Genomic DNA, 144,179 nt, shown 5'->3' with positions numbered 1-144,179 from the left:
ATCAAAACTTTCTCCTTAAAAACTAAGGTTTTGGGGCTGGCCCGGTGGTATAGTGAGTGGTTAAGTTTGTGTGCTCTGCTTCGGTAGCCTGGGGTTCACAGGTTTGGATCCCGAGTGCGGACCTACACACCACTCACCAAGCCACGCTGTGGGAGCATCCCACATACAAAATAGAGGAAGATTGGCACAGATGTTAGCTCAGGGCCAATCTTCCTCACACATACACACACACACACACACACACAGCTAAGGTTTTATAACTTATCCAATCATTTCTGCACTCACAGCAACCAGTGAAACGTCATAATTCTTTGTCACTTATAATAAATTTAGCTTAAGTATTATAATAAGCAGTATTTAACATGCATTGTACATCTGCTTCAAACATCCTCCCAAAGAATGCACTCTTTAAAGATAGGAACGTAATGTCTTCCTCTCTCCAGCCCTGATGCCAGTACTTCTTTGAAGATCAGTTTTCTTCTCAGAGAACTAAGGTCCAGTTGACCTGCTGTGTATGTGCTAAACTGCAGCAAAACATCTCCGTGTGAGTTTCGGTGGGGGTGGGATGTATTCCTTTCATGCTTGATGTGTGTTCTTTGTTCTGAAATGGTGTGTAATCATGCTGTAAATGCTTTCCTGGAGTACTTTCTTCCCTGTGGAAGGGAGTGCTTCCAGACTAGTCCTTGGCTCAATTAAAAATCACTCTATCTTTGTTATCTATAGGATGGTTATTGATTATTTGTGTCGACACATCTATCCCCATTTTTTACCCTAGAGTAATTCAAAGCAAACCCAAGACAACATGATCACGTCAGTTTGCCTGTAAATATGTAATAACACGCTGCTTTTTAAATTATACTTACATGAGTAAATGCTTTGTCTCCACATTATAATGTGGACTCCCTGAGGGCAAGTATTGTGTCTTTTTCATGCCTGTTTCCCAATTAGCTCTTCTCGGTAGGAAATTTTACACACATACACACACACACACAAATTACATTCTGAGGATTGCTTGACCAATGCATGGTATCAGACGATGGTTCTTAAACTTGAGCATGTATCCAAATCACCTGGAGGGCTTGTCAAAACACAGATGGATGGGCCCCAAGCCCAGAGTTTGATTCAGTGGAATTTGCATTTCTAACAATCTCCCAGGTGATAATGATGATGATGATGATGACGATGATGATGATGATCCAGAACCACACCTTGAGAAGTCCTTCATTAGGACAAGGAAGATGTGAACATTTCTACACCTGCTCATTAATTAAACATTAATCATATGTGAGGACGGGAGGAATAGGGGGAGAAATAATCCCCACTCTCACAGAGCTTATACTGTATGAGAAGCATATAAAAAAGAAATAGAGGAGAATTATTAAGAAACATGGATGCTGGACTCTCATATCAGAACATTCTTATTTAACTGGTATAGAGTAGGCATCAATTTTTTTTAGAAGCTCCTAAATAATTCCAATGTGCATTTACATACTATTACACAAGGCTTCACTGAAGAGGTGAGATTAGAATTTGTCCTTAAGTTATGAAGGAGATTGTAATAGACAGCTTAAGTGGGGAGAGCCTTCCCATTTCCCAAGTTGGGGGTTGGGGTGGCATAATGTTCCAAATGCTCTTTCTGGTCTTTCCAAAACCTTGAACTGTACGCACATAAAAATATTCAGAGTTTTTACAGCATAGTTTGTCTCCCTTTTCCACTTATTAGTGGTACCTTTGGGCAAATCAATCTCTAAGTCCTCAATTTTCCCATACGTAAAATGGGGATAATAATTATACCTACATCATAGCGTTGTTCAGACAATTAAATGATTTTAATATATTCATGAGAAACCTTAGAGCAATACTTAGCAAATAATGAGTGCAAAGTGAATGGTAATTATGATTTATTAAACATGATCTACATGCCAGGCAGGGAACCTGAATGAGAATAGTTTGTATTTGTATCCTTTTAATTTTACGAAGCCCTTGCATATTTTTCGTCATATTTCCTCCTTTCAGTGACCTTTGAGATAGGTAGGGAAAGTTTGTGTTCACTTGACAGGAGAAAGACGTTGAGTGACTTTTCTTTTTTTGTTTGTTTGTTAGCTTGTTTTTGGCGAGGAAGATTGGCCCTGAGGTAACATCTGTTACCAATCTTCCTCTTTTTGCTTGAGGAAGATGGTCACTGAGCTAACATCTGTGCCAATCTTCCTCTATTTTGTATGTGGGATGCTGCCACAGCATGGCTTGATGAGCTATACGTAGGTCTGCCCCAGGATCTGAAACCACGAACCCTGGGGCACTGAAGTGGAGCATGCAAACTTAACCACCATGCCACTGGGCCAGCCCTTCAAGTGACTTTTCAACAGAATTTGAGAGATAGTGCTAGAACTCAAGTATTCCAAACTCCTAAAGTGTGCTCTTTCCTTCAATATAAACAAATAAGCAGGGGCCGGCCCTGTGGCCGAGTAGTTAAGTTCGCGTGCTCCACTTCAGCAGCCCAGGGTTTCGCCCGTTCGAATCCTGGGCATGGATATGGCACTGCTCATCAGGCCATGCTGAGGCGGCATCCCACATGCCACAACTAGAAGGATCCACAACTTAAAAAATATATACACAACTATGTACCGGGAGGCTTTGGGGAGAAAAAGGAAAAATAAAATCTTTAACAAAATAAATACATAAGCAAACACAAAAGAAAAACAAAAAACTATTGAAGAACTGAGGCATTTGTCCAGATAGTTTGCAAACATACTCCCCTACACTTACAGACATGCCCACAGGAATCTCAGTGATCTTCCTTCTATCATTCCCAGATTATCCATAAATGGGATGTGTAATCAGTGGATAATCTATACTCTGCTTGGAGTTGTATTTCTTGTTCGGCCTTATTTCTAGTCAAGGATTGTCAAGTTCTAACTCCATTTATTAGAGAGAACCCTACATTTAACAGAGGTTCTTTCATTCTCTCAAGGAACATCTAGAAAGTCGAAAACCTAAAAGAAGACAAGTTTGAACAAGAAAGTCCTCTTCGTCAAAACACATACAGTTGCCCCTCCACATCCCCAGTTCCGCATCCTCGCATTCCACTGATGTCGGTGGACAGGCCTGCAACGGTTGCCTCTGTACTGAACATGTACAGACTTTTTTCTTGTCATTATTCCCTAAACAATACAGTATAACAACTATCTACAAAGCATTTACAGTGTAGTAGGTATTATAAATAACCTAGAAATGACTTAAAGCACAAGGAAGGATGTGCGTAGGGTATATGCAAATACTATGCCATTTTATAGAAGAGACTTGAACATCTGTGGCTTCGGGTATCCTCAGGGGGTGCTGGAACCAATCCCCCTCAGAAACCAAAGGATGACTGTCCATGCATACTGGAAAGGTAATACAGCAACTAACACGTTCCTTTTATGTAACTGGTACTTGGTGACATATTACATATATTATATTCTGGATCTGAACAACGAAAGCATAAGGAAAAAACATATGTAACTGGAAAACATGAGTAATCATTGACAGAGACCTAAAACCTAAAACCTCCACAAGTTTCCGTCTGCTGGTTCCTATAGGCAAGAACTACACCAAAGGACACAACTCCTGGGTTAAATAAAATGGTCATCACTCTGCAACTGGTGGTGAGTTTTCTGCAAGATTGAAAACAGACGTGTGGGAAGTCATTCACATACTTAAACACAATAATCCTCTTAACCTTTGAAAAATATTGTGCCCTTTTGAATTTACCTTTTAGCCTCTATCTGTCCAAGATTCTTGCCTGAATTGAGCTATTTCATCTGTAAGTGATGCTATTTTGGTTCAGGAATAGTTATAGTGAGACACTAAGATGTCTCACAAATGTTTAAAAGGCCGAGGGGAATCACATACAACTCTAGGTCTCTAGAAATAATGTGAGTGTGTAGACAGATTTTAAGTATAGAATTTTTTTAAATGAATTTAAAGGTCTGATCTAATATAGTAGGTCGAGGGCACACAAAATCAAAGCGGTATAATTGTCATTACTACTACCACCACTTTAGATCTGATATCCTCACTTTGACCTGATGGGAGATGTGAGCCAGTCTAAAGAAAGAAGTGTAAATTAAGATAGTATGACAGGGAGAACAGATTTTTGTGCATTTTAATTGTAGCAGTAACTGTAGTAACTATTAATTATTTTTAGCCTCAAACAGAAAACCCTATTTGAGTTGATTTACACAGAGGCCATTTCAACAAACAAGAAGTATGGGGGAAGGAACCAAAGCTGAATGTGGCTCAATGTGGGATGAAGCAAAAAAAAGAAAGTCACATGCCATTTGAGTCTGTTCTTTTAAAAAAGGCTTTCCAGAAGCCCCACCCAACAGTTTCTATGTATGTGATTCTAACAGGTCCTCTTAGATCAGCACTGTCCAACTGAAATACAATGCAAGCCATAAATAGGAGCTATACATGTAATTTTAAATTTTCCAGTAGTCACATTAAAAAAGTAAAAAGAAAGAAACGAAATAAATTTTAATAATATATTTCATTCAACTCAAAATATTATTTTGATATGCCATCAATATTTTAAAGGCTGAGATATTTTATATTCTCTTTTTGCACTGTTTTCAAACTCAGTATCTCAATTTAGACCAGCCACGTTTCAAGTGCTAATAGCCACATGTTTCTGCATTAGATAGGAAACCTTAGGCCAATCACCCAAGTGACCAAGAAGTTAACTGGGGTGAACGAGCCAACTAGCAGCATCTGCCTCCTCGACATTAACAGATATTTCATTGAATAAGGAATGAATTGACCTCAATTTAACCAAAATAAGTCCCATCCATGATAGCTCTCTACAACCCTCCAACCTGGGATTATTCTAATGGAGGGCAAACTGTCTTTCAAAGACAAAAGAATTTTACCTCCACGAATGAAGCATTTATAATGACACTTGTAATTTTTGAAGTTTCCGTCATTAAACTTGCTGCATCTTGACAATTTCTGTCCAGCAGGGTTATTTTAGGTCATACTTATTTATAGTCCCTCTTTTACTGCAGTTGTTACAATAGCAGCCATACCTATCATTTATCATGTAACTACACTGTTCCCAAGAATGCCCCACCCTTCAATGCTCCCAGTGGCACAGTTGCTCCAGATTTTACACAACTGTCAAAGAGTTTAGGAGGAGACAATTTACTTTTCTCTGCTTTCACTCAATTTTCACTATCTTACATTTCCATCATTTTCAATTTTCTTATTTCATCTGCCTTGCCTCTTTTTTATCCTTTACATCTTTATTTTAAAATCATCACCACCATACTTTAAGAGCACACAAACTCAATTGCAGTAAAGAATTTTTGGTGATAACATTTCTGATATAAGAATGAAGAAATATCCTTCAATATCATAACTGTGGATAAGTATAGATGTATTAAGGTATGGTCTCTGCTGCTTTCAAGATGACAGGTTAGCATTCCAGTGCTTTTCTGAGAGGGAACATTGAAAATCTATTTATGGTGACTGTGACGGTAGGGATCATTAGTAAATTCCCCGCGGGCCAATAACTGTGCCAGCAGCTGTGGAGAGTGGCACAGAATTTTGCAGAAGAACGAGTCTTAGACACGCAAACAAAAACAGCTCAGAAACATAAACTGTTCCTAAAGCGCGGAAGCCTCGCATTTCCTGGATCCTCCCTCTTCTTCTCCATTCTCCTATCCTGTATCCAGCTCCTAAATCTCCCCCTCCATCCTTCTCTTGCCTCCACTGGCTATCCAGGATGGACCCAAACTCCCAGCCTTCCTCTCGCCTCCTCCTGCCTGGGCGACTGGTACCCACCAACATCCCCCAACCCCACCCGCGCCTGCGCAGAGCCTCTTCTCGCGCGAACGCGCTGCCATCACCCCCAAAAGCCCCGCCAATCCCGGGGATGCGAGGTCCCCGATGAGCCGGTCTCAGCTCTGTTCGTGGAGCGACAGACGTCGCCTGTATCTGCGGACCCCTTCTACTCTCCACGGCGCCTCTCACATTCCTCGGGATCGCGTCCACAGGGGCGCGCGCCCGCCCTCAAAACAAGTAACCTCCAGGAACCAGACGGAGGAAGGTCCTGCAGGGCAGGAACCTCAGCGCGCGAGCCGCGGAGCCTGGAGGCAGAGCCCCGCCCCCGGGACTGGCTTCCTGCCTCCGCATTGGTCCGCGCTCCCGTCAGTCTCCGCCCATGGGGCCGCACCGGCTCTCCTCCCGGCGCCCTGTCCTCACTACGCCGCTTGCTTAGCTTCCTCGGTGGTGTCCGCCCGGTCACGCCGGTCCCACCCTGAGCTGGCGCGGGCTCCGGGAAGCTCGGGGAAGGGGAGGGCCGGGCCCGGCCGGAGCTGAGCATCGCCCGGGTGGGTGGCCAGGCCGCGGCCTCTCCGCCGGCAGCACCACCTGTCGCGGGGCGAGACGTCGGGTAAGGCTCCGGGTGAGGGGCGCGCTGCTGCGGGCGGCCTGCGCGGCGGGCCTGGCGGGAGCTCCGGGAGAGGAGCGGGCGCCGGCCTCCTCCCGCCGTTTCGGGGAGCCGAGCGCGCCCCCGCCGCCGGCTTCCGCGTGTGCGGCCGGCAGGGTCCCGGTGTGGAGGATGGGGGCCGGGGTGAAGGGAAGAGGGTCCCTGAGTAAGGGCTGGGGGCCAGCGGAGCGGTCAGGTCGCGGCGACCCCCAGTTCGACCGTCCGCGGCTCTTCCCCGGCGCCCAGTTTCGGGGCTCGACTTCCCGGGTTCTCGGCTCGCTGGTCCCAGGGCGCCCCCCTCCCGCCCTGAAGTGAGGCCCTTTGGGCTCCAGAATCCCGGCATCTCTTCTTCCCTCGCCTCCCGCGCCCCTTGAAGACCGATTGTGTGGCTCGAAGCTCCTTTATCAGTAGATCTCTTTTTCTGCAACGATGAATTAATGACAGGAGTTGGGCGGTGTGGGTGTGTGCGTTCGTTAGTTCCTCGTTTTAGAGGAAGTTTGTTGCAAGCTAGAAAGTTCTAGGATTCTGTCCATTCATATGAGATGGCATCTGTGGACCAGAATTGGCAGGTGATTCCTTGACGTTGGTAATAACCATCTCTGCTTGTGCGGTGTTATATTTGTGGTCCTGGATTTGACTTTCTTTCTTGGTTCTGAAGATAATTCTAGAAAACTTATGTTGCCTTTTGGTAGGAAGCATAATCAAAATAACAAATCTCAACAGAAGTGCTTCTTTACAAAACGTGTTATCTCATATCTGTTTGAATAATGCTTGTGGCAATCACTTCGAAGCAAAGCAGTTAATAGCATCTTATTTCTTTTAGTGTTGCAATTCATCTTAATGACAACAATGGAAGCACGTGTTAATTGTTAATTATGAGTCAGGCAGTGTGCTCTACATGAATGATCTCAAAATAGTGCTTTGAGGTTGGTACTGTTATCTCCAATTTACAAATGAAGAAACTAAGGCTTGGGAAGATTAAGTCACTTGCCCAAAATCACAGGTTTTAAGTGGCAAAGCCTAGATTCAAACTCAGGCAATCTGATTTATTAGCCTCCACCCCCTCTTCACCTTGTATGCTCCTTAAGCATTGTTCAGTTGCTAATAATTGCAATGGTGTACTCATAAGTTTGGGATTTTTTTCCTGAGGAAGATTAGCCCTGAGCTAACATGTGCTGCCAATCCTCCTCTTTTTTTTTTTTTTTTGCTGAGGAAAACTGGCCCTGAGCTAACATTCGTGTCCATCTTCCTCTACTTTATATGTGGGATGCCTACCTCAGCATGGCTTGCCAAGCGGTGCCATGTCCGCACCCGGGATACAAACCAGCGAACCGAGGGCCGCTGAAGCAGAACGTGCACACTTAACCACTGCACCACCGTTGGGCCCCTGTACTCATAAATTTTTTTTTTTTTTTAAAGATTTTATTTTTTTCCTTTTTCTCCCCAAAGCCCCCCGGTACATAGTTGTATATTCTTTGTTGTGGGTCCTTCTAGTTGTGGCATGTGGGACGCTGCCTCAGCGTGGTTTGATGAGCAGTGCCATGTCCGCACCCAGGATTCGAACCAACGAAACACTGGGCCGCCTGCAGCGGAGCGCGCGAACTTAACCACTCGGCCACGGGGCCAGCCCCCCCGTACTCATAAATTTTGATCTTTAGTGGCCAAGCGTTCTGGAAGTTAGAGAAGAAACAGTCACCCCCCTCACCCCCATGTATCCATATCCATGTATGTACATATACACACACTACAGTATATGTATCTCTATTGCGTGACTATTATAGTTCAGTTACATGTTGCTGTTACATGGTTTGCAGAAATACAGAAAAAAGTTGATCTCTGTCATCTTATTGTATTCGACCTTTAAATAATCCTCTTTGAGCACTGATTTATAACCTGTATCTGACCCTTTTAAGGTAGTCATAAAAACTTAATTAAAAGTTAGGCATGGAGGCCAGAAATGCTGATATTACCTTTATCATATGTTACTGGAAAATGTTGGGCTATGCTTTTGTAGAAGTTCTTCATTCTCTTGAGAATTAAAACATACTCTTGGTCAGTAGTTATTTCTGAGAAAGAATTGCTTACGGCTTAGAAGGTGACTGTGTATAATGTTTTTGTCTTTTAATATATTTATTATGAAAACACATTAAAAAATTCATAAAGGAACTCATTTACCATTTGAGAATTTCTTTTGTAAATTAACTCCTATGTAGTACTGTTCATGCATACCTTGTATTTAATTTCATATAAAACTAAGCTATTCTAAACTATATTCAATTTTGTATTAAGTTAAAGTAAAATAAATTCTGATTTATGTTGGTGGAATTTCAGACAGACTTAACAGCCACATTTTAAAACGTAAATAACACTAAAACGTATGGTGGTTTACTGAGGAACAATGTTAGAGGACAAAATTCACACTAAATATCAAAATTACTCTACATTTGGCTGTATAAAAAGGTAACTATTTTATTTGAAAGTCACCATTTTGATTAGATGGCTGCATATTATACCTCCTTTGATCAATATTTACAAATTTCAAAAGTAATGAAAAATATTATATTGGTTCTGTAGATATTGTTTAGGATGACATTTAATGTTGCCTGGATCCTTATGTCATTCAGATTCTCATTCTTGACCTAGAAATTTATTTTGAAATAGTTTAAATAAATATTAACCATGATTATCCTCATGGCCTCTTAATGTGGATTTCACCTTGGAAGATGTTGATGCAGAAACTAACAGGCATTTAGAAGGCACTTTCTGACCACCTTAGTCTGTTACTACTGATGACAATAATGCTTAGATAACTAGCATTTAGACAGCACTTAGAGGGCACTGTGATAAGCATCTTACGTGGATTATCTAATTTAAATCTTAAAACGGCCCTGTGTAGTAGGTCCTGTTGTTTATCATCCCCGTTTGAGTGATGAGAAGACCGCAACTCAAGGAGATTGTGGTTTACTCTGACTTGCTGAAGATCACAGAGCTAGCAATGGCAAAGCCAGGATTTAAATCCAGCAGTTTGATTCCAGAGCTTGCCTTTGACCACCCTGTTAGACTGCCTGGATATGGATTTTATTGAATAACCCTTTAAGTCAAGTAGTCAAGGTATTTATGATGATGATAAAGCTCTAAGGGCTCATTCCTAGTCACATCTCTGCAGTATAGAATTTCCCCTGCCCTGTTTATCGAGGAGAAAAGTGAGACTTCTGAGTCGGTGGTTTCCAGACTTTTGGACTTCATGAGCAAGTTATAAAAAAAAGTGTGCACACAGGGTGGCAACTCGGACCAGACGTAAGATCAGCAGCTTTGAATTCTGTCAAGGTTAAGAACCTTTTTAAAAAGTACCATCTACCATCCCCATCCTTTTATGAAAGAAAGGACATTTTAATCACCAAAAGGTAGGAAGATCATAATTGCAACATGAAAACAAAGACAGTAAATTTAGTATTATGAAAAACTATATTACATTGTCCTGGTTTTTCCCATTTGGTCACAGACCAGTGAAAAGCATGTCCCAGACTAACACCAATTCAGAGACCGTTTGGGAATGCCTGGGTCACACAACTGATTGCAAACTGGTAATTAGCTGAGTCCAGATTCAAACTCAAGTCTGTCTGACTGCAGAGCTTGTGCTTGTTGCACCAAGTCATGACCTCTCTCTAATTTTGGTCTTGAGTACATTGACCTTCTCCTTTCTACCCCCAAGTAGGGTAGTCTCCAGCAGCCAGTGGCCGGACAGTTTCAGTCCTAAGCCATTTTTAAACACCATCCGGAGAGTAAGTTCCACTGCCTCCCAGGGCAAGGCAGTGTGAGTGACGCACTCGGAGTAGAAACAAGAAACATATGTTAATATCCAAGAAACTCTCAAGCAACTCGATTGTGAATAACAAAAGATACTTCTATCACTCAGGAAATTCCGAGGATTTTTAGGAGCTCTGTACCAGGAACTGAGGACAAAAACCAAACATATTTCTTACTATGTTACAAGTACTGATTACAAAATGTAATTTTTTTCAGATTGTCTTTGATTTAAAATAAAAAGTATTCCATACTATTTTAGGTTTGCCTGCCTCACCAATATACTGCAATACTAAACCAACCTTTTTTTGTGTGTGTGAGGAAGATTGTCCCTGAGCTAACATCTCTGCCAGTCTTCCTCTATTTTGTATATGGGATGCTGCCACAGCATGGCTTGACAAGTGGTGTATGGTCCATGCCCAGGATCCGAACCTGTGAACCCCAGGCCACCAAAGTGGAGCACACGAACCCAACCACTATGCCACCAGGCTGGCCCCTAAACCAATCTTTTGATACCAAAGTTTTAATTGTGATAAATAATGCTATCTCTCCTGGAAGAACCACATAAACATATGATCAATACTACCATTTAAAATTTATTTTGGGGCCTGGCCCAGTGTCATAGTGGTTAAGTTTGTGCGCTCTGCTTCAGCGACCCGGCGTTCACGGGTTCAGATCCCAGGCGTAGAAATATACACTGCTCATCAAGCCATGCTGTGGCGGTGGCCCACATACAAACATAGAGAAAGACTGGCACAAGTGTTAGCTCAGGGCCAATCTTCCTCACCCAAAATAATAATAATAATACAGTTTATTTTGAAATAATTTGAAAGCCTCGATTGCACACATCATACCTTTTGGTCCCTTAATATTTCACTGTGTATTTTCAGAACAAGTATCTCTCTTACATGTGGTTATCAGGTTCACAAAATTTAAAATTGCACACTACTTTTATGTAAGCCACAGTATATCTTCTAAATTTGCCAATTTTCCCAATAATGTCCTTTATAGCATTTTTTTAAATCAGGTTTTGCATTTAGGTGTCGCATGTGTTTAGTCTTCTTTAAATTGGCAATAGTTCCTCAGTGTTTCTCTTTTATGACATGAACATTTTGGAAGAAAACCAAAAACCACAAATCAGTTATTTTGTGGTATGTCTCTCATTATTCTTTATTATCATTATTATTATTATTGAAATCTATTTGACATATAACGTGTAAATTTAAGATGTACATGTTAGATACATTTATATATTATAATCTGATTGCCATTGTAGCGAGAATTAGTACCTCTGTCATGTTACATAATTATTTCTTTTTAGTGGTTAGAATAACTAAGTTCTAGTCTCTCACCAAGTTTGATGATTATAATACAATACTATTGTCTATATTCACTATACGGTACATTAGATCTCTAGGACTTACAGTTCATTGCAGGTTTGTACCCTTAAGCAACATCTGTCCTGTCCCCAACCCCCCTTCCCCGTCTCTTGTGGTTCTTGATGTTCTTATGATCATACAGACTTCTGGGTTTTGTGGCCATATGTAGTACCACATTTTTGTGAAATATTCAGAATAGGTAAATTCATAAAGACAGAAAGCAGATTGGTGGTTGCAGGCAGTGGGGGAGGGGGGAAACTGCCTGTTGGGTACCATATTTCCTTCTGGGATGATGCAGATGTTTCGGAACTAGATAGAGGTGGTCATTGCACAACATGGATTTTCTAAATCCCTTTGAATTGTTCACTTTAAAATGGTTAAATTTATGTTATGTGAATTTTGCCCCTATAAAAATCAACTTTAAATAATCCCAGTGCAGATGGTTTTGCTACACCCCCATATACAGAGGATGAATTTCTCAGCAAATAGAAATTCTGTTAAAAAAAAACTTACTGCATGATAATTTGTAATGATTAAAGAAATAAATGGGCATTGCAAATTGTTATTTGGTAGGAGAATTGATATGCAGATCTATTATATTCCTATCAGTAAATATTTAAGGTTTAATGTACAGTCAGGTGTCGCTTAACAGGGATGCTTTCTGAAAAATACATTGCTAGGTGATTTCGTCGTTGTGCGAACATCAGAGTGTACTTATATAAACTAGATGATATAGCCTACTACACATCTAGGCTATATGGTACTAATCTTATGGGGCCACCATCATTAACTGAAATGTCGTTATCCAGTGCATGACTGTGTTATGTAGAGTTTTCCCATTTTGAAGAATTCCCATATGTTTGTGATGGATGTGAAAGGACAAAAACATGTTTTCTAGCTAATTTGCATGATTTTTTTATATTAAAGAACAGGTTTTCTAAAAACAAAAAAGTTTTAGTACATTAAATTTAAACATTGAATATATTAGGATATAAAAATTCTAAGTCTAGGGACCGGCCCGGTGGCGCAGCAGTTAAGTTCTCATGCTCCGCTTCGGCTGCCCGGGGTTTGCAGGTTTGGATCTCGGGTGCAGACCTATGCACTGTGTATGAAGCCATGCTGTGGTAGGTGTCCCCCGTACAGAGTAGAGGAAGATGGTCACGGATGTTAGCTCAGGGCCAGTCTTCCTAAAAAAATAAAATAAAATAAAATTCTAAGTCTAGATTAAGAATCTGCATAGCTTTTCTTCTTCTGAATGTGTATGCTCCAGGCTTTCCTGTTACTCACTTTTCCACCTTCAAGCTAAACTCCCACACTCGCTTACGTGGAACTCACTTGTCTCTTTACTAACTGTTACCTTGTTTCTTAACATCTCACTTTCTTTCTGTCATAAGTGAAAGATACATACCTTGCCCCACTCATGTGTATTAGAAAAAGGGTAAATGTTTAGCACACTGTAATAGGTAATACGTAAAGAGTAGCAATGATTGTTATCCAAAGACTTAAAGTGGTGTCAGGAAAAGTCAGTCTTTGCCTTCACCTTATTGTTACCTTTTTATGGTCATTAGAACCTGTAGAAACAAATGTATTTTGAAAAAGCCTTTTCACAAGTGGAAAGTTAAGCTTTCTAAATCTGCTTTTGAAAACTGATAGCCGCTGTACATGCAGTTCTGTGATATGCTTCTCATCAGTGGTTTAATTGCTTTGCTTTTCCCAGGTGAAAGAAGAGATGTTGTCTCGGTTGAGAATAGTTGCTGCTCCCTGTACTCTAGCATGTCGTCCTGTTCACACGAAAGAGAAAGGCAAGCCGCTTATGTTGAACCCGAGAACAAACAAGGTCAGTAACACTAATACTAACATACATTTTCTCTCTTCCTGGTAAAGGTTTGTTATATCTTAGACTGATAAAGAATGAAATTTTTGTGTTTTGTAGCTTTATACAAGAACTATTCAGAGGTATTTACTTTTACTACGTGAACTTTTTTTCAGTTTTTTCCACATGGCAAGAATCATGACTGCTTTATATCTCCCAAATTTCACCCTCTACAACTTCCACCACCAGAAAAGGATTGACTTTATTTCCTAGTTCTATCTCAAAAAAAAAAATGCCAAGAATAACATCTGGCCAGGACTTTTGGCCAGATGTGGAATATTTAGATTGACCCAGCTTGAATCAGGTGTTCATCCTGGAGCAGTCACTTGGGCCCTTGGAGGATGGGGTCAAAATTGTAAAGTGAAATGTTATCTAACGTCCACCCCCACCCCACCTCCACCCAACTTTTTGGACACAAATCATTGCACACAAGTGATTTTGCCCATTAATCACACTACTGCTTCAAAGGAGAGGCACCCCTGACCCTTTCTGTACTCTTGGGCCAGAAATGATGGACAATATTGAGACCTAGTTCTGCCTTTGTTCCTTATCCAAGCTGGGTACAGCGGGCAAGTCCTTCTATTTTTTAGTGGCAATATTAAATAGTAAGTAATTCTGGAAAGCCATTTCTTACAGGAAGGGTACATTGGGTTTATTTCTGTGTATGCTGTATATGAAATTTACCTTTTGGGAAAGGTACATTCAGACGAGGATGTGATTTATTTTAAAACAACAGTCATAAAAAATTTGCTAATCTCATCTGTTCCCCATTATGGGAGGGAAATCATTAACTGTGATATGTTTTGAGGGGTTTCAGGCCTACAAAGGGGAATTTGACCAAGGGTCACACACAGCACCTTATCTTTGCATTTTTGGTAGCTGGCACTGCATGAGAATTCAGCAAGCAGTTAGTGAATTAAATGAAGCTTAATGAGGGATATTGTAATCCTCTCTTGTTTTTGCCTCACCTCCCCAAATCTTGCTTGCTCTTCAAGATGCAGCTCATTCAAAATCCAGTTCTGCCGTAGGGCCTTTTCACACCACCCTGGGCTGGAATAATTGCTCCCTTCTCTGAAACCCTGTAGCAGTTTTTATCTTTCTGTTCCTATGGCAAGTAATCGATACATGTTGCTTTGTGCATCTTTTCATGTCTTAAGCTGTCCTTGAAATAACTGACAGTATTTAGGTTTTCATGAATTTATATTTCAGCTTCCTTTTGGGCAAGGACCATTCAGAATTTCTTTGTATCTTTTTACAGTTTCATGGGTATAGTAAACATTTGATAAATACGGTTTTATTTTATTTTTATCCTTATAGAAACTATTTAAAACCTACGTTGGGGGGGGTGTTATAAGAAATTTATAAAGTACCTTAAGCAGCAAGTGAATTTTAAAAGGGAGGATAGCCTAAAATGTATTACAGTACTTCTATAAAGAAAAAATCTAACACTCGGGCCTGAAATCTCTAAGGTTGGATAGCATCTGTATGGTTACCCCATTGAAGGACCGCTTCTGAAAATCCCTTAAGCATCAGGAAGAGATTTTGGTTGTATTTGTTTGTTTAAGAAGGAAGTGATTCCCAATTTGAGGGTCATGGACTCCTTGGGGACTTACCATGTAAAGAAATCAGGTTTGTGCTTCAAACATTGTGGACTAAATTAATAATTTTTCACATATTTATAAATACTGTTTTAAGAGTATGTTGCTGCTATGATTACTAAAATAGTAACTAAAGGCAGTACTGAATTCTTAATCTTTTTAAATGTATTTCTGTAATCACTGTCTACTAAAGGTATACCTGCTATTATGTCTGTAAAACTTTTTTTATTATGGTAAAGCAAATATAATGTACAGTTTACAATTTTTTTTTTTTTTTGAGGAAGATTAGCCCTGAGCTAACATCTGTGCCCATCTTCCTCTACTTTATATGTGGGATGCCTACCCCAGCATGGCTTGCCTAGTGGTGCCATGTCCACACCCCGGATCTGAACTGGTGAACCCTGGGCTGCCGAAGCGGAACATGCGCACTTAACTGCTGCACCACCGGGCTGGCCCCCTACAATTTACAGTTTTAACCGTTTAAAAGTGTACAACTCAGTGACGTTAAGTACATTCAGTCTTGTGCATCCATCACACTATCTAGTTCCAGAATTTTTCATTACCCGACATGGAAACCCAATGCCTAGTAAGCAGTCAGTCCTCATTTCCCCTGTCCCCTCCTCAGCCCCTGGCAACCACTAGTCTGTTTTCTGTTCCTGTGGATTTGCCTATTCTGGCATGAATATGAAATTGTTTATGAAAAGTTTTTTAAGTCCTTATCCTTTAAAGGATTGGACATTTTGCTCAATTATGAGCAGGATGTGAGGTGCTGATTTGTGCTCTGCCACTTGCTAGCCGTGAAACTTTGGCAAATCCTTTAACATCTCTAGGCCTCCCTGTTCTCACTTAAATAATGGAGATAATACAGCATTTTGAAACGTTCAAAGGACTGTACAAGTGTCAAATTGGATTTCTCCTTTCTCCCCATGCTCATTTGGCTAACTTTTCTAATAGGCTTTTGAAACTCAGCTCCGCATCCTTTCCCCTAGGAAGTTTTCGCTGACTCTTCTCCCCTGCTTCCCCACCACACTGGATGGGTTACTCCTCCTGTGTGTTCTTTTAGCGTTCTTGTGCTTACCGCTATTATTACTATGTATCATTCTCTATTGGAATTATCTAACTCCTCCATGAGACTATGACCCACTTGAGGCTAAGGATCATGTCTTATTTCTAGATCCTCAACACCTTACCATTGTACTCAGCACACATAGAACCCTAGTAATGATGGATAGATGGATGGATGGATGAAGGCACAGAAAAAGCCTGAGGTAGTTGATGATGCTGGTTAGTGCAGATAATGAAGCACGAGTTTTGTTTCCAGAAAAGATGTTTGGATTCTTTAGTTGTGTCAACTACTTTTGCAAAATAAGATAGGAACTAGCCTTATTCACAGCTCTTCTTCCAGTGTGCTGACTTGTGTGTTTCCTTGTGGTTTTTGTGTGTTTTCCTTGAGCCTATTTCCTCTTACAAAGTCTTAATTAAGTTATGTATATATTTTTTAAGTATGAATAATTTTAAATTACATTTAAAGTTTTTCAGTTGATGAACGTATTTTTGTTTCTAATTTGTGTATCGAGTTATAAGACCCAGTTCCTATACCAAAGCAACATAAGCTAATTAGAACATCTGATGTGAATAATTATGGGTTTTTCATGAACAGACCTTGCCGCTTAGCTAGAGTTTGCCCCTTTCAGTGCTATTTCATCTTATTTAACACATTTTCAGGAATCTAAAGAAGCATTTGAATGTTCCAGGACTACCTTATACTTGTGAGGAGCTGGCTGCACAGTGCCTAATCGTATTGAAGTTAAGGGAATGCGTTGTATCAATGGATTCTATCTTCTGAATCGGTTGCCTTCTATCTCCTCTGTTTCTCATCACAAATCCAGATCAGTATTAAAGTATCTGAAGGGTTGTTTTAGTCTCGGATTATTTCTGTAACTCTCAGGATATATGTCCTGTTTAGCTTATACAAGACCTAAAGATTTAGCTAAAATGTGCTTTAAAGTATAAAATGAGTACCAATAAACAAATATTTGGTTGAATCATAGAGGAATGAGAAAGTGTATAGTAAATGAATTAGATACTTATTTTTGGTGCAGATTTAAAGCTTTTAGAGGTACTTAGAAATGATACTTTACATTTTAATAATGCTTCCTTAGGACACTTTCTCAAACAGAAAATCTGGGGAGTATTCAGACTACGGGTTCTTATGATTACAACTAAAACTGTAAGCAGTTGCCTGATTAAAGCTGGGCCAGCTCTGAACTCTGTGTAGCCCCCACTGCCAACTCTTTTCACTTTCTTCCAATTCTTCCGACCTGTGGAATGGCTGCTTTGGGAAGAGAAGCAAACGTTTTTATTGATGAAGTGATGTGGGTATCAAAGGTATCAGAGTCCTTCTGAAATCCAAAAGAAATTGAATGCTATTCATATCAACTAGCAATTTTCAAAGCCCTCCTGCCATCTGAATTTTTTATTTTCCTGTTTCCTCCATAATATTAGTGAATCTCTCTTTCAAATCAAATATTTTTTTCAAGGTGGAAGATTGTGGAGACATATTACGAGAGATTCAAATTTATTTCAGCCAAATTTGAATATTCCTAAGGAACTATTTAGAATAACGTACCATAGATTGCTAGAGCTAAAAGAGCTAAATAAATGGTAAATGCCAATGTAAATCATTAACATATTGGGAAGAGGAGTGTTGAAGAAGAGAATTAATAACCCCTTCGCTTTGTGGATTAGGAAATTTAAGCCCTAAAAGATTTGATGACTTGCTTGAGTTTTGTATCTGGAGCTCTGGTTTTATGGTTCTTATTCTCTGAGGGTTTTGTTTGTTTTTATTTTAACCTCCCGTGGTTAGTTCCCTAATAGATAAACTAATTTGGATTTTTCCTGTGATTCTTATTTACACAAATAATATTACGACTATAAAAGAAAGAAAAAATCACATTCCTACCACCACAATATATCATCTATTTTTATTTTGCCATGATCCTCTTAAAAGTATACTTACTATTAAGATTGTAGCATTCAATTTTGTATGCCATTTTACCACTGAGAAGAGTATATTATAAATAATCTCCATGATGCTTCATAAGCCTTATGATATATGGCTGTATAATAGTTTAGTAGATACATATGGAATCACGAAGACTCACGAGAGTCCTAGCTTGACCCCTTACTGGCTGTTTAATCTTCAGTGTGGAGACAACCTCTTTGGATCCCAATTTTTTCATCTGCAGTGCTATACAGAAAAAAAGAAAAATTACAAAGCTATTTTAGGCACTGAAATACTATGTAAATGTGAGTTATTCCGTTTGGGTGATGTTTTATTATTTAGCCGTGGCCCTATTGTTGACTATTGTTTTTTCCAATTTTGCCCTTATAAATCATTAGTTACTTAGTCACCTTATGAGTTTTATAAATAAGTATTTGGTAGTTTCCCAATCTCTAGTGGATTTTATTCTGACTGCACTTGAAGAGAAAGAAATAGAAGGGGCCTTTATTTCCCCCCTAGCATGCTTACCTGCACATTCAAGAGTCTATTTAAGGGATTTTTATCAATATTGGCTTATGTGGAGCAACAGCACGTGTCTAAAGAAAATAGCTCAGGATCTTTCAGGATCGGCTGAACGAGGCACACTTCTGCTCTGTAAACTGAGGAGGCATTGCTGCTGCAGAGATGAGAGAATTGCAGGCCTGGTGGGACAGGTGGCATCAGGAAATGGAGAGAGTAGGAGAAGGGCAGATGAAAGGAAGACTGTTTCTGCTGACTGTTAAGGAACTAATCAAAGCATTCATTTTAAAGCAATTTTAGTTGTCTTTGCAGGCTTGCTTCACTTATTAACAGCAGGCTAGCAAATTTAAGAATTTCATCAACTATTACCATACTTAATACATAAAATTATTTCTTTAATAATCATTTTAACTTCTACCCTGCACTATAAATAAAATGCTTTTGAGTGTCCCTTCAGTCTAAACAGGAGATAGGTAGTGAAACCTTGTATAGCCAACTCATTTATCTTTGGCAATAGGATAGGTAAAGTAATTTTAATTGAACTATATAGTTCATTTAAACATAAATTTTACTTTTTCACTTTAGCCTTTTACTAGAGTTGGAAAAAGGAAGAGCAACAGTTTTGGTTTTATCTCCTTGATAATTTCCCAGCCTTAGATAAAATCTTGCAGGGAGAAACCTAGACACACAGGATTTAGTGATTTGAGTCTTCTCCCTTTTTTTCTTTTTCAGTCCAGCTAAAGGTTTTATCAATTTTGTACATCTTTTCAAAGAACCAGCTTTTGGTTTCATTGATTTTTTTCCAATTGTTTTTTCTATTTTATTTCTTTTCTTTTCTTTTCTTTGAGGCAGACTAGCCCTGAGCTAACTGCCGCCAATCCTCCTCTTTTTGCTGAGGAGGAGTGGCCCTGAGCTAACATCTGTGCCCATCTTCCTCTACTTTATATGTGGGACGCCTACCACAGCATGGCTTGCCAAGTGGTGCCATGGCTGCACCCGGGATCTGAACCAGTGAACCCCGGGCCCCTGAAGCGGAACATGCGCACTTAACTGCTGCGCCACTGGGCCGGCCCCTCTATTTTATTTATTTTCACTTTAATGTTTATTATTTCCTTCATTCCTTCTTGCTTCAGGTTTAATTTGCTTTTTTTCGCCTCCTAGTTTTTTAAGATGTGGAAAGTTAGGTTACCGTTCTGAAATCTCCCTGCTTTTTTCATATGGGCATGTGTAACTATAAATTTCCCTCTAAGCATTGTTTTCACTGCATCTCATAAATTTCGATATGTGTTTTAATTCATCTCAGAGTATCTTCTAATTTCCTTTGTAATTGCTTCTTTGACCAATTGGTTATTTAGGATTGTGTCATTTAATATCCAAATATTTGTGAATTCCCCAATTTTCCTTCTATTATTGATTGCTAATCTCATTGCACTGTGGTTAGAGATCATACTTTGGATGATTTAAATCCTTTTAAATTTATTGAGACTTGTTTTTTGGCCCAACGTACAGTCTGTCCTGGAGAACATTCCGTGTGCACTTGAGAAGAACGTGTATCCTGCTGCTGTTGAGAGGAGCGCTCTGTAGGTGTCTGTTAGGTCTGGTTGCTTCATAGTGTCGCTCGAGGCTTCTGTTTCCTTGTTGATTTTCTGTCTTGTTTTTTTCTCCATTATTGAAAGTGATGTATTGGAGTCTCCAGCTTTTTGAATTGTCTTTCTCCCTTCAATTCTGTCAGTTTTTGCTTCCTATATTCCGGGCCTCTTTTGTTAGATGTATATATGTTAATAATTGTTATATCTTCTTAATGGATTGACTCTTCCTTTATTATAAAATGTCAGTCTCTAGTAAGAGTGTTTCAAAGTCTGTTTTGTCTGTTAATATAGCTGCTCTAGCTCTCTTGGTTACTGTTTACATGGTATATCTTTTTCCATCCTTTTGCTCTCCACCTATTTGTGTGTGAATCAAAGCGTGTCTCTTGTAGACAGCATATAATTGGATCATGTTACTGTATCCATTCTGCCAATACCTGCCTTTTAATTGTAGAGTTTAATCCATTTAGATTAATGTAATGACTGATAAGGTACAATTTATGTCTGCCATTTTGCAATTTGTTTTCTAAATGCCTATGTCTTCTTTTGTTCCTCTGTTCCTCCACTGCTCCATTCCTTTGTATTAAATAGATATTTTCCAGTGTACCATTTTATTTCCTTTATCATTTCTTTTATTGCCTATCTCTGAGTTATTTTCTTAGTTGTTTGCCCTGGGGATTACAATTACCATCTTTATAACAATCTAGTCCAGGTTGGTACCAACTTAATTTCAGTAGTACACAAAAACTTTGTTCCTGTATAGCCCACCCCCCCCTTATGTGCTGCTTTGTCATACAAATTACATCTTTATACATTTTGTGACCGTCAACACAGATTTATAATTATTGCTTTATGTATTTGTCTTTTAAATCAGGTAGGAGAAAAAAAAGCTACACCCAGAATATATTTATACTCTCTTTTATATTTACTCATATAGTTTTATCTTACCCACGTTTTTATTTCTTTATGTAGATTTGAGTTACTGTCTACTCTCTTTTCATTTCAGCCTGAGGGACTCTTTGGTATGGGATAGGTCTGCTAGCAATGAGTTCTCTGTTTTTGGTTATCTGGGAATGTTGTAATTCCTCCTTCATTTTTGAAGGATGGTTTTGTAAGGTTTAGAAATTCTTGGTTCACAGGTTTTTTATCTGCACTTTGAAAATGTCATCTCACTGCCTCATGACGTCCCCAGTTCCTGATAGGAAATTAGCTGTTAGTCTTTTTGAGGGTTAGTGTACCGTGATGAGTCACTGCTCTCTGCTTGCAAATTTCTCCTTTTGTCTTGGGCTTTTGACAGTTTGAATATGATGTGTCTAGGTGTAGATCTCTTTGAGTTTTTCCTGACTGGAGCTCTTGAGCTTCTTGGATGTGTGGATTAGTGTTTCTCATCAAATTTGAGAAATTTCTGGCCATTATTTCTTCAAATATTCTTCTGTCCTTTTCTCTCCTCCCCTTCTGGGACTCCCATTATGCCTATGTTGGCACTGTTGATGGTGTCCCACAGGTCTCTGAGGTTCTGTTCGTATTTATGTATTGTTTTTTCTTTCCTTTTCTCAGACTGGATGATCTCAATTGACCTGCCTTTAAGGTGTTCTTTCTTCCACCTACTTGAGTCTGTTGTTGAGCCCCTTTAGTGAATTTTTAATTTCAGTTATTTTACTTTCAACTCCAAAATTTCTGTGTGGTTCCTTTTTATGATTTCTGTCTCTTTATTGATATTCTCTATCTAGTGAGATATCATTCTCATACTTCCCTTTAGTTCTTTAGACATGGTGTCCTTTAGTTCTTTGAATATATTTAAAATAACTAATTTAAGGTCTTTGTCTAGTAAATATAGTGTTTGGGCTTCCTCGGGGGCAGTTTCTATTAACCACCATTTTTTCCTGTGTATGAGCTAGACTTTGTTTTTTTGCATGCCTCATAATTTTTTGTTGAAAACTGGACATTTTAAATAATGTGGCTGCTCTGGAAATTAGATCCCCCTACTAGGGTTTGTTGTCTTGCTGCTGTTTATTTAGTGACATTTCTGAATAAATTCTTTATAAAGTCTTTACATGCCCACTGAAGTCTCTGCTTTGTTTGCTTAGTGGTCAGCTAGTGATTAGACAGAGACTTAAATACTTAGAACCAATGAGTCTCCCGTCCTCTGGCTCTGTTTACATGTTGGGGCGTGCCTGCAGCACTCAGCCAGGCAGTTTACAACTATGAATCAGCTTTCACTTCTTGTTTGTACAGAGCCTCAAGGTTAGCCAGAGGTGGGAGCCTTAGGGCTTCTCAAGTCTGTCCTGGACTTGCCTACAACTCATGCACCTGGCCTTCTAGAGTCTCAGGAGTATATTAGAGCCTTTCAACGCTGCCCGCCCCTGCACACCCCCTTCCCTTCCCCCGCCCACCCTGGACATCTCATTCCTCAGCTTTTCCTTTTCAGCTTTTTGGTTAGCCTATTGTTTGCCTCAGCTGTTAACCACTGCCTTAGGGAGCTGCCATGTAAAATAATTACCTCTGATTATTTTCAACAGGCTCTTCTGGGGGAAAGGCTGGTCACACTGGGTGAGCTCCAAGTCAAGTCAAATAAAGATAGCCTTGCAAGTGGGGTCTTCCAGGCAACCACCAGACAGGTCAAATAATGACAATTCTCTGGATATGGGGCTTTTTAGAAGAATCTCCAACCCCTTCTGCCCTCTCCAGTGGCTGCCAGGCTAATTTTCAAAGTGGTTGTTTCACACAAATTGCTGTTTTCAAGGCTGCTGTGGAGCTGGGGAGGGGAGAATAGGAATAAGGCAAGTTCAAATGCTGTGAAGCATGCTCTTCTTACTGAAATTCAGCTGTTTTTCTTGAATAAATGCTCTCCGATTGCTGAAGGCTTTGGTTAATTTCCAAAATTCTGAAGTTGATTATAGTCATTTTGCCAGTGTTCTTGTTGCTTTTATGGAATAAAAGATGTTTGGAAGTCCTTACCCTGGCGTTTTCACAGACATCATTTTAATACAAAGAATTTAGCCCACAACTGAATACCAGAAATTGAAAAAGATTTTCTTATGGCATAGCTTAATTTTTTCTTAAGCATCATTTCTTCCACTCCTTTCTGGGAGGGGTAGCCTCTGTTACCAGCTTGGTCTGTGTTCTTTCAAACTGTGTTCTGTTGATTTCCTTTCTAATGTACGAATGCATCTGTGTATAATATGTACTTTATGAGGGTTTTCTAAACATATCCATTAACAGTGAGTGTATTTTGATTTGCAACTTGCTGTTTTTCCTGAACTGTGTTGGGAGATCTTTCTACTACACACTTAGAGACATATGTCAAATTATATGGTATTTCATGGTATGGAAATACTGTCGGTTCCCTAACTGATGGACTTTTAGTTAGTTTGTAATGGCCAAGAGAACTAGAAACAGTGCTACAACTAATCTCTTTGTACATGCCTCTTTATTCTCTGTATGAATATTTCTCTAGGAAGGCTATCTAGAAGTAGAATTGCTTTATTGTAGAGTATGTGCATTAAAAATTTTAAGAGTTACTTTAAAATTGTCTTCCAAAAAGGCTAAACCAGTTTATATTACCAGCAGTGGTATGTGAGAGTATTACTCACGCTAGTACTAGATATGGTCAATCTTAGAAATTTTTGACAGTCTGGGCAAAAATGATATTTTTCTGAGTTCTTTGAAATTTGCATTTAAATTACATTTGTGGGACAGCACCATTGCTACCCTAGTAAGTAATAATTTTTAATCCTTTTATTTCTCCTTTTTAGGGAATGGCATTTACATTACGGGAACGACAGATGCTTGGTCTTCAAGGACTTCTACCTCCCAAGATAGAGACACAAGATATTCAAGCTTTACGATTCCATAGAAATGTGAAGAAATTGAATGGCCCTTTGGAAAAGTAAGAGTTAATTAAATGTTTAGTTTTTTATTGATGATCTGATCAGAAAAATTGGGAATATTATGGTTATTATGGTGTGAGAAATACACAGTCTCATAATGAAGTTTGTGTTTTAGTCAGTTATCTGTTACTTTTATAATGATTATGTTTCCTTCACTTCAGTGAATACTTCAGTTGTCTTTAGTACTGTAAAATTTAGCAGAAGTCAGTTTTTTTTTTTAAAGATTGGCTCCTGAGCTAATATCTGTTGCCAATCTTTTTTTTCTTTTTCCTTCTTCTTCTTCTTCTTGGTCTCCCCAAAACCCCCAGTACATAGTTGTATGTTCTAGTTGTGGGTCCCTCTGTTTGTCCTGTGTGGGACACTGCTTCAGCATGGCCTGATGAGCAGTGCCATGTCCATGCCCAGGATCCAAACCGGCAAAATCCTAGGCCATGAAAGTGGAATGGGCAAACTTAACCACTCAGCCATGGGGCCAGCCCTCGAAGTCGGTTTTTAATGCTTAAAAATCACAGGTCATTTCAAGTTTGAATGGAATTTTAGAAGCAAAGCCTTGTTCATCTGATTTGACCCATTCTATTCAACAGCTTGTATTGATTGCCTACTTTGTGTGTGCCACTGTACTAACCACTGAGGATATAAAGTGGGTAATAGATGGGGTGACCAGGTAATATATCATCCAATCCAGGACACTTTAATGAAAAAGAGGCGTGACTAAAACTGTCCCGGGCCAACTAGAATGTAGGGCCACCCAGGTAATGCACAGCTCTGCTTTCTAGGAGTTCATCAATAGATAGTTAGACCGTGACTGTCATTTTACTCTGTATTACAGTGTGCAGGACAATGAGGAAAAAAAGTACATGCAAAGTATATTCTGAAAGCATAAAGAGGGGCACCTAGCCCAACTTGGGGAATCAATTAAAAATTCCTGGAGGAAGTGATACCTGAGCTGAGTTTTAAATAACATGTTACAGGTAGCAGGGAAAATGAAAAAGAAGGGCGAAGTATTCTGGGTAGAGGGATCAGTCTGAATACAGGATTAAAAATATCTGTTGAGGGGCCGGCCCTATGGCCTTGCGGTTACGTTCAGCACACTCCACGTAAATGGCATGGGTTCATGGGTTCCGATCCCAGGCATGGACCTACACCACTCATCAGCCATGCTGTGGTGGCATCCCACATATAAAATTGAGGAAGATTGGCAACAGATGTTAGCTCAGGGCTCATCTTCCTCAGCAAAAAAAAAACTGTTGGGTTTGTAAAGTGTAAGAAATTATTGGTTATTGCTGACTGGCAAGAGTGGTTTTGTTTTGTTTTTTTTTAATTTTTATTTTTTTCCCCAAAGCCCCCCAGTACATAGTTGCATATTCTTTGTTGTGGGTCCCTCTAGTTGTGGTATGTGGGACGCTGCCTCAGCGTGGTTTGATGAGCAGTGCCATGTCCGCGCCCAGGATTTGAACCAACGAAACACTGGGCCGCCTGCAGCGGAGCGCGCGAACTTAACCACTCGGCCACGGGGCCAGCCCCGCAAGAGGGGTTTTTTTGATGGGGCAAAAGGGTGACTAAAATAGATTGAGAAATGAATGAGAGAGGAGGAAATGCAGTCTCTTTCAAGAAGTTTAGATAAGAGGGGGAGGAAAGCCATTCGCAGTAAGTAAAGCAGGACTTGGGTTTAAGGGGGTATATTTCAGGCCGGAAGGAAGTTGATTGTGCTCATAGCTGTGAGGAATGAGCCCAGGAGAAGGGATAATTGATAGAACAAGATCCCAGAAAAAGGAAAAGGGCATAGGGTGAAATGCGGAGGTAGAGAGGTTGGCCTTGAATAAGAAAAAAATAACTCAGTCTCTGAGGCAAGAGCAAAGAAGAGAAGTAAGGATAAACTATGCAGGTGCTTGAGCAGAGGGTGTGAGATCTCATCACTCTTGATGACCTTGACTTTCTTTACGATGTAGAATAGGAAGGTCTAGCTGGGATTTAGAAGGACCAAGGTTGAATAGAGTTGGTGAGGAGAGTGATAAATATTTGGAAGAGCCATTTAGCTGTAAAGCAAAGCTCAACAAGGACAGGTAAAAGGGATGAGAGGAGACCCTGAAGGCCTGCTGGCATCATCTTGTTTGTATTGATGCCATTCTGCCCAGCAATGTTATTTTTCTTAGGAAAGGTGCAGTATAATGTCGATTCAGCTTTGGGGTTTGCTGGGCTGGCAAGGATGCAACATAATCCATTCAGCTACTATTTCAGGGCTGCTCTGTGCCAGGCATTGTTCTAAGCTCTGGAACTACAACAATGAAAAATTCCAGCCCTTGCCTTCAGGGAGTTTGAGGGAGATGGAAAAGGCAGACACTGTGGGAAGAGTAGTGCTGTGATGAAGATTTGAGGGGTTTTCTAAATGGTAACGATGGTGGCAGATTTATTCCGAATGAAAGACTTGATTCTGGGATCCAGAGTGGGGAAGGAAAAGGAGCCAGAAGGGAGCTAATAGAATGGCAGGAGATGAAGCCATCAAGGAGCTAGAGAGCCCTCAAAGAACTGTGAAGCAAGGGCTTTGTTTGTATAGCTAGCCAAAGGGTAGAGGGTTATGATCAGAGAGTGAAATAACAGCATTCAGGGTTTCTGAGCTACAACAGTCCTCGGTGAGGACAGCAAGATCCAACATGGGGCACTCAGAAGAGTGACCAAAGTGAAATGAATGAAGTGAAACTGATAAGGTTAAGGAAGTCCAGGAATCGCACTAACTTCCCTCCATCAAGTGCCTGGTAGGTCCTCTGTTCTTTCCTTAACATTTCTGCTGTCTGTTTCACAAAGCTATTCAGTCTTAATAGCCCAATTCTTAGTTTTCCTCCCCACACTGAGGAGAAATCTCTTTTCCTCTAATTTCTACCTATTGGTATTATTTCTGCCCATGGTAGCTACATAGAAAGTATTATTTCTCTTCTAAATGGAATCACTTCTCCTTATTTATTCACCAAGTATTTGCATACCAGTTGTATTCCACGTACTCTGCTAGTTCCTGGAAATATAGAAGTATATAAGGTGATAGTCCCTTATCATGATGTCATCTAGGCTGGAGGGAAGACAAAGTCAAGAAGTGGAGTGAGAGTTACAGAAGAGGGGGTAAGGTCTTATGGGACCTGATGACAAGAAAATGTAACGTGTGCATGTGTGTGATGGGGCAGGGGAACAGACAGAAAGGTACCCCCAGAGAGTGTGGCACCTGAGCTGCATTCAGAGAGCAGGACCATGCCTGAATGGAGGGTGTCCAGGCAAAGGGTGCATGGTAGGTAGCAGCTCCAAGGCCAGGCTTGTGAGGCATTTGAGGAACTGAAGTACATTCAGTATGAAGATGAAGCTGGAAAGGAGGCAGAGGTCTTGTTAACTATTTTAGGCACTTAAGCCTCTTTAACTGGCATTTGGAAGCCATTCAAGGAGAACAGGAATTATCAGGGTTATATTTTTATGAGAAGAATAGATTGGAGCAGGGGAGCAAAATTGTGTGTATAAAGACTGGTTAGAAAGTTCTTGAGATAACCTAGGTGAGAGATGATCGTGGCTTGGATTGGGTTGGGGTAGAGGGAGGAAATAGGTGTATTTGAAAGATATTTAGCAGGTAGATTCTGTAGGACTTGTTGATTTATTATATTGGGGTAGTGGACAGTGGGAGAGGAAAAAATCAAGAATGGACTGCGATTCCCATTTGGTTAGACGATAACAAGAGGAGAAACGATTTTGGGGAAGATAATGAGTCTATTTTAGACCTATTTAATTCAAGATGACTACTGGTTTTTCAAGCCAATATTTCCCTGTTTTCTAAACTTTATTCTTTAAAAGCCATTATCATATATATTTATATGAATTGACCTTTGTACCATCTCTGTGCTCTTTGTAGACTTTGTAATGCCTGTAAGCCTACTGGATTATAAACTCCATGAGGACAGGGGTCACTTCTCACATCCCTAGAGTTCAGAATAGTGCCTGGTACATAGTATTTAGTAAATATTTGAATGAATGCCACTTTATTTTGCTTCCTTATTTATATGCCAGTCACTTTGAAGATTAGTTCCTTAAGGGTGGGGGGGCCTCATGGTAATCTTTGCATTTCCAGTGCCTGGCGCAGAGCCTGACTCACAGTGAGGGCTCAGTAAATGTTAGCTGTTGTTTCTGTTGTTATTCTCTTCATCATCTCTCATTTAAGTAGATTTTTATCTTTACTCCTCGGTGTTAAATAATGATAATTTAGGATTTTGTTTTCTGGGGTAGGTGGAGGGTCCTCAGGTTTAGATGTTTAGATTTCGCTATCAAAGGCCAAAACTTTGAATGTAATGCTGGCTGATGTAGACGTTATTTACTGTGCTTAATTTCAGATACATCTATATAATGGGAATACAAGAAAGAAATGAAAAGTTGTTTTACAGAATTCTGCAAGATGATATTGAAAGTCTGCTGCCAATTGTATATACACCAACAGTTGGTCTTGCCTGCTCCCAATATGGACACATCTTTAGGAGACCTAAGTAAGGCTTATTTTTAAAAATATTTTTGTAAATGATTATTATTAGGAAAAATATCACTCTATAACACTTATATTTCTATTTTGTGTGTTGCAGTTTTATCTCAACCACGTTTCCCACCTCACAAAAGCTTAATTTGGACAAAAAGAGATTAATAAAAATCCAGCATGTTCATATCTATCATTTTTGTAGAAATAGCATCATTCATTCTTAACCGTCTTTAAGTTATTATGATTATTAGAGGAATTATGCATTTTTGTATGAAAAAAAGTACTCTTAATTCTGGTGGCAGATTCTCCAGAATTATCATTAAAGTTTTTGAGAATTTGGCTAAATTAAGAGATTGATTCTCATTGTTTGTCAGCTTCAATTTCTGTTGTTTGTTTATAAACTTTCACAAAGTTTAATTTCAAATAGTTCTAGCACCTCCAATTATTTTAAATGGAAAGAGTACTGGAATGGGCATTGACTCAAGTCTTTGAATAAGTCACTTTATTCCTTTGAATTTGGTTTTTTATCATAAAACGGGGATACTAGTACCTATCAGAGAGCTGCTGAGAAGGTCAGGTGAAGAAACTGATGAGATGGTTCTTTGTAAACTTGGAAGCATTATATAAATGCTATTTTTATTTAATTTGAATTTTCTTGCCTTTTTCCTCTAACCTATTATCATTTTTCCTCAATCCTTACATCTTCCCATGTTCTGCTTACATGTTGATACAAATGTAGAAATTCAAACAATGTGTGCTAGCATTTACCTTCCACCTCCCCTAATCTAGTCTAGTGGCTTTCAAACTTTTAATGTGCATACGAAACACCAATGGGACTTAATTGAAATGTTGATCCCTGCCAACTTTCCTCTTCTTCCCATTCCCAAGATTCTGATGAAAAAGAGAAAGGTCTGGAGGTCCGGATTTGAATGAACACTGTGGTGATGGTGTTGCAAGTATTCCCAGAAACTCACTTTGAGAACCTGTCTGTTCTGTCCTGTGTGCTGTCATCAATTAATGTTTCCAAACATTTCTGTGATACAACCCAGCTGTTCAGCTCTTACAGTTTATTTTTCACTTAGAGTAATGGTTCTCCATCCAGATGAAAGGACAAAGGGAAACTTAAAAAAAAAAATACTGATGCCTTGTCCCCACCCAAAGAGATTCTGATTCGCTTAGTCTAGAGTTGAGCCCAGATGTTTGTGTTTCATAAAAGCGCCTGGCGTGATTCTGGTGTGCACCCAAGGGTGAGAACTAACATGATACGTAAAGAGCATGGCTTTTGGGTGAGGGCAGATACTGTGTATCATTTATGCAGTGGGTTTTTTGTTCCTTTTGTTTTTTACATAGAAAATAGTCAGTAAATCTTGGTTGGTTAATTAATCTAAACTCCAGGCCAGTTAAATCAGAATCTCTTGGAGTGGGACCTTGGCATTTTTTTAAACAGTTTATCAGATTATTCTATTGTGCACCTATAGTTGAGAAGCTGTTTGAGCTGATTTGAGCTGGGATAGTGTAATGCCAAAGTTAAGATACCAGTGAGAAAGTTAAGTGTAAGACTCAGTTGGAAGGCACTGGGGAACTGTCGGCCCTCATCTCTGCCTGACTTATTTTCTAGAACCTGTGTTTCTTTTTTTCTCCCTTTTGTCTCTCTTCCTTTCTCCTTTCCTCTCTTCCTTTTTTGAAATCTGATGCTCTCAACTGGATAACAATATACAGTGTGTTGAAAATAACTCTTCACTTTTTCCTAATGCTTCAAGGATGTCATGTTTTATATGAAATTACTGTAGTTTTCTCTCCTTTCTTAGTCCTTCAAATTTCAAATTTTCAGTTTTAGTGAGTTTTAACAGTAATTTACTTGGCCTTATTATGGTCTCCTGCATTGGTGGTTTATCTTTATACTGCTTTTTACTAGAGGTGTATTGAGTATTTTTGAACATGAGATGTGGTAACATTTCTTTTTGAGTAAAATGATCATATCATTTAATAATAATCTTTGTTGCAGCTACTGTCTGAGCAATGCAATTACAGTTTGAAGTAGTTGAAAATGTTTGAAAATAAACCAGTGTGACTTAGCTAAATCTGCTTGGAAATTATACTGTCTTGATGTTTTATTAGAATATCTAAATATTCCAGTTATGAACAAAAAATTAGAGAAAACAAAAAAAAACTGTTGTGAAATGCAAAGGTGTTTTTGTTCTGTTGCAGGGGATTATTTATTTCAATCTCAGACAGAGGTCATGTTAGATCAATTGTGGATAACTGGCCAGAAAATCATGTTAAGGTACTAATAGCACAACCTTCCTTTTCACAATGTTTTTTCTTTCCTTGTACATTACCTCTAAATTTCCAAGAACAGTTTTTCATTGTTGCTCTGATTTATTTTTACTTACATACATGCAGATTTAGTGCTCTGAGAAAATCACGATAGTAGTAATTACAAAATGGGTTACTGGTATGGAGTTTGACTCTGGGAAAGAAATTGGAGCTGGTACACAAGGTGAGCCTGCTCATGGTCAATACCTCTGGTGTCTCCTGCCTTCTCTATATCCCTTGTCTATTTCAATATTGTAGGTAGAGACAGTACATTAAAATGTCATAAAAACTTTTATTCTGATGGGTGGTGGAGAGGATTCGTTATGCCTTTTTTCTTCTAAATTTAAGATAGATTTAGATCCTTAAGCAAATATAAAACTCTTAGAGTTTCAAATTTAGCAAATATATTGGTCAATCTGGCTAATCTTTCATAAAATCTAATGACTTATTTAAGATCTTTTGGTAAGCTTTAGGGTTTACTACAGGAGTAATCTTATGTGCCTTTATTACATGTCTTCCTTACCAAAATAATCTTTGATGAATAATCATGAATTCCAATAATCTAGAAGAAATTTGGTCGGATAATTAAACTCAAACAGTGTCATCTTAAAACCCTGTAGTTAAGTGTATTTTTTAATTCTAGATCTTTTTCTTTTTCACCTTTGCTGAGGTTTTTCTTGTTTGGCCTAAGTTATGATTTTGGAGTAGGATGTTGTTTACTTCTAAACTCTTATTTTTCTCTTCCGGTTAATCTCTTTATCAGAAGTTTGCTCCTCTCTCCCTCTTTAGTCTTTGTGAAGATGTTGAAGTTGGTCCTCCCGTCAGAAGCATTCTGTTCCTAACCAAAGACAGAGGGTTATCATATCTAGATAATTCTCTTTTTTACATCTAGATCTAGAAATCCTAGAATTCTAAGTATGCTTGGTTGGTTTCCTTCGGAAGCTAGTCAAGAAACCATTTTATTTTTAAAAGTGAGAGTGAAAATATGCAAAGAGAATCTTTGTAAAAATGTTTTGCTTTAGTGCCCTGTTTTTAACAACTTTTAATTTATGTATTTTTTGTAACGAAGGCTGTTGTGGTGACTGATGGAGAGAGAATTCTGGGTCTTGGAGATCTGGGTGTCTATGGAATGGGGATTCCAGTAGGAAAACTGTGTTTGTATACAGCTTGTGCAGGAATACGGCCTGACAGATGCCTGCCTGTGTGTATTGATGTCGGAACTGATAATCCAGTGAGTAGAAGCATTTTCCCCCTTTGATCCTCCTGCCATGTTTAAAAAATGTTTTATTACATTCTTCTTTTGAGGATAATATAAGAAGGGAAAATTTTGTGATTAGACGTGTGTCTTAAACTCTGCTTTTAATGTTGATACTAATAATAGTAAATTAAGCCTGTTAAAAGTTTCTTGAAGAAAGGTAATAAAGTTTAAAAAATTTTATTAATGATTTTTTTATTTGGCAATTTTTGTTTTATAGAATATGTTTAAACTGGTTATATAACAAAGTGCTTTTATTTTTACATTTGGTCTATTTTATAGGCTCTCTTAAAAGATCCATTTTACATGGGCTTGTATCAGAAAAGAGATCGATCACAACGTTATGATGATCTGATTGATGAGTTTATGAAAGCCATTACTGACAGGTATTTTTAAAAAGTCTGAATATACGAAAGCATCTTAAATTTTTTTTAAAAAGGGAACCACAGTTTTGTTTTGTTTTCCTTTATCTCTTGTCAAGACAGGTAGGAGGAAATTAAATTTTTGAGAACTTTGGTTCTTTCCTGCGTGATTGGATGTGCTGATACATGGTGATACCCTTTATACTCTGCCTTCCTTCGTCTGACATCTTGAGGGAAGTCCGCACTCGCTGCTCCTGTCACACCCTCACTGTCTAGTTCTTTCAGCCCATGGCGTCCAGGTTGCTTCCACCATTCCAGCGAAACTCTGGTGCAGCTTTCATGTTTTAAACTCGCTGACCATTTGGTCCTCCTCTCTCTGCACCTCTCTGCAGCATCTGACCAGGTTTTTCACTTCTTTGTCTTGGAAATTCTCTCTTCTCTCAACTACTAAAAGACTTTCCTAACTTGGTCTTTCTCCCACCTTTTTCTTTCTTTTGTCATCTTCACTGGTTCTTCTTGCTCTCTTTAGTTAAATGTGGGTGAGTATGTAGTTCTCTTCTCTTTGAGTCATGTAAGATATGACCTTTATGCATGTGACCCCTAAATCCATAAAACCCATCGCTGTAAGCCCACCTGTCTCTGAATCCTGCATTTCCAACAACTGGAATGCTCCATCTAGACATTTTGTTGTTTCTTCATCTTTATGTTCTTTCCAAACTACCTATCTTCTATATATCCAGCCTCTATTAATGGCAGTAACATTCACCCTATTGCCAAACCTTTGATCTTGGTGTTATCTTTGACCCTTCCTCCTTCTCCATCAACCCCCTACACACTGAGTTACCCCTTCACATCCCCTCACATACCCTATACAACCCCCTCAAATCCAGTTGGTGCTGCCACTCAAGTGCCTCAGAAATATATCTCCTCTTTTCCATTGCCATAGCCTTTCTGCAGATCTCAACTCTCTTCTGGATTCTTCTGAACCTTCCTCCAGTTTCTCTCCTCTCCAGTTCATCTCCACCTTACCACAGATTAATTTTTTAAAAACGTGTACTTCATTATGTCTTTCTTTTGCTTGAAATCTCTCAAGTGGTTTCCTATTGCCATAGGGTAAAGTCCAACCTGTTTGTGATCTAGCCCTGCTCTGGCTTTTAAATTACTGGTACATAGAAGATACTAAAAAATTAATTCCTTTTCAGAGTCCAAGCTGACGTATCTAAAACTAAGCTTTTCATCTTCCCAGAAATTGCCATCTCCTTCCCTTCTTCTCACTTCCCTACCTTTTTTTTTTAAGATTTTATTTTTTTCCTTTTTCTCCCCAAAGCCCCCCAGTACATAGTTGTATGTTCTTAGTTGTGGGTCCTTCTAGTTATGGCATGCGGGATGCTGCCTCAGTGTGGCTTGATGAGCGGTACCATGTCCGCGCCCAGGATTCGAACCGACGAAACACTGGGCCGCCTGCAGCGGAGTGCGCGAACTCAACCACTCGCTCACGCGGCCGGCCCCCAAATGGTACCCTCTTAGTCATCCAGGTTGCCCTGGCATTTTAACAACTTTCCCTCACTTCGCAGTTGGTCCTCACCATCAAGTTCTATTTGTTCATTCTAATGTCTCATAATTGTCCCTTTCGTTTCCTGTGGCTTCTGCTTCAGATTTTCTTGTCATCATAGTAGCCTGCCAGCTGCTTCTCCTGCGTTTCTCATCTCTCCGGCACCCATACGTGCTACACATTGCTCGTGGGTTTATCCTTCCTAAAGGGAGTCTTACACGAATTCTTCCCTTCTCTGAAGCCTTTTGTGATTCTACATCAATACAGAATAAAGTCCCCATTCCCTAATTTTGCATTCAAGATTCTCCCTTATCTGGTTCCAACCTGCCTTAACCAACTTCTCCCTTGTCCTCTCAGATAAACCCTGAAATGTATAGCCAGACTGTTGAAAATTCAGGTTCACCAAAATACACCTTGTTTTTCTTCGTAACTCTTTACTTATTGTTCTATTTTTAGGGCCCAAATAAAGTCCCACCTCATTTTCAAGCCTTCACTTACCCCAACTCACCAAGACAATTGATGTCTTTTTCTGAATGCCAATGAACTCGTACAGCAATTACTTTTTAACCTCTTATTTAACATATACTGTCCTGTGTTTCTCTTTAACTGCTAATGCAATGAGAATATACATATCAAATATATACTTTTTGAGACTTAGAGACAAAAATCTCTTCCTGTTTAGGAAGTTATTTTGTGCTTAAATGTGCTTGGCATCCTTCTAGGCACTTGGAAATAGTTTATACAGATTAATATTTGTTCATTTATAATATTCATTTTAAGCATCCCATAAATTTTTCTGAATCTATTAGATTTCTACATTTTGAGTCTAGTCTTTCATAGGCTCTGAAAATTGCCAGATGGCCTTAAATGAACTAACATAATACATTATGTGTTTTTAAATGCAATCATAAGGAGTATTGGACAGGAAAGCTGTTCAACAGTGGTATTTTCAACACAACCGTTATGGGGTTTGCTGTTTTTAGGTATGGACAGAACACACTTATTCAGTTTGAAGACTTTGGAAATCATAATGCATTCAGGTTCTTGAGGAAGTATCGAGAAAAATATTGTACCTTCAATGATGATATTCAAGGTAAAGCAAAAAGAAAACCTCAAGTTTTTGATTCTTTTAAAAAATGTTTTTAGTGTGCTCATTTCTTACTTTTAAAACTCTTTATTTTTCTTCCAGGCACAGCTGCAGTAGCTCTGGCAGGTCTTCTCGCAGCACAGAAGGTTACTGGGAAATCCATCTCAGAACACAAAATCTTATTTCTTGGAGCAGGAGAGGTACGTTTTTGTAAGCTTTTAGAATTTAAAACCAACTCTCCTTTAGAATTGGAAAATGGGGCATAATGAGCTTATAATTTTGTTGAGATAGATGGTATGAATTCAAGATCTCTGTTGTAAAGTGGGTAATTTAAAATATGTTTAGAGAGAATATCACAAAGAATCAACTTTTGTGTGATTTCTAAGGGAAGAACAAACCAGATATTCTTCATACCATATAATCTTCATCTATAAAGTAATTCAAACATTGTGTCATATGCTAATCTTTATTTTTCAAATTTATGTTTTGTTGGACAGGCTGCTCTTGGAATTGCAAATCTCATAGTTATGGCTATGGTAGAAAATGGGATCTCAGAAGAAGAGGCACAAAAGAAAATTTGGATGGTTGACAAGTTTGGTTTATTATTTAAGGTAAGAGATTTAAAACTCAGAGAAGCAAAAGAATATTGTTATAGTGATATTTTAGTTTGATTTTTTTTTACGTATTACCAATTCTTAAAATCTTGTATAAAATCTTGTAACTCACTGGACTATCCAAATTGTACCTGTTGAGGACCTTCCAGTATATTCACAACAGAAATCCTCCAGTTGCAGACTTTTGTCTTTTATAAAGACTGTTGCTTCATCTTCAAATCATAATCTGTGTAGCACCAGATTTATTCTTTCTTGCTTTGTTCTCTGACTCTTAAGAGATCAAATAACCATAGAAATAAGATTGTACTTGACCCTTCGAAAACTAGCTTTTTAATGGGAACTCAGAAGTTTCTAATTAAATTGTTAGCAGGATATCTGATATTTGAGCAAAACTTCTTTAACCCTTTGGAGATACGATTCCCTGTAGAAATTTATGGACCTTTCCCCCAGAAAAAGGCACATATTCCTGAAGTCAATTCATGGATAATAAAGAGCTTCTAACCCAGATTAATTTAGTATTCTTTGGACCCGTCTGCCTTCCTAGCAAGCGTTCATGTGCTGGCGGGCTTGGGCCGCTGTGTGAGGATCCTCTGTTTGAGGAGCTGTGCCAAGGAGGGGCCACTCCCCTAGTTCCACTGCTTCCCGGGGGTCCAGTCCACCACAGTCAGATGGATAGCTGCCTGGATCTCCCAGGCATCCTGTTGTGCTGTGTAGGGAATCATCTGTTGGTTAATGGATGTCTGTTAAGTTGTAACTTAGAGGGGAGCGACAGAGGGAACAACTCACTCCACCATAATGCTGATGTTGCTTCCTGCCTTACTAGCAGTGACTGCCATTTTTAGTAGCTTAAGAAATGCCTTATATCTTTTATGCTGCGTAACCCATTGAAATCTAGGTAAATGTGTCATGGTTGAACCTGTCCAGTGCACAGTGCATTGTATTTTTGCTATATATAATGATACAGCAGTTACTTGTCCTCTGCATCTTTAGAGCAGGCTTATCTCTGTGTACTTTGTTCCAGTTCTGAAATCCGTTCTTCTTTATTAGTTCCAGTATTCTGTTAGTACAAAAAATTAAATGAAAAATTAAAGTGTGTAAATGAAAAATCTTGAGTGCTTAAATTATACATAATTTAAAATAGTTTAAAACGTACCAGACATTGTGATAAGTTTTTATGGGTAGTATCTCATTTAATCTAAAAACTTCTATGAAATTTTACAAATGAGGAAACTGCAGTTTAAAAAGGTTAAATGACTTTTCCAAGGTCATCAGCTTATAAGCATTGGAGGTAGGATTCACACCCAAGTAGCCTGACTATGAAACTGTGCTTTTAACCCTTCAGCTGCACTGCCTCCCAAGTGAGCTATAATTGCCCTGTTTGCTTGTAAATAAAATGCAAGGATTATAAGACGTTGTGCTTTTAGAAGGTGGAGGGAGGAAAAAGGAGTGATATATTTTTTCTGATACACAGTTAGTTGGTGCTTCTTTTTGTGATGTTGGTTTTCACAAATATTTTGTGATGCTTTATCATATTTGTAACAAGTCAAGTCTAGAGTGAATATGGTATTGGTTGGCACAAGTAAGAATCCCTGTTCATCTGCAAATTCAGAGTATATTTGTCTTTCGGGGTGTGTAAATAGCTTGACCTTTGGGTTTTAGGCTTCCAGTCTGTCCTGGTGACCCAAAACACTGCCCTCCTTTTTGAGACTTTGAGAGTTTCATGTTGAATCTCCCTATTGGCGAGTTGAGGTCCTCCTGGGGGCAAGCATAAGAAGCCACTGTTCAGAGAACAGGGATCTGTTGAGGCTGTATTTCAGTCCTTAAATTAACTTCCCAGCCAACTGCTGATAGTGTGCTGCTTTTCCCAGCCTCTGCTGGTTCTTACCTCGGGTTGTTTTGGAGTTCTGATGGAAGAATTCACCTCTGTAGGGGAGATCTTCTCTTTTACCAAAATTAAGGGTATGGATTTCTCAGGCTGGTTGGTTTTTGTATTCAGTATGTTTTTGCCTGCTTTAAATTGTTGAGTAATTCTTCATTGTTCTAGTTTGTCAGTGGTACCTCTCCTGGCTTTATAACACTACTCAAGACATAATTTTTACAGTCTTTGACCTGGTATTTGGGGAGGAAACCATGTTTCTTCATTCAGCCATCTTGAACCAGAATTCCCTGTTCCTCTTTTTTCTGAACTCTTGGTAGTACAAATCCATGATGTCTATCTGCAATTCTGAAATCCTAAAAGCTCTGAAATCCCAAAGTTTTTTCTGAAATTCATTTGGTAGCAAATCTGACTGACCTGAACTTAACTGGTAGCAAAAGCAGGGAGCGTCTTTGTAGTCTTAACCTTTTGTACTTGGTGTGACTATTTCATAAGTTTTGTTCAGTTGTGGGGTGCCCATTGTGAGACATTTGTAATATTTGATACATTACCATAATATGTTTCTAAAATATGAAAAATTTTGAATTCCAAAACGCATCTAGCCCAGATAAGGCCTCTGTGCCATACTGGATTTAGGAGGACTTCACAGAGTAGATAAGTTTTTGAGAGGGATTAGAAAGTTTCTGGTTATAATGGGATTTGCTTTATGTTTTATATTTGGGTTTATGGATACTATGAAGATAGAATTGGAAGATATGGGTTGAAAGGAAAAGTAAATGAAAAGACATTCCTATTGTGGAAACAATATGTGACTCATATAATGATGTCTTTTCAATTAATCCTCAATAAGCATGTACTAAAAAATACCAATTTTATCTAAAAATTCAGGGGCGGAAAGCTAAAATAGAGAGTTATCAAGAACCATTTGCTCACTCAGCTCCTGAGAACATACCTGATACTTTCGAAGAAGCAGTGAATATACTTAAGCCTTCAGCTATAATTGGTAAGTAAAGTTGTTGGCACATCATTCTATTACTTACCTGTCTATTGCTGGTCATAACTACCATGCAAGATTACTAAACATGCAATGACGGATTTTTACCTAGCTTTCAGCCTATATGATGTTTTCTGTGATAGCTTTTTGATTAGTGTGTAAATTTTGGTTAACAGATGTTACTTGTTCTTTTAAGTGGTAGAAGCTGTGTGATGGATCATGCTTTGCTTTAGAGTTGGTATGACTGTTGAGCTCACAACCTGAAAAAGACAAGGTATTTGACAGACTGTGCCAAGAAAATCCTATGCAGAGTCAGAGATTTTTGTTGGCAACAAAGTTGAAAGCTTTTCGTACATTTTGAGAGTCAGGCATTGCATAGCTGACATCAGACTATGCCAGCACGGCATTAAGGTCACAGCAGAAAATGTAAAAGTCTTTAAAAGAGGAGCTATTTAATTTCCTATATAGCTGTAAGATTTGAATCTATAAGTTGTTTTGTTTTGTTTTAGTGAGGAAGATTGGCCCTGAGCTAACATCTTTGCCAGTCTTCCTCTACTTTGTACATGGGCTCCTCCACAGCATGGCTTCACAGGCTGTGTGTAGGTCCATGCCTAGGATCTGAACCTGCAAACCCTGGGCCACCGAAGTGGTGTGTGTGAACCCAACCACTATGCCACCAGGCTAGCCCTGTATAACTTTTCTTGTAATTTTATCAGTTTCATGTAGGAGCCCTATTGAATGTTAAATAGTAAAACAGTCACAAACAGTAAGTTTCTGTGGTCAGGAAAAGTGTGTCTCTATTAGCTTTTCATTGATTAGAATTCATAATTTCTCAGAGCAAGAAGAAATCTTAAAGATCATCTAGTCCATTTCTCTTGAAACTCAATGTGGAACCTACGAATCTGTCCATTGACTCCATCCCTGTGTGGTCAAGGAATCATAAAGAGAAAAATGTTTAATTCTTTTAGAACTCATGAACTCCTAAGAATATGTCCGTGTATCTCCACATGGAGAAACACTGAGTATAAATTCCTTTTTTCCATAAGAAAAACAAGCACAGAGATGCTAATAAGCAACTTTGCCCAAGATTTGTGAATTCTTCGTATAGCCAGGAGTGACAGAGCAAGCACTAAAACTCTGGTCTCCAGATCAGTATTTTTCTTTATTAAATATCAGTTTATAAAACATAATTAAAGATTAATTATTTTGACTGTTGAATATAATCATTTTTCTGGATGAACTGGATAAGTACTCAGCTGAGGCATCGCTTGGTCATCCCCAAATTCTCACTGTGGGCTAAGTCTTCCTTCGTGCTGTGCTTTCATAACACTTTATACTCAGCACCTATTACAGGTTTTCTGATTTCTGTTTACTTTGTTATTTTTCTCTCAACTATAAGCTGCCTGAATTATACTCATTTTTACATCCTAACGGCCTAATAAAGTGTCTAAGGCATTGTAGGGACTTAAGAAAAGGTCATTAAACTGAACTGTGTCAAACTTTAGTCAGGATGATTTTTTATCGCTTCTGAATTCCTATTATTTTCTAATGAATACTGTAGAGTTTCACATTGTAACACTTGAGATGCAAGTTTCTATCTTTTTTTTACAATTTTAATTGTAGTAAAATACACACAACATAAAATTTGCCATCATAACCATTTTAACTATATGTACAGTTAAGTAATCTTAAGTTCATTCACACTATTGTGCAACCAGTCTCCAGAACGCCTTTCATCTTGCACAGCTGAAACGCTGTACCCATTAAACAGCTACATCCCCCGGCAGCCGCCTTTCTACTTCCTGTATCTGTGAATTTGACTACCCTAGGTACCTTACGGAAGTGCAGTCATACAGTGTGTGTCTTTTTGTGACTGGCTTATCTTACTTAGCATAATGTCCTTGAGGTTCATCCATGTTGTAGCAAGTTTTAACTTCTCAATTAGATTGATGGAGATAGTCTTATACTCTTTTTTATTTCCCACAATTTACCATGTCAGGGGTAGACAGTAACTATTTAAGTGAAAACTTGAAGCATTTTACTGTTTTTCTTTTCAGATTTGAGATTGTGTTCCCATGGCATTATCTCAGCAACAAGACAGCAAGATCTGTCTTTGCAGTGGGAGTTTACCTGTGCTTTTATGTTAAACCTGTTGTAGAAATGCTGTTGATAAAAATTGCTTTATTTCAGCTGTAATGAAGTTGCCTTTTTCCCCCTTGTTTATCATAGGAGTTGCGGGAGCTGGCCGACTTTTCACTCCTGAGGTAATCAAAGCCATGGCTGATATCAATGAAAGGCCTATAATCTTTGCATTGAGTAATCCTACAGCAAAGGCTGAGTGCACAGCTGAAGAAGCATATACACTTACACAGGTACTAATCAAAATAATTGTATGAAGTGATTATGTCTATTTTCCCTCTATTAGCCTGTTAGTTATACATTCTCGCATAATTCTTTTAATGGTTACTCTAAAGATTACAGTGTACGTCCGTGCGTCATCAAATTCTGATATAAATTACTGCTTGTATCCATTCTAGAAAACTGTTACCTTATATCTCCATTTTAACACCCTCACGCTTTTCATGCTATTCTTGTGCATTTTAATTCTCTCTATATTTTAAACCCCAAAAGACGTTGTTTTAAACAAAAATTATTCATTTAAATTTAGCTACATTTTAATATTTTCTTTTGCCCTTCCATCCTTCCTGCACATCTGTGCTTCCATCTAGGATCATTTTCCTTGTACCAGAAGAACTTTCCTTAAGTCTGGGTCTGATAAATTCTCTTGGTAATTTTTTTATTTTGCCTTCATTTTCAAGGATATTTTCACTGTGCATAGAAGTAAAAGTTGATAGATACTTTATTTTGAAGATATCATTCTATTGTTTTCTGATTTCGGTTTTCCTTTTTTTTTTTTAAAAAGATTTTATTTTTTTCCTTTTTCTCCCCAAAGCCCCCAGGTACATAGTTGTATATTCTTAGTTGTGGGTCCTTCTAGTTGTGGTATGTGGGATGCCACCTCAGCGTGGCTTGATGAGCGGTGCCATGTCTGCGTCCAGGATTCGAATCCACGAATCCCTGGGCCGCCTGCAGAGGAGTGCGGGAACTTAACCACTTGGCCACAGGGCCAGCCACTGTTTTCCTTTTGATACACCATTTTGTCTTGGGTTTTAAGCAGTTTTAGTACAATGGACATAGGTGTGCTGTTCTTTATATTTAGTCCACCTGGGGATTGCAGAACTCCTGAATCTGTAGCTTTATGTCCTCTTTTTTGAGGGGTATATTTTGGAAATATCTCTGATTTGGCCACATTCTCTCTCTCCTCTTGTGGGACTCCAAGTATGTGAATGTCAGACTTTTTTTTTTTTTTTAACCATATCTCATATATCTCACACTGTTTTCTGTATACCATCCTATGTGCTCTCTGTCTTTCAATATGGTGATTTTATTTGGACTTATCCTCCAGTTTGCATATTCTCCTTTTAGCTGTGCTAATCTGTTGTTAGGGTCTTAATTTTATTGTATTTTTTATTTGTAGAATTTCTATTTGATTTTTTTTCTCTTTTTTTGCTGAGGAAGATTTGCCCTGAGCTAACATCTGTTGCCAATCTTCCTCTTTTTGTATGTGAGCAGCCACCACAGCATGGCCACTGACAGACAAGTGGTGTAGGTCCACGCCCAGGAACCAAACCCGGGCTGCTGATAGGAAACATGCCGACCTTAACCACTAGGCCACCAGGGCTTGCCCTGATTATTTTTGTAATAATTTATTAATTTAGTGACACAGACTTACAATCACATATTATAGAAATAACCAATTTGTAAATACTGCTTTCTTGCCCTCATGTTTTATGAAACAATTCTTTTTACCCTTTTCAAATGTGTCTTCACTATCAGTGTTTGTCTTTATGAGGGCCATTTTTTTGAGTCATCTGACAGCTGTCTGGAACAAATTTTTACCTTCATCCAAATCGTTTGATTTAGTTCTTTAACTCCCACATACCAATACCTAGCTTCAGAAATGATCAACTCATCGCCAGTCACATTTCTTCTGCATCCCACCCACCCCAGATTATTTTGAAGCAGATCTCAGACATCATATCATTTCATTATAAATATCATAGTATATCATCCAAAAGTTAAGGATTCTTATAAAAATATAATCACAGTATGATTATCACACCTCACAATTTTAATAATTTTTAAATACTTATTGATCCTTTTCTTTAGCTTGCAATTCTCTGCTAAAATTTTCTATCTTGTTTAATTTCTTGAATATATGTATCATAATTAAAGTCAATGTCTGATAGTAACAAGTATCTCATTCTCTGTGAGTCCATTTCTAGTATCTGTCCTTCTTTCCTCTTGGTTATTCAGTTCTCATCTTTCTGTAAGCCTAGTTTTATTATTTTTGTTGTTGTTGATTTATTGAGTGCTAGAGAGTGTGAATGAAGAACTGTAGCGATAATTTGAGGCTGTTGCTGAAGTTCTCTTTCTCCAGAGGGATGTTACCTGTTCCTCTGGTGGCTGTTAGTCTGGGCTAGCTCACCGTCATCTCACCAGGATGCAGTCCATGTGATGCCTAGTCTCTTTCCACAGTTTATCCTTTTCCTGATGTGTACCCTCTGAGTAGGAATTGAAAGCCCTGGGCTATTTATTAGCACCCTCCTCCCTCATGGTCCCTGAACTTGACTTTCCTCTCTGTCATCATGAGACTTCTGATAGCTTTGCTGCTCAGGCTCTCAGCCACAGATTTTGCTTTTGAAATGAGCAGTCACCTTGAGGGGGAAAGCTTCAAATGCTGGGCTCGCACATCTTGCTTTCCTCTTCTTTTGGATCTTGAAATATCTCCTGCCTCCAAACTCTATCTTGGTAGCACTCCTGCTTCCTTGAAAAATACTTTTAATATATTTTATCCAGTTTTTCTCATTGTTACCAGAGGAAGAATTGGTACAAAACAACCTAGAAGACCACTACCAAGGCAGGACTTTCTCAGAACTTTCTTTCCTTTTTGGTGAGGAAGATTTGCCCTGAGCTAACATTCATGCCAGTCTTCCTCTACTTTGTACACGGGACACCTGCACAGCATGGCCTGCAAGTGGAGTACGTCTGCACACAGGATCCAAACCCATGAACCCAGGCCACCAAAGCAAAGCACACAGAACTTTAACCACTCAGCCACAGGGCTGGCCCCTTTCTCAGAAATTTCTGAACTTAATATTCATGGCTTGATATATGAAGCCTTCTTTTCTTTCTCATTGTGAAAAATTTTATTTTGACATATATATTGTCTCAAAATTCCTTTTTTTTTTTACCTTTTATTTATTATTATTATTTTTTTTTTGGTGGATTGGCCGTGAGCTAACATCTGTGCCAGTCTTCCTCTATTTTGTATGTGGGGTGCTGCCACAGCATGGCCTGACAAGCCATGTGTGGGTCCACACCCGGGATCTGAACCCGTGAACGCTGGGCCACTGAAGCAGTGTGTGTGAACTTAATGACTATACCACCAGGCCGACCCCTCAAAATTCCTTTAATTTTGTTAATCAGAATTAATTCTCTTGACTATTGGTTTCCAATGTTTCTAATAATTGCTGAAACATCTAATAATTATTAAAATCTTTTCTTTTGAAATCATCCACAAAATCTGCATACTGATTAAAAAAAAATCAGGCTTTGGTATACTGTCTTACCTTTTTACCAAAATATGGTATTACTTCCTGCTTGATTGCTCATCCTATTCACCAGTGTTCGCTACTGAAGGCTAATGGTTATTACCCCCAAAATTAAATCTTAGTCTTATACAACGACTGTTTGATAAATATACTACATGTATCATGGGCTTTGGGATTTCCAAAATATAAAAAATTTAAATGTTTGGGGCAGTAGCAGTATATCCCTAGAAGACTGCTCAACATTTAGGAAGTTTATCTTTTTAATAAATGTTACTGTGATAGATGTACATTATTGAAAAGAATAAAAACTCCCCAGGGGAACTAGTTTGATATACTATATTCCATCAGTTATAAAATGAAAATGTTTTCACAGTTTTTATAACTTTGAAATTCTCTCTTAAAAATGGTAACGAGGGGGCGGCTCCGTGGCCGGGTGGTTAAGTTCGCGAGCTCCGCTGTGATGGCCCAGGGTTTGGATCCTGGGCGAGGACATGGCATGGCTCATCAGGCCACGTTGAGGTGGCGTCCCACATCCCACAACGAGAAGGACCTGCAACTAAGATACACAACTATGTACAGGGGGGGTTTGGGGAGATAAAGCACAAAAAAAAATGGTAACGCATTTTGTCATAATTTAATTTTACAGAAATTCTTAGTGTTACATAAAATAATGGCATAAATTTATAGATTTGCAGTCACCTCTTAAATTTTTGATCTCTTTTTGTTTTCGGTGGAGAGTTGTTTTGATGTTCCTCTAACACCCTCTGCTGCTTAGTGAGAAAAACTTTTTCCCCCCAATGTTTTTATATTTTAATGGCCAGTCACTCATAGAACAAAGAATAGGTCAACTTGGACTTCAGAATGCAAATACTGTTATCATCAAGATCTGGCCACATTTAAGCCATTGGTCTATTATGAATGAAAAAAAGAAAAGGATGGCCTGGAGAAGATAAACTGCTGTAGAATTTTGCCATTCTGGAGAAGATTCGCAAGATCTTTCTAAATCTCCAAATTTATTCATATAATGACAACATAACGTTTTTCCCATAAAGAGCTATCTTGTATAATTTATAAAGCTATTAAAAATACTGGTGCCACAAAAATAATCTGTATTATTATACACATTATTATTGTGGTAACATGTATGGCATTCACCATGAAATAACCTAAAACCTAATCTTCAAAGAAACATTGTTGTCACAAGGAGAGCTATGCTTAGAACAGGTAGAGAATAATAGCTCCCTATAGAAAACCATACAGCTGTCTGGAGTTGTGGGTCCAGGATAGTCACCTGGGCCCACCACTGGCAGAGTTAACTTGCTTCTACGCTTAAACCTTGTATCATTTTGAAATTGAAAGTATGTCTTGTGAAAGTAATAATTACTATACATTGTGGACTTTCAGATTGTCCAAAGGCTCAAATACTTGAGTGTTAAATCCACTGATGCCAAGGGTCTGTTATATTTCAAAGAATAATCACTCTTGGTATAATGCACATTTTTAGATCTACAGAAAAGCAGACAAAGCAAAGGTCTAAACACATCATAATTCTGCTGAATGTTCAGGTGTCATGTCAGTGACAAAACAATATATAAAGTATTTCTAAATTAACTTTCTGGTACTTTTCAATTTTGTGGGCATCTAATTCTCTTAGAAAAACTGAATGTGTTAGTAGTATTTATTATATGCCATTCTAGAGCACAGTACTAAAATTGATGTATACAACAAATTTGGAGACTCATTTTTATTTAACAAGGCAACATGCCATGTTTTTCTGAGGTAATAGTGTGGTTATACAATATTCTTGTGTTATAAACTGCCTAACTGGGGGGCATTATAGCATACTAACAGACCACAGGCTTTGGAGTTATAAAATATCTGGATTCAAGTTGAACTGCTACCATTGTGAGTGTGACTTTTTACAAAGTACTTGGAAATAGCTAAGCCTTAGCTTGCTGAGATTTTTTCTTTTATATCAGTGAAATGGAAATTATGGTGATCTCATAAGGCTTTTGTGTGGGCTAAATTAACTGAGTTAACACCCGTGGGGCACCTGGTACAGTGGCAAAACCAGCAAATGTACAGTCAGTGGTTGCCATTTAATATTTTTGATGTTTTCCCCTTCTTTCACAGATGTTTACAGCACCTTTTATTATTGGCGATGGTATTTGTTGGCCCTCTACATTTTTAAAGAAAATAGAAGCGTTAGGTTTTTTAAAGTTAACTAATGGACATTTTTCAACTTTATTTGCATGTATGCTATGCACAGAACAAACTTCATTCCAGTAAGGGTTTTAAGGAGAAAATCATGTTTTATAGTAAATTTATGCCTGTTTGTTAGTAATATATTGGTCTGCTTTACTACAAGATTTAACTTTGGGTGAATTTACCTCAATTTTCTAGTCCCCTTATATAAAGTAACAAAATTGAGGTTATTTCATTTCTTAACAGGGAAGGTGTTTGTTTGCCAGTGGCAGTCCATTTGGGCCAGTGAAACTCAGCGATGGGCAGCTCTTTACCCCAGGTCAAGGAAACAATGTATATATTTTTCCAGGTAAATGCCACATTATTTGTTATAGAGTAATAATTACATAAAAATACTTCATGAAATTCTTTAGAATTTAAGATTAAAACGAACAACAGGATTTTGGTATGAATGTACAAGGAAACTCGAGGAATTCAGTGCTCTGTTTCCACTGAAAATTTATTTATTCATACCTTTAAACTTGTTTTTATTATAGAAATAATGTAGTACATGGTCATAAAAATGCAGAAGGAACAGAATGGTTTAAATATTTAACCCTCTTGATCTCCTCTTGGTACCTCCTTATCACGCTTCTCAGCTATAACCACTGTCACTGGTTTGCTTTGAGCTTTTCTGGCAGTGACCATCATGACTGATACACTGATCTCCCCTTACCTTGATTCTTCCAACTCCAGACTGTATGTGTGAACTTCCCCCTGTGAAAGAGAAGCAATAGTACACACATACCTCCTAACACCTTGCTTCCTCTCTCCCTCCCAATTTGTGTTACTGCTTTTAGTTTTCCTAGTAGTTACCACCTCAATTTTGGTTAGTTAATAATTGTGGAGCAGTTTTCTTTGACATTTGCGTCCTGTTCTGTTGTTTTCCATGCTCGTCTACGGATGGATTCTGAAATTACGTGATTATGTCATTCATGTCTAAACAAGAGGGTGATTTGATAAATATAATGGAACATGCCATTCTACATCACAAAATTTTTACGCTCAGAGTCTTTGAAGTGTCAAGTATAATGAATCCTCCTTTAATTTCTTGCCAGCTTTCTTCATTTCTCCTTGATCCTACTCCACAACAAACTGCTTCTTGTGTCCCGTGTTCTTATTCTTCTCTCGTGTGCATGTGCACTGTTCTTCTCTGTCTTGGTCTCATTTTTCTGGAATACATCTTTGAGTAAGTTTTTTTTATAAAGCATGGACAAAAACTTCCTGAGTTTTTACATATCTGAAAATGTCTTTATTTTGTCCTCTTGCTTGATAGTTTAGTTGAGTAGAGATTTATAGATTCAAAGTCGTTGTCTTCAGACCTTTGCAAACATTTCTCCATTCACTTTTCGTGGCCAGTGTTGCTGATGAGAAATCTGTTAGTGAGATTCTCATTCCTTTATACATACTAGCTTTTTCTCCCTAAAAAGGTTTAAAATTTTTTTCTTAATCTTTAGATTTCTGAAAGGTTAGTGGGAAGCATCCAGGTTTGGGCTTATTTCCATTTATTATGCATTTCTGTAGGCAGGCCAATTCACTGTATTGTCTTTTACAAAGGACTTTTTTGGTTTTTGTTTCTTTCTGTTTTTCCCTTATGGAACTTATTTTAGACCATGGTCAAATCCCTGTATTGTCCTTGACTTGTAAATTTTATTTCATATTTTCACCTCTGCCTTTTTTATTCCATAAAATGGGGGATTTCTGTAGTGTTCATTTGTTCATCTGTATCTGTTCTGGTTTTTAGGACTTATGGTATATGTTTTGTTTCAACAGTCTTTTTTCTTTTTATTATGGAAAATTTCAAACATAGACAAAAGTAGAGGGAAGAATGAAGTCCCACGTTCCAGTCTCACACATTTTAGCAGTTACCAACATGTAGCCAGTCTTATGTAATCCATGTTCCTACCCACTCCACCTTCCCTGAGCTATTTGAAGCAAATCAGAGACATCCTATAATTTCATTAATAACTACTTCAGTATGTATCTCTAAAAGAGTAAATTAAAAAAAAAAAACATAACCATAATACTGGTATCACACCACAGGAAATTAACAGTGATTGCTTAATATCATATATCATCAATTCAGAAAGTTGAAGTGTTATTTTTGTATTCCCATACCTTTTTAAATCCTAGAATCACTCTTTTTCAATAGCCACTTTTATTTTTTTTTAAGATTGCAGTATCCTTTCTGATCTCTCCAGAGAGTTAATTAAGATTCTTTTAAGTATTTCTTCCTTTGTGCTGTTTATTTTCCATAAATTTCTGGTTATCCTTAGTTGTTTATTCATTTTAATGAAAGACTATGTAAAATAGGAATTTGGTATGAATTTCCTTTGTACTTGTGTCTTTCTCCTTGAGGGCCCCTCCTGGAATAGCTGACAGCAGGATCTTAACTAAGATTTCATGACAGGTAGATTTATACCATACATAGGCTAGCATCAAGCAGGCATGTTATAACTGTTATCAAAGTAAAGATGTTTAGCCTGTGAATATCCTAGTGCTTTTGTATGTGAACTTCCCTCATTTTCCCCCGTGTAGTTGTGGTTGTCTAGAGTTCTGCCCCGATTGGCTCTTGACCCAGCATCTATAGTAGAAACTCTCCTGTCACTGATGATCTCTTTCTAGAACTTGATAATGCTCAAAATCAATCTACTCCATCCAGCAATATTTCTATGGCATAAAGGCATAAGAGCATGGAAGAGCATTCTTTTCTGCTGATTTTAACAGCCATTTTTATATCATATTTGACTAAGAAGGAATTTGGCAATTGATTACTTTTACACTACACTTCAAAGTCCTAACTTTGTTAATAACAGTAATTAGCAATATAAATTTAGAGGTAAAAATGACGTGGTAATGGAGGTTAAAATGGGCTTAAAACAAGGAGGATTGGCCTAAAGTCTGTTAATAAAGCAATTAAAAACTTAAGGTTCTGGTACTGTTTGAATTACCTAGTCCAGCAATTATAATGACTGGATGATATAACCACAACAATAAAACCTTAAAAGGGTCAAACTGCTAATAAGATGCTGACTAATAAAATATTGGAGAATTCTGGATCAAGATTAGGGAGAGGAGTAAGCCCAGAGGTGAACCAGCATTTGAAGGAGTTTTGCACTGCAAGCATTCTCTGATCAGGAAGGTGGCTGAGAGCTAAAGCTGTACTTTTCGTGGAGGGAAGACAAGAGCTGGAGTCTGGCACCTGCCAAGGATGGGATCCTAGTGAACCACCTCCCATTTGGGGCTGAAACTCTCAAGAGCTGGCCCTTGGAATATGGGTGGAGTTTGTATATGCCATCAGTGATCTAGAAAACCTCAAGCCTTTGCTTTGGCCTGCCAGTGCCCACAAGTCCCTGGCAGAAGCAAACAGAAATCTTCTCTGGAATTAGATAACACTATGCTAGCCTTCAAGTTACTTTTACAAATAAGTTTTCAAATACAACCCCAGTTAAAAAATAAAAGATAATGAGACATTTGAGGGAAACAATAGAAAGAATAAACAAATGGGACTTCATCAGACTAAAGAGCTTCTTCAAGGCAAGGGAAAACAGGATTGAAACAAAAAAACAGCCCACTAATTGGGAAAAAATATTTACAAGTTATTTATCCGACAAAGGGTTAATCTCCATAATATGTAAAGAACTCACACAGCTCAACAACAAAAAATCAAACAAGCCAATCAAAAAATGGGCAGGGGACATGAACAGACATTTCTCCAAAGAAGAGATACGTGAATGGACACATGAAAAGATGCTCATCATCACTAATCATCAGGGAAATGCAAATCAAAACTACACTAAGATACCACCTTATACCTGTTAGAATGGCAAAAATATCCAAAACCAAGAGTGACGAATGTTGGAGAGGCTGTGGAGAAAAAGGAACCCTCACACACTGTTAGTGGGAATGCAAACTGGTGCAGCCACTATGGAAGACAGTATGGAGATTTCTCAAAAAGTTAAAAATAGAAATACCTTATGACCCAGCCATTCCCACTACTGGGTATCTATCCTAAGAACCTGAAATCAGCAATTCCAAAAGTCCCATGCACCCCTATGTTCATCGCAGCATCACTCACAATAGCCAAGTCATGGAACCAACCTAAGTGCCCAGCAACTGATGATTGGATAAAGAAGATATGGTATGTATATACAATGGAAAACTACTCAGCCATAAAAAGGGACAAAGTCGTCCCATTCACAACAACATGGATAGACCTTGAGGGTATTATGTTGAGTGAAATAAACCAGACAGAGAAAGACGAACTCTGTATGACTCCACTCATAGGTGGTAGTTAATATATAGACAAAGAGAACTGATCGGTGGTTACCAGGGGAAGGGGGGGGGGGTGTGGGGGGAGGGCACTAGGGGTGAAGTGGTGTACCTACAACATGACTAATAATGATGTACAACTGTAATTTCACAAAGTTGTTAACTATCATAATCTTAATAAAAAAAAATTTTTAAGCTTAAAAAAAAAAGATAATGAGACATATAAAGCAGCAAGACAACACAAGCCAAAAGTAGCAGAAACAACTAGAAAACTCTGGAACTCTAGATATCAGACAAGTGCTATGAAGCAAATATGTTTTTATGTTTACGGAGATAAAAGTCAAGCTTTAAAAATTCAGCTAAGTAATACTAAAATCTAGAATTGAAAAATACAATAAATTAAGAACTCAGTGAATGAGGTTTATAGCAGATTAGACCAAAGAGAATTAATAAACTTGAGGATAGACCAGAAGAAAGGATCCAGAGACCAAAAAAGGAAAATATAGGAAAACAGGTAAGATATATTCCTTTAATCGATAGGCTTTTAATTGAAGTCCCAACAGAAGAGAGTGAGAATGCAGCAGAGGCAGTATTTGCAGGCCTCGTGGCTGAGAATTTCTTAGAACTGATGAATGTCATCAATACACAGTATTCAGGAAGCTCAGTAAAACCCATGCAGGATAAATAAAAAGAAACCCACACTTAGGAATATCATTGTGAGGCTTCAGAAAATAACAAGGAGAAGACTATGCGGCCAGAGCAAAAAGATTTCCTTCAAGAAGCAACTGGTAGAATGACAACTGACTCCTCCACAAGGACAAGATGCCAGAAGGCAGTGGAATGAGCTATTTCAGTTGCTCAGACAAAATACTAAGCTGGAGTTCATTACACAGTGAAAATATCTTTCAAGGATTAAGGCAAAATGAAGACATTATTAGAAAAACAGAGGATTCACCACCTGCAGACCTGTGAGAAAGGAGAAGAAATTCTAAAGAGTGTTCCTTAGGCAGAAGAAAAATAACCCTAGCTAGAAGCTCAGAGATGTGGAAGGAATGAAGAGCCAAGAAAGTTGTGAATCTGTGAGTTAAACAAAATGAATGTTGTATATAGAGAGCAAAACAATAAAACGTGGGATTTTGAAAAATACAGAGACAAAACTAAAATACACAATAGTAATAGCCTATCAGTTAAATAAACTGTTACAAGGGACTTGCATTGTCTGGTAGGAGGGTACATTAAAACTAACATGGAATTTTGACAAGGGTGCATCTTACAAATTTTAGGATAATCACTAAAAGAAAAACTTCCAAACTTCGGTAAGAGAATGTTAGGGTAGGAAATGAAATGATTAAAAACAAAATTCAAAAGGCAAGAAGAGGAAAAGGAACATAGAATAGACAAGTCAAATATAAGAATACAATAGATGTTGCCCCATTTAAGTAACCACATTAAATATAGATGGAACAAATGCTCTACTTTAAAAGATATATATATTATCTGAAAGCTAGATCAAAATAAGAGGCTATTAACCACCTGATCTTCTTCCCGTCCCTGGTTAATTGGGTGACCGTATTTCCCCATTCTGGTCAAAGATTGTTGCAATACTTTTTTTTTTTTTTTTTTTTTTGAGGAAGATTAGCCCTGAGCTAACTACTGCCAATCCTCTTCTTCTTGCTGAGGAAGACTGGCCCTGAGCTAACATCCATGCCCATCTTCCTCCACTCTACATGTGGGACGCCTACCACAGCGTGGCTTTTGCCAAGTGGTGCCATGTCCATACCCGGGATCCAAACCGGCGAACCCCAGGCTGCCAAGAAGCAGAACGTGCGAACTTAACCACTGCGCCATGGGGCCGGCCCCTGTCGCAATACTTTTTGAATAATTTAAAACAGAGAATTGCTAGACTGGGAGACACCAGACATAGTTGAGGACAGAGGTGCCAGAAAATAGGGAGATTAAAAGCCAGGTGACTCCAGCGATGCTCAGAGTGGGCAGGCTCCATCCTGGTGCTCATAGCTAACAATCATTTTTTTAGTTCCTAACCCTTATATATGAGAAACACTAAAAGACTGCTAGTTATCTAAGGAAAATCTCTAATATGAACAATTTCTTTCATAAAAGAGACTAAAGTAGACAAATAGAAAAAAGCAGTTTAGGAAAAGGGGCCGGTCCTGTGGTTGAGTGGGTAAGTTCACATGCTCTGCTTCGGCAGCCTGGGGTTTGCTGGTTTGGATCCTGGGCGCAAACCTACACAACGCTCATCAATCTATGCTGTGGCGGCATCCCACATAGAAGAACTAGAGAGATGTGCAGCTAGGATATACAACTATGTACTTGGGCTTTGGGAAGAAAAAGAAAAAAAAGAGGAAGATTGGCAACAGATGTGAGCTCAGGGCCAACTTCCTCACCCAAAAAAAAAAAAAAAAGCATACCAATAAAAAGAAAAAAGCAGCTTAGGAAAATATAAGGATTATGTGGGGAGAAGAAAAGTTAAAAAATAAACTATCCATGTCCTCATAGAGACAAAATATTATATTCCAGAAACAAGACAGAATTTTATTTTTTTTTAATTAGAAAACAAAAATGAGCTCTTGAAAATGAAAAGTTTGATAGCAGAAGGATTATAAAAAACAAGTTGAGGGGCGGGCCCCATGGCTGAGTGGTTAAGTTCACACGCTCCGCTTCAGTGGCCCAGGGTTTCCCTGGTTTGGATCCTGGTGCGGACATGGCACTGCTCATCAGGCCATGCTGAGGCGGCATCCCACATAGCTGAACTAGAAGGTCCTACAACTAGAATATACGACTGTGTACTGGGGGGTTTTGGGGAGAAGAAGATGAAAAAAAAGATTGGCAAGAAATGTTAGCTCAGGTGCCAATCTTAAAAAAAAAAGTTGAAGTCACTTAGAAATTGAGCAAAGAACAGGAGATGGAAAACAAAGAAAAGAAGAAAATTAGAGGACTAGTCCAGGAGGTACAATATCAGAAAACAAATTTCAGGGAGAAAGAACAGAAAAATGGAGGGAAGGAAATTATTAAAGACTTCATGAACATTTCTCAAAACTGAAAGACCCAAGTTGCCAGATAGGAAGGGCCCACCCACCAAGTGCCAAACATGGTGGGTGAAAGTAACCCACCTTAAGGCACATGATTGTCACAATTGCAGAATGTTAGGTACAAAAAAAAAAATCCTACACACTCCCAGAGACACAACAGAAAGATCATCACTGAAAAAGGATCTGGGATCAAATTGGCATTGGACTTGCCAGCAACACTGGAAGCTAGAAGGTATTGGAATAATGCCTCACAGTTCTGAAGGAAAATTATTTCCAAACTAGAATTCGAAACCCAAGCTATCAAATGAGTGGAAAGTAGTAAAAAAAAAAAAGGGGGGGGGGTGGAATGCAGGATTTCAAAAAATGTATCTCCCATGCACTATTTTTCAGAAAACTACGGGAGAATATATCCTGCCAAAAAGAGGGAGTAACCAAAAACTAGGAAGAAGCAGGATTTAGGAAATGGACCCAACTTGGAAAGAAGCAAAGAGAATCCCCATAAAGATAAAGGGATTTTCCAGGATGACAACTCTGTATGTGGGCTGGAGAGCCGCTGGAGCAGATCGGAGTTTCAGCAGAGATTTATTCTAGAGAATGAAATTAGAGAATCTGTGAGGTGGCTGAAATAGAAGATTTAGACCATTGAGTGAGAGTCTCAGCGTGAAATAATTTTAAGTGCTGAAAACTCAGAGGAACCTACAGCAGGACAGTAACTTCAGGAAGATAAAAAGTTACAGCAGAAGAGGGAAAGTAATCATGATACACTGTTACTACATGGCTCGGCTGCGAGTAGCATTTATGAAGTCATAATAATATAAACATTGAGTATGGACTCAACTCAAATTATGCTCTAACTGTATTGGGAAGAAGGGAGAAGGCTGGAAACATGAAAGAAAGCTAAATGCTTATTTTCCACAGGAAGGAGTCAGTGAGTCAAAAGTCAATGAGAAGAATGTAAGCAAGCTGTCTGAGCGAGAGAGAGAAATACTAAAATCATCAGCTGAAAGAATTGAAAGCACTTGCCTCTGCACAGCAAGCAATGGAGGGTTGGAGGCGGGCTGGGGATGGATGTTTTGTGTAACAAGTGTTAATGAATTGGATTCATTTGAATTTTATTAAATGTAGAACTAAATTGAGAAAACCCATTTGGTACTTCTCAAGTTATTTGTTGTAGTAGATAATTGTAACAGTTAAAGATCATTTGATTTTTAACTCTCAGATTTCTGTTTTCTCTTGGCTGCTTTGTTTTGGGGTGGGGACGGGGTACTGTTAGGGGTGGTAGTGAGTTACCATTAATTTGCTTTAAATGGAGGAATTTATTTGGCTCCTTTCATAATTTGAAAAGTAACCTGACTAAATAAACTATTTAAAATGTGTTCTAGGCGTGGCTTTAGCAGTTATTCTCTGTAACACCCGGCATATTAGTGACCATGTTTTCCTGGAAGCTGCAAAGGTAAATGTTTTAAATACTGTTTGGTTATTTTATAAAGGATGAATTATAGAGATGAATGGATCTTAATTAAAAGCAGAGAGAGAATGGGTTAAATCTGCCTTATGAATGGAAAGGAAGTTACTCATCTATTGCTTTTTTGATCTGCCCATCTACTTTTGCATAGAATTACTTTTTTTCAAATGTTTGAGTGTAAGCTAGGAATCCTTTCATATTTCTAACACATATACTATACTTGTATTATAGATATCGGAAGGTAGCATTGTGACAATAGATAAACTATAACTCTTTTTTTTTTTTTTTTGAGGAAGATTAGCCCTGAGCTAACATCTGGCACCATTCCTCCTCTTTTTGCTGAGGAAGATTGGCCCTGAGCTAACATCTGTCCCCATCTTCCTCTATTTTGTGTGTGGGACGCTTGCCACAGCATGGCTTGATAAGTGGTGCTAGATCCATGCCTCGGATCCGAACCAGCAAACCCTGAGCCGCCAAAGCAGAACACACCAACTTAACTGCTACACCACTGGGCTGGCCCCAACTCCTTACGTTTTTTTAATAGACAATTACTGGTTTATTTGGAGTGCTGGCCTATTGGAGTTTCCAGACTTTACGATGAGTTTTGAAGAACTCACATTAATACAAATGTTAACGTCTCTTTTCATGTGGCTATTGTAATTACAGCAAACCTTCTTCGTATTAAGTAGAATATGTCAATAAGTCTTTACATCTGGTTGTTTCTTTATTGTTAGTAATGAACAGTTATTAAAACTGTTCTGCAGTGGTTTAAGTGTATTCCTGCTAGAAAAAGGGAGACTTATGATACCTGTATTATTCTCTGCTCCCCCAACCCTTCTTACCATTTTATTAGGTCCTCTTTATTCTGTGTTATTTAAACAAAAGTAAAATGTTGTTTTTTCCTCCTCAGGCACTGACAAGTCAATTGACAGATAAGGAGCTCGCTCAAGGGAGACTCTACCCACCACTTGCTAATATTCAGGAAGTTTCTATTAACATTGCTATTAAAGTAAGTAATAATTTATACCTCTTCACATAAATTTTAATGGTGTTTTCTTATGCAGTAACACAAGCTTATTAGAGAAAAATCTGAAACATTTAGAAGGTGCAAAGCAGAAATTTTAGATCACCTATATTCTTACTACCAGAATGTAACCCATATTATTATTTTGGATTTGGTGCTTCTAGTCTTTTTTCTTCCCAGGTACATAGATATACACACACGTGAACAGTCAACTGTGCCTATTTTTATAGTTGGTTTCTCACTGCACTTTTTTCCACTTAATATGTTATGAGCCTTCTCCCATGTAAATGAATAATAACTGCCAAATTATTGTTAAATATTTCAGGAAAAAAGTACTGATTTACATTGCACCTGTTAGGTGTGAGTCTATCTGTTTTCCCACACTTTTGCCAGTACTTAGAATTATTATTTTTTTAATCTTGCATATTTATTAGGTGAAAGTATCTCATTTTTATTTAAAGCATTTACTTTATTATTAGATTGAAAAATTTTTGTGTTCCGTGAACAATTGCATTTCTCCCATGAACTGCTCCTTCATGACCTTTGCTTGTTTCTATAGTATGACGTTTGTATTTCTACTTTCTGATACTGATTTATAAGGGCTCTTTATTAAGGGTAGTGATCCTTCTGTTTGCTCTGGCACGGGCATTTTCCCATTTGTTATTTATTTTAACTTTCAGAATTGTTTGACATGGATTTTTCAAAGTATTTTTAATGGAAAGATCTGTTGTTTCCTCATCTTTTATGAATGTTAGTGCCTTCTCCCACTCCAATATCATAAATATCTACCTGCATTTTTTAATAACATAAAGCTTTTTTTTTTTTTTTTTGGTGAGGAAGTTTTGCTCTGAGCTAGCACCTGTTGCCAGTCTTCCTCTTTTTTTTTTCTTTTGCTTGAGAAGATTAGCCCTGAGCTAACACCTGTGCCAGTCTTCCTCTATTTTGTATGTGGGTCACCACCACAGCATGGCTTGATGAGTGGTATATGTCCATGCCCAGGATCCGAATCTGCGAACCTGGGCTGCTGAAGCAAAGCATGCTACTACGCCATAGGGCCGGCCCCAATATAAAACTGTTTAATCCCTCTGATAGTTATTTTAGCGTATGATGTGGGACAGAACCATTTTTTTTCTGAGTAGTTAACCACTTGCCCCAGCACTAATTGATTGAGAACCCTCCTTTTAACATAAAATTCTTGATTCTCTTACTGGGATTCTGTTCCTGACCATATTTGGCTATTACTAGGCACTGTTTTAATTATTATAGTATGTATAATGTGTATTATTTGATACTATATATTTCCCATCACTCTGGTTTTTCAGTATTTTATATTCTAAACTGTTTATTCTTTTGGTTGAATTTTTCTATCAGTTTTTAATTCACAGAAAACTGCAACTATGTATGAAACTGTCACATTTATAAATTATTTTTTATTTTCCTAGATATTTAAAAAATTTTGTTATTCTTTATAATAAAGACTTTTCTTTCCATATGTATTTCCTTGCTGGTCATTTCTAATATATAAGGAAGGTATTAATTTTTATGAATTTACTTGATAACTAATTTCTTTGAACAATCTTAATTCTTTTAATAGTTCTCAGTTAATGCTTTTGGCATTGTTGAATCATCTGTGAATAATTTCTTTTTCTCTTTTTAATATATGTAAGCTTTTTTTTCTGCTATCTTACTAAATTAGTTGGTATTTAAGAGCAATTTTAAGCAATTGGGTTGATAAGGGCATCCTTATATTTTAATATTAAATGTAATGCTAGCTTTTGATTGAAATAAGTATTTATCTTTTTAAAGAAATAGACTTCTATTCCTAGTTTACTAAGATTTTCTTAAACATCAGCCTTAGATGTGGAATTTATCAACCACATTTTTGACTTAGATACTGATGATCATAAGATTTTAACCCTTTGACTATTAATATTATTATTGCATTATTTTAATACCCATAAACTAAGCAAAGATTGGGAATTGGTAAAGGATGATATGTTAAGGAAATAGCAGCCAATCCAGTTGAGCTGGAGTCTGAGTATAGGTAGGAAAATGGTAGAAGACAAGGCTTGAAAGTTTTCTGAAGGCTGGCTCATACAGATGCACAAGTGCCAGACTAAGGCATCTGAATACCTTAGTATTGCAGAACAGCTGAGGATTTTAGAGTCTAGAATTAGGATGAATAGAGTCCAATTTTAGAATTTATAGAATTATATTGCAGGTGGGATAGATTTTGGAAGATATCAGTCAAGAGATTACTGGTGTGTCCAAATGAAAGTTAGTACATGAGGAATAGAAGATGTGTGCTTGGGGTTGGTATAGGAGCAGAGCCCAAGGATCCTGTCTCTTCCCCCTTCCCGGGGGGTAGAGAGTTTGCTCCTTCCCTCCTGGCTTAGGGCTTTCATTTTTAGGAACAAGGGGTCAGGAGAGTAGGCAGTATTTTGTGTCTGTCCCCCAACCCAACCCACAGCCACTGAGCCTCTCCTTATAGGCGCCAGTCACCTCCTGCATGCCTACATGACCAAGGAGAACTCATTCTGATCTTCTTGCCCCCAACCTTTTTTGTGGGCACAAATATGTTTCCTACAATAGATTAGGAAATAATTGAAACATTTTCCCATCACAAAACAGTGAGATTGAGCTCCCGGGGCCAAGGATTATTTTTAATAACCAACATTTTTTTGTAAAGTTTTCTTCCAGAAAGCTAAAATAAACTTTAGTAGTGGTTACCATTTGGAATAGGAATTAAAGGAGGAGGAGAAAGACAATTGTTTGGATTCTTTTTTTTTTTTTTTACCATGTGTCACTACATTTTTTTTATTTTTGTTTTTTTGATGAGGAAGATTTGCCCTAAGCTAACATCTGTTGGCAATCTTCCTTTTTTTTTCTTTGCTTGATGAAAATGAGCTAACATCTGTGCCAGTCTTCCTCTGTTTTTCTGTATGTGGGATGCCTCCACAGCAAGGCTGATGAGTGGAATAGGTCTGTATCCAGGATCTGAACCTGTGAACCCAGGCCGCCAAAGGGGAGCATGCAGAACTTGAACCACTGGGCCATGGGGCTGGCCCCTACATTTTTTTTTTAAGTTAAAATAAAACCATAACTAGAGAACTTACTGTATGACAGTTACTGTGCTACGCTGTGAGGAAGCTTCTCATCCAACCTCATTTTACATCAAAACTGAGGCTCAGAGCGTTGATCTCACCTTCAGTCAAGGTTTGTGTCTTGGTTACAAAGATCGGAAATCCCCTCAAGCCAGTTTAGGAGGGAAGTGATCTAGATTAACTGTTTAGGGTCTGGGATCTAGAATCAGAATGCTTTGGATTTGAAACAAACAGTTTGAAGCTGTTTGGACAGTGAAAAACTGCTCGAAACAGTTAAGCTCTCACTTAACTACGTTGGGCAAGTTACTTAAACTCCTCATACTTTGGTGTCCTCGTGTATAAAATGAGAATAATGGTAGTACTTGCGAGGATTAAATGAGATGTCCACGTAAAGCACGGAGAACATGCCTGGCACTCAGTGGGGGTGGTGAGCTGCCATGTACAGGTTCTAGCCCTCACTTCACTCGACATTATAGTTCGTATCCAACACCTGATTTATAATCATCTCCATGTCTCTCAATCCAAATTCTAGAGCAAAAACATCTGGCTCCCTTTGGGTTAGGATTTCACCGCAGTCCAGTCAGTTATGACCGGGAAGTCAGTCTCCTACACAGCGTTTCCGCCGGGCTGTGGAGGAGGCACATGGGCTGGGCAGGTTACCCATGTAGGTCTGCTCGCCTGACACAGAGGAGAGCTTGAAATTGTTTGTTGCAGTGAAGTGTTGAGCAACTGCTAATAATTCTGCGGGAGACAGGAGACTTTAAAACACCTCGAACTTATGGTGAGATCACAGATTTTTATTTCATCTTTTAAACTTTTAATAGTTTCTGAATGCTTTGAAATGAGTCAAAGTAATGTTATTTTTTACTTGGAAAAAAAATACCATTCTTCTACATTTATTTCTATGTTTTAATAGTACTTTCCTTCTCAAATAGGTTAATACTCAGAGCCTACACAGTAATCTTATTTATTTTTCAGGTTACAGAATACCTATATGCTAATAAAATGGCTTTCCGATACCCGGAACCTGAGGACAAGGCCAAATATATTAGAGAAAGAATCTGGCGAAGTGAATACGATTCCCTGCTGCCGGATGTGTATGAATGGCCGGAGTCTGCATCGAGCCCTCCCCAGATAACGGAATAGAAGCACGCCCACTGATGAACACTTCCCATGCTTCAGAGGACTGCGTTTTTTAGACAAAAAGAGATAATGTTCTCAAATTCACGTTTTTTTCTGTGTTTTGTTCTCCCCCGCCACTTTGCCTGACTTAATTTTTCCCACGAATCTACACTTCTTTAGGGGGTATATGTGTTGACTACGTTGTTCATGCCCACCAGCACCCTGCAGTCAAATCACTAGAATGCTTTCCTTCTGATTTGTAACTCATCCCACATCGAAGAGATGTTAAAAATGTATCTGTGAATATCTTCTCTTGTGCTCTGGTTCACGCTTGCCAAAGTATTTGCTATTTACATAATAGGGACTCTTCTCTCTCTCAGCTCTTCTAGGGCTACTAAAATCAAAATTTACCCCTGTGGATATGGGTACAGAATTTTGAGAGGCCAAATTTAACCAAATTCTAAGGACAAATTGTCAGTATCTAAAAGTGTTCTTTTATTTCTGCTTCATTTTACCTTCATGCTCTGAAATTCCTTTCCCGTAGAGAGATGTAGAGAAATATGAAAGGTCTACCCTATTTATTTTCTGGAACAAAATTGAGGATTAACTATAATGTGAGAGAGAAATGGGAACTACTGCTACCTTTAGACAAATAAAATAGTCATTGTTTTCGACAGTGTATAAAAATCATAGTGTAACTTTTTTATTTAATAAAGGTGACATCTTAAATTTAATTGCTTCAATTACGCTGTTTCATTGCCCAGCTAGAAATATTTTCATTTTCTTTATTTCTAGATAATACTAAGGAGCAGGGTACAGGATACCTATTGCATAAATTATGACTGACATCCTGTGACTTTTAACAAAGTAGTCATGTGTTTCACATCTAAACGAGTCCTGCTTAGCTGGAGATGCTCTCCCCCTATTCCAGTTGTGCTGCTGTTCATTACTTGAGATAATTTTGGAATGTTGCTATGATACATCCCTTTGAATATCAGTAGTGACAACTCTTTCTCCTTTGAGGATGGATTTAATTTTTTGAAACCAGCAAAATTAATTTAGAGCTAAGTGGGGATGAATAAGGTAGGTGTTCAGACTAGGAAATGCCATCTTTAATCTCAGTAAAATGGATAATAATTGGCTAGTGAGACCAGTTTTCTTATGTGGCTTACATATTGGAGAGTTCTAAAGGAAAATCCAAAAGCATTTTGAGAAGAAGAAGTATTGCTGTAAATGTGCCTAACATAGTTGCTTTGAGGGAACAAAGTTTTCAAATGCTCATTGTAGAAATTAACTACAAGAAATTATTCACAGCTGTGTATCACCATGTACATTATTTGGTATTTCTCCTTCTCTTAAAATTAAGAGGTATTTCCTCTTAATTTTACTAAGATTTTTGTTTATTAAATATGTCCAGTACAGTTTTTATGGAAACTTTAAATATTTTAAGGAAAAAACAAGACCAAATGGCATATAGCCTACTTATTTCAATAAGACAGAAATCTTTTATCTATATATATTTTAAAAGCTGCCTATTCTCAATATGTGTTATTTACCCACCAGTATCTTAACAAGTAACAGTTCCTGGATGTAAATTAAAGAAAAAAATGTTTAATAGTTCAGCTAAGAATACAGGCAGGAACTATCAGCATGGGGGCAGGGGTGGCATAATGGCATCAAATTGGAAAAGAAACTAAAACATTTGGACCCTCTATGGAAACTTAACCCAGCAAGAAAGTAATTATTTTGAAAAACAGCAATGGAGAGTCATTTTCATTCTTTTGAATAAGGAAGAAATTCTGTAGATTAGTCCATCAAATTATTTAGTAGGGAAAAGTGAGAGTACATGTTTTTCTAATCTGGCACCACCACCTGTAGTGTGAACAAAAATTGGATTAACTAGTGAAGTAAGGTTTATTGACTATAATGGGAAAAGTGTGAAAAGATTTTGGTTACAATCTTTTTAAAGGATGGATCCTTAACCAGGAAGTTGCCTTAAAATCACCATGAAGCTTCTTTAAAATGCAGATGCCTCTGCTGCCTCCCTGCACGCCCCCTGGACCACCAGGGGCAAGAGCCCTGGCAGGTGTAGTTTCAGCAGGTCCCCAGGTGACTCTGATGCATACACACCTCCCCTGTCCCCCCAGTCGGGCCTTAAAGCAGATGGCCGCATCACCTGGAGAGCTAACTGATTCCTCCTGCCGATGCCGGGGGTGTGGCAGAGGGGGTGGGCCAAGATTCTGCATTTCTGACAAGCTCCCAGGCGATGCCCACGCCGCAGCACACAGAACACACTGAGTGCTTTGCCCTGGAGAGCGGAGTATGATGTGCAGTTTAAGCTTGGTGCTCATACAGTATGTACTTTCCATGAAAAAGATAAGTGAAATTGTGTTCTCACACGGGATTGGTTTCATCTATTTTTATGTACGGTTTTTATAGGGTGCTTATAAGAACAAAAATTACAGCACACAAACACTTTTCTGAAAATGAATACTGTTCAATGATAAATTATAGACTTCTAATGTACTTAAGTAAAACCTAGCACCTAGTTCTCATTTATGAAAGATTAGCTATCAAATGGATATTTGTTTCTTCTCTATTGTTGTCTTATGATAGGACTTATCCTATCCTTTGTCATTTCTTTCTCTAAATTAACCTCTGGAGAAATAAGATTCTACATTCTTCTTTGCAAAGGAGTTGCTGATCATTTAAGACCAAAGCATAATAATTATTAAGGGGTGTGGAGCATTATTTGCTGCTCTCGGATAACTGAGTAAGCCCAAAGAGGATGGTAGGGGAGTGGGAAAAGCCTTGCCTGAGAAAAAATACTTCATTCAAATGCTCCTGTAGCTTTTTTCCCGAATCCATTCAGTCTTCAAAGATAACGTCTTCATAGTCTTGAACAGCTTCAGGGTTCTGTGGAATTCGCCAAAATGGAGTCAGCTCTGTTGAGCATACACGATACTTGAGAACATTAATATAAATCTCAGAGCTCTCTACTGGGATTCCACTTAAAGGGACTGTCCTCAAGCATGGAATAGCACCAATCACGTATTTCCATCTAAGACAAGACCACACATATTCAAGTGCAGGCACATTGCAGACTTTATAAAAATGGCATAGATTTGTTCTCTCCTCTCAACCGATTTGATTTGCATCTAAATGTTGAAATGAAATAAATCCTCCGTAGAGAAGCTAAATAAAGTAACAATATTTAAAATATTCAAGATAATTCGACTACAGAAAACTTCTCCGTCATCTCCCTCATCTGAAATCAGGATAAGATGTTTTAATGTAAGCAGAGAAAAAGCTCAATGCTTTGTTCCAAATTTTAATAAATTCAACTGTGCCTTATTAGGACATGACTCGTTGCATAATTCCCTTAATCCTTGCCAGGAGTTACTCAGATAAACTACTGATTAGATTTTAAAACAATAATTACTTTCCTTTCTTGGATAAGGAAAATTGTGCCTCTCAAAGAGGAAAGTAAGTCAGGCTATAATATGGAAATGTGTTCATAGTTCAGTTGCATAAAAGATACAAATTAAGTCAAATGACTTTTGGGTGCTTTGTCTCTTTCTGTAACTGGTTTTTGCCAATAAACTGATTCTCTTCATATGGCTGTTTAATCTTGTTTTTTCCAAATAAACACTTACTTGCTAATTTGCTGTTTAGGAAGTTAGCCCTACATTCAGCACACTTTTTAAAGTCTTAAGACTAAGGGGAAATTTGTGGGTATATATCCTCCAGTTTTCAGTATGTCTTTTTATGGCCTAGAAAAATTATTTCCCCTTACTTTCATAATTTTAAGTGTATATTCCAGCAAATCGTTGATTCCTACATAGTCACTGAGTCATCACCAACACCTTAGGTACGTACAATTATCAAATAATGATAAACTAACTTTTATAGATAGCACCTACTTTGTGCCAGGCATTGTTCTAAGTGTCTTACATGCATCAGCATATTTAATCCTCACAATGACCTTCTCTCCCCACACCTGTTTTACAAAGAAGGACACTGGCACAGAAAGGTTAAACGCCTTGCCCAAGGTCTGCTGGTGAGTGGCAGAGCCCGGCTCCTAGCCTCAGTCCCTCTCCACGAAGAAGGGCTTCTGCGATAGGCGATTTTATCTGGATCTTAAATTCCTTATCGTCAAGAATTGTTATTTCAGATGAAAATTATTCACCTGTTCTTATAAGACTAGTCTTAGGTCATTTTTAATACATTTTACCAGTTCATTTGATTTTTACTTAGTTCCCATTTATAATTCAAATACAGTACAAACCTATTCTATCTGTTAGTCTTCAGCATTTTAAGTATTGGAGGTAAACATAAAAGATTTGGTTTTGAATTTGATAAATTACACCAAAGATTCTCAGTAGCCAGCTCACTGACATCTTTTGATTTGGTAATCGTCACAGAACCAACTGCTGTCACTTCTGTGCAAAATCAATTTCCATAGTGCTTACACACTTTGTGAATCTGCCAACGTCAATGTGAATTTGAAAATAAGATCTATTTTAAATGATATCTATTGTATTATATGCATATATATAACTTCTTCCATAGAAAGTAGCAATATAAAATATATATGTGGAAAAATGAATTTCTGAGGCCAATTTTAGCTAAATATTTGACAAAGTAAAACTTCTGCCTAATGTTTTATACTTTGCCTAATGACCTTTAAAATTAGCTGGAATTAAAACCATATTTTTGCAATTGATATTATGTTCCCTTTGATAACATCCCAAGTATTAATTATTAACTTCAAGGAAGCCACACATCACAAAAGTCATTGCTTAGCCTTTCTCACCTTTGGATTTAAGATAAAGAGATGGAATAAACAGTCTTGTAATTGCTTATGGGAATAGTAATTTAAGGGGAATGCCTTGCGTAGGGTATATGATAACCAGATCAACTTATTACAAATGGTTCCAGGAATCAGTCCAAAAACTTCAAAATGATGTGAATTGTTTTTTCTCTTTTGTGATATAAATTGTAATGAGATGTATTTTCTTTGCAAAATTTTCCAATCTTAAAAAATGCATTATGACCTTGTTTGTAAAGGCTGCTGTGTATAGGGCACTTTTAAAACTTAGTATTATCTTGGGGCTGGCCCCGTGGCCGAGTGGTTAAGTTCGCACGCTCTGCTGCAGGCGGTCCAGTGTTTCGTTGGTTCGAATCCTGGGCGCGGACATGACACTGCTCATCAAACCACGCTGAGGCAGCGTCCCACATACCACAACTAGAAGGACCCACAACGAAGAATATACAACTATGCCCCGGTGGGGGGGGCTTTGGGGAGAAAAAGGAAAAAATAAAATCTTTAAAAAAAAAAAAACTTAGTATTATCTTAAACCTTTAAACGCACTCACACAGAGTCCAGAATACTTGATCTTTCGGGGATATATTGTTAGACTTCAATTCACACGTGGAGCACTGGTTTTGCCGCTCATCTTTCCTTTTTATTGAGCTTCCTGCTCTATTTCTTTTCTTATTTATTTTAATCATAGCAGTAAAGGAATTATTTCTCACTTCCTCTCGCCCACCACATACACGTTCCAAGATTGCAATGTAAGAATACAAAATCAGGAACCACTGCATGTTGACTTTGTGATAAAGGGGAAAAACTGGTGTAACAGCCTGAGTGCTGCCTAAGTACCTGATACTGCTTATTCATTTAAACTTCACGACGAGCTTCTCAGGTGTAGGTACCGACATCTTCCCCGTTTTACAGATGTAGAATGTGAGGCGCTGAGCCATTGAGGTCATGTAGCTACTAAATTGAATCCAAGCCAGGATTCAGACCTCTTGCGTCATGGTTTGACAAAATCCAATCCTGTTTAAGCTAGACTCTCCACCTACTCTGAGCACAGCCCAGGGAGCAGAACATGGCTGCAGAAAATCACAGTCCTGCTGTGTGTCTCACTTCATAGTCACTAACTTCAAGAAACCCTTAATGCTCCTGGCATTTCCCTGCCCAGCGACTATGATATCTTCGCTGCTTTCAGGTCTCTGACATCCTCCCCCATCCTCACCCTCAGTAGATGGCCTTCCTTCCCATTTCATAGAGAAATAGGACCATCAGAAGAGAACATCCTCCAGCTCCCCTTCCCCCCAGCTCCCCAGGTACCTTAAGAAAGTGAAAAGCAGCAGCTCCTGCCCTCCAGGAGCTGGCCTGGTACTATCAGCTGTCCTTGTGTGTTTAGGAACTCAACCAGGCCTTGGTGTTCTGCTGGGTGTAAACCACCTCACAGAACATGAGAATCAGGCAAGGCTACTCTGACCATGATGAACCGAGACAAAAACTAGGTGTTTTGTTTCAGGGGGCAGCAAATTAATACTAAGAGAATGAGATTGCCTTTGCCAATAATTTAACACAGGTTCACTGTGGGATTCATAATAGTTTCACAAGCCAATAGCCTACAGGATAATGTCTCTTAATAAGCCAATAAAAAAAAAATAACATGCTCCAAACCAATGACAGATTAATCACACTATTTTTCCAAGCAAGGGGAGATAAAGGAATAAAGTCCAAATTTAATCCAGATGTACCTTCTTATATGAGTTTGCACTCAGGAGAGATGGCTAAACCAACCAAGGGCTGACTTCCAGCTGCCAGCGCAAAATACGAGTCCCTTGTTGCTAGAGCACGTTGCTAGGGAACAACGGTGCCGGGGTTGGTGGGCAGGCTGATCTCCTTCATGGGCCACTGAGCAGACTGAGCAGTTTGTCACGGCTACTGATAAGGGAGTCACCCTTACCACGCTAGGAGCTAATGCCCCAAGGTCTTCGGACAGCTTATTAGGTCAGCAAGGAGTGCCTTGCTGCTTCTCCACGTGTTCCTGCTGCTAAGCCCCCCAACAGTGCTGGCCCAGCTGAGCTACCGAGTGCTTATCAATGACAACAGATGAGATGATGACATCCTGACACAACTTACTTCATTCTTATATCAAAACAACAACTTTTTTCTTTTGGTCTTAGTCATAAACAAGTGCATTCGAAATCATATTAAACTAATACATAACACGAGGCCACTCCATCATCTTGTCTATACACAGACAGCACATGGGCGTTGTCCAAACCACAGAAATAACCAGACCCCACTCCAACCCCAATCCTGGCTAGTGTGCTTGACTACTAACACTTGACCAATTATAATTTTAGCCTCACTCCCTATAGATAAGATTTGAGATAAGCAATCATAGAGTTGTCCCTGCTTCCTAAGCAAACCCCAATTCAGAGTGAACCTCAACTTATGTGGCCCCTCTGCAAAATCACCCAACCAAAAGCCAAATTCTATGATAGGTGCTTTCTAACACCCTGTTACTGAGATGCCCCCCGTTCTCTATGGTGTGCATCCTTGATTGCTGCAATGAATACCTACAGGTGTGCTCCTGGTGCTCTTAGGCTGGAGGGCAGTGACAATCTCCACCCATGTGCTTAAGAATCAACTACGGCCCTGTCAATCAGGAAGAAGCCCTCCATTTGGGCACTGGGTACCATTTCCCCTCACCCACTCAAGGGCCTTGCTCTCAATTCTCCCTTCTCTGCATCATCGACTTTCCCTCTATTAGATCACTAGCACACTGATTGCAGCTAGGGGGACTCCTGAATCCTCTTCCCCTCCAGCTACTGCCCGAAGTCACTATCCTTTAAACCAAAACTCCTCAAAGATGCTCCATAGTTACTCTGTACTTGCTGACTTCATCCTCTCCTTCCACTCTCTCTTGAACCCACTCCAATCAGGTCTTACCCAGCCTCCACTGAAACCTACAAATTGCCAAATTCAAAGGTCAAATTAAAATCGTTATTTTACCAGATCCATGAGCATCATTTGACACAATGGATCACTCCCTCTTTTTTGTTTTTACTATTTTTTTGGAAAGATATAATTTCAAACGTACAGAAAAGCTGTAAGAGTAGTACAAGGAACTCCCTGGCTTTTTCCCAGATTCACCAATTGTTTATATTTTGCTTTATTTGTTTCATCATTCATTCACTCTCTTTCTCACTATACACACATAAACACTTATTTTCTGAATGATTTGAGAGTAAGTTTCAGACAAGATGCCCCTTTACCCTTAAGTATTTTTGTATGCATTTCCTAAGATCAAAGATATTCTCTGACATAAGCACAGTACCATTCCTTATCAAAATCAGAAAACTTAACATCGATGCAATACTATTACCTAATCTAATATCCCTTCTCTACTCTAAAGTTATTTTTCCCTTTGTAAATAAGTAATTTCTTGGGAGATGTTTTGAAACTATGTAAACAACCTCTTCCTTATCAAGCCTTCACCCACTAAGTTTTAGCATCCATTGATGATTTTCTAACTCTATCATTTCTTCTGTATATATTGGTTGGCATTCTATTATAAGGAAGAAATTTTCCTTCTTCTCCATTATTTTATTCATTTATTTATATTGGTAGGGACTCATGGGTTCTTATTTTATTCTGGGTTCTTGCAATGCCTTCCTAAGTGGTCTCCCACCCTTGCCACCAACAGAAATCTATTCTCAGCAGAACAGCAAGAGTGATCCTTTTAAACATAAAATGAAGCAAGTCACTCTTTTCAAAACCCTCAATGGCTAAGCTTAAGTACTTATAGTGCCATGAAAGGCCCTATGTGATCACCCCCCACTACTACTGCCACCGCTCACTTCTCTGATCTCACCTACTATGCTCCCTGCTTTCTCGCTCTATTTCAGCCATACTTGCCTTGAGCACACAGGCAGACTCCAGGCAGGCCTTTCATTCGCTGCACGCTCTGCCAGGAACATTCTCTGTACCTCCAAGCTTGCTCTTCACCTTCTTCAGGTCTTTGCTCAAATGTCACTTTTCGGTGAGCCTTTCTCTGATTCACCCTTTTTAAAATTGTAACCCAAACTCCCTGGCATTCTCTCTCTTCCCTACTTATTTTTCCCCACAGAACTTATTACTATCTGATGTAGTACATATTTTACTTATTTTATTTATTATCTATCTCTCCCCATTAGAATATAAACTCCATGAAGATACGGTTTTTTGCATCTTTTTTTTCATTCCTGTATCCCGGAACCTAGAAAAGTGTCCAGCTCATCATTTGTTGAAAAAAATACCCTTTTCATCCAGGGGGTCATGAATAGTCTCAGGAAGTCCAGGAAGCCCCTGAAGTTGTGTATAGTACTGTGCTTGTGGCTCTAGGAGGGAGAATTTCCATCATCTTTATCAAATTTTCTAAAGGGCCCTTTTTTTACCTAAGGTAGGTTAAGAACAACTAGGCTAGAGCATTTTTAACTAGTCTGTCATAGTTATTTATTGCAATAATTGGCATGCTGAGATACAGGTTTCAACTTTCATCAAGGCTGAAATGGGTAAACAGACAAATAAAGGTCTTTCATTGCCTGATAAAGCAAGTAATGCTCAGATATGTTAGCAATATCAGTGACTTCACACCCCTTGCCCCAAATAGTATCTTCTCTGTTGTTGAATCCTGAAAAATATGGATGTCAAATACCATCTGGTTTGCATCTAAAGTGAATAGAAGGCAACTTTAAAAACAATTTTCCGGGGCTGGTCCCGTGGTCGAGTGGTTAAGCTCGAGCGCTCCGCTTCGATGGCCCAGGGTTTCGCCAGTTTGGATCCTGGGCGCGGACATAGCACTGCTCATCGAGCCATGCTGAGGCAGCATCCCACATGCCACAACTAGGAGGACCCACAACTAAAAATATGTAACTATGTAGCAGGGGACTTTGGAGAGAAAAAGGAAAAATAAAATCTTTAAAAAAATAAATAAAAAATAAAAACAATTTTCCATCTCAAGCTGGTCTAAAAATTACATTTAAGACACTACGTGTACAGCAACCAGGAGAATGTGCCTCTCAGATCGCTAACTTCTAGGAATCTAATCGACCATCAGCCCCAGTCACTGTACCCTGAGATCCATCTCTTCATGCACATGGAAGGCATGCTTCCTGCAAGGCTGCTCTCAGCCAATGACTTAACACAGCGGGGACAGCAAGCCAGGCCCATGCCTGGGAGAGAGGGGACTCTCACAGGTGATTCTAGCTCAAAGCCTCGCCAAGCTCAGAACTGGATTTCAATCTAAAGTTCTTTCCTTACCTAGCCTTTCTTCCTTCTCGCTCTCTTCCACCTGGAATCAGACCTGCATCCCCGGTCTGAGGGCTCTCACAGCCTGCCAGCTCCTTCCTCACTTTCACTTCTTCCTGTCTTGGTGTCTGCCTCTTGGAGGATCCAGACTAACATAGCAGGTCCTTCAGGATGTAGGTCCTATAGGTTAGAAACATTGAAATTACTAGAGCTATTGTTAAAGTAATGAGACTTTCTGGATTTTCTGATATTGTTTCTTTTCTAGATCTATTGTCTGAACTCTAGATCACGTCGTGACTAGTCTCACTGGATTCTTTAATCTGTTCATCCAAGGGTGAAGAGGATCTCTGAACTGTTTGGACCAACACGCCTATATTGAATACCTTGCATTTTAACATTGAGAGCCCATTTTTAACATTCATCATGCTAATTAACAAGTCACTAGAGTCACCAATAAAATCCACGTTTTGACATTCAATATGCTGAGAAGCAAAGCACTGATTTTTGATCAAAATGACAATAGCAGAAAGTCTTGTGGCAGCTACTTTTGCAGTGTAGCCCTTCCTGATGTAAGATGCTCACTCCAGGACTCTTGATAACACATCAGATGACCACCCCTTAAATTAAAGCTTAAATTAATTGACAAATACTTAATATCAGACAAATATGCTGAAATATTTCAAAGCAAATTACAGCCTTTGTAGCAGATCATCTATCCCAATGATATTTAGAAAACTGTCACCACAGATTTGAGAGGAGAGGAATGGTGTTTAAAAATGCTATCAAAGTAATTTGAGTGAAATCAAAGTGCTACAATTGCAAAAAGAAACACAATGTATTTAGGGAATGAATAGAGGAAGAAGCAGGTGTGGATGAAGGAAACAAAAGTTTCGTGTCAGTCAGTTAAATTTGAGGTGCATATTAAACATATTTTGGGTGACACTCAGTATCCAACCCTATTACTTTGGAGCGATTCCCCGCTATGTATAGTGTTGCAAGGAACAGAATGTGCTGCCTTCCTCTGTGGAAGCCAAAGCTCATGGGGCAGGCTCCTCCTTCTCTCTGCCTCATGGCAGCCAAGAGCAGTGGCAAGCATGTAGTGGTGGTGTGTCAGTGGCAAGCATGTAGTGGTGGTGTGTCAGTGGCAGCGCCCTAAGAAGGCACTGAGGCAAGACCTTGGCTGTGGTGCCTGCTGCCTCCATTGATTCAAGTTTTCTGTCAATTCTGTGGGCTTTCCAATCTCCTTAAATTAGCCAAAATTGATCTCCACGCTTGTAACCAATAATTCTGATTGACACCCAATTAACATGTCTATTTATAAGTGTGTATATATTAGCCCATCAACAAGACTTTAAGCAAATGGAGGGCTGTGGTCATGTCTTTTGTTTATTTTGTATAGACTCAAATCTCTTTCTCACTCAGTTCAGGGCTCTTTCTCCATGTAGGTTTAAGCAGTGCTTGATTTCCATTACCAAATGATCGACAAAAAAGTTTCCAAATATAATTTGAATGAGGAAAACAAAGTCACGGAGTCCACCATGTTAGCACTTCATTGGCTCTGAAACTTGACCACTGCTTTTTACTAATTTGTAATCAGAGGTATTATTCTTCCCTTTTTCTTTAAATTTTTTTTAAAGATTGTCACCTGAGCTAACAACTGTTGCCAATCTTTTTTTTTTTAATTGCTTTTTCTCCCCCAATCCTCCCAGTACATAGTTGTATATTTTAGTTGTGGGTCCTTCTAGTTGTGCCATGTGGGACGCCGCCCCAGCATGGCCTGATGAGCAGTGCCATGTCTGCGCCCAGGATCTGAACTGGTGAATCCCTGGGCCACCAAAGCAGAGCACACAAACTTAACCACTTGGCCACAGGGCCGGCTATCCTTCCCTCTTAATTCCAGGTCAGTTACACCTTAGACAAGCTAATAGGCAGGTTCAATTACTGATTCAAGAAGACCACTGTTATATTACATGTAGGTTACCTCTAAGCAAAGAATGAGAGAGAAAAGGGAAGGCAGCCTTCTTCTATCTGTAGAAATTATATTGTTAGATATGCTAGGTATCACTTTGTAACGACTCACCTTTTAATAACACTTTACAAAGCATTTTCAACAAACACCATTTAGTCTTATAACAAAAGTTTGAGGCAAGAAGAGCAATTATTATCCTCACTCTACCAATGGAAAAACAGAGGCTCTTGGGGCAAGCCCGGTCGTGCAGCCATTAAGTGCACACATTCTGCTTTGGCAGCCCGGGGTTCGCTGGTTTGGATTCCAGGTGTGGACGTGGCACCGCTTGGCGCGCCATGCTGTGGTAGGCATCCCACATATAAAATAGAGGACGACGGGCACGGATGTTAGCTCAGGGCCAGTCTTCCTCAGCAAAAAGAGGGAGATTGGCAGCAGTTAGCTCAGGGCTAATCTTCCTCAAAAAGAAAGAAAAAAGAAAAAGAAAAACAGAGGCTCAGAAAAGTTAAACGAACCGACCAAGGTCACCTAAACACAAAGGGGCAAAATCAAGACTCAAACTATCAAACAGAAGTTCATGTTGCTAAGCAATGTGAAATGACAAATTGGGAAAATATTTGCAACTTATACCATAGTTAGTTATTATCCCTAAGATATAGAAAGCACCTAAAAACCAAGAAGAAAGAGACCATCAATACAATAAGAAACCAAGGAAAATATATTCATGAAAAGTTCACAGAAAAAGAGATGCAAATGACCCTTAAACTTATGAAAAGATACTCAACATAGCTCAATTATGACAGATTTTAAATTTAAATTAGTCTAAGATGTTAGATTGGCAAAAATCCAAAAGTTTGACACCATTAATGGCATTGAGGTTCTGAGGAAAAAGGTACTCTGATAAATTGCCAATGAAAGGAAAAGTGGTACAACCCCCATGGAGGGGATTTTAGCAATCTCTAGCAAAATTATACACACATTTACCTGTCAAGCCATCAATCCCATTTGTGGGAATCTATGGCAAAGATATACTTGCAGAAATAAAAAATAACTTATGCACAAAGCTATTTGTTATCACACTGTGATAGCAAGAGACTGGAAACAATCCAGGGACTGACTGAATAAACTATAATATAATCATTCAGTATTAGACAGCTGTGAAAAGGAATGAGGAAGAAATTTGTATGCTGATACAGGATTGTGTCAGCCAAGGAGGCATGCTGCTTGCAACTTCCTTGCAAAAATAACTTGCTGTCCAGCTGCAAGGAGTGCACCTTTACTGATACTTTTTGTTTTTCATGTGGATTTAAATTACCATCAGGGGTCACTTGCTTTCAGTCTGAAGAACTTCCCTGTAAAGTAAGTCTACTAGCAGCAAGTTCTCAGTTTTGTTTATTTGGGAATGTCTTTATTTCACCTTCATTATTGAAAGATAGCTTTGCCAGATATGGGATTCTTTGTTGAGAGGTTTTTAATCTGAACACTTATGAATATGTTATCCCACAGACTTCTGGCTTCCATTTGTTTCTGCCGAGAAATCAGCTGTTAATCTTCCTGAGGTTCTCTACTAAGTGATGAGTCATTTTCTTCTTGCTGCTTTCAAGCTTTTCTTCTTGTCTTCGCTTTCAGCATTTTTACTACAATGTGTCTGTTTGTGGATTTCTTTGTGTTTATGCTACTTGGAGTTTGTTGAGCTTCCTGGATGTGGAGATTATTGCTTTTTCAATAAATCTGTGAAGTTTTCAGCCATTATTTCTTTGAATATTTTTTCTGCTCCTTTCCCCCATCCTTCCGGTACTCCTACTATTTGTATGTTGGTGTGCTTAATGGTGTCATACATTTCTCTGAGGTTCTACTCATTTTTCTTCATTTTTTTGTCTCTGTTCTTTGGGTTGTATGATTTCTGTCAATCAAGCTGGAGGTTTGCGAATTCTTTCTTCTCTGTAAGTTCAAATCTACTGTTGAATCCCTCTACTGAATTTTCCATGTTACTGTACTTTTCAACTCCAGGATTTCCTTTTTATGTAATAATTTTTTTACCCCATATTGATATTCCTTATTTGATGTGATTGTCATCATACATCCTCTTACTTCTTTAATCATGATTTTCTGTAGTTCTTTGAAAATATTTATAATGGCTACTTTGAAAGCTTTGTCTGTTAAATCCAACATCTGGTCACTCTCATGGGCAGTTTCTGTTGCCTACTTTTTTTTTTTTCCAGTCATACTTTCCTGTTTCTTTACGTTTCTTATGATTTTTTGTTGGAAACTGCACATTTTAGACACTATATTATAGCAATTCTGGGTACTGCCCCCCACCTCTGGGATTTGTTATTCTTATTTGCCTGTTTGTTAGTTTAGTGACCGCTGGGTTATTTTAGTGGAACTATCCCCCCTCAGCCTACAGAGTTAACCCTCTGATATTTCTCCTCAGGACATGCAGCCTTGGGTATGCCCACATCCATCCTGGGATGACAATGATTTGGGCAGGACTCTCTTTGTCTACTTCCCTGACTACAGCCAGCTATTAAGCTCTTCTAATTGCCAGGCTGTTGCTCTATTTTCTTTTTTCAACAATGTCTCGGGGCATAAATTGTTCCAGAGACTAAAGCAATCAAATTTGAGTTCCTTTGAAGAAATAATTCCTCAGGTTAGTGTTTGAGTTTTGTTCTGACCTCAGGTAGGCTCCTCTCAATTGTCTCTTGCCCCTTGGTTCTCTTAGAAAAACTAGCTGCTGACAATTTAGCCTATATGTCCAATGATTCTACCAATCTCCTCCCAATCCCCTTTCACCATCATCTCCATTCATTTTGAGAGTGCCCTTAAGCTTGAATGTCTTCACATTCTGTTGTAAGTGAAGTCAGTCTGTTGGAAGAGATTGAGGTATGTTTTAGCCCTGCTTTTCTCCCCAGGCAAAATCTCTGAGCCAAGGCACTGGACCTAGAGAGCTATGGACAATGGCACATTACCCTCTCAGTGATACCACCAATTTAGGTGCTGGGGACTTGGGGAGGAAAGCAGTGACCTTGAAGCTGGGTACCTGAGGGTTACTGTAAATATTCAATAAAAACATGATTACCCTTCAACCTTGCTCTCAACACAGACACAGATGAAAAGAAGTTAATCTTGTTAATTTGCTGTTTTCTTGTTTAACCTGAGGGGTGACTCAAGGGTCACAAGGATTTATGGGCTTGTTTTGCAGAAGAAAAATAATGCTTTTAAGGAAGTTACTGATCACTAGATAACCAGACCCAGTTGCTGCTCTCCATGCCCAAAAGTCTGATTGCCCAAGGGTTTATCTGGAGTGAAAGAAACATGGACTTCCCATTTGTTTCTCTGAAATTCCTCCTCCCAAGCCCCTTAGCTCTATAAAGACCCTCTGCTTTCTTCTTTCATTAAGGCAGATTTGAGACAACCTATCCTCCCACCTTCTCATTTTGGCCAATTCAAATAAAATTTTTTCCATCTCCATGCACTATGCCTCAGTGATTAGCTTACTGTACACTGAGCACACAAACTTGAGATTAAGAGGTTTGATATCAACCTCAGGTCTTTTTGGCTGGCCTCTCTCAGCATGGAACCACCACATTAGCCAGGGCAAGGACAATCAGGGTCCTAGCAGTATTCTTGTTAGGGCATGGCCAAACCAAAGGCTCCATCCTACCTCTTAGTCACACTTGCCTAGAATTTAGCCTCAACAACCAGTAGCTAGGGACAGGATGAGAAACACTAACGTGCTAGCCCTACCTGGAAGACAGCCCTCTGACTGTGAGCTGGGAAGAGAGGGAGCCCTGGGTTACTGGTTGCACAAGTCTGCAGTGAAGGTTCAGTCTCACTGATTTGGGTGGGGGAAGGGAGGAAGCAGGTCTCAGTTCACATACAACAAACTCTCACTGTTTCTACTGAATTTTAATAGAGTTTTTGAATAAATGTTTCTTCATTTGCTAAATGTCCTTAGGACCATTTCCAGAGCTTTAAATGATCATTTTTTGATCATTTTAACCAGTTTTTCTGGGGAATGGGCCCATGGAGTTCCTTATGCTGTCATTCTGGAAGCTCCTCTAAAACTAATTTTAAGAAAGTGTCACCTATGGAAGGAAGGAATTAATATACTTCTGAATATAATTTTGACTTTGGAACCCATGTAAGTGATTTACATAACTAAAAAACAAAAAAGAAATACCTAAAAATAAATAAACAAAGCAATCTAATTGTATATCAGGTTGGCGGCATAACAACACAGAAAAAATCATTCTTAAGTAACCCAAAAACACAGTATTTTGACTGTACATACCTAGTAGGATATATCTAACGGTGTGCTGGGGTTAGTTTACTGCAGCTAAATCAAACAAATTATGTGAATGTCATTAGGAATCAAGATTTTTGATATAGTGACATTTGATATAAAATCAAAGAAATTAAGTAAAAACTCTATAATTTTACACTTGAATTGGAAATATCAGTATGAATTTGTAATTTATTTTACCTTAAAATATATATATTTCTTAGCTCTGTCCACCAAAAAGGCTTAGAACAAACCTCGAGATCTAACTCCCATGTGATAGGAAATGCAGGGGATAGAGGAACTGGTTAAATGATACCATGAAGATGCAATCAGCTAAGTCCAGAATCTGGGAAATTCTAGAGGACAAATGACCTAATTTCTTCCACAAATAAATGGCAAGAAAAAGGAGGCAAAAGAAACCATTAACATTTAAAAGAAACTTTAAAGAATTATACCAAATGCAATGTGTAAACATTTTTTGGATCCTAATTCAAACAAACCAAGTACATACGACATACTCCAGGAGTAATCACAGAAATTTGAACATTAAGCAGTAATTCAATGATAGTAATAAGTAATTGGATGTTATAACAAATCAGGTTCTATTAAAGAATTATTGTTAACTTTTTCAGGTGAGACGATAATATTGTAGTTTTTTAAGAGAGCTTTTTAAGTTTTTAATTTTATATTTTGATTTTCTGACTTGAACAAGTAAGCTTCAAAAAATTATGAGATGAACAGGAAAATTTGAACCGTGACTGGATATTTGATGATATTATGAAATTATTGTCTTTTGATGGTAATAATATTATGGTTGTACTTTTTAAAGTCCTTATCTTTTATATTTATATACTGAACTGCCCACTATCATTATGTAATGGTGAGTTTTTTTTTTTTTTTTTTTAAAGAAAAGATCCTTAAATGCTTCCAGAAGTGTGTATGGATAAAATGACATTGTGTCTGGAATTTGCTTTAAAATAATCCAGGGTTTTATTGTTGCTTTTGGAGGGGCAGAGGTTATAGGTGAAACGAGATGGACCAGCTATTACTAACTGTTGAAGGTGAGTGATGATTATACACAAAGGTTCATTAAATGTTTTCTCAACTTTCACGTACATTTAAAATTTCCCATTATGGGAAATTTTTAAAAAAAACAAAAAGTTCTACCCACTGTTCTCTAAAGATGGAATAACCTCTAAGAAGAGGAGTTGTAGGAAGCCTTGATGGGTGGGGAGAACAAGCCAGGAACCTCTGGAGAGGGCAGATCTATGGAGGGTACTGCTGTGGCGGACCTCTAGCGGAGTTGTGATCAAGACCTAGCTGTAGAATGTGTCTTCTTGAGCTCTTCTTAGCCAGGCAAGTGTCAGATAAACCAGGTTCAAGTTCCAGTGTATAATACTTTGCTAAATCAGACCCCACATGACCAAATCCACCTCATTTTTCCACTTCCGTAACATTAGTCTGTCTCAGCCATCCTACAACACCCAGCTCAAGTCCCACCTCTACTTATCTCATGGCTAGTAATAGCCCTTCTTCCATATATTTTTTTTTCTTTTTCCTGTGAGGAAGATTGGCCCTGAGCTAACATCTCTTGCCAATCTTCCTCTTCTTGCTTGAAGAATATTGTCGCTGAGCTAATACCTGTGCCAATCTTCCTCTATTTATGTGGGCCCTGGGCACAGCATGGTTTGATGAGCAGTGCTAGGTCCGCGCAGGATTTGACCTGCGAACCCTGGGGCCACCACAGCAGGGCACGTGAACTTAACCACTGCCACCAGGCCAGCCCCAGCTTTCTTACATATTCTTATCACTCATTTTGTCTTCTCATTTGTTCCCTCATGTTGTTACTTGACTGTTTCCTGATACATCTTTTCCCAACCTCAGTCGTGCTCCTAAAACCAGGGGCCATTACATATTTTAAAATTTGTCTCTGCATAACAATAATACTATCCACAAAGTTGGAGCTCAATTAATACTTGAATAAGTAAAGGCTTTGAAGAGGCCAAAGAGTAAATTATGGTTTATTGAGCAAAGCGGTCAGGGTGGGGTGGGGTGAGGGGCAACGGTTCCTGATTTCTCTCTCGTGGGAGTTTCAAAAACCCCACAGACACGGCACTTCTATTCCTGTTATGAAGCTGCTGGATATTTCGACCACCTCGAGTACATCGAGCAAAAATCAGTGCATCTGGCACTGCACAGAAGCTTGAAATATCTTTTTAAAAGTTGGAATATAAACCGAATGTGTCTTTTCCCCTTATGGTTGCAATCACCACGTGCAGTTTCCGCACACAGCAGCCCGGGCTTTTCACTCGCACGTCCAGCAGGCTATGCTGTGTAAGAGAACAGACCTGCAATGCTTGTGTGAGTCCAGCACAGGCAGCTTCAGATTTTAAGCAAATATTCCGGGTATCCCCAGAAGAGTAAAGTGGAATAGAAAGAGCGGAGACTCGTGATCTCTAGTGTGCTGCTATGAACTCTGATTCAAAGGCACATTGCTTTTTCCTCTTAAGGCACTGCAAGCTTAAACTTTTAGATTTAGTGACTGAAAGAGATTCATCCCAACGAAAGAATAGAAATTACAAAAACATACGCAGGAGCAAAGCATCAAGGAGAATATTTTTGTTTAAAAACATTACACGGAAAACAAAAAGCGGAGCAGTAAATGTTTTCACTTCGGGCGCTCTGGTCCTCACCGGTTCCTGTCACCATCTTACCCAGAGAACTGGTGCGGGAGAGGGAAGGAGGAGAGGGAGCCACCGCAGGCTGGGGACGGTGCCTCCAGCCGGCCCGAGCCTCCCCACGCGGCCTGGCCGGCTGGGCGCCACCGAGCGCGGACCTCCGGCGCGTCCTAGAGCGGCCGCGCGCGGACACGGCCGGCGGCGCACTTCCGCCTGCGCCCGTCGCTGCCCCGTGGCCGGCTGCGCCTCCCTCGGCTCCTGCCGGGGGCCTCGGGGAGCTGGTGAGTGGGGCAGGGCGCGCCGGCGGGGGCGGGCCAGGGGCTGCGCCGCCGCGGCCTCCCCCGCGTCGCCGTCGGGGCTGAGCCGCGCGGGCGGGCGGTTCCTCCCGGCTCGCGGGCGGGGCCAGAGCCGAGGACCCAGGCCCGGGGAGCGCGGGGGACCGAGGGCGCGCCGCGTCCCCTCCTCGGGGCGGGAGCCTCCGGCGCCCGGCGCTCCTGCCGCCGCCGCGTCTCCCTTTGGGAGCCTGACCCTGACTTGGAGGAGGGCCTGGGTTCGCTGGTGATGGGAGACCTGGCTTCTGGCCCTGACTCTGCCTTGGCCGCCCACTCTATTTCTGCTTTCACGGTTCTTTCATCTGTAAAATTGAGGGTGGCAGTAACTGCTCTGCCTACACCACAGGGTGATCCCAGGGTTGGCACTCCTTGCCGGAAAAGGGGTTCTCAACCCGCTGCCTTTAGAATCGTTTGGCAAGCCTTCCAGTTGCTGAGGCCGAGAGTCACCAGGTTATTGTGATGTGCAGCCAGGACTGAGAGGCGCTGGCCCAGTGTCAAGAGACAGTACTGTGGTCGTGTGCTGGGTTCTCGCCCAGAATATGCACTTCCTCCAAGGTGGATCATAGTCATGAGAAAGCAAGCGGCTGGGGTTTTTTGTCTAAGAAGTAAGGGACCAAATGTAGTTTGGTCACTTTTAATTTCTAGTGTCTAAAGGGGTGTATGTCGATGAAATTGACCCATTGATTAAATACTGATTACTTGCCAACCTAGTGGAATGGTTTTGATTATTTGGCTTCCTTTTAAACGTTTTGTATGGGAAACTTTCAAACATATACAAAAATGGATAGTGTACCATTTTTCATGATCAGTCTTTTTATCTGTTACCCTCACGGCCACTGGATTATTTTAAAGCAAATCTGATTGTACCATTTCATCCGTTAAATACTTGTTTATGTTTATAAAACACAACTCCTTTTTAAAACAAAGCCATTATTAATATAATAAGCATTTAATGTTATCATCTATCCAGTCAGCGTTTACATTTCCCCAGTTGTCTTCCCCCCCCCACCATTATCAGTTTGTCCAAATCAGGATCCAAACAAACTACACATGTTACATTTGGTTGAGGTCTCTTTTAATCTCTTTATCCCCTCCTTCTTTGTTTTGCTTTTCTCCTTGTTTTTTACTTGTTGAAGAAACCAAGTCATTTGTCCTGTAAAGTTTCCTACATGCTGGATTTTTGTTTTTCCATCCTGGTGATGTCCTTTAATAAACTGGTATTGAGATTGCAGCCTTTTTCAGATTCAGGTTCACTTTTTGGCAAGAAATCTCATAGCATTACTGTGTACTTCATTTGCATCACATTATGCGTTAGATAAGGTCTTGTCTCTCTTTGTGGTGTTAAGATTGATCAGTGAGCCTTTTCAGTACAAATTGCACCGCAGGGTAACTAAATAATTGAGTGGGAAATTACACAAGGATGCCAGCTAATAACTGCAGAAGGAATGAAAGAACATCACCTTTTGGAAACCCCCAATGAAATAATGGATCCTGACAATGATCATTAGCGGCTGTTAACATCAGAAAAAGACAGCCAGACAGCGTGCTTCTTGATGGAGGTACCCAATACCACTTAGCAGGTGTTCTTGGATGATGGGTGGGGGATATAGATGAAAAAAGATTAGCCGTGAGTTGATAATTGTTGAAGCTAGATGATATGTATCTGGCAATGCATGATGCTAATCTCTCTACTTTTGTATGTGCTTGAAATTTTTCATAGTAAAAAGTTTTTTAGAAAGATTGCTTGGTTGACTGGTGTGTTCGGGTCAGCCTGATCCATCCATTAGAGTTCTCTGTTAGCCTTTCACTAACTGGTTCTCAAATCTGACTGCATGTTAGAATAAGGGAAATAATTTCTTCTTTTAATACTAAAACATATGTCTCACTAGCAGAATTTAATTTTTCTGGGATGGAGCCCAATCACTGATATGTTTTAAAAGCTCTTCAGGTGATTCTAATATGCTCCAGGGTTAGGTACCACTGGCCCAGATCCATTATTTGTTAGGGATTGCAAAGTGATTATATTTTATTCTTCCTTCTGCATTTATTAACTTTTAATGTTTTTAAGTTTCTACATTGTTTATTCTCACCTCTCTTGCAAACTGCAGTCCAGCAGGAAAGCCTCTGCAAATTAAACAACTGAATTATCAGAGGAAGGCTTGATCTTGGAAGTAAAAATGTGGAGTAGCCCATGAAGGCACACTGGCAATAACCTCAAAGCTTGTGCTTGGGGTGGAGACATACCACCTGTGTGTGTGAGGTGTGTGTGCATGAGGAGGGTGGGGAGCTGACTGTGTCCCCAAATGGAAAGAAAGATTAGGTGATGTGTAATTAGAAAAGCATGTTCAGCCTTATGACATATTTTTTAAAAATCATCATTTGAAAAACAGTAAGGGGCTGGCCTGGTGGCATAGTTGGGTTCACACGCTCTGCTTCAGCAGCCCAGGGTTGTTGGGTTCGGATCCCAGGTGCAGACCTACACACCACTCATCAGGCCATGCTGTGCAGCGTCCCACATACAAAATAGAGGAAGATTGGCACAGATGTTGGCTCAGGGCCAGTCTTCTTCAAGCAAAAGAGGAAGATTGGCAACAGATGTTAGCTCAGGACCAATATTCCTCACCAAAAGAAAAAAAATTAAAGAAATTAAATAGATAAATGCTGCTGATTGCAACCAAAAACAACCCAATGATTTAAAAGAAAAGTTAATAATCCCCCCTCCACCACCATTTTAATTACCCCTGAGATAACCAGTGTTAACAATATGCTATGTATCCTTCCACACGAGACTTTCTCTGTCTTATATTTGTAGGGGTTTGGGGCATTGCTATAAAAATGAGATCATGCCATAGCTATCTGTAACTTTTCTTACTGTCATCCCTTCAGAACAAGAGTTGCAGACCTGACTTAGCTGCAGAATAAATAGTTCATGGTATAAATATACAATAAAATATTCGAGTGTTTCCCTATTGACATATACTCAGATTGCATCTATATTTTAGCCACCTTAAAAGTATCACAATAAACATCGTTGTACATAGAACCTTTTTTTTTAGGGTCGATTCCCAAAAATGGAATTGCTGGGTTAAAGTGTTTTATCGTTAGCTGCATCATTATTATTGGTAGTATGTATTGCCAGATTACTTTCCTAAAACATAATAGCAACTCACACCTCCATCACTAGTAACATGTGACAGTACAGTTGTTCCCTTGTCCTGGTTAGCACTAGCTAGTGTTAATATTTGCCAGCTGATGTGTGAAAAACGGTGTCTCTTTGTTTCTTTAATCTGCATTTCTTTTAATCTGGAGACTGAGCACTTTTTATGCTTATTGGCTTTTTGGATCTCTTCTGTCCATTTCCTGTACATATCTATTGCTTATTTTTCTGTCAGTTATTTTTGTTTTTCGAATGCATTTGCATGAACTTTTTCTTAGGGGCATTAACCCTTTATCATACAATGCAAACAGTTTTCTCCAGGTGTTTTTTTGATCTTTTGACTTTATGAGTCTTGATATATGAAAGTTTTTATGTTGTGAAAATGTCTGTTTTTTTAAATTTGTGAGTTTCCTATCTTGCCAATAAGGGCTTTCTCATCCCCAAAGCGATATATATATATTCTCCTAATTTTTCTTTTTGGTGAGGAAGATTGGTCTGGAGCTAACAGCCATTGCCAATTTTCCTCTTTTTGCTTGAGAAAGATTGGCCCTGAGCTAACATCTGTGCCAATCTTCCCCTATATTTTATGTGCGACACCACCACAGCATGGCTTGATGAGTGGTGTGTAGGTCCAACCCCGGGATCCGAACCCATGAACCCTGGGCCGCCAAAGCACTGCACACAAACTCAACCACTACACCACCAAGCCAGCCCCTCTCCTAATTTTTTTGAACGTTTTATTGCACCTTTTACATTTAAATTTCTAAACCATGTGGAATATATTTTTATATATAATGCAAAGTGAGAATCTTGCTTTATTTTTTTCTGCAAAAATAGCCAATTATGTCAGTGCTGTTTATTAAATAAACCACTCTTTTAATACTTTTGTTATATATTGATTCTCATACATAACTGGGTTTATTTATGGACCATCCCTTCTCTTCACCTCTATTTTTGTGCCAATATTATTCTCTTTTAATTATACCTGATTAGTGTAGTAAGTGTTAAAATCTGGAAAGATAAGTCACTGCTCACTACTTTAGGTAATTTTCTTGCCCATTCTCAGACATTTATTTTTCCTTCCATGTGACCTTTGGATTGTTTTTTGTTCCAAGATAAATCCCATTGGAAATCTGAAAGAATTTGCATTCAATGGATCTACATTATAAAAAGAGTAACATTTCTGTGTTATTAAATCTTCCCATCAAGGAGCATAAGGTGTATTTCCATTTCTTTGGGTCTTTTAGGTCCTGTTCCTTTCCTATTAACTTTATTTCTAATGATTTTATAAGGTTTTTTTTTCCTCTTGTGAATGAGATTTTTTTCCCATTTCTATTTTTATCTGGTTATTGCTAGGACTTAGAAAAGTTATTGATAGTTTTTTTTTTTTTTTCTGCTTTAATCTCCCCAAATCCCCCCCTGGTACATAGTTGTATATCTTAGTTGCAGGTCCTTCTAGTTGTGGCAAATTATTGATAGTTTTGTATATTGTATATTCAGCTCTCTGTCAAATTTTCTTATTTTAGTACTTTTTCTTAAAATTATTTATATGTTTTCCTCCTTGCCATCAGTGTGGATAATCTAAATTGGTTATGTGTAAGTTTGAGTTTATTCTCATTTATTCTATTTGATGTACATCTCCCATCACGGAAGTATATCAGAGATAGCAGATGTGCTCAGAAACAGTGAAAGGAAAAAGAGCGATGCCAGGAGCAGAAATCTACACTTTCAACAGGTTATTGCTGATCACTTATAATGGCAGAAAGCTGAGTCCTAACCAGTCATAGAGCCTGTCATTTAGGGGAGTGAGCCATTCACTCCGCTGTACTCTGAGGGGTCAGCAGTCCTGTAGAGTGTTGTAGAGCACTGCTGTATTTATGATCGTTCAGAGAAAGGGCTGATCACCATGGGCACCAGAGATACCACTCAGTCAGCACAATTAAATCCTGTCTCTTGCCCAGAACCTCAGCTAGAGTTGTTATTGTTTAGTGTTGATTAGAAGGACTTTTTAAAAAAATTGAGTGGAAAGTACAGAGAGTTCCTATATACTCCCTCACCCTGCCCCCCAGTTCCTCCTGTTGTTACCATCTTGCATTAGTGTTGTATATTTGTTACAGTTGTTGAACCAATATTGATACATTATTATTACTAAAATTTATATTAGGGTTTATTCACTCTTTGTGTTTTACAATCTATGTGGTTTTTTTGGTTTTTGTTTTTAAATAGAGGAAGGCTTTTTTTTTTCCTTCCCCCAAAGCCCCCCAGTACATAGTTATATATTCTGGTTGTAGGTCCTTCTAGTTCTGCCATGTGGGATGCCGCCTCAGCATGACCTGATGAGCGGTGCTAGGTCTGCGCCCAGGATCTGAACGGGCAAAACCCTGGGTTGCCAAAGCAGAGCGCACGAACTTAACCACTCGGCCATGGGGCCAACCCCCAATCTATGGTTTTAACCAAAGTATAATGACATGTGTCTATCTTTACTGTATCACACAGAATAGTTTCACTGCCCTAAAAGTCCCCTGTGCTCCACCTATTCATCCTTCCCTACCTCCCCGCAAACCACTAGCAACCACCCACCGTCTTTTTACTGTCTCTGTAGTTTTGCCTTTTCCAGAATGTCATATAGTTGGAATTCAACTATGGTTTTTAACTGACTGGGTTTGGCTGTTTTTTCATTTGTTTGTTTTTGTGTGTGTGAGCAGTGACGCAAGGTTTGGTAACTTGTGGTTTTTAACTGATTAAGAGTTATTAAAATCTTCCTTTGGATTTCTATGGAAAACTGTTGGAGAACAGGAATCCAGACTATTCTGAATAACCAAAAAATAAATAACAGTAAATCTCACAGGAACCTGTTTTTGGTGATTTTGAGCATTGACGTGAAGTAATCCCTGGGTGATCTTTCCTTTGCAGGGTGGAAGATGTCTATGGATGTGACGTTTCTGGGGACAGGCGCAGCATACCCATCCCCAACTCGGGGTGCCTCTGCTCTGGTCCTTCGGTGTGAGGGCGAGTGCTGGCTCTTTGACTGTGGGGAAGGAACCCAGACACAGCTTATGAAAAGTCAACTTAAAGCAGGTTAGTGTGATTCAGCTATCTCGTTAAGACTGTCTCTTGTTCTGCTTCATTTTCTTGGCTCTCCTTGGGCCTTTGCTAAGAAATAGTCCTGACAGTTGCATCCCACTTCAGTGCTGGAGCCCTGGAAGACTTGGAGGGCTCTTGGTCATCTGGCCACGCCCACTGAACTTCATTCATCTATTTATTTACTTTCCATCCATCCTGTAAATGTTGAGAGCAAGGATTTATATAGGCTCAGGGGATAGAGGATGGAGTGGGATACATCAGGCGTATTAGATGGACACTGCCCAAGCAAAGGAATGGCGTACATACTTATTTCCCCCAGGAGATAGTTGTAAGTATCATGAGAGAATGTGAAGGGCAGTAGATGTTCAGAGGAGGGAGATACTCTTTTCCACTTGGGGTTATCGGTGTAGGCATCTCAGAGAAGGTGACCTGTGAGTTGTTGAAGGAGGAGGAGGAATTCCCTGGGTTGGGGAGAAGAAGGGCATTCCAGCCAGAAGGAGTGGAGTGAGCAGAGGCCCAGCACCAGGGAGACGGAGGAGTACAGTGGTAAAAAGCCTCGGCCCAGAGCCAGGCAGACCTAGGCTCCAGTCCCAGCTCTGTCTTTGCTTGTGACTTTAGCAGGTTAGCAAACTTAAGCTTTACTTCTTCATCTTGAAAATGGGTATAAAAACTCTACTTAGAAATGATGTTATGAGAATTATGTATAATAATCCCTTCTCTGTGTGGTTGTCTCCTCATCAGTTAAATCTTAGCTTAAATGCCATCTCTTCAGAGGCTTTCCCTGAACCTCCAGGATTAAGTCATTCCTCCCTCACCGTAGGCATTTTGCTGCTCCACCCTATTTTTGTTGACTTCTTAGCATCATCAATATCTAAAATTATGTTATTTAAATAGTTGTTTCTCTGTACACTGTTTCCCTGTACTAAGCTTACTGGTCACTTATGTACCTAGTAGATGCCTAGTAAATATCTGTTCAGTTAATGCTGGAATAAGACGTTCAGCACTTAGTACAGTGCCTCTCACTCACTAGGACTGATACATGGTAGTCATTGAAGTTATTATTCCTATGACTCAACACAGTGCATGGCATTTGATGACTAAAGGAAAGATAGTTCTAGCACCCAAGGATCTCTTGGTCTAGTGGTGGAAACTGACATGCAGACAGTCATAATGTAATGTGATAAACAGAATAGCTATCACATGGGTAATGTGATAAGTAGAATTTTGGAGGTGTTTTCCAAGTACTATTGGAGCACAAACGGGGGGGACACTAACTGTACCTGTATGTTCAGAGAAAGCATCCCAGAGATGGTAACAGTTGAGCTAGGATCTAAGAGATGAATAGAAGTTTCTCTGGGGAGAGAAGAAGGAATGGACATTCAAGGAACAGACAACAAAGTAGGCAACAAGTAAGGGGGTTTCCATGAGAGACATGACATGTTTGGGGAATATTAAGCCATCCAGAGCATGGCGTAATTGACTAGGATAGATGGGAGATAAGAATGCTGAAAAAGTAAGTAAGGGCAGACTGTGAAGTCTTCTGTGGCATACTACGGTGTTTAGGCCTTGTTACAGTCACGCATTGCTTGACGATGGGGATGCGTTCTGGGAAATGTGTCATTAGGCCCACGAACATCATAGAGTGTACTAAAGGGGAACAAAATTTGCCACCCCCAAATCTGTCTCTTTTATGTGAGGATTATTCTAGGCTGATTATTTTTAAGAAACAAAGACTCTGAATGTTTTTTTTCTTATGCCCCCTTAACTGCCTTATAGAATTCAGATTAAAAAAACTTGTCTCAGGAGGCAAGCTATCACCTTAGCATAATATAAGCTAGGTGGTAAACAGGGAGGAACCTGGAAAAGCCTGTTGGTTGGGCTCCCCCCTGGGTTCTTCTGTTTCTGTGTGGCCAAACTTGTTTTCCAAATGTTTGCTCCTTTTCACCTACCTGTGGATTGCCTTCCTTCTCTTTGATGTCACTAACTCTCCCCTCCCCCAGCATCTTTTGTCTTTAGCTGAGGATGGTATTTAAGGTGAGTCCTTTGGCCATTTCGGTGAGTTACTCTGTTTTCCAGGGTTTCTTCCACATATACATGTTATTAAACTTTTGTTTTTCTCCTGTTAATCTGTCTCATGTCAATTTAATTCTTAGACCAGCCAGAAGAACTGAGAAGGGTAGAAGAAGATTTCTTCCTCCCCTCTACAGTACTTACACAAACCTAGATTGTACAGCCTACTGCACACCTAGCTATATAGTACTAATCTTATGGGACCACCATCATATATGCGATCCATCATTGACTGAAACATCATTAGGTGGCACATGACTGTATTCTATTGGCAATAAGGAATCATTAAAAGTTTTCAAGTAGGGGAAAGACATGGTCTGATTTGTGTTTTAGGACAGAGTTTTCCAATGGCAAATGTGTTGGGAGAAAGAGAATAACATCAAGGAGACCAGTTCAAGGCAGTTGCCTTCATCTGAGAGAGAAAGAGAGGATGAGGATGTTGAAGCAGGAATAGGGATGGGGATGAAGATGAGAGACTCAATTTAAGAAGTAACTTGTAGAGCCAGCAGGAGGTGGTGACTGATGAATGTCTAGGATGTGAAGAAGTGAAGCATTATTATAAGTTAGAGATGGTGATGTCCTGGACCTAGAGAGGGAGTCAGGAAAAGAGCTGTTGCAGGAAGGAACTAATACTGCATTTCACTTGGGACACATGGCCTTGTGATATATACAGTTCAACCTTAATTATCTGCTTTCTTCTGTTGAAACCCTGAGGTGAGGGCAAGTACTACGCTTTACTTCCCTTGGATCACAGAGGGGTTTCCTTTATGAGAATTCTCAGGGTAGGCACAGGCCAGGGTGGAAGCTGTAATATTTAACATTGTAGAGAGTAGGAATTGAAGTGGCAGAGTGATTAATAGAAACCAGAAACCGTTAAATGTGGGTACCAGAGGTTTGGGTGCAGGGATAAGTCTTTACTTTTTATTTAATAGCTGTATCAGTTATCTAATGCTGCATAACAGATTACAAATTTAGTGGCTTATTTGTATTTCCTCTCTCACAGCTTCTCTGGGGCAGGGAGTTCAGGCCTGGCTTAGGTGGGTTCTCTGCTTCAAGGTCTCACTAGGCTGCAATCCTGTTATTTGCTAGGGCTGAGGTCTCATCAGAGGCTCATCTGGGGAAGTATCTGCTTCAGAGTTCACTCAGGTTGTTGGCAGCATCCTTACAGTTGTAGAACTGAAGCTGCCCACAGCTCCTAGAGGCCTCCTGCAGTTCCTGGTCATATGGGTTTCTGTTTCATGGTAGCTTTGCCTATTTACTGCCAGCAAGGGAGAAGGAAACTCATGAGCAAGTCTGCTAGCAAGATGGAATCTTATAATGCAACATAATCACATTGCATCCCTGTGCCAGGTTTTACTGGTTAGAAGCAAGTTACAAGTCCCACCCACACTCAAGGGGAGGGAATTACAGAAGCATGAGAACACCAGGAGGCAGGGGCCATGAGTACCACTTTAAGTCTATCTGCCTCAATTCCTTTTCTCTAATATTTTATATTTTATAGCTGTTTTATATCTTTTTTTTTTTTTAAAGATTTTATTTTTTTCCTTTTTTTCTCCCCAAAGCCCCCTGGTACATAGTTGTATATTCTTCGTTGTGGGTCCTTCTAGTTGTGGCATGTGGGATGCCGCCTCAGCGTGGTCTGATGAGTAGTGCCATGTCCGCGCCCAGGATTCGAACCAACGAAACACTGGGCTGCCTGCAGCGGAGCGCGTGAACTTAACCACTCGGCCACGGGGCCAGCCCCTGTTTTATATCTTTTTAAAGTAAATAGTTTGCAAAGCTAAGCCTGGCAAAATAAATAAATAAAATAAAGCCTAAGGGAACCTTTAGTTTATTAAATTTTTATTGGCTTAAAAAAGGAAATTCCCGGCCTCAGAGAGGAGGGTGAGATGGTAATCCTAGAACTTATCTATTACTCGCTAGCGCTTCAGAAGCCCCCAGTCTCAAACTCGAATGCAGCATCCTCAATACATCCTGGTTTCTCTCAGTAACCCCATATGGACCTATGGACCATTGAAACTCTTTCAGCTTGTACTACCTCCTGGGGTAGTAATATTTTGTGAGTTTCATAAAGAAGTACTTTCTATTTATCTAAACATACTTTCAAGCTTCCATGGTCCTAATATGCGAGCATCTGATTTATAGGCATAGGCTTGCCATGTCTATTTCTTTTATAATTTTAAAAAGTGAGTGTAAGCCTTCCTTTTTTCCCTCAAAAATGATTATAAAAAATATAGTTTAAAAAATGATTACAAAAAGTATACATGCTCATTGTAAAAGTTCAAACAAAGCAGAAAAGTATAAATAAGAAGAGCCTAAATCCCCCCCCATAGGTAAATTTTCTGTACATGTAGATATGGTAATGGAGGGTGTGTGTGTGTGTGTGTGTGTGTATAATTGTGCATAAATGGAATCACCCAATACTTGGTGTACCCTGCTTTCTTCCAGCTGAACACTATATAGGAACAGTATATTGCAGACATTTTCCTATGGCAGTAAATATACCTGCATCATCACTTAGAGGATGCTTAGTGTTTCGCTCCTCTGGGGATGACCTGTTCCCTGGTAACTTTCTTATTCTCAAGTGAGACAGAACTCATGCATTTTTCTTTCCTCATTTGATACCTTTGATAATTGTGGTTGCCATTCCTTCTCCCTCTGGAATCAAGTTTCAAGAAAAATGAAATGTTTGTCTTCCTTGAAACTGTGATAACTGTGGGAAGCAGTTTTTTCCTTACTTAACTTGTCGCGCTTGCTTTGGGTTCACAGATTGTTTGGTGTTCAGTTTTGGCTGTTTTGCAGTAGATAGGGAGAGGGACCAGAGAGTCTGACTCGGCAATTTTGAGGTCAAAGTGAGATCAGGACTCAACAACCATTGTAGTTCTTTTGTCTACAGAGGCCTCAGGTCACACTCAGGGGTGCCTGGGCAGCCCAGACAGCAGGAATAGGGAAATGAAAAGGTTCTAGAAGTCAAGAAACAGCAAAACCGAGGACTAAAAAGAGAAAAACAAAAAGGAGTATATTGAAGAAACTTCTAGAGTGCCTTCTGGGGATTCCCAAGGCCCAAGATCAGCCTCTGCCCAGTCTTTTGTTGTGTGCCATGAGGGCCTGGGTTTGGTGTAGTAACTCTGGGAAGACTTGCCTGGAGAACACTTTGCCTTGATGTCAGAGAACAAATTACTTTACAATAAACTATTCCTGTTCTTTTATGGTATCAGTAAACTGTTCCTCTTCTTTTATGGTATCAAATGTTTGAAATAGGTGAGCCATGAGCTAGGACTGGGAGCCTCTGTTATACTAAAAATGTGTTAATTGTGATTGTTACTTTTAAAATGACTTACGGTGCATCTCAGAAAAATGCTGATGTGGCATCCTGCCACATACCAGCAGTAAATTCAGTTTACTATTGGCTACATCAAGTTACAACCTAAGCCAATATACATTGAAAAGGCTGTTGTGTTAGTTCAGACTGAAAGGAAGGCATGGGCCCAGGTACCTTTATGGAACACCGTAGGGGATCTTCCCTCTGATCTACATTCTGGGATCTATTGCCCACCTCCTCTCCTCTCCCTGTCCCTTTCCTACCTCCCTTTTTCTCCTGCCTCTTTAACCTCACCCAGACAAGCAGGCTCTGACTTGGTTAGTTAATCTCTGTCCAGTGTAGAGTCCTTAAAAGGCAATTTTGGGTTCAGGCACTGGTCCAGTCAATTGGAGCCAGGGGAACATTTGTTTTGCTGAAAGTACATATTTGCTATTCTCAGAGTGAGCAGTAGGGGGCAGTGTAACTGCCAGATGCTTTGACACTTGAGGCCTAGCTAGTTATTTAAGTGAATTATTTTGGTACACTTCCCTATTCCTTTTTTTTTCTTTTTTTTTTTTGTTTAGTAAGAGGATGTGTAGGAAAATTCTCAAAACTGTAACACTATGTAATTTGAAGATGTTTTATGAAAAAAGTTATATCTTATTAAAACCATCTAGTGAAATAAAGCCTGTCTTTCTCGCTTCTGGAATCACGTAGAAAAATGTAAAGAAATAAGTTTATGGTGATAAGTAGAGCTTGTAAATTCATTTTACTGCTTTCTATGTAAGTTGTTATGCATGTTTCAAGTAGCTTTGTATGGGTTTATTTCTGAAAAATTCCCAGATTTATTTCTTTGTCTCCATCAAAAGGGAGAATTACCAAGATCTTCATCACGCATCTTCATGGAGACCATTTCTTTGGCCTTCCTGGCCTTCTCTGCACAATCAGCCTGCAGAGTGGCTCCACCGTCACCAAACAGCCTATCGAAATCTACGGCCCTGTAGGGCTGCGGGACTTCATCTGGCAAACCATGGAACTCTCTCACACAGAGTTGGTCTTCCCTTACGTGGTCCATGAGCTGGTACCTACAGCAGATCAGTGTCCTACAGAAGAACTGAAAGAATTTGTACATGTGAATAGAGCAGACAGCCCTCCCAAAGACGGACAAGGAAGAACTATCCTATTAGACTCAGAAGAAAACTCATACCTTCTGGTTGATGATGAACAGTTTGTTGTGAAAGCATTTCGCCTCTTTCACCGAATACCCTCCTTTGGGTTTTCAGTCATGGAGAAGAAACGCCCAGGTAAACTCAATGCCCAGAAACTGAAAGACCTCGGTGAGTGTTTTTTTGCCCCCTTCTCATCAATCGAGCTGTTGTTAACTGAGGCTGTGGGAAGTCTCATAGTAGCCTTCCTTTGCTGTCTCCCAGGCCTAAAACTGACATTTTCTCCACTTACTTCATTTGCTCAAAGTTTGCTTATTAAGAGAAATTCTTAGGGCCAAAAGATGCTATTCAGAGCAAAAACCAAGTATATATTTGAATCCTCTCTTCAGTTCTCTGGATGCACATTCTTAGTCAATTATCTTCAGCTTAAACGATCTTGGTTGGCAGGGTGGTGTTATTGTCTTAGGTCTAGGCTTTTCTTTTTTCATGTCTTCCTTTTCAAATATGTTTCCAGTGACATCTTTGGCCTGAGAATTTTTGCCATAGCTCTTAACCTTGCACCTGCACTCAATTACTGTCAGGATTTTCCTTCTCTATTGACTTTGCCTCTTCAGTCAACCATGATTAAGTTAAGTCAGTGATCAGAACATTGCTCCTTAACTAGTTTTACATACCTGGGTTCATCACCCTTGGAAGCGAGTACACAAAGATGGGCTTGGCCCATCTGAGGCTTCATACCTCCTCTATGGTGAGCCATCGTGTGTGAGGGGGTCTTCAGCACCTCTCTCGAAGCAGCATCTGTGTCCCTTATTCCTCCAGCATCACCACTGTCCTTGGCATGACCATCACAAAGCCTGTAAAAAGCATGGCATTGTTTTTGTGTATTTGTTTGTTTCTTTATGCAATCTCTTCTTTCTTCCCCAACTAAAACAAAGTGGCAAATAATAAGGAAAAGTGACTTAGGCTAAAGATATTTTTATTATTTAAAAACCTTTGGAAATACTGTTGTATTTGGAAACTTTAAACATGATCTATGTTGGAGTTCATGATCACGTTCTATATGTTTGTAGGTATTGTCCAGAGTGATGATCAGGTGTTCTTCTAGACTAATATGAGATTTAAGCCCAGTCTGGTAATGGTGGAACTGCCCCTATCTACAAAGAAAGTTGATTATGTATGATTGCCTCAGATTCTCCTTGATCTTGTGATCCAAACAATCCCCGCTAACAATTTTTTTTGCTAGTCCGTTTGTAGGTAACTTGTCATTATTTAAATGGACTCTTTAATTTTACCGAAAGATCAGCTTATTAAATAAAGCACTGGCAAAAACTGTTATTCCCATGCACAGCAGACAATCGAGACTGTTATCTTGACTGTAATAAGGTCTTAGTGAGACTTAAGAGCTTAAAACTCATCTGACACATGTGTTTGGGAAATGTTTTAAGTACTAGAGCATTGCTAATGTCAATAGCCAACACTGAATTTTTAAAAATGTATAAATATTTCAGTTTTCCACGAGTAGTAAAGTATTTATAACAATTATGAAAAGAATTGGATGCCTTTTCCATTTGCTATTTGCTGTGCTGTTGAAACAGACTCTCTTAAAAAGTCATAAATTCCATTCCCATGATGTGATTTTATCTGCCTCCATCATTAGGTGTTCCGCCAGGTCCTGCCTATGGGAAGCTGAAAAATGGAATTTCTGTTGTTCTGGAAAATGGAGTTACAATTTCTCCCCAAGATGTCTTAAAAAAGCCTATTGTTGGAAGAAAAATCTGCATTTTGGGTGACTGTTCTGGAGTTGTGGGTGATGGAGGAGTGAAACTGTGCTTTGAAGCAGACCTGTTGATCCATGAAGCGACCCTGGATGACGCCCAGATGGACAAAGCAAAGGAGCACGGCCACAGCACACCACAGATGGCAGCGGCGTTTGCAAAGTTGTGCCAAGCAAAGAGGCTGGTTCTGACTCACTTCAGTCAGAGGTACAAACCAGTTGCCTTGGCCAGAGAAGGAGAAACAGATGGGATTGTAGAACTGAAAAAGCAAGCTGAATCGGTGTTAGATCTCCAAGAAGTGACTCTCGCGGAAGATTTTATGGTGATTGGCATTCCGATCAAGAAATGAAGCCAGTTTTCCTGAATGCATACTGACATGTCTGTGAATATGTTACTGAACCAACAGTCCAGTTTCTTATTGTTGTTGTTGTTGTCGTTTTGGTCTAAAATTATTTGGGTCCTAATAATCCTTAAAAGGATGGAGCTGCGTTGGTGAACTGACTCAGCAGGGAGAGGGAACAAGCTTTTTGATAATAAATCATTTTAAAAAGAAAAAAACCAGCATCCTTTTTAAAGTCTATATTTGACAAAATGATAGACTACTCAGCTGTACTTATTGTTTTGTGGCTGCTGCCTCAAATATGAGCCAACACCCCATTCAATCCTGGGCTTAGCTTCTGCCCAGCTTTATTGCTGTTGTTGGCAAAGTACATAGGGCTCGGCCCTCTTGGCTAAAAATGGTATTTTGGCAGTTTGTGTTGAATCTGTTCATGTTATTAACAGAATAAGGAGAAATGTAATGAGACATTGGACATGCAGGATTGAAGCTGGCATGTTAAATCTTGAATTCTTTGCTGGAATACTGAGTACAAGGTTGGGCTAGGTGTTTATCCTTCAATTAATATTTTATTGAACTTTCTGGTTTGCTCTAAGCCTGTGGTTCTTAGCTGGGGTGATACTGCTCCCCTAGATGGAGTTTTGAAATTATGGGGATGTTTTCTTGTCACAGTGACATGGGGGTGAGGGAAGTACTACTGGTATTTAGTCAGCAGGGGCCAAGGATGCTGGATCCTACAAAGTTTGGGTCAGTCTTATATAATGAAGAATTATCTCACCCCAAAATGAAAATTGCAGGCCTACTGAGATACACAGCAAGTTAAAACTTATACTCCCACTGTGAATATACTTTACCAAAATCAGTGACATACTGAATTGAACTACTACGTAAGCCAAATTCAACAAATCCTAAAGACCTTGCTAAGTGAATATGTTGGAATTGGAATGTCATATCAAATATTATTTTCCCAAAATGAGCCATGAGCTGGAGCTTATGAATACGGAGGTAAAGAAATGATATCTATTAAACTAAGGTTTAATTTACATGTCACTATTAATAATTCCTTGAGCACAATTTTCATTTTTTTTCTAGACTAGCTTTTCCTTATGAGCTGCCTTCTACCTCCCTTCTTTCTGCCGTGTGGTATCTCTGACTCATTTGCCCCACAATATTTTTCAAAATATGTTACATGGAAAGTTAATCTCAAGTACTGATTCATTCAAAAGGGTTCCCTAATCGAACAATTTGGGAAACCCTTTATGCTATGTGTCCCTCTGAAAGTGTTCTAGTGCCCATCAACATAGTAAAAACAGTACTGCTTGAGTGGTCATACACCAGTTTTTGGTGCCAGAGAGATCTGACTTCCAAGTCCCATTCTGTAATTCATGTTGGTACATGTGTTGTTTGGAGAAGATTACTTCCTTTCTGTGAGCTTCAGCTTGCTCATCTCTAAAATGGGAAAAATAGTAAGACCTACCTCATAGGATGGTTGTGAAGATTAAATGAGACTCTGCATAAAAGGAACATAGCACATTGCTTAAAGGTGTTGAGACGTCCTCCAGTACAGAGGCCTGTCAACTCTTTTGAACCCCTTTCTCAGTCCTATTTTCACCATATACTTACTACCTATTAGTATCTCAAGAACCTAGAACATTTTACAGTACACATATTCAGAAACATTGTCATGGTGTATGCTGTTAAATTTCTTTGGTGAAAAATTTTGACTCCTGGCTGGCTCTGGAGTCTCTAGAGTAGTAGTCAGGATGGGTCTAGTTACTCAAGATCTCATTCATTCTGAGGCAGTCTCCAGAATGATCTGGTTCTGCCCTGCTCTAGGCTCTTGGCCCCCAAAGTACCAAAGTTTGACCAGACTTAAAGTGTTTCTTGATTTCTGAACTCAATCCAAACAAGCATTTATTAGATACCAACTGTGTGCCCAAACCTGTACGAGAAGGAATGGCTAGCACTAGTCCCTCTACTTCATGGAACCCTTGAGTGTAAAGACTGTATCTTAGTTGCCTCTACATTCTTGGAACTGCCCACCCATAGTAAACACTCAGAAATGTTTATTGAATGAAATGAGGCCTTGATATTGTGAGCGTGCAAACTTTAGGACCTAAAGCTTAGAACCCTGTGCCTCACCCGTTTCATTGCTGTACTTATCCAAAAAATTTAAACTACCCATTTGGTGGTTCCCTGTTCATTGAGTACCAAGTAAGTGCCAGGATTTGTTGTGTTGGGAGTACGTAAATGAATATAAGGCAAAATTCTAGGCCTGAGCTCACAGTCTAAGTGGTAGAGATAAGTAAGTAAACAAATGTTAAGTATATGGTTCCTTTAAATGTTCTCCTAATCTTGTAGCGTGGCACTCAATTTTGCTGTTCCTGAGCCATATTTGGTAGCTGACTTGAGCTGTACCCTTAGAATCAGGCTCTGTTAATATATGTGGGCTAAGCCTTCCAAGACCATGAGAATCTGGGAACAAATTGATGTGTTGGATCAAGTGTAGGGTATCAGTCCATGGTGAAAATTCTTTCTTGGACTCTCTTCTGGCCTGGAATTTGTTCTTAATGGTAGGACATTCTAAGAATTTGTGGAACCATTGTTAAGTATGAAGCTTATCTTGGACTTCCCAGAGCCTGTAATCTGCTCATGGTTGTATGACTCTAAGAGGAGCTTAGAATATGTATTGACCCAAACTTATTAGATCACCGAGTCCTCTTGTCAGGGAACATCTCGGAACACTGAGAAACACTGCTCCTTAATATTTCTCAAAATTATATGTATACTTTTACCTGCACAATTTATTGAGGTAATGAATTCCATACCTACACTTAATATAGTATTTTCTTTGTCCTAAACTGACTTTCTGTAGTCAGAAATTCTATTTATTTTAGATAAAAAATATGCACTTTCTGGTTCCCAAAAGGTATTTTAGACTTGCCCAAATAGACCCTAAATCAGCTCTGTTTTCTAATACTCCTGCCTCATTAATATATTTGAATGAACTTTTAATCAAAAAATCAGTGTAAGCGTGGTAAAAAAATTTTTTGCTAAAGATTCAGGAAAAGACAATTACTCATGATTCCACCATGGAGACAGTTAACTTCTAGACCAGTGTTCTTCAAACTGATGTGTGAGTCACTATTACTCAAGGTAGTACATGGGCAGACAAGGGTGTGTAGGTAGATGGAGAACCCTGGGCTCTGATTCTAGAGACTAATTCAGTAGGTCTGGGGTAGAACCCAAGAATCTGCATCTTTAATAAGCCCCCCAGGTGATTCTGAAGTATATAGGCACAACACTATAGAAAAAACTGTCTTTTCTATGCACTTAAAAAAAATTGGGGTGTGTCTAGATATTTTATACATATTTAAACATATAATATGTTTATATATTTGTGTATATTACACACATGCTCACATGCATATTTTTACATGTAGGTTGACCTCAACTGTTTTCTAATCTAACTTTATGAGCATTTCTCCACAATGTTAACTGTTCTTTGAAAGCATGAATTGAATGATTTAATATTATTTCATTCTATAGATGTAATATAATTTAACTGTTTTCCTACTTTGGGGGCATTGAGATTGTTTTCCATTATTATAAATAATTCTATCCTGAATATTCTTAGGTGTAAACCTTTGTATCTCTGAGTATTTCCTGAGGATTGATTTCTCTGAAGGTCAAAACACCTGCCTTAGGTTTTCAGCCTCTGGGTGGGAATTGACCCCTGTTTCCCAGCTCACATCCTGCAGCAGCATGAGAGACGCCTGATTTCTACTCCATTGATAGATGATATTGAGTACCATCAATTAAGGACCTTTCTATCCCTTCTGTTCCAAGACATTTGACTTATAAACATTATTTTGGCTTCCTAATGCAAATAACTTTATGATGTCGTTCAACTACCACATATAATTCAATTGTGATTTCCTTTACTAGTCTTACACCGTCTTAAAAATTTGGCAGTTTTTACTTAAAGGGGTAAAAATCCTTACTACTTAAAATATGTTCATGACAGATGTACAGTAAAGGTACTTTTGTCTTCACAAAGGTAAATTTGTAGTGAAATGTACTGGTTCTGTCCTGATTAATGGATTTTCAGGTAATGAATGAGTCAGAGTATTTTTTCTTATATGGGAAGAACAACAAGGCAATGCTGGTAATACTTTGAATATTCACCCTGGTCAGATAAGAATAGAGTTTAAGGAGGGGGTGAGATGGGACGTGGGGTAAGAGGGAGAAATTCTTTACTTCCAAGTAGTAAGTAAACAATGTTTAAAACTGAAAAATAAGTAGTACTTTAGGCATATTATGTTTGAAAAAAAAAGGAAGGCAAGGGGGATAAATACTGGATGAATAGTTAAGAGTCGAGGGGGCAGCCGGGGCTGAGTAGTTGAGTTTGCACGCTCCGCTTCAGCGGCCTGGGGTTTCGCCGGTTTGGATCCTGGGCGCGGACAGAGCACCACTCATCAGGCCATGCTGAGGCAGCATCCCACATAGCACAACTAGAAAGACCCACAACTAGAAGATACTCTAGGTACTGGGGGGCTTTGGGGAGAAGAAGGAAAAAGAAGAAGATTGGCAACAGATGTTAGCTCAGGTGCCAATCTTTAAAAAAAAAAAAAAGAGTTGAGGAAGGGATCCTTAGTGGAAGGTACAAGGGAAGGGAGGGACGGTCAGAGGACTACTTTTTTTTATAAGCCTAATAGTATTAGTGCTGTTGGATATTTGAACTATTTACGTGTATTCATTTAGTTTAAAAATTACAGTAAAATACCCACACATAGACAAGATGCTGCTCTGAGTAATCATATCAATTGCTGGTCTCCACATGGGTGCTCCAGGCAGTTCACAGTTCCTCTCAAGCCTTTTTAACATTCCAATCCATTCTCCATACTGCAAAGTGATCTTTTTCAAAATGCAAATCTGAGCCTAGCACCCCCCACTTGAATCTGTTTCATGGCCTTGCCTTACCCAGCCTTTCCAACCTAATCTCACTCCACAGTGCCACTCATTTCTGCAGCCCCAGCCACATGGGCCTTCTTTTAGTCCTTTGTCAGAGGTTTCTGTTGCACAGTCTTGGCACCCAGCCTGGAATGCTCTCTCTCCTCTCCCTAAGTTAACCCTTGCTGGGCCTGCTGATCACAGCCCTGCAGTGACACCCCCACAGAAGCCTTCCCAGACTTCCCCACAAGGTAGGATATTACTCTCACAGCACCTGCACCCACCTTCCTGGTGCTTGTCAATTCATATTTTCATTTTGCTGTGTATGCGATTGATGTTGCTCTTTCCCACTAGCACTGTCAGCTTCCCAAGGGCAGAAATGTGTCTAATTTTGTTTCCCTTTGTGCCCTAGCTCCTAGCTCAGGGCCTGGAACATATTAGGCATTCAATAAATAGTGGTGACTGGCTCAATTTTCCTTGCCATCCCATTATTCTATTAAGATGCAATACCTTGTTCTCCTAGGGATTTTTCCTGATTGATATTAAAGACAAACAAAAATCCCCACTCTTAATCTCTGAACAAAAACTGGAGAGGAAGAGAATGGTTGCCTGTGACTGTAATGAGGCAAATCCTTATAAATACTCATTCTAAAGCTTTAGCTTGGTGTCCTAAGGTATGTGGGCAGATACACAGAGTCAGGGAAAGGGCTGGAAAATGAGTTTCTCTGCCTAAGAAATTGGGATGTTGGCTTTTCCTATATATAGGAAAGTCAGAACAAAGGTAATAAAGAGTGAGAGGAGAAGGCCAAGTCCCACGCAGGAGTCTGGAGCCCCATGCAGGGTAAGGAAATGGTGGGAGAACCAATAGAACACCAATGTCTGATGTTCAGTTTTATGGTGGCTGATTTGCTTGGAAGTAAATCCCTGCATTTCCCCCAAACTTTCTTTGAAGTCTGCTAGACACAAAGGATTTGGGGATTTCTCCTCAACCCTGCACACCACCAAACGAGAACAAGTTCTAAATTCCATGACTGGGTTGACCTGGGTGGAAAAGGGACAGCAAGGGTGAGAGAATGAGACAATCCAAAACCAATACTGTTCACAGGAGCTGGAGTCAGAGGTGGCCCTAAGAACCGAAGTCTCCTAGGAATTTTCAGAAAATTGTAAGGAGGGCATTGACCTTTATATAACCCATGAAATGGGGCAGCGGGAGAGGGATTGAGCCAATTTCCTGTTGATCTTAAAGGACAGGGTAACTCCAGCTGATATCTGGACACTGATATTTCTGTGCCCTCGACAAACATATTCTAAGGATTAAAAAGCTGTCATCTCCAGGATAATAGGGAAGTTGATGGCAGTGCCTAAGTTTATCCAAAGTAAAAAATAATTCCATTCCTAAATAAAGCTAGCTGAGAAACACTGTTGCTCAGATGTCAGCATGCTAATTATACACTCAGCAGACATGGCAGGTACAAAGATTAAATTCGCCCACGAAAAAGCAAAAGGGGAAAGGCGAGGGATCAAGTTTCCCAGCTATATAAATCCCCCTGAAACTGCCAGAAACAGTTCAGGCAGCCTCAGGTAGAGCTAAGCAACATTTACTTCAGTGTCACCAAGTGAAACCAAGGTTATTTTGTCTAGGTTGTTCTCTACACTTTTCTGGCTTCCAGAGATCATAGGCTTGACAGAATGACACCATATCTCTGTCAAACATCCTGGACTAGAGCTGACCTTGTAGAAGTACCCATGTCTGGGTCAGCTACACAAATGCTGATCCTAACTGGCTCACAAAGGGCCTTGCCATGTAACAGTCTTCATACAGCTAGTGGATACTGGAACACGATCAATTTCCTCCTCCACATGCCTGTACCAAGAGGCAGTGTAGCCTACTGCAGTGGTCTTCAAACTAGGGTATTGTACCCGTGGGGAAATGCAAAGACTTTTCTAAGAATACACAGGCATGCTTTCATCTGAAATATTTCCTAAAATCAATCTTCCTGAGACTAGTGTAGGCAAAATGTCTTGCTGGTTTCATTGTACAATGCTCCAGGATACCAAAGGAGATAATTGAAAATACTGGTATTGGAGTTGAAAACATGATAAGTGGGTAACAAATTCTTTTGCAAGTTGGGTAGTTTCCAATTTGTTGCTTTGAACAAAGTTGAACGAGGATCTAATCAAGTCCAGATCAAGAAGTATCTAATCTCTCCAATGATAGATGTTTTAAACTACTTTATTGAGATATAATTCACATACCATACAATTCAATAGTTTTCCATATATTCAGAGTTGTGCAACTATTACCACTATCAATTTTAGAACATTTTTATTACCCTCAAAAGAAACTCTGTACCCTTTGACAATCACTCCCACTTTCTCCCAAACTCCACAACCCTAAGCCACTTTCTACCACTAATCTACATTCTGTCTCTATAGATTTGCCTATTCTGGACAGTTTATATAAAGTGAATTACATAAAACGTGGTCCTTTGTGACTGGCTTCTTTCACTTAGCATAATATTTTCAAGATGTATCCATGTTATAGCATGTATTAGTACTTCATTCCTTTTTATGTATGGATATCCAACATTTTATTTATCCATTCATCAGTTGATCCAATGATAGATTACTTAAAATACTTTTTACAGTATGCCTATATCAGGAATGAAAAAGGAAACATTGCTACAGATCTCCCAAATATTACTAAGTTAAAAGAGGACACTATAAATAACTTTAATTTTAGATAAAAGTACTAAAACAACTTCTTAACACAATTTGCTAGAAGTGACACAGAAAAAAATATAGGACTATTCATATTTTCTATTTATTAAAGAAATTGAATTTGTGATTGAAACTCTTCCTACACAAAAGAAAAAACAAGCGAAAAAGCCAACCACAGGCCCAGATTGTTTCACTAGTGAATGATTCTAAACAATTAAGGAGGAAATATACCTTTCTTCCACAAACACTTCTGGAAAATAAAAAAGGAGGGAACACTTCCCAACTCATTTTATGAAGTCAGCATAACCTCGATGCCAAAACTTAAGGATATTAAAAGAAAGGACAATTACAGGCTAATCTCTCTCATAAAAGACCTCAGAAAATAATTAGCTAATTGAATCCAGTGACATATAAAAAGAATAAATCTTGACAAAGGGAGTTTATTCAAGGAATGAAAGCTTTCTTTAATGTTTAAAAATCACTATTATTCATCACATTAACAAAATAAATGGGAAAAAGTGGTAAGATAATCTCCATAGGTACAAAATTTTTTAAATAAAATTTATATTCATTTATGATGAGAACTCATCATATTAACCTTAACCTGATAAATATCTGCAAAAATATACAGTAACTATTACATACATTTAGTAATAAAAGATTGAAAGCCTTCCCCCTGGGATGAGAGACAAGGGTGCACACTTAGTGCCACTTCCATACAGCATTGCCTTGAAGGTTGTAATAAGGGAAGAAAAATGAATGAAAGGTATAAGGATCAGAAAGGAAGAAATAAAACCATCATTGTTAGCAGATGATATGATTATGTACATAGAAAATCCAAAAGAATAAACAGCTAACCTGTTAGGATTAATAAGTGAATTTACCAAGGCTGTATACTCAGTCAGCATAAAGAAAATGAATTTTGTTTCTATATTCCAATAACAAACAGATTGAGATTTTTTAAATGAAACCATTTACAGGAGCATCAAAACTATCAAAAACCTAAAATTAAATCTCATGAAAGATAGGCAAAAATCTCTCCAAAACTTCTCCATTGAAAATGACAAAACATTATTGAAATATATTAAAGAAGATGCAAATACCTGGAACAATATATCATGTTAATAAATTTGGAAGACTCAGAATTGGAAAGATGTCATCTATCTCTAAATTTATCTGTAATTTCAATGCAATCTCAAATGCTACAGGTTTTTATGTGGATATATATATGATGAAATTGATAAGCTGTTTCTGAAGTTTATATGGACATGCAAAGGATCAAGAATAGCCAGGAAAATCTTGAAAGGAGAATAAAATTTGAAGACTTACACTACCACATATCAAGACTTATTGTAAAACTGAAATCATTCGGAAAATGTAATATTGTTGTAAGGAGGACAAGTAAACCAATAGAGTAGAATAAAGTCCAGAAAAAACTCCACATATATATGGTCACTTTATTTATGACAAATATGAAATTCCTGTGCAATAGAGAAAGGATTGTCTTTTCAATAAATTGAGGGTCAATCAGATATGCATAATGAAAAATAATGCCCGTAATTCCTACCATAAACAATACACAAAAATCAATTCCAGATAGATTTTTACACATAAACGTGAAGATAACATAGAATAGCTCCTTGACTTGGGGTAAGCAAAGATTTCTTAAACAGAATACAAGCACTAACAATAAAGGAAAAGACTGTTAAAATGGACATTAAAATTAGGAACTTCTATTCATGAAAGATACTATCAAAAGAGTGAAAAGGCAAGCCACAGAGTGGCAGAACATGGCTATATCTGATAAAGGATTTGGACCTAGAATTCAGTAGTAGTTACCTGTTGCTGCATAACAAATGACCTCAAAACATTGTAATTTATCATCTCACAGTTTTAGTAGGTCAGGAATCTAAGCACAGCTTAGCTGGGTACTTCTGACTCTGGATCTTTCATGAGGTTGTAGACAAGCTGCCAGCTGTGGGTTCATCTAAAAACTCAACTGAGAGGGTCCACTTTCAAGCTTTGTCATGTAGTTGTTGGAAGACCTTGGTGCCTTGCCACATGGGCCTCTCCGTGGGGCTGCCTCAAGACATGGCAGCTGGTTTCCCACAGGGCAGGCAAACTAAGAGAAAGTGAGCACTCAAGACAGAAGCCACAGTCTTCTTATAACTTAATCTTGAAAGTAATATCCCATTACTTCTTCCATATTCTATTCATTAGAAGTGAATCAATAAGTCCAGTTCACATTCAAAGGAAAGCGATGACACAAGAGCATAAATACCATGAGGTGGGGGCCATGGGTTGGGAGGAGACTATCTCAGAGGCTGCCTACCACAAGAATACATTAAAAACTCTTAAAAGTCTTGATTTAGGTGGGGGTTATATGGGTATGTTCATGGCATGAAAATAATCAAGCAATTTCATTGTGATTTGGGCATTTCTCTGTACGTAGGTTATACATCAAGGAAAAGTTGACTTAAGAACATTTTTTACTTATACGTCAATTGTATCTCAATAAAGCTGGAAAAAGAACACTTTTGATGAAAAATTCTAGGCAGCATTCTAAAGATTCTTATTTCCTGGTTATTCAATCAAGCACCAATCTAGGTACCACTGTGAATGGATTTTGCAAATATAATTAAAGTCCCAAGTCAGTTAACCTTAAGATATGGAAATTATGTTAATTCCATATAAGATACGGAAACACCTGACCCAATTAGGGGTGCTGTTTGAAAGCAGAGAATTTTCTCTGGCTAGTAATAGAAGGGTAAAGTAGAGAGGTTTGAAGCATGAGAAGGATTTGACAGCCCATTGCTGGCTTTGAAGATTGAGGGGGCCGCATTCAAGGACCTGAGAGTGACCTCTAGGAGCTGAGAGTGGTGCCCAGCCAACAGCCAGCTAGAAAATAGGGACTTGAGTCCTAGAACTGCAAGGAGCTTAATTCTGCCAACAACACGAATGAAGCGTATTCTTCCCCAGAGGCTCCAGATAAGACAGCCCTTCTAACACCTTAATTTTGGACTTGTGAGACCCTAAGCAAAAAACTCAGTCAACAACCACTAACCCTCGCCCAAAGACTTCTCAACGACAAAACAGTGAGAAAAGAAATGGGTGTTGTTTTAAGCTGCTAATTTTGTGGTATTTTGTTATGCAGCAATGGAAAACTAATACAACTGCTATGTAATTTTAAAAAATGTTTTATTATGATATAATTTATGGGGCCGGCCCCGTGGCCGAGTGGTTAAGTTTGCTCGCTCTGCTTCGGCGGCCCAGGGTTTCGCTGGTTCGAATCCTGGGCGTGGACATGGCACTGCTCGTCAGGCCATGCTGAGGTGGCGACCCACATACCACAACTAGAAGGACTCACAACCAAAAAAAATACACAACTGTGTACCGGGGGGCTTTGGAAGAAAAAGGAAAAGTCGAATCAAAAAAAAAAACGATATAATTCAATACCACACAATTCACTCATTTAAAGTGTACAATTCAATGGCTTTCAGTATATTCATAGAGTTGTACAACCATCACCACAATCAATTTTAGAACATTTTTATCACCCCCAAAAGAAACCCCTTACTCTATCATCCCTCAGCCTCCCATCTTCCTGGCCCTCAGCAGTCACCACCAATTTACTTTCTGTCTCTACGGATTTGCCTATCCTGGACATTTCATATAAATAGAATCATACAATATGTGATCTTTTGTGCCTAGTTTCTTTCACTTAGCACAACGTTTCAAGGTTCACCATGTCATATGCATGTATCAGAACTTCATTCCTTTTAATGACTGAATAATAAATATTCCATTGTATAGATATGCCATGTTTTGTTTAGCCATTTATAGGTTGATGAATCAGGCTTAACTCCTTTTTTTTTTAATTGTGGTAAAAAAACACATAATAAATTTTCCCTCTTAACAATTTTTTTTTTTTTGAGGAAGATTAGCCCTGAGCTAACATCTGCTGCCAATCCTCCTCTTTTTGCTGAGAAAGACCAGCCCTGAGCTACCATCTGTGCCCATCTTCCTCCACTTTATATGTGGGACGCCTACCACAGCATGGCTTGCCAAGTGGTGCCACGTCTGCATCTGGGATCCGAACCGGCGAACCTTGGGCCACCGAAGTGGAATGTGCGCACTTTACTGCTGGGCCACAGGGCCGGCCCCTCCCTTAACAATTTTTAAGTGTACATTATTGTTAACTATATACACATTTTCTTACCACTGATATCTAGAACTTCTCCATCTTGCATGACTGAAACTTTATATCCATTGAAAAACAACTCCTCATTTCCCCCTCCCCACAGCCCAGGCAACCAGCAATCACAATGTAATTTTTGTCACATGACTTGGACATAGTTCAAACATTTGGGTAGCATTTTTATTAGAAAATTATGACCATCTCCATTGACTTATTTATAAAATAAGACTCTCAGTGCTCACATTTATAAAAATGAAAAATAGAGATAGTATGGATGTTGAATGTGGTCATGTTTTAGCATTAAGTAATGTTTATCAATGGATACAGAACTAATTTAAAAAAAAAAAAGACGCCCATCTCATTTAAGAAAAAGGAATGATGAAAAATTTCATCAGGAGGACCACGGGTATAGCAGATGAGAGCACAAACTGATATAAATCTGAACATGGTCTTGGATAAGTTATTTCATCTCTTACATCTTAGTTCCTTCATCTGTAAATCTGCACTAGTGGTAGTATTACTATGAATAAATTGTCACAAAGATTAAATGAATTTTTTTTTAAAGATTGGCACCTGAGCTAACAACTGTTGCCAATCTTCTTCTTTTTTTTCCTTTCTGTTTTTTTTTTTCTCCTCAAAGCCCCCCAGTACACAGTTGTATATTTTAGCTGTGGGTCCTTCTAGTTGTGGCATGTGGGACGCCACCTCAACGTGGCCCGATGAGCAGTGCCGTGTCCGTGCCCAGGATCCGAACCAGTGAAACTCTGGGCCAGCGCAGTGGAGCGTGCAAACTTAACTACTTGGCCACAGGGCCAGCCCCAAGATTAAATGGTTTAACATAAACATTTGGAACTGAAAGGGCTGTATACAAGCTAGACATTATCATTATTAAACCTCAAATTGGAACCTGGAGTGTTTTCTCATGGTTCAGGTGAGCTTTAACTCCCATGGAGTTTTGGAAACTGCCCTCACTGTGCTCCACCAGCCCAGAGGGTGGGTACGGAGTGCTTACAACCCCTGAGTTGGCTAGTCCAAACAAAGATGTGCTGTAAGCGGAAAGTATTTACTGGATTTCAGACATTATGAAAAAGAAGAATGTAAAATATTTCAGTCATTTTCACATTGATTATATGTTGAAATGATATTTTGGACATATTAGGTTAAAGAAAATATATTATTAAAATTAATTTCACCTGTTTCTTTTTACTGTTTTTAATATGGCTACTAGACAATTTAAAATTACAGGTGTGGCTTACATTGCATTTAATTGGACAGTGCTGCTTCAGACAGTCTGTCTCAATGTCAGCAGTCAGTGATCCTTTGGAAATATAATTCAGGTCACGTCACTACTCCACTTAAAACTCTCCAATAATGTCGCATCTCACTCAAGAGTAAAGGTCAAAACCATGACCAAGATCTACCAGGACCTACGTGATCAGCCCTACTGACTGCACTCCCAACCCCTCTGGTCTAGGGTGGGATCCAGATTTTGCCAAACCTGAAGCTTACACCATAGGCAAAAGGGAGCAAAGGGGAGGAGGCACATGGGTCCTTGCTAAGGAAAAGAATACAAATTATGAATATAAAATTAGGTAAGAATTGAATGTTAATTTAGAATGAGAAAATAAATCACAACAATTTAGTTCCAGTCCCGTTCTTCTCCTATCTCTTTAGGCAATTTACCAGACGTTCTCACGTAGAAATGCTTCTAGGTGGCAGCCTGGCTCCACCACCCTACCTAGAACTCTCCACAACTCCCAAAACTGTCCTCAGGAACAGCAGCCCACACAAGTGTCATTGGCTTCACAAATCCTCCTCTGCTCCAACCTCATATCCTGTCATTTCCCCACTCTTTCCATCACCTTGTTGTTCCTCCCACCAAAAGAGTGCCCACCTTAGGGCTTTTCCAGTGATTCCTGAGCTTGAAACATTTCATCCCCAGCTATCCACAGAGTTTACCCTCTCATTTCCTTCAGGTTTCTCCTCAAATGCCATCTCATCAGAGCAGCCTGGCCTGACCACCCTATGAAACCAGCAACCCCTCCCCTGGCACTTCCTCTTCTCTTTACCTTGCTTTGTCTCCATTACACTGTCACCAACTGACATGGTATCTATTTACATGTTCATTTGTTGATTATTTGTCTCCCACCTTTAGAGTGGAAAATTCAAGAGGACAAGGACTTTAATCTTGATGGATATACCCAGCACCTAGAACAGTGCCTAGCCCTTGATAGACACTTGAAAAATTCTGTTGAATGAGTGAATCCATATAAATCGAATGACAAGGAAGCCCTTTCATTTTTCAATATGGAATTGATTCTTCAAGAAAATAATTTACTCTGCACCCCCAGCCCACATCCTCAATTGTCATTATTTAGGACCTACCAGGTGTGTGGTAGCTATTGTTTTTGGCTACCGGGCATGCTTCCACATCATTCTATCCCCAATCCCACACTCAGCTTCTGCTTGGTATCCTACTTCCCAGCCCCAGGTATAAGCACACATTCTAGGCTTGGCCAATGGGAGTGCTCCAGAATGATTGGTCAGAGCTGAGCTCATGACTTAAACTTGCCCAATCCAAGGCTTCCTCAAGATCGTTTTCACTGGAGGTGGGGGAGATGAAGTAGCCCCTAGACTGCTGTGTTACATCGTTCCGTTAGAGGGCTGTGAATGAAGGACTCTGGGGGATGTATTTTCCCCAGGCAGAGCAAAAGATGGATGGAAAGAAAGGGAGTCTCAGCAGCATGGAGCCCTGGATCCAGTCTCCGGAGCTCCTCTGCTTCCTACAACTCTGCTTTCCTCTTTCTTCAACCCATAAGCTCCCCCAGCATCCTTCCAACACATTTCTTTCTGCTGTAACAAGTGCTAGTTGGGCTCCTGTCACTCACAATTAAACCTGCTCACTAATATGATGCATCAGGCTCTGGGCTGGTTGCTGAGGATGTAACAATGACTTGGACACTATCCTTGCCCTCAAGGAGCCCCCAGGAAGAGACAGGAGGGAAAATGACTTGCAATGCAGTATGGACATACATAATGGGCTTGGGACTCACCAGAATTCAAGGCTCTGACACATCTCTCATGACACTGGTCAGCTTCTCTAAGTTCTTAAGACGATTCTATGATCAAAGCAACCTAAGATTCCAAAGTACTACAGCCCCTGTTCAAATCAATAAGTATCATCTGAGCATCTATCATGTGCAAGGCTCAGCATAAGTGCTGTGATACAGACCTGCAGAACATTCTCAGAGGGGTAGGGGCACATCTAAAAAACAAAGACGAATATATGGTAACCATGAAATGAAGTCATAGGACATTCTGTTCCTTCCTATCTGTGTCTTTCTAGAAGAGCAATTTAGTATGGTGGCTAAGAGCATAATCTTTGGAATACCAGCATTGTCCTAGCCATGTGACCTTGGGCAAAGGCACTTAATTTCTGTGAGATTCAGGATCCTCTGTAAACTGGATAAAAAACAGTATCTATCTCACAGTGTTGTTGGGAAGATTAAATGAGTTGATATGAGTAAAACACTTAGAATAGTGCCTGGCACATAGTAAGTCCTCAATAAATGTTAGCAAACAATATTATGTTGAAATTATATAGATTATAAACTCCTAAAAAGCAAGAGCCCTTGCATTCCTTAGCTCAGCTAACATGTAGGGACCACTTGAGATTTTTCTACTTGCTCTGCTCAGCAGTATTAATTTATTAGCAGATGCAGGCATTGTCTTGCTTGCTGTTTTCTCCATCTGCTCTAAATTTAGTACTAAATAAAGACAGTTGTGGGGTGGAGGAGGTTTTAGAGATCTCTGGTTCAAATCCATTGGGTTTTGTTTTATTTGAAAGCTGTAATCCAGAAAGCATTTAGAAGCTGCTGAACACCATTTTTAGGCATATTTTGCAGAAATTTGTAGCATCTATTTACACTGTTACGTGCATCCATACTTTGAATCTTCAACCATTTACATATAGTAATATCCTAACCAATGTTCCAAATTTGATGCTACTCTATATATGACCCTGCTTAATTCTTAACTCATTATAATATATGCTTATTAAATAAATTGATTTATGAGAAGCAATTCACTTTTCAGTCTTGGTAAGTAGAATAGTCACAATCCTACAATCCCAGGTTTGAATAAAGATATCTAAGAATAGGGCATCATAATTTAATTTTACATTTGTATAGTGCATAATAATACTTATGTCTTTGCACCTTTTTAGTGCTTACAACCACTCAGTGAGGTAGGCAGGCAGGGGAGTATCATGAATTCCATTTTATGGATGAAGAAATTAGAACCAAGAAGTGTTAAGCAACTTGCCTTTTACTAAACGGTAATAAATGGCAGAGCCAAGACTATACTTAGGTTTCCTGACTGCTAGCCAGTGCCCTTTCCACTCTATTGGTAGAGGGAAAAGTTAGGAATTCTCGTTTTCTTCCATCAAGTTTTACAGCCCAACTCTACTAAGGACCTTACAGTGCTTGCCAATGGTGGTCTGTGTGTGAGCCTTCAGTGAAGCCTGGGCCTCCTTTGGTCAATCCCATTTTGTAAATGCTATAGGCCCTCCCCCTGGGCAAGGAGGATTTATACCAGGCAAATGTTGCACATAACAGTGTTTAACTGCATCTGCTGGAACTGAGAAACTTTCGAATTGAAAGATCGAAAACAATCATGGATGAAATAACTTGAATAATGGGAGATAATCTTGTAGTCAATATCAGCTTCTTTGCTTCTCACTTCAAGTTAAGGATGCCTATGAAACCCCACATAACGTGGCAGCAGAAGGTATTTTGTAGACAGAACTTTGAACAAAAGCAATTATACAAGTTTTTCAGAGGTTGTTTTCACTGGAAGAGAGCCACCACCCCAGAATTTCTCATCATTGAATAGATGGGAGGGAGCAGGATTAGAAGTAGAAAGGGAAGTAGCCTGAACACATAGTTGATGGTGACTGATGAACACATGATGATGATGACTGACTCTATGTGATTGAGAGAAAGTGTTTATACAGTAAAGGAGTTAGCCTGAGTGGTAGAGACAGAATGACTAAAATCTCTATGCAATTAGTATATACATTATGACCAGACTCGTGTAAACTGGCATAGACAAATATGAAGCATTTGATGTTGGACATAAAAATGGGTGAAGAGAAAGCCAGACAATGTAAAGGATCCATTCCACATAACACCTCAGTATGATATTTAGGAGTCTTCATATTTCAAGACACTGAAAACCAATTCAATGAGCTCGAACAATAACAGAATTTATTGATTTCTTATAAGTCAAAAGAACAGGGATGGTACCAGCATCAGAGCTCAAAGGATATCAGGGTTTTCCCTCTCTCTCCTTCTAACTTTTAACCTGCTCTCCTCTGTTTATTATCCTCTTTCCTACTGCATGGGCTTCCTCATGTAGTCATAGAAGATGACTTCCAGCAATGGCAGGCCGATGGCCCAACCTAGCAAAGCAATCCCAGCACAAAGAAAGAGCATGACTTCCATGTATAAATTCCCAGAGGAGGATTGTGACTGGCTAATGTGGGTCATATGTCCACCTGTGGACCAGTGTCAAGCTCTAGGGCAACTGAATACCAGGACAGGTCAATCTTTGGTCATGTTTCCACACTTGAATCAAAGCAGATGGAGTGTGCTACCAGAAAAGCGGTGGTGAGGAATTTGGCTGGGTTATCGTAGTCCACTACAGCAGTGGTTCCCAAATTTACCTGCAGATAAAAGTCACTTGGACCCTCATTAAAAAACGGATGCCTGGGCTCCCCATTCAGACCAATGGAGCAGAATTTACAGGGGTGAGGGACAGTAATTTGTATATTTAACAAATACTCCAGGTGTATGAGTTTCCTATTGCCACTGTAATAAATTATGAAAACCTTAGTGGCTTAAAACAACATGAATTTATTATCTCATATTTCTGGAGGTAAGAAGTCAGTTTCAATGGACTAACGTCAAAGTGTTGAGAGGACTGGTTTCTTCTGGAGGTGCTGAGGGGAGAATCTGTTTCTTTGCCCTTTTCAGCTTCTAGTGGCTTTCTAGTGGTATTCTTGGCTTGTAGCCCCTTCCTCCATCTTCAAAATGCATCACTCCAATCTCTGTTTCCATTATCACATTGTTTTTTCCTCTGACTCTGACTCCTCCTGTTTTCCCTTCAATAAGGACCATTGTGATTGCATCAGGCCCACCCAGATAATCTCCCCACCTCAAGATCCTTAACTTAGTCACTTCCACAAAGTCCCTTTTGCCAAATAAGGTAATGTTCATAGGTCAGGGATTAGGACATGGACATAGTTGGGTCATTATTCAGGTAATTCTTATTATCAGGTAAATTTGAGAAACCCCACAAGGAATGGTTAGTTAACACCAGAACTGCAACATAAATATTCCAAACTACAAATACTATACAAGCATATTAATTATTTAACTGTATATAATATATAGATGTCCAAATTGAGCAGCCCAACCACCACGTTTTTTGCATGTATCAATAATTCATGACATTTTATTGTTGTGTAGTAGATCACTGCATGAATTTTCCACAATGTTTGTACATTCACCTGTGGATGGAAATTTGGGTTGTTTCCAGTTTTTGGCTATTTTGAATAAAGCTACTATGAACAATTGTGTACAAGTCTTTGTGGAGACATATGTTTTCATTTTGGGGGGATGGTATCTAAGAGTAGAATTGCTGGGTCATATGATAAATGTATATTTAATTTTTTAAGACCCTGCCAAACTGCTTCCCAAAGTGCCTGTACCAGTTTATACTCCTATTAGCATTTCAGGTGTTCCACATCCTCATCAACCCTTGGTATGGCCAATCTTTTCTTTTCTGTCCTTTTCTTTTCTTTTCTTTTTTCTTTTGAGGAAGATTAGCCCTGAGCTAACTACGGCCAATCCTCCTCTTTTTGCTGAGGAAGACTGGCCCTGAGCTAACATCCATGCCCATCTTCCTCTATTTTTTATATGTGGGATGCCTACCACAGCATGGGGTTTGCCAAGTGGTGCCATGTCTGCACGCAGGATCCGAACTGGTGAACCCCAGGCCGCTGAGAAGCGGAACGTGCGAACTGAACGGCTGGGCCACGGGGCTGGCCCCTGGCCAATCTTTTTAATTTGGCTATCCTAATGGACGTAAAGAGGAATCTCGTGGTTTTAATTTGCATTTCACTGATGACTTACTATTGGGTCTCTTTTCATGTGATTTTGGCCGTTTGTATATCTTCTTTTGGCTTTTTTTTTCCTTTTTTTATTTGTACTATTTCTTCCCAGAACTCTTTCCCAATTTTTTTGAGACTCTGCTAATGCAAATGCCCTTGAGGCAGCAGTGGTAGCTTCATCCATGGTGGTTTCTGCTAAGTGAGGTCTTGGAAGGAAGTGGTGATGGTAGATGAGGTTCGGGAGGTGGGGACTGGTGCAGTTAACGCTGAGGGCAGAGTGAGGATGAGCAATGAGAGGCTGTTGATCAGGAAAAGTCCTGAAGAGAGCAGTTGTTTGGGTAAAAATGAAAGCCTCTCCCATTGTCTTAGGGCTTCCCTCCCTCAGTGGTTCCTGTTGAAGTTTTGTTATTTGCAACCAAAAGAGGAGCAACTACTGTAACCTAACAGGTCACTGTGCTCCCTAGACATCTGATCCGATAGAAACTCTGACAGTCCTGGGTAATAGACGTGAGACTTCCTTGGATTTTTGTCTTCTGAGCCTCTGTTTTCTTATATATAAAAATGAGTTAATGGCACCTTCCTCACAGAATTGCTGAATAGCTGAAATGAGACCAGACATTGTAAGGTACAAGTGTGAGGTGTAAAGCGTTGTTGTTCCTCGAGCTGTTACCCTGGAAGTGACTGACAGCAGGGTTCGCTTTGGTAATCCGTCAGCTTGTGAAATGGTATTCCATTTCTAGATCCTTTTTGCCAACTTCATTGTTTCCAGGTGAAAAAGTCTGAAAGCCACTTGGAAATAAGAGTTTGCCAAAAAGGGATGGGGCAAAAGAGCCAATATTTGACTGATTGGTGAATGTAACTCATTTGAGCCTCACAACAACCTTAAGTGTCCTTTGAGGATAAGCTCAGGAGTGCAACTGCTGGGTTTTAGGGCTCCCAAGCCTTATTTTCACGCAGTACTGCCGACTGCTGTCCTGAATGACTGCCCAATTTACACTCCACCAAGAGCACCTTAAACATCCCGTCGCCACACTCACTGCCAGTTGTTAGTAGTAGCTGATTTTCTTTTTTCCAATATGAGAGGTATAAAATTGTATTTAGTTTTAATTTACATTTCATTGATTACTAATGAGGCTAGACATCTCTTTGTAGACTTATTAGTCATTCAGCTTTCTCCTTCTGTGAATTGTCTCATCATGTCCTATGTTCATTTTGTTTTCTGTTAGATTTCCTGTCTTTTCCTTAAAGCTATCTTGAGGTAGTTTTTTGAATGTTATAAATCTTGATTTTGTGTTGATTTTGAATATCACAAATAACTTCCCATTTGATTACCTATCCATTAGTTCTGTTTATGATGGCCTCTATAGGACATAAATATTTATTTTTGATTTAATCAAATCTATGGATTTTTTTCACTTTAAAATTTGTACTTTTGGCATCCTTTTTTTTTTTTTCCTGAGGAAGATTTGCCGTGGGCTAGCATCTGCGTCAGTCTTCCTCTATTGTGTATGTGGGTCACTGCCATGGCCTCTGTCAAGTGGTGTGGGTCCACGCCCAGGGAACTGAACCCCGGCTGCCAAAGCAGAGCACGCCGAACTTAACCACTAGGCCAATGAGCTGCCACAAAAAGTGACTTAATTATTTGTAGATATGTGTTCTTCCATATATATTTAAGAATCAAATTCTCTTCAACTAGAATTTTGATGCAATTACATTTAATTTATAGATGAATATTGGGAGAATTGCTATTTTTACAATGTTAAGCTCTTCTATCAATGAACATAAAACATGTTCTCATTTATTCCATTTTCTGAATTTGTTTTTTTCTTTTTTTAAAGAGGGAGGGAAGTGGCTTAAATGAACCATATTTGCCTTCCACAACATGTATTTATTTATTTTATGCTTCTTTTTTTTAGTGAGGACGATTGTCCTTGAGCTATCATCTGTTGCCAATCTTCCTTTTTATTTTCTCTCCCCAAAGCCCCAGTACATAGTTGTGTATCCTAGTTGTAGGTCATTCTAGTTCTTCTATGTGGGATTTCACCACAGCATGGCTTGATGAGCGGTGTGTAGGTCCATGCCCAGGATCTGAACTGGCAAACCCTGGGCCACGGAAGCAGTCTGTGCAAACTTAACAACTTGGAGACAGTGCCAGCCCCTGAATATGCCTTTAATAGAGTTTTATATTTTTATCCAGATAGTTTATGTGTATTCTTTGGTAGTTTAATTTCTACATATTTTATAGTTTTATGACTACTGTAATTGGTTAATATTTACTGAGTTTTGAAGGTGTAGAGGAATACTCTTGATTTTTATATGTTGCCCTATCTGGCAACCTTCCTGAACTTGTATTAGATCTAATAATTTGTTAACTCTCTTGGATTTTCCATGTAAAGGACAATAACAAGCTTCTCTCTTTCCCTCCAATCTTTAGTCTCTTTCTCATGACATTACAGTAGTTGGTGCACTGTCTTTATGTTAAACAGCAGTGGTGGTAGCAAATCTCTTTGTTTCTGAATTAGAAGAGGTCACATTGTTACCAAGCAAGGTTGCTACCTGACACACTCATAGAAAACAACACGATGGCACTGGCTTTTGAGAAAAGAAAGAGCTTTATTGTGAGGTCGACTGGCAAAGAGACAGGAAGAAAGGGCTCAAATCTATCTCCTCCATCCAAGGTTTGGGGCCAAATTTAAGGAGTTAAAGGCTACCAAGCTGCAGCTGGGCCTGTGCAAGCTGACTGCTAGTTTCAAATCAGTCCATATATGGTAATCAAGCTACTTGGGCTGCTGGAAGCCAGATTTTCCTTATTGAAGGCCTTCTTGCTTCCAGTGGCAACATTTCTAAAGATTCTTGATTCTGGGGTCATCTGGGCGTTATGGGTTCCTGCCTGGCACATTCACAGTGCCATCTCTATTATTGAGCAAGGTTTGATTAATCAATAACCTGTTTTAAGGAAGCAAAACTAGCTTAATCTGGTTAATGCTTTATGTGCTGTTTCAACATCTAAGAGTTCACAATGTAGAGCCTCTGATTTCTAGATCCTTTTTTAAAGGGCTACCTGATTAGGTCAGGCTCATCCAGGATAATCTCCCTCTTGATTAATTTAAAGTCAACTGATTCAGAACTCTAATTTATGTCTACAAAATCTCTTCACATCCTTCCATATCCCTTTGCCATATAATGTAACTTAATCACGGGATTGACATCTCATCATATGCACAGGTTCTGCCCACACTCAAGAGGAAATTATACAGGGGCTTGTCTCAATCGGGATCATCTTAGAATTCTTCCTACCACATACTTCCAATTCAAATTCAGGACTACATAACCTCTATCTTACATCTGTATCTATGTCCATACATCTATATCTCCTTTCTGCCATGTCAAAAATCTCAGTTCTCAATACCACTAATATAACTACTCATTTGCTTTATCCTGCAACACACACTGTCTCAGAATAATAATAACAAAACTCCACCATCAATATGATTATCAAAAATAGTTTTTAAGATTTTTTACGTGTGTGTGTGTGTTGCAGTTCCTTTGTCCTTGAGCTATGTCCCACTAGGGATGTAGAATCAAATTATTTGTTTTAAAGTCACTTACAATAGCTCCTCCCTCTGCTACCAACTTGATACAGAGTTAGGTTCATTTCCTTCAATTTTTTTTTGCACTTTTTAGGGATTGCTTTTTAATTTAAATTTAATTTTTAAATTAAATTTTATTTCATAATTATGTTAAATATTTATATAATTCTACAGTAAAATCCAGAGAACAAGGTATATTTGAGAATTCTAGCTTCTCTATCCTTGTCTCTTTCCTCCTAAGTAACTTTAAACATTTTTTTATGATTTAGTCTCCCACTGTTTTTTAATATAAGCAAATATGTATATGTTTATATCTGTTGGGGTGGGGGATCTCATTATGATTTCAAATTTTTTAATGGTTATTTTTCTATTCAAAATTTCTGTTTCTCCTTGTGTCATTAGGTATTTTATAGTTTTACAGCTGTGTATCCCTTTCATCTAGACTTTCAAATTTATTAGCATGTAGTAAGTAGTTCATAATCTTTTTAAAAATTCTATGTTGTCTGTAAATTATTTCCTCCTTTTTATTTTGTGCTCTGTTTACTTGTATATCCTCCTACTTTTTATTGCTCTGTCTTATGATGGGATGGTCAATCTCAGTAGACCTTTTCAACAAATTATCTTTTGATTTTGTTATTCATATTCATTGCTTTTCTCCCCTATCCCCAACACCTCATATCATTGATTTTCACCTTTATGTTTATTATTTCCTTTCAGCTTACTTCCTTAGGATTTTTGCACTGAACACTTAGCTCATTTGGTTTCAATATTTCTTGGTTGTTAAATACATGTATATAACACTATAAATCCCCTTTAAGTACTGCCTTACCAACACTTTGACACATAGTGCTTTCATCGTACTTTGTAATTTTCCTTATAATTTCTTTATTCTTGTATTTAATAGTCTTTTTTACATTCCCAGACTTTTAGGAATTTTAAGCTATTCTTTTGTTATTGATTTCTTTTTTTTTCCCAAAGATTGGCACCTGAACTAACATCTGTGGCCAATCTTTTCTTTTTTTTTCCCCCTCTTCTTCTCCCCAAAGCCCCCAGTACATAGTTGTATATTCTAGTTGTAGGTCTTTCTGGCTCTGCTATGTGGGACGCCACCTCAGTATGGCTTGATGAGTGGTGCCATGTCCGCTCCCAGGATCCGAACCTGTGAAACCCTGGGCCACCGAAGCAGAGTGCATGAACTTAACCAGTCAGCCACAGGGCTGGTCCCTACTGATTTCTAAATTTATTGCATCATGGTCAGAGAACATGGGCTGTATGTCAATTCTTTGGAATTCATTGAAGTGCATGACTAGTACATGACAGATCTTTGTGACTATTCCATATATTCTTGAAAAGAATGTATGTTCTTTATTTGTTGGATATAAAGCTATTGGACTGAACTTACTAATTGAATCATTCAAATATACTTTATCTTCACTTTAAAAAAATACTGTTTGATCTATCAGTTTCTAAAGTAATATATTAAAACCTCCAATTATAGTAGATTGTTCTGTCAGTTGTTACTTTATATATTTTGAAGAGACATTGTTAGTTACATATAGTTTGTAATCTTTATAGCTTCTTGATCTACTCTGCATATAAAGTCGTCTTTATTACGACTATCTTATGATGTTTTCCACCTTAAGGTCTATTTTGAGTGATATTAAAATTGCTACTCTGGAGTTCTTTTGGTTTATACTTACTCTGTGTCTCTTTTTCTATCTCCTAATATTCAAATAATGATTCACTGGGCACTTTCCTAGGCAGTTGGACAATAGCATGGCAAGCAGCAGGATGCCCCTGACTGCAAGCTCAGCTCCTAAGGTTGGAGTAGGCAGCCTCAGCTGTCTCTGATCCCGCACTGCACCCTGCTCATTTTCTTATTAGTTTCCTCCCCCACATCTGTCTTGTTCATTATTATATTCCCATCTTGTAGCACAGTGCCTGACACCTGGTAGGCACTCAGTAAATATCTGTGCAATAAATGAATACACTCAAAGAGCATACAGCCTTGACTCCTTTAAGAACAGTTATAATTTAGGAGCACTTACTACATGCTAAATCTTTTCCACACATATTACCTCTCTGATCTTATCTCCTACATTGCTCCTCTCTCTTACCCTGCCCTAGCTGTGTGTGATGATATCTGCTTTACAGATAAAGTAACTGAAGTGGAGAAACGTTCAGTAAACTTACTCAGGAGCACACAGCAAGGAAGCCAGGATTTGAACACTTGTCGGTTTGACTCCAAAGCCCATTCATAACTTCCTCCTCTACACTACAGTCTCCTAATGAAGTAGCAGGTAAACATACAAGAGAGCAGGAAATCAAGGGCAGTGGGGTGGCTTGCAGTTTCTTGGATGAGATCAGCTGGGATGGAGTCATTGATAGGAGGAGAGTTGGGCATCACGGATGAGTGAGATTTGGAAAGGTGGAGGAGGAAGGGAGGGCACACCTCCAGCCCGAGCCTGTGATTGTCTGCCGTGGCCTTTTCCTTGGCTGAAGAATCAGTTCTGATTTGGGGGGAGCAGTGAGGATGGAGGGCAGGCTGCAGGGGAGGATTTGTAAGCCTGCATTCCTGGGCCTTTGGGTCAAATCCTCCAACAAAGAACCCTTTCCAAGGAGCCTTTGTGGACCGTGGATAGGACTGGAATCAGGACTCGCATTCTAACTAACCGGTGCAGCCTCAGGCAAGTTCAGACCAACTTCACAGCTTTCCTGTGATGCCAATTATCTGTGTGTTTGGGAGGGCAGAGGGGGCATCCAGGCTGGAGATGGGCTTCTGAGCCAGGGCATCTTTCTTAGAGAGGATCGGTGGGGATTATCGTTGAACCAGGTAGGAGCTGACCTGGGAACCAGCCTCCCTGAAAAGGAGTAGGGAGGGAAGCAGCTATTACTACCTTTGGCCGCTGGGGCCTTCGGCCCTGAGGGTGCTGAGTTCTCATTTCCTTGCTGAGTAAAGATATGTGCCTGGATGCAGAGGTTCTGAGAGATGGAGGAGGCTCCCTTAGCCCCACTGTGTCTTAGGAGCGACCCTGGATCCTGCGGCACTTCTCCACTTGGGTCACTGTGCAGGGCAGGCTCCAGTGTAGTTAGAGGTGGGGAGGGAGCAGAGGGCAGGAAGTGTGGGGACAGTTAAAAGGCAGCAGCTGGATGCAGCTTGTCAGAAGTGCCAGGGAAGTGAAAGTCAGCCAGGCAAAGGAAAGGGGAAGAAGCAAAAGCAGAGGTGGCAGCAGACATTAGGAGAAAGGGAAAGAAAAATCCGAGTGGCAAGTGTTCTGGGTGCTTCAGAGAGGTGAGGGTTCTGCTGGCCACCTTTTCTTGAAGGAGAGGGGCTGAAAGGCTGAGTCTTGGAACCAGCTATCCTTATCTTTCCCACAGCTGCTTCCTGAGGAGTAGATGGGAGGTACCTGTTGCTCAAATGCTCACAGCATCCTTCTTCTCCTTCAAATACCTCATTTCCACCTCTAAAAGGTGGCACTTGATTATCCTCGAAACTTGAAAAAAATAGTAACTGTAACTTTGGTCCAAGGCAAAGTTAATTATTTTCCTCAAGGTTGTCTCCCAAGAAAAATGCTTTAAAAATAAGACAAGATTGTGGTGATGTTAAAGTAAGATATTTTCCCCCTCAGGGTTGAAAGCTAAAAACCCTTCACACAAATATTCATTATAAGATTCTGTCACTAAAATGATGCTGCCACACACATGTCAACTCTATCTTTCTTGTTTTTGCTTTTGATAAAATTGTCATTTCAGGCACTCCTTGCCTGCAATGTTCTCTCATGTGCCTGTGACACTGAGTGAGACTGTTAGATGCCAAGTTAACCCGTTGGATTAAAAACTGTCTAGATTTAAGGCTGATTTTGAGTCTCCTAGGGGAAGGGAAAGAGATAAATTATAACTGTTTCAGTTCACGTTTGTCACCATTCAATTCCTCACTCTAAAGTATGGCGTCCAGTAGGCTCACTCTGAAGTATAGTGCTCAGGATTCAAACCGATGAAACAATTGGGCCACCTGCAGTGGAGCATGCGAACTTAACCACTCGGCTATGGGGCCGGCCCCCGATGGTTCCGTTTTACCACGTGTAGATTGAGAATAATTCCTGCTTCATATTGTATCAAATAAGTTAAGACCTACAGCAGGCTTGACACATGGCGGGTGTGGATAGGTTAAACAAGCAGCTAACACTAATTAGGCACTGGTCAGTACCACGCTAACTGCTTACACGCACGATCTCATTTAGTCCTCCCTACAGCTCTGGGACATAGGATCTATTTTTACTCACATTTCACAGATGAAGAAACTGAAACTTAGAATAATGTGTCCATGGTCTCATAGCTAGTAAGGAGTGAAATGGGGACCTGACCTGAACCAAGTCAGTCTGCCTCCAAAGACTATTTGCTTAGTAACCATGCCAGTGGTGCTTACCTAAATGTAAACTTTTAAGTTAAAGTTTATATAGCATAAAATTCACTATTTTAGCCTTTTTTTTTTTCGTGAGGAATCTCAGCCTTGAGCTAACATCTGTTCCCAATCTCCCTCTTTTTGCTTGAGGAAGATTGTCACTGAGCTAACATCTGTGCCAATCTGTCTCTATTTTATGTGGGATGCTGCCACAGCATGGCTTCATGAGCAGTGCTAGACCCATGCCAGGGATGTGAACCTGTAAACCCCAGGCTGCCAAAGCAGAGTGTGAGAACTTAACCACTATGCCACCGAGCTGGCCCCCATTTTGGCCATTTTATTTCCCCCTCAGCTTTACTGAGATATAATACACATATAATGACATATAACATTGAGTAAGTTTAAGGTGTGCAATGTGATAATTTGATATATTTATATATAGTGAAATGATTACCTATAATAAGGTTGGTTAACACACCCATCACCTCATATAATTACAATTTTTTTGTGGTGAGAACATTTAAGATCTACTCTCTTAGCAATTTTCAAGTATATAATACAGTATTGTTAACTATAGTCACCATGCTATATATTAGAACCCCAGAACTTATTCATCTTATAACTGAAGGTTTCTATCCTTTGATGGACATCTCCCTATTTCCTCCACACCCCAGGCTGTGGCAACCACAGTTCTGCTCCCTGTTTCTATGAGTTTTACCGTGTACAATTTAGCATCTTTTAGTATATTCACAGTGTTGTACAACCATCAGCACCATCTAATTCCAGAACATTTCCATCACCCCAAAGAGAAACCCCATACCTCCCAATTACCTCCTCTCCTATCCCCTGACAACCACTAATCTACTAATCCACTTTCTGTTTCTACGGATTTGCATATAGACACAATAGAACACCACTGAACAATAAAAAGAACTAACTACTGATACACACAATAACATTTTGGATCTCAAAAACCTCATACTGAGTGAAAGAATCCAGATACAAAAACCACATACTATAAAATTCCATTTATGTGAAATTCTAGAAAAACCAAAACATTAGCAACAAGAAACATGTCAGCGGTTGCCCGGAGCCGGGAGTATGGAGGTGGGTACTGACTGCAAAGGGGCATGAGGGAACTTTCTGGAGGGACGGAAGTGTTCTAAAACTTGATGGTGGCTGCATAAATATACATTTACCCAAACTCATCAGACTCCTTACTTAAAAAGTTGATAATATTTAAATTATACGTCAATAAGACTGTAAAATAAAACTGCCAAAACCCAAACATATCTGGCCCCCAATGGAATTCGTCAGCACATCTTCCTTCCTAGTCTGGCCCCAAATCTATCCTTCTGGCCTTGTCTCCTGCCTCTGTCCTCCATGTTTCATTCAACAAACATTCTCTAACACTTGCTGTGTGCAAAGCCCAGTGTTAGGCACTCAGACAAAGTGAGGAAAGAGGATCTCTGTCTTGAGGGAACTGACAGCATCGTCTGGGAGCAGAAAGAAAGGGCACTGAAACCTGACAAACATCAGGGCTCCTGGAGAATTGCTGAGTCTTGAAGGAGAGGAATATGAAAATATGGTCCAGTCACTTTGAATTTCAAGTTTGAATTGTTTCAATTTAATTTTTTCAATAGGTAATATAATTACATAGTTCAAAAATAAAAGAAATTATACGGTGAAAAATTTCCTCCCACCCATCCCCCATCTGCCCAGGTTCCACTCCACTCCATAGAAACATAGTTATTAGAAATATATATTATTTTCCCTTCTTTTTAGAAGAAAATATAGCATGATGTACACACTGTTCTGGACCTTGCTTTGTCATTTGGCAGTAAACCTTTGCGATATCTCCATATAGGTACAGTGAAAATTTTCACTCTGCTTTACAGTTATGTAATGGTCCATTGTATGGATGTGCCATGATTTATCTATCCAATCTCCTTTTGGTAAACATTGAGTTATTTCCAATAGTCTGTTATGGCAAACAATGCTGTAATGTGTAACCTCTTAGAAGTGGTGTCTTATGTTTTGTTTTGTATATGGCAAGTATATCTAAGGCTACACACTGAACTTTTTAAAACCACTTCACAAACACACTAACCACTTTCGTATCTCTAGGCTGTTTTGTCTGCCTTGAAAGTCCTCACTCAATCCTACTGGCAAATTCCTACTTTACCTCAAGATCCAGCTCAACTGCTACTTTCTTGCAAAGACTCCTGAATTCTCTTAGACAAGATCAGGTTGCTCCTTCTCTTTTCTCTCACAGTATTCCATTCTCACATCATCAGAATTGTCTATTAACACTTCACTCTTCCCCTACTAGACTGGGAGCTACCCAAGGTCATGTGCTATAGTGGATTTATCTCTGAATCCCTTAGTACTTGGTACCTGATAAATTTTGAATAAAACGTTCATTGCAGTTAGGACTGACAAAAGGGTGTTGGACTGCTCCTGTCCCTCACTTGCCGAGGCCTCCCAGCCTGTTAATACTTACAGGACTGCTATTAGACAAAGGTGGGCTGTGATTTCCCTTCCCCTCCCACCTAATTCCTTCCTTCCTGCCTCCACCCCTGTGCCCCTTGGGATTCTGTCCACAGCTGCCCTTGTGGCCCTTGCTGGATCTGGCATGGAGAGCAGCTATTATAGCTTTTTAGAAAATACATAAATAAATAAATAAAATGGAGCCTTGGCTCCACCTATCTTCTCTCTTCCTCACCAAGTCTTTGGCTTCCTCTAAAGCTAGAAGAACAAATCACCTGATAGTCAAATGCCCATCAGGCACCCTCCAACAGACCTTCCTCCACTTTAACCCATAGGAGATGACAGAGTTTACTATGGTGCTTTTAGAAATGTGTTCAGGTTAATCAATGTTAAGTGATGTTTCAAAGGCAACTTGGATTATTTTTAAAAACATCGGGTTAAGTCTAAAATGTCTTGATGCTGATCTGTGCCTGGAGCTGTCAATTGCTAGGTCATTTCCACGTTAACATATTACTCTATTGCTTCCTAGTGGGCAGTGCTGGAGGTGAGAGCTCTCTGTCTCCACCTCTGGGATGAAAAGCTTAAAGTTCTGTATTGTCCTCACCCTTGGGAAGCTCCCATTCATAGGAGGGAGAGCCATCAATGAAAGCAAAAGGGAAAGACAGCTTTCAAGTCTTTGCCTGCTCGGGTCAGAGATGGATGTGGGAATTGAGATGTTTCTCCTGGAGAAGTCTCAGGAAAGGTGGTTGCTTAGCTTCCTTGAAGCGCTTTGGGACTGTGGTCTTCAAAATTTCTTGCTTGCTTACCTCCTAAAGAAATTGAGAAACTGTGTTTCTTCTTATATTTTTAAAGGTCAGATCTAAAATGTTTCATCTTAAGTTTAAATAATGACAGAGTTTGTTATTTCTGGCATATTATAAGTATTGGCATTTTAAAGTAAGATTGTTACATCATTCTTTAAGTGTATCCAAGAGAATGTAAATATCATAATGCATTTATCATCTATTTAAAAAATACATGAACAAGGTTTTCTTTAAAAGAAATTTTACATCACTCTTCTTCTACTTATTTTTTGTTTCCTTTCAACTTGCTCCTGAACATTTTAATATAAGATTTTTAGGCTGGAAAATCTTTTATTGATCAGCCTATCGTATTTCCCTACAAAAAATTTTTAAAAAGATCTTTTGACTGAGTTTTTAAGTTTAAAAAAACTCATCTTGATTTTATATTGATACAATTTTAAATGCTTAATTGATCTAAACAACATAAAATATTACAAATTTTGATAATCTATTAAAATTAAAGTGTAGAATATTTTTGCCAGAATGAAAGAAGATTCAGAGTCAATTCTATTCCTAGTTTTCACTTGTATGGATAGAAGCATGAAACACCTTGTTCATTCACTCAACAAATATTTACTGAGCACCTCCTATGTGTAAATTGCTACTCTAGGCACTTGGGATACATTAGTAAACACTATAGATAAATCCCTGCCCTCATGGAGCTTATATTCTAGTGGCAAGTGATACACAATATGCAATAAGCACAACACATAAGTAAATAATACAGCATGTTAGAAGATAAGAGCTACGGGAAAAGCTATGGGTAAGGGGTATCTGGAGTTCAGAGTGAGGGTTCAGAATGGGTTGTGATTTTAAAAAGGTCAGGGTGGGCCTCATTGAGAAGGTGATATTTGACTAAAGTAGCTGAGGGAGTTAGCAATGCAGATATCTGCAGGAAAGTTGTACCAGGCAGAAGGAACAGCCAATGCAAAGGCCTTAACTTGGGAACACTGCTGTTATCTTCTAGGGTCAACAAAGGAGGTCAGTAAGGTTGCAGCAGTTATCCAAGAGGAGAATAACAGGAGATGAGATCAGAGAGGTAATGATCAGGGTGGGGCAGTGATGCAGATCTTGTAGAACCCTGTAGACTGTTGTAAGGACACAGACTTTTACTCTGAGTGAAATGAGGAGCCATTGCAGGGATTTAAGTAGAGGAGTGACACGATCTGACATGTTTTAGGAGGACCACTCTGGCTCTCATGTTGAGAAAAGACTCTAATGAGCAAGACTGAGATCAGGGAGAGCTTTTAGAAGACTAATCAAAGCATGTGATGGTGGCGGCTCAGACTGGGGGAAGCAGTGGAGGTGGTGAGAAATGCTGTGATTCTGGACTAGACAGGAGATATAAAAGAAAGAGGGAAGTCCAGCATGACTCCAGGGTTTTTGGTCTGAGCAACTTGAAGGACGGACTTGTCATCAACCAAGATAGGAAAGTTGGTGGGTTGAACAGGTTTGAGGGAGAATACTGTTCGTTTTGTAGCATGTTAAGTTTGAGGTGTGCAGTAGATTAACGGGTACCAGAATCTAGAGTTCAGATGAGACGTCTGAGCTTAAGATATAAATCTGAGAGTTGTCATCATACACATTATCATTTATCTTAGACAGTATTGAAAGTTAGGAGACTTGATGAGATCACCAATAAAATGAGTATAGACAGAAAGAGAAGCAATCCAAAGAATGAGCCCTGGGCCACTGCAAGGTTAGGAGGTCTGGGAGAAAAGATGGAATCAACAAAGAAGAAATAAGACAGGGAAGGAGAGACCAGTGATGAAGGAAGAAAAGCAAGAGGGTGTAGTTAAAAACAAAAGGTGAGGGGCCGGCCTGGTGGTGCAGTGGTTAAGTTTGAACATTCTGCTTCTCGGCGGCCCGGAGTTCGCTGGTTCGGATCCCAGGTGTGGACATGGCACCACTTGGCAAAGGCCATGCTGTGGTAGGTGTCCCACGTATAAAGTGGAGAAAGATAGGCATGGATGTTAGCTCAGGGCCAGTCTTCCTCAGCAAAAAGAGGAGGATTGGCAGTAGTTAGCTCAGGGCTAATCTTCCTCAAAAAATAAAATAAACAAATAAAAACAAAAGGTGAATCAAGTGATTGGCTGTGTCAACTCTTAGAGTCAGGTCAATTAAGATGAGAGCTGAGAATACATCATTGTGAAGTTCATTATTGATCCTGACATGAGTAGCTTTGATAGAGTAGTAAGGTGAAAGCAGGAATGAAGTGTGTTTAAGAGACAGTGGGAGACTCTCTCAGCTGAAGACCTAAAATATGCCATGGATGTAACATTGTGTGTGTTGTTATGATTCCATTACATATGTAGGTAGTCTTATCATACACATTGTATTTGCCATGTTTTTGAACTTTATATAAATTGTATCATATGGCACGTATTCTGCTGCTGCAGAATGGGAGGAGAAGAACTAGAGACAGAAGGTACAGAAAACTCCTTTAGAAGTTTTGTTGCAAACGAAGCAGAGAAATGGGGCAGTAGCTGACGGTGGAAGTGAGTCAAAGAGAAGATTTTGTAGAATTGGAGAAACAACAGCTGCATATAAGCTTACGGGAATGCCCCAGTAGAGAGGGAAACACTGATAACATAGACGAGGGGGGATAATTGCTGGAGTGATGGTGATGATCTTGAGCAGGCAAGATGAGATTGCCTTAGCAGAGGGCCTGGCTTTAGCTAGGAGCATGGAAAATCAACTAGGTAATGGAAAGGAAGGTACAGAAGAGGATTATGTGGAAGTTTTCATCTCATTGCTTCAATTTTCTCAATGAAATAGGAAGCAAGGTTATTAACTGAAAATGAGGATGAGAGGGAAGGAGGTGTAGGTTAGAAGACAGAGAAGGTATGAAATCCAGAAGAATGGAGGAGAGAAGCAGGATTCCTGGGCAGCACTAAGGGCTCACTTGAGGTTCACAGTGATGAAATTAAAGTGAAACTAGTCAGTGTGATTGTGTTTTTTTCTCTAGCCACATTCAGATGCATGGGTGCTGGCATGGAGGAGATGGAGAGCTGGCTTGAATCAGGATTGTAGTTTTGTCCAGCAAGCACAACAAAGGGGGAGGGGGGAGGGGCTGAGGGTATATGCAAGAGAGTGATTGTAATGACTGGTCAGGGGTTTAAGCTGGGTTAAGGATGGGAGAGAGCAGATATGTAGGTTGAAGAATTGCTGGAGTCAGAGTACTACAGGGAAATGTGGAAATATGAGGTGGTGTTCACTGTGTGATATGTTTGACACTGTGATGATAAGGAAGTTGCAAAGTTTCATAAGGCTCCGGTGATTATGCCCATGAGAGTGAGTGGCTGAGTTAGGGTAAGACAAGATCCTTGGAGAAGTCAAGGAGCTGAGAGGTCAGGGTATGGGGAAGATCATCTAAGAATATGTTATAAGCACCTAGAATTAAGGCAGAAGTGGTATTGGAGTGACTGACAGGAACAAATGGTGAAAAAATGAAGGGGAATGAGAGCAATGTTGAGGGCTACTGGATTACAAGATTTAAAGCTGCAGGTTAAAAGGGAGGAGAGAGAGGGATGGTCTGGAAGCAATGTTGAGGAGCAAGGAGGACACCTACCTCACCTCCAGGCACAGTCTAAGAGGCTTTTGGTTGAAAACACAGTTGGCACTACTTGAAAGGGGGAAGTGGAAGCAGTGTCCCAGGGGAAAGTCAGGTTTCCCTTAAGCAAGAAGGTGAAGGGAACCTGAAGAGAAATTCTGAGGCAGTTGAGTTAAAGGGATTGTCATTTGCATAAATAAACAGATGGTGTGGTGGACATACCCTAATGTGGCCCCATATTATCCCCACATCCTGGTGTGCATGCCCTTGTGTGGTCTCCGTCCTTTGAGTGGGGGTGGGACTTGTGATTGCTTCCAATCACAGCAGAGTATGGCCAACAGAGTATGACAAAGGTGACAGGATGTGTGTGATCATGTGTACTTGATTATGTTACATAAGATTGTAACTAGTGTCTTACACTGAGACTCTCCCCCTCACTGGCTTTGAAGAAGCAAGCTGCCATATTATAAGCTTCCCTATGGAGAGGGCCACATGTCAACAAACTGAGGGGGCCTTCAGCCAACAGCCAGCAAGGGACTAAGGCCCTCAGTCCTGCAGTTTGCAGGGAACTGAATGCTGCCAATAACCACCTGAGTCTGGAAGTGGATCTTTTCCCAGTCAAGCCTCACTTTGTGATCTTGTAGAGGACCCAGATAAGCCATGCCTGGACTCCTCCTGACCCAGAGAACCTGTGAGCCAATAAATGTGTGTTATTTTAAGCTGTTAAATTTGTGATAATATTGTTATATAACAATAGATTAATACAGATGGGAATGGAAGAAGTTTAGTCAAAGCCATGTTACTCAATTCTTTTAACTCCTTCTGAGGTATATGGCCTAAGAATCACATGTTGATCTGTTATCAATTCACCTGGTTAGGTCTTCCTTCAATTTCATTGATAGCAAAGAACTGCAAACCACCTGCCTTGCAAAAGAATTTATAACTCATTCATTTGTCTCATTCACTTTCTTGCACAGACACCAATTTTTGAATTGTCCCTTTGAATTGCCCTGGAGGTTTTTACATCTTCGGTAGATAGTAACTGGTGCAAGTGTTGACTTTTTTTCACGAGGTGGGAGAAGGGCAGTTTTGAAAGGGAATGCAGTGTTCTCAGGTGCTTTCTCAAGATGAGCACTTCTAGAAAATAGTACATATAGTGGTGGAAGATCTGGAATGAATTCCCTTAAAACTAGTCTTGGAAAGCCTTCATGAACCCCAGGGGTAATGGAACACCAGTGAAGATGATAGTTTTAGAGGCTTTCTGGTAGAAGAGGGAAGAGCCCAGGCTGTGATGGCGAGGACAGCATGGGGCCAGGGGGTGGGGCACTGTGTGTGAAAGGTAGGAGGGGCACTAGACAGTTTCTGGGGCATGAGACTTAAGAAATGACTTTAGACCTTTCTAATAATTAGTCTTGGTGAGATCTGCAACGGAACTATTTCCTGGTTGGTGAAAAATATATATAACCAGTATGTGTTTTCTGAAACTGTTTAAATATAAAAGAAATGCATGCATCTTGTAAAATGTTCAAAGAAGCAGAGTTTACGCCTTTCCTTACCCAGAGGTAACCTAGTTAACAGGTGTGTGGCAGGTCTGCGAAGGTCCCCTCCAACTTTGAGGTTGCCCCTAACTCTCTTCCAACAAGAACCACTCACTTTTCGTAACATCTGGCCAAGCTCTTAAATGTGTGATTCCTTGACTCCACTGTGCATCTCTTTAACTCAAAGGGGAGTCTCTCGAGTGTAGACACTTTTGGATCTAGTGATCCAGGGCTGGTGGAAACGGAAGGAGGGTGCGGTCATCGCCAGTTTCTTCCCAAAGTAAACCGCTACAACCCCCTTCTCCCTGGGGCTGGCTGTCAAAGTCTAATATTTGTGCCCACGCAGGTCCTCAAAACACAAGGCCTGGCAGGTCGCTATTTATAAACACTTACTGGATGCCCACTATACGCGAACTCTCCCGCGACGCTTGGGTACTTTTTTGCAGAGGGATGCCAGTTTCTCTCAGGACCACTCCCTCCAAGCAACCCTTCCCAGCACCATCGTGCGGCAGCGCGCTCCGCCCGGCCCGAGGCCGGGTCGGGACTCCCGGCAGCCAGCCGACTGGTGCTGCCCCGCGGGCGCCTGCGCAGAGCGACCCGCCCGTCACTAGGGGCGGGAGGCGGGGGCAGCCGGGAGAAAGGAAAGCTGCGGGGGAAAAAGGGCCAAACCCTGAAATTACCCGGATGTGGTCTCCGCGCGCGCATGCTCAGTGTCCCCTCGACAAGTTGGCAGCAACAACACGGCCCTGGTCGTCGTCGCCGCTGCGGGAACGGAGCGGCTTGGGTGCCGGAGCCCGCGTTCGCGCCCGCCCGTTCTCCTCGAGAGGCCTTTCCCGCCATCCCTCGGCTCCGCGGCCGCCCAGGGAGCGGAAGCGGGTGAGGGGAGCCGGGCGCCCCGCGAGAGAGGCCCCCCGCCGCGGGGCGGCCCGGGAGCTCGAGGCGGCCCGGCCCGCGCGGGCAGCGGCGCGGCGCCGAGGAGGGGCGGCCTGGCCTGGACGCCTCGGGGCGGGGGCCGAGGAGCGCTCCGGGCCGCCGGGGGAGCGACGGGCCCGGCGCCCCCGCGGACGAGCCGCGGCGGGAGAGTGGACTCCCCTCGCCCTCGCCATCGCCGGAGCCCAGGTAACTCGCCATGTCCCCTCCCCTTCCCCCGGCGGGCCCGCGCACCCCACCCGCGGCTTCCCCGCCCCGGGGCGGGCTCCCGGCGGCGGCGGCGGCGGCGGCGGGGAGCGCGCGGGAGGCCGGCGGGTCCGCCCGGAGAGCGAGCGCGGCCACCGGCGGGCCGGGCCGCGGTGCCTCGCGTCCCTCGGGCTGGGGGTCGGTCCTCGCGCCCCGGACTCCGCTCGCAGTTTGTCGCAGGATCAAGTTGAACTGGGACGGGGACTCCCGCTGCGGCCGCCGCGCCTCTTTGTTGTTCTGGAGTAGTTTCCCCGGGCTCCCGGCCGGGCGCGATGGGGCGGCTGGAGCGTGTTGCCTTAGGTCTAAATGAAAGTTGTGAATGGTCGGTCTGTCTTTCTTTTCTCAGGCAGATTTTTGTTTTCTCTTTGTCCCGTACTTTTTCTTCTTGGTCGCCAGTTTATGCTTCTGGCTCTGATTTGTTTACTTTTTGAGTATTGTGGGTGATGGCGGTAGGCAGGAAACATTCTTAGCACCTAACTGACCACCCCCCCCCCCGCCCCTAATAAAAAAATAAAAGACATAGTTACCTTATTGTTAGGACTACAAGTCCTGAGCGTAAAATTGGTGGAGGGTGGAGGGCGGTGGCTCCATCACATTCCCCAAACCGCTGTTATCATTTCTCAAGCTAGATTTTCAAAGAAATGGGTGTGTTTGTTAACCTCAAAGCTTTCTTAGCTGGTACAGAGAGGTTTTAAAAAATCCTATTGAAGATTGATAGCTATTTTCCCCCTGAAAACCCTAGTAAAAATTTTTTAATTGAATATATTTCTAATTAATATTTAGTTTTACATTGCCTTTAGCTTTTGCACCATAGTGTTAGGTGAAACTGGCAGTTATTTAGGAATAATAAATATAATGGGGAATCGTTTTAATTAGTCTGGGTTGACTTTCTGAGGGCATGTAGTCTTGGCTAATTTTTGTTGGCAACCTTTGACTTTTGCCAGAATTAGCGTCTTTTTAGTCTCAGTAGCCATTTGATTATTCGGGTGTTTCAAAAGTAGGTTCAGTACTTTTTGCTGGAAGAAGCCGTTTGGTCTTAATAGAAATTACAGAAATGCATACGTTCATAAAGTAATGAGATTTAGAACATTGCATCTGAATAATTTTAATTGTGGATTTCATAAATTGCTTTTGCTGTGTTGTACTGAGACTAAATATACTTCAGTTGAAATATAGTGTAAGAAGTTTTAACGTGCGTAACTATTTTTTTCAGCTAGGGATTTATTTTCTCTTTTGGAAAGTTCTAATATGATTAGTACATGACATTTCAAGTTGTAAATGATTGATATATTAACATTTTAAAGTATGATTTCTTATTAATGTTTCTTCTGTAAGTTCTCATGATTTTGCTTTTTTATGTGGGTTTATTACAGAACAAATGTAATACAGGCAGGCCAAGCGTTTAAGATTTGGAGTATCTTTAGGTCTAAAGGTGGTGATGAATTATGTAGGTTTAAGTTGTTGGAATTAAAACTAAAAGCCCTTCTAGAGAAAATTGATATAACATTTTGTGAGTCTATTAATAGAAGTGGCTTTTTCTTTGCTTTCCAGGTTTTTGGATGAGGTTGCTTTAAAGACGTATTACATCTTAATTTTTAAATTTTTGAAGTGGGAGTGCCTAAGTAAAAACTTCTCTGTTTAGCTAAGTGCCTTTCTTGTAAATCTTGAGCTTAGAAAAAAACTGCAAATCAGTTTCAGATTTAATGAAAATTTGTGCTGAGAAAGTCACTTTGAAGTTTTTTGGTATAAGTTTTATGTGGATCGTTGACCTTTTCTGATGGCTTTGCTACTTGAAGCAGTTCTGCTTATACTACGAAGCAGCAAATCTTATTTCTAAAAATCTACGCTTCACTTTCTTAAGCTACATTTTAATTGAGCTTTTTCTCCATTTCTATGTGAATTCTTTTTTCTGCATTCCCTTCAGACTTTTTTTCTCCCAAATTAAAGAGCAAGTATTAAAAAACTAATTTATGCTGCCCAGTCACACTCCAGCTCTCCAGTTTGGAAGCTGTTTTTTCTGATTGAGCCGGTGTTATAGTAACATCATTAGACACTGTTCTAATTGAGCTGTGAATTGCTGAGGCCTCTGCTGGGGCAGTTAACCCTACGGGATCTGCCTCATGCATTACATTTAAATTGCATATTTAGTCTTACCTAAAATTTTGCCTATTTTGGTGAAACATACGTTATTTTTCTTATGTTTAGACTGTAATTAGTTCAGTTCTGTTTTGTCCCCCTCGAGTTCATGCCTTATTTTCATTTTTCTTTCAGTGATTTTAGAGTGAATGGTTCTTTAAGCATCTTATGTTAATTTCAGTGCACATTGTACATGTTTGGATTTCCTTTTTTTCCCCCTAGAAGATTGTGTAGTTAGGCAGAAATTTTTGTTTTGCTTAAGTGATGATTAAAGGTGACTCTGAGGTATTGCTTAATCATGTATAAAACTAACCTGACTAAAGCTGTTTTATTGATTTCATTATTTTCTACGCTAAATGAAGGTTAAAGAAGTTAGGTTAGCATAACACAGAATTTAATACAATTTTGTTAAATTATCAAATTTTGGGCTTTTTATTCAACAGCTGAAGAAGATTTGCTTGTTTTAAAAAGAGAAATTCAGACAGTTGACAAATATGTCTAGGTATCATTCATTTGAGGAACTTTCAGTATGATGCTGTTTGCATCATAATATGCCAAAACATATGCTTGATAATGAGTCAGATTTAGAATTTTTGGATTTTTTTCCCATTCTAAAATGTGTAATTTTGGTGATGGGAAATGTGGCTGAATTCCAGTTTCTCAGGAACAAAGTATTTTGGGTTGTGTCACCTTGACACTATTACATGGTGTGATTGGCATCCAGGAAAATTTGTTTTAGTCATGAGAGTACATAAAAACTAGTGTAGTGCTTACCTGTGTAAAACTCAGATGACAGGTGGTTAGAATCTTATAATTTAAGTCTTATTTGTTACTGCAAATTGTATCGTAGGTCAGATAGATAGCTACCAGAGACTGTTTGTAAAGTGTCTATTGTTGCATCTTAATTTAAAGTTGGTGATAATTGTAAATACCTTTAAGCACAAGGACTATACTTTATTTTCACATTTTAAATGAGATTTTTTTGCAGTTTGGAAAACTTGTAACTGTCTGGGGTTCATCTTTTTATTGCTTTTTTTACTCCCAAGGTTTAGGGCCATGGTTCTCAACCTTGGCTGCACTTTGAAATCTCTTAGGGAGCTGTACAAAATACTGATGGCTGGATCCTACCCCCAGAAATGTGATTCATTTGGTCTGGGGGTGCAGCCAGATCCGAGTTCTGAAGTGGTTTGGCTATTAGGGTCCTGTAACTGTTGTTTTGAGCTGTTTCATCTGTGTCTGCTTTACATTCCTTAATACAGTGATACACACATGCAGAACGTCATCATCTCACATCTAACTTAATGGGTCCCTTGAAGGTTCTGCCATGTTTGTTTTGCTTCCAAGTCTGTTCCTCCATTTGTCTCTCTCTCCCTCCCTTTTCTCACCAATTCTTCATTTTTCAATTCATTTGAAATGTGTGGTAGCAAGTTTTAGGAAGCTGTATTTCCCATGATGAGAAGGTGGTTTATCATCACTCTTCTAAATAGGAAGTTGATCTTCTTTTAAAGTACTCTAAAATGCTTACTTGAGCTCCTTTTAGAGACTAATGACTTTGTTTAGGTGCTAAAATTAGCATCTAAACGCCCAGTGGAATTCTGTCTTCATAGGGGGTTAATTTGCTTGGAAACCATAAAATTTTCTAGCCACCAATTAACTGGTCACATCACTGGTTCCTGAGAGGCAAGTTGCATTGACTGAGCTTTTACTGTCAGGGGTTAACTTATATACTGTGAGACAGTTGCTCAGCAAGCCCAACTAGTTAGCAGTTCTTTAGTGATCATCTAGGGGGACATATTCAGTTCTCCATTTACATCCCAAGTGCTAGTCTAAGAGTAGTTGCATCTCCGTCTCTGGAAGAGCTATTTAAAAAAATAAAACAAAATATTATTTGTCCCCTCCCCACACCCTGTCCCAACACACACACACATTCAGAATAGGAATGGAGTGGAGGAGGCATGGGAATCTGTGTTATAAAAAAAAGTGCTTCTTGGGGCTGGCCTCGTGGCATGGTGGTTAAGTTCATGTGCGTGGCTTCAGCGGCCTGGGTTCATGGGTTCAGATCCCAGGCATGGACCTACAGCGCTCATCAAGCCATGCTGTGGCGGCATCCCAGATACGAAATAGAGGAAGATTGGCACAGATGTTAGCTCAGGGACAATCAGGAAACCCCCCCAAAACCAAAAAAAGTACCTCTTGATTTTAAAGACTTTGGATATTTTGGTATACTTATCTTTATTGCTTCATTTGTTTTGATGTAGGACAGGCTTTGTTGTGCAATCATTGGTGCGCTGGACTAATTTACTTAAAATCCTTCAAACCCCAATATGCATGTTTAGAATGCAAATCTCAGTTATGATTTTTGAGAAAAGGACTATTACTGAATATTTGTCTTTGTAGGAAGGTGTGATTTCTGTATCTTAATGTGGATGAATGTATATGATTCAGGTCTTTTTCAGGCCAAAACATATTTCTAAATGTAAAAGTGAATTAAGGATATTTATCAGTGGTATTCACCAATGAATTCTAGAGCATTAGATATTAATAGATGGCCAGTGATTGTGATAATGGAATCATCTGGTGAAAGGATGACTGGAAGTAGTACTTAATGGGGTAAGATAAGCCAGGAACCATTGTACATAAACACACTAGGTGGATCTATGTCATAGATAGCCCCTACTAAAGCTAGCTGAAGGAAAAATTTTGTGTGTATAGATGTTGAAATTAAGCAGCTTGCTAATAGTAAATAAAAATGACATAACTTCTATGTAGTTAGTCTTTTTAATCAGTTGCATATATTCATGATGGTGTAAGTTTCACTATCTTTTTCATAATTGTAAAGTGAAGTGTGTAGTCTGAATCAGTGCTTTTGTAAAGCTGACAGCACCTCAGACTCCTGAGTGCCTTTTAAAGGTAGGGCCTCACTCTTGATATATATTTAGTAGGGCTGGGCTAACCTGGGCATTCTGATACAGCCTCTTTTGAAAGAATAAACTAAATGACTTGATAGCCTCCTTCATTTAAAAGGCTTTATGACATGTATTTTTCAGTTTCAGTTATTAAAATTCATCTTGGTTTCCAGTCTTTTTAAACAGTATTTCCCAAAGTGTGGTCCACAGACTCCTGGGGGTCCCCATGACCCGTTGCTTTTAGGTGTGCATAAAGTCAAAATTACTTTTGTGGTAGAACTGAGATGTTATTTACCCTTTTACTGTGTTGACATTTGCACTGATGATGAAGAAGCAGTGGTGGGTAATGTGCAAGTATCTTAGCATGCATCAAGGCAGTGGCACCAAACTATATGAATCCTTATTGTGTTCTTCACAGCCAAACTGATGTGTTAAGTGGTTGAAAAACTGTCAGTTTCACTTAAGAGTGTCCTTGGTGAAGCAGTAAAGTTTTAATTCTTAAAATCTGTACCCTGGGGTGCATGTCTTTTTAATATTCAATGTGATTAAATGGAAGTATGCATAAAGTACTTCTGCACATTGAAGTACAAGGTTCATCTCTAGGAAGAGCACTTGTGTGCTTGAGCTGCAAGCTAAACTAGTTAGGTTTTTTAATGGAACACCATTTTTATTTTTACTTAAAAGAATTACTGATGGATAACCATAGTTACTCAGACTTGGATATTTGGTAGCTATTTCCTTGAAAATGAGTGAAGTGAGCCTGCCACTCAAGGAAAATAACTATTTGTTGCCAATGATAAAATCTGATCTTTCAAGTGAAAATTAGATTTTTGGAAAACTTGTATCTGCCATCATGGGCTTGCCAGCTTCCTGATACTTAAAGACTTTTCTGTTGAGATTCGTGGTGATATTAAGGAATATGATTTAAAAAAAATACATATTGTATATGGAAATGTGTCAGCATTTGGAAGATCTGTATAACTCATTGAACCAATCTTTTTCCAAATGACCAATGCATGATATTACCAAAATCATGCATGTGTAGGAGATCCATTCAAAGTACAATACAGACCAATGGATTTTTATGTAACCAAGCCACAAAATTCATTGATATCGTTTCAGATTCCACATTACAACTAACCTTTAAGAATTGCCATTTGTTGCATTTTGGTATTGAATAAAAGATGATGATCCAGTATTATCTAAAAAGGCTACTAAAATACTCTTCTCTTTTCCAATTACTTATCCACGTGAGCCACATTTTCGTCATATACTTTAACCAAAACAACATATCACAACAGAGCGAATGCAGAAGCAGCTGTGAGAATCCAGCTGTCTTCTATTAAGCTAGACATTAAATAAATTTGCAAAAAAGGAAAACAGTGTCACTCTGAATACTGATTTTTTTTTATTTTGGAAAATAGTTATTTTTTAGAAAGCATTTATATTAACACAATGACTTTATTATTATTTTAAATTAATAAAATAAATATTTAAACATTTTTTAGGTTTAATTTCTAATATGGTAAATGTCAATAGATGTAACTCACATAAGCACAGGCTATTTGGAATGCCCAATAACTAAGAGTGTAAATAAGGGGACCTGAGACTAGAGAGTTTGACAACTGCTATTTTAAAGTAACTAGTTACCTGTATTATCGACTGGGCTACTGATTCCATTGTTTATGTGGTTTGTATTATATTGCTGCTATTTCTGAGAATATTATTCATTCAATTTTTGTTCACTTATTATGTATTAGGGAACATGTAGCAATCAAACTTAAGTAAAAAGGGGAATTCATTTGTTTGGTCTGGAAATAGAGCTAGCCTCAGAGTGCTGGATCTGGAGTCACAAGCAGCCAGTATCACAGGACTCTTGGCTTTGCTTTCCTTTCTGTTAGTTTAGGTCTCAGATAGGCTCCAGGTTAACTACTCCCAACTTCAAGTCTAGCAGAAAGAGAGGGTTTTTCCCTCTGCAGTTCCAGCTGAAGTCCTGGAGCTGTATCATTGGGCTGATGTGTGTTCTCTCCCATCTTTGAAGCAACTAGTGTGGCTAGGTGGTGGCTCTGGTTAGTCAGGCTGGGGATTGTCCCACCTGCCTACATGGGATATTCTCCTTGGAAAATCAGAGCACTTTTACAGAAGGGGAAATATATGCTGGAAGACAAAAAACAGATGTCAACTAGAGGACTTTGTTATTTCTTCTTTTAACAACCTCTAATTTGTCAATCCAGAAAAATGCTAATTATTAAATAAGATTATTGAAGGTGAAGCCTAGTGTACCAGTATGACATTTAAATCTAAGACCTATGGGTAAACAAGAAGGATACTTCTAAATTTGTCTCTTGTAGTTTATCTTAAAAGTTAATCATGGAAACATTCTTTGTTTTTGCTTTGATTGTATTATTCCTGTCTCAGATTTTTATAATCATGAATACCTGCCTTATAATCCTTTGTCCTCTTGGAGGTTCTCCTCCACCTGCCCTCAGTTTGACGAGCCTCAACTTTCAGATGTTCCTCTGTGTAGAATCTAGGCTGTAATTTGTGCTGCAGGCAGTTGAACTAATAAGCCTGCACACCTTCTGGGTTTTTCCTGCTTATAAGCCTGTGCTTAGAATTTCTTCCGAGTGACATTTCACCAGGCCCAGCTTTCCCCCGCACCTTGTTAAACTTAAGCACTTTTCTCAAATATTCCCATATTTAGTTTATTGATCATGGATCAAAATGCCCATAACTTCTAGAAAATATACTTATATGTTTGTTTCACATATGTAATACAGCCAACAATCCAAAAGTAAACAGACATTGGAGAAATAAAAAAATATTAACATTCATTAACTAAAATTTACAAATTTCTGTGCAAGTCTCTCAGGCCAGCACTCAGCCTGTTTAATTTTAGAGTATCTTAATTAGCTTGGCTATCTGGCTTTATATCCATGGAGTTGCTGTTAGACCTATGGTCAATATCAGGTGACAGCTTGTGATTAATAGCAAGCTAGAGACAAAACACACAATAGGCAGATAGATACAAGAACAAACCTCTCTCTCTTCTGCTGATGTTCTACCTCCCATTACCCCTGTCACCGTGAGTTTGTCCTATTACAGTGACTTTATCTAATATCTGTATGTTAGAGACTTCCAAATAGGCCTAACTTCTCTACTGAGCTCTTCAAACTCAGCATACTGAATTTGGTACTTAACCTCTTTTAAACCTTTTATTCTTCCTTTATCGTTCAGTTAACCTGTCTAGGAAATGGATCATTTTTTTTTTTTTTTGATAAAGATTTTATTTTTTTCCTTTTTCTCCCCAAAACCACCCGGTACATAGTTGTATATTCTTCGTTGTGGGTCCTTCTAGTTGTGGCATGTGGGATGCTGCCTCAGCATGGTTTGATGAGCAGGGCCATGTCCGCACCCAGGATTTGAACCAACGAAACAGTGGGCCGCGTGTAGCAGAGCGCGCAAACTTAACCACTCGGCCACGGGGCCAGCCCCAGAAATGGATCATTTTTTAACTGTCCCTTCTTTTTGCCCCTTATACGTAGTTGATTAACAAATCTAGTCTCTTCTGCCTAGAAATATTTCACTGGTTCCATTGCCCATGCCTTTAATCTAGTCCCTGTCACTAGTCTGATCACTGTCTCCTAACTCGTTGTCTGTTTCCCTTTCCAAAGCTATTCTCCATGCTCTCACTATAGTTTTCTTTCTAATGCTCTTATTCCTCCCCCTCTTTCCCATCATGAACCTACTCTAGACAAAACATCTGCTCTCTTATTCCTGTGCTTTTTCCTATGATTTTCCTTTTGCCTGGCAAATTCTTCTTCACATGTGGTAGTTATTAGTACTGTTGCACCAGTATTCTGACGACTCTCCTCCAGCACATGGTAGTATTGCACTTCTCTGTCTCCCTCCCTCACCTTGAAATTAGGCATGGCCCAGGGTTTCTCACCCTCAGCACTATTGACATTTTGGGCTGAACAAATTTTTGACTTGGGGAGCCATCCTGTGCATTGAAGGATGTTTAGCAGCAGCCCTGGCCTCGACCTACTAGATACACAGTAGTCCTCTGCCTCCACTTACCCATTCCAGTTGTGGCAATTAAAAATGTCTTCAGACCTTGCCAGATGTCTCCTTGAGGGACAAGGTTGTCCTGGTTGAGAACCACTGGCATGGCCATATGATTTTCGCCTATCAAATGTGAGCAGAAGGGATAGCCTTTAAAAGACGGTGCATGAGTTATCCTATCTCTTCCCCTGCCATTTAAGGATATATGTAGAGATGGAGCCTTTGTTAGCCTGCCTAATCCCTGAAAGATGACAGTGAGCAGTGCTCCCCATTTATCTGTGATGGACATATAGCTTATGCAGAAAATAAACCTTCGTTTTAAGCTACTGATGTTTTGGGGGTTGGTTGTCACTGCAACCTAGCCTAGCCTAGCCTAGCCTGACTGATACATCATGCTAAGACAGCTTACCTGTGGACTTTTCCATGTTTTCTCATTTATAGTCCCCAAACACTTGAATACCTACCTCTTTTAGCATCTATTAGTTAGTGTAATAATATATTTGTACCTTCTAGATCAGTGGTTCTCAGTTGAGTAAGTACTGCTCTTTAAGGGATGTTGTGGAACTTAGTGGGAGGGACTTTGGTGGATAGGGGTGAGGGATGTCATCCTGCAATGTGAGAGACTGTGAAGAATTATCTTGCATCCCACAATACTTTGAAATGCCCCAGAAATTCACGTGGGAGGAAAGCATATAATTAGCCTAGAACCTAACTCCATCTTAATATATACTCAATTTTTCAGGAATTAAGTTTCTCTTAATTTACTTTCTTCATTGAAGTTGTTTTGTTCGGAACTTTATCAGGAGTTCACCGTTTTGGAAAATCCATGTCACCAACTGCAGTGCCATTATGCTATTTGAGTTGCCGGAGCAACACACCTGTCTTGGGAGGTCTAAATTTGTAGCTATAATATTTGTGATGATTCTTCATATAAGTGCAAGTATCTAACTGCTTTATTGTACTTTCTAAATTTGTTGATATTCCTGAGCATTTGCATTGAAATACACATTTTATTACGTTATTTTTTTCTCCTTTATATTACAATTAGGGCATTGTTAAATTTTTAAAAATATGTGTAAGTATGTTAGAACTTTGTTTCAGGATAACTACGGGGGTGATATAAGTTACTTGTTACAAAAATGGGATGTTGATGTGAGAATTGAGAACCACTTTCTGATTATATGTTACTTGTTTTTATAACTGTGTGCTTTGCACATGGTAGATGCAGTGTTTGTTGAATTGGCCAATTTATGGCGCCCAGATTGCTTTTATGTACACTGTTGCATTTGATTACCATAGCAAGCCTGTAAAGTTGGTAAGGCAGATATTGTTCCCATTTTACAGATAAGAGAATTGAAAGATGTTAACTTGCTGCTATAGCTTTAATTAGAACATGTAATTTTATTTATACCAGTCTAGTGGTCTTGTCTCCTGTCATTCCATACTGCTCTTAAAAAAATTATAATCTAAAGCTATTTAATGTAGGAAAACATCCATATACCCCTGCTGGCATTATTTTTTATACAAGGAACTTTTAAATTATGTTTCTCGCACTTGTGGTCATAGGAATACAACAAAGACAAAAACATACAAGACAGTTGTTTAACAAAGCAAGGATGTTTTCAAAGAAATTTGTGGTTAAAACAGTTTCTGAGATATCATTAAGGCCCCCAAATAACTAAAATTTTAGAAATGATAACATCTGATGGTGAGATTTCAGTGAAATAGTTACAAACACTTTACCTACATTATAAGTTAGTACAGATCTTCTGAATGTCATATCAGAAAATGAATTCAACAACAAAAGTATTTATACTCTTCAAAACTTGTTACAAGGAAATGCCACAGAATAAAAAAGCTATAGTCAATCCACAAACATTTGCCTGGTGTATGTCAGGAACTGTGCATGGTGTTGGGAATTTCTAATATGAGAAAGTGTGGCTTTTTTGAACTTCTAGATGTGTAGTAACAGAGTGTGAGAAAAATGCATGATCAAATAACTATAATGTGATGTGTTGAGTTCTAATAGGTTTGCATTTGAAATTTGCATGAGAGGATAGAGTGATATACCAGGAATACACAGTAAACACACCAGGGAAGTAATTCTCCAGGATTGAGGGGAGAGGAGACAGTGTGTTAAGGGAAAACTCTTGGAGAAATTGAGACATTTAAGCTGCACTTTGAAGGATGGCTAGGACTTTACCAAGGGGATAAAATAGGATTGGATGTTTTAGGCAAAAGAAATAGCATAAGCATTAACCTGAAAGCACATGCAGAAATGCATTCATTTGACAATAAGGAGCACTTAAACGTCCTACGAATTGGACATACAATGATAAGTAAGGTAAGTACAATCTTTCCCCTAGAGCTTTCAGTCTAGAAATTAAAATTGTTGTGAGGTTGGCATTCAGAGAGTTCAAACTGGTGGTTCTCTTGGGCCAGATTTGAGTTGAAGGTGTGTTTTGTTTGGCATAGACAGTGGTTTCTCTCCATCTTCCTTCTTCCCCTTTCCCCTCAAATAAGTTACTGATACTTAAACATGAGATTTCACATATGATTGGGCATTGAAGATCTGGCAACAGTGTGCTAGCATTCTAAAATGCCACTTTTGCCGGAAATGAGTAGTGGCTACCCACTTTATATTGGTGTGTACTTGTACTCTTCAGTACTTTTCTTTACACCTGGCGCATTTTATTCACTTATATAATTTGCCTGGCTTCTGTATGCCTTTGGGTTGTGAGTCCTGGGTAAGTGATTTACTTCTGTCCCTGCCTTCCTAAATTTTCTCTGACACATTTTAATAGGAAAAAATGTGTAATATGTTTTAGGAAAAGCTTTTAAAACACTTAAACATTTTAATGTTCAGACAACAGCTGCTTTTTACTGAACATTATGTACGAGGCACTTTATATAGATTTTCTCCTTTGAGCTTTATATGCTCGCCTTTTAACCCAGTTGTAGAGAGTTTAAGTAACTTAATTTGTCCAGCTATTTAGTATGGGAGCTGGGATTCTAAACCCCAGAACCCTCCATGCATGTAATCTTTAGTATCTGGAAGGTGTACCTGCAACATGTTATTTGTTGAATGTGGGCAAGTGCTAAAGTATTCAAAGACATAAGAAAATCTACTTCTCTGCATGGGGCTTTTAATTAGTTGAGACAGGCATTTATGTAAAATGGATAACAATAGAGAGGAGCATGTGTTAAATACCAAGTGATTGATATAAATTCTGAGGAAGCCCCAAACTACAGCAGTGGCAGGCTGAATAGAAAGGAGACTGATAGAAATGACTAAGGTAAAGAATTATATGTCTTTGTGAAGGAATGTTCCAGTAGTGAAAGAGAGAGGTGGGTCAAAGATGATTTGCCTATTCTGGATATTTCATATAACTGCGATTATACAATATGTGGCCTTTTGTGACTGGCTTCTTTCACTTAGCCTATGTTTTCGAGGTTCATCCATGTTGTAGCATGTCTTAGTACTTCATTTTTATGACTGAATAATATTACATTGGTTTTTGTGTGGACATAGGTTTTTCAGTAACCTTGGGCGGAA

General features: G+C 39.4%; 2 protein-coding genes and 1 long non-coding RNA gene across 4 annotated transcripts; 2 read left to right on the top strand and 1 right to left on the bottom strand.

Moving 5' to 3' along the window:
- The first annotated feature begins 5,864 nt into the window (after window positions 1-5,864).
- Window positions 5,865-61,363, top strand: ME2 (malic enzyme 2). Its single transcript, XM_014846682.3, has 16 exons — window positions 5,865-6,430; window positions 13,367-13,486; window positions 23,985-24,118; window positions 28,478-28,627; window positions 30,823-30,898; window positions 32,000-32,161; window positions 32,468-32,571; window positions 35,083-35,192; window positions 35,289-35,386; window positions 35,684-35,797; window positions 38,565-38,679; window positions 40,900-41,042; window positions 46,797-46,899; window positions 55,297-55,367; window positions 56,290-56,388; window positions 60,486-61,363. The coding sequence occupies exons 2-16, from the start codon at window positions 13,379-13,381 to the stop codon at window positions 60,651-60,653; spliced, it is 1,755 nt and encodes a 584-aa protein (XP_014702168.1). The 5' UTR covers window positions 5,865-6,430; window positions 13,367-13,378; the 3' UTR covers window positions 60,654-61,363.
- A 9,424-nt stretch (window positions 61,364-70,787) lies between these two features.
- Window positions 70,788-131,155, bottom strand: LOC123287352 (uncharacterized). The gene is made up of 3 exons (XR_011504399.1): window positions 131,021-131,155; window positions 93,506-93,621; window positions 70,788-70,908 (listed from the first exon to the last, which is right to left on the bottom strand). It is a non-coding gene; the product is annotated as an uncharacterized lncRNA (long non-coding RNA).
- Window positions 79,793-98,992, top strand: ELAC1 (elaC ribonuclease Z 1). 2 transcript variants are annotated; one of them, XM_014846705.3, is made up of 4 exons: window positions 79,793-79,938; window positions 86,060-86,224; window positions 92,471-92,938; window positions 94,425-98,992. In XM_014846705.3, exons 2-4 carry the CDS (start codon window positions 86,068-86,070, stop codon window positions 94,889-94,891), a joined length of 1,092 nt encoding a protein of 363 aa, XP_014702191.1. In that variant the 5' UTR covers window positions 79,793-79,938; window positions 86,060-86,067; the 3' UTR covers window positions 94,892-98,992. The 2 variants fall into 2 exon arrangements, with proteins under 2 accessions (XP_014702191.1, XP_014702197.1); XM_014846711.3 differs by having other exon boundaries at window positions 79,817-79,938; window positions 92,471-92,905; window positions 94,425-95,928.
- Window positions 131,156-144,179: the final 13,024 nt, after the last annotated feature.

This window comes from Equus asinus, chromosome 7 (genome assembly GCF_041296235.1).
Source record: "Equus asinus isolate D_3611 breed Donkey chromosome 7, EquAss-T2T_v2, whole genome shotgun sequence".
In the NCBI taxonomy this organism is placed as follows: Eukaryota; Metazoa; Chordata; class Mammalia; order Perissodactyla; family Equidae; genus Equus; species Equus asinus.
The sequence above is the reverse complement of the archived record's forward strand: the minus strand, read 5'-3'. Positions and strand labels throughout refer to the sequence as shown.

Coding starts and splice junctions, on each gene's coding strand:
- ME2 (XM_014846682.3), top strand. CDS start 13,379: ATGTTGTCTCGGTTGAGAATAGTTGCTGCTCCCTGTACTCTAGCATGT. Junction 46,900..55,296: donor CAATGTATATATTTTTCCAG/GTAAATGCCACA, acceptor AATGTGTTCTAG/GCGTGGCTTTAGCAGTTATT. Junction 56,389..60,485: donor CTATTAACATTGCTATTAAA/GTAAGTAATAAT, acceptor TTTATTTTTCAG/GTTACAGAATACCTATATGC.
- ELAC1 (XM_014846705.3), top strand. CDS start 86,068: ATGTCTATGGATGTGACGTTTCTGGGGACAGGCGCAGCATACCCATCC. Junction 86,225..92,470: donor GAAAAGTCAACTTAAAGCAG/GTTAGTGTGATT, acceptor CTCCATCAAAAG/GGAGAATTACCAAGATCTTC. Junction 92,939..94,424: donor CCAGAAACTGAAAGACCTCG/GTGAGTGTTTTT, acceptor CTCCATCATTAG/GTGTTCCGCCAGGTCCTGCC.